The 139,539-nt window shown below is 37.4% G+C and overlaps 2 protein-coding genes and 1 pseudogene across 3 annotated transcripts; all 3 read right to left on the minus strand.

Moving 5' to 3' along the window:
• Positions 1 to 373: 373 nt before the first annotated feature.
• BTBD8 (BTB domain containing 8) lies at positions 374 to 91,376 on the minus strand (the record flags this gene model as incomplete). Its single annotated transcript, XM_082668481.1, has 18 exons — positions 374 to 986; positions 2,286 to 4,616; positions 5,941 to 6,080; positions 6,538 to 6,625; positions 6,894 to 7,602; positions 12,406 to 12,467; positions 15,359 to 15,488; positions 16,385 to 16,522; positions 17,179 to 17,361; positions 28,759 to 28,861; positions 29,299 to 29,387; positions 33,785 to 33,881; positions 35,220 to 35,300; positions 43,242 to 43,331; positions 70,165 to 70,282; positions 77,779 to 78,029; positions 87,420 to 87,614; positions 91,228 to 91,376. The coding sequence occupies 18 exons, from the start codon at positions 91,374 to 91,376 to the stop codon at positions 517 to 519; spliced, it is 5,424 nt and encodes a 1,807-aa protein (XP_082524607.1). The 3' UTR covers positions 374 to 516.
• Positions 91,377 to 101,285: 9,909 nt separating this feature from the next.
• On the minus strand, positions 101,286 to 102,822 carry LOC309828806 (lysophosphatidylcholine acyltransferase 2B-like; annotated as a pseudogene). Its single transcript has one exon. The product of its transcript is annotated as a lysophosphatidylcholine acyltransferase 2B-like (transcript).
• A 2,590-nt stretch (positions 102,823 to 105,412) lies between these two features.
• On the minus strand, positions 105,413 to 129,809 carry EPHX4 (epoxide hydrolase 4; the record flags this gene model as incomplete). Its single annotated transcript, XM_082664495.1, has 7 exons — positions 105,413 to 105,656; positions 108,592 to 108,740; positions 113,528 to 113,631; positions 117,182 to 117,310; positions 119,399 to 119,556; positions 126,609 to 126,694; positions 129,579 to 129,809. The coding sequence occupies 7 exons, from the start codon at positions 129,807 to 129,809 to the stop codon at positions 105,413 to 105,415; spliced, it is 1,101 nt and encodes a 366-aa protein (XP_082520621.1).
• Between the last annotated feature and the right edge of the window lie 9,730 nt (positions 129,810 to 139,539).

Here is a 139,539-nt window from a genome sequence, read left to right on the forward strand (position 1 = left end):
CAATTTCCTGGACGTGAATTGTTGGGAAAGCGAAGGTTTTTTCTAATATTAAGCTATCAGCCTCAACCATACCAACCTGCGTTTGAATGTTACAAATTAACTCTACATAAATTGACACAAGCACAATAAGTTTTTTTATTGTTAAATTATGGTTACCATATGCAGAGCAAAAAGTAAAGGGACTGTTCTACTGGTGCATTCACATTTTAAATTATTGAATGATAAACAAGTAAATGAATGAGCAGTTAGGAAAGGAAAACTAAAGCAAGGGTTTCCTTACAAGTCTTCTAATTTCTCTAATAATTATAGAAAACATGCTCAAGATTTTTAGAAAAACACTTTTTTCTACATGTGATATATTAATAAACAAACTATGTTTACTTCAGTAAATTGGAAAGACTTCCTCAATATTAAGGATAGTCTAATAGGCTAATGCAATTATCACTTGGATATAATATAAGCATCAAAAAAATAAAGGGGTGGCATAGATTAACATTTTCCAAAGTGTTAATACTCTTAATGCTGAGTTTCTAGTTCCAGAATTGTCCATTCCCCTTGGGGTGAACAATCCTCAGAGGAAAAACTAGCCATGGTGATGCTTGCTGAGGAATCATCGAATGGAGATGTTAGTTCACTCCATCTGTTTAAAGTGTCAACATGTGCTTTACCCTGAGGTTTTGAGCTGTCTCGTGCTAAAAGTAGTGTCTGATTGATTAGATACTGTGCTAAATTTAAGTCTTCAGGAATAGAATTTGTAATATTTAAGTTTGAATCCTCTTCAGAGAGCAGTTGCTTTAATAGCGTCCAATCTTGTTTTGCAAAGTGTTGCTCATCTTCAAAATCCATGTCTGTAACATGTGTTTCTGATTCCATTTTCTGCTCAAATGCTTCTGTTACATCCATTTCATATATTGGAGAGAGGGTTTTTGAAGGCCGATGGTCATACATGTAGTTTTGTGCCACTGTGTCACAATCATCTATGTCTCCTGAAATAATTCATAATACTAAACAATGTAAAAACTGCACATGTTGGTACCCCTCAGAGTTCTGTAGAACAATATTAACACAATATAACAGTTATTGTCCAAAAAAAAACAGAGAATGGGAAAAATAACATTTATACAAAATTGACAAGATTTCTGAGGCATTTCTTTTTCTACGTTTGAAAAAAAAAACTCAAAGGTAATGTTTAGCAGCAAAATCAACATAGGCAACTAACAATAATTCTCCAGTTTAATTTGAAAACTTGTGATACAGAAAACAGAAATTATTTAAACATAAACAGAACGCGCACATGTATCTAATTCACTATAATAGAAATTTAAAGAGAAAATAAGAGGCGGTTATTTGATGGTGACTTTTAAGGTAAGTCAGTTTCAAAGGGAGAATAAATACATTTTATCTAAAGACTTACTTTATCTAAAGACTTATATATTGCACATGCAAAGGAGGATGCAAGCAAGGACAAAAAAAAGTACAACTTTAAAGAGTTCCCTATTCTTGTGATTTTGCTGAACAGGGACTACTGATAAGTATTTTTCTTAGTTCTGGTATACATTAGCTACTCAGTCAGCCACTATTGCATATTTTAAATGTGGGTCATGGTTCAAATTACTATAATAAGGAAGACAAACACACAAAACAATTAGACAGGAAACCATCTATACATATGAAATAAGCCTGGGATTTTTTCATATATTATCATTGCTTCTAAATATAATCTCTTTTAGGAAATTTATCTTTTTACTTGAAAATTTTAGAATAGAATTATAGTGATCCTGAAAGTCTTAATCTCTGTAAAATGTATATAAATTTTAATAATTAATCTAGTTAAAATAGTTCAGTGCTTTTAGTTACATATTACTATACTTATTGCACAGCCCTCTTAGATATATATTAGCATAGTTCATAAATCATATCCAATGTATAATAAAATTTCTAATAGTCAATAATTCCTATGTTAAATTAGACATAAATAACTAAATAATAGCAAACTAAGTTTTTCCCTTTATTCTTTCATGTAAAATCTCTTAGTAGGTTAGCTGTAATAAACCACCCAAATTTTTACTAGATATGAATTTTTCACTAAGATTTTAAGTGAACAATAAAGAGTAACGAGCTATTTTCATTCTATTAAGAAATTTCAGTTTTCATTTAAAATTTGAATCTGTTGCTTAAGTAATTATTCTATCTAACTAAAATATAACATTCAGGGCTACCTACAACTTTAAAATTCTATAAACTCATTTTCTTATGGATTTAGCATTTCTATATCTGTACATTACCTGCAGATAAAGCAATATTAGCTTTCTTGGTAGCTGCAGAATGGCTCTCTTTCACTTGACCTTCTGGAGGCAGAACTTGACTCCAATAAGAGTCCAGAGATTTTGTAGAGCTGTTCTTTGGTATGTCAGAATTGGGGTCTCTTTGATGAAGTTCCAGATGACATGGTCTTTCTTGAGATTTTATATCACTATCTGAAAGTTTGCTGCGTGGCTGAAAGTCATTAACCACATTGCTTCCACTGTTTACTTTTTTATCTTCTGGAGGAAGCTGTCTGCCTCCTCTGGACAGGACATCTGTTGTGCTCTTTTTTTCTGTGGCTGAAGCACTCTGTTTATCTTTTCTTGAAGAGTCAATGCTACTAAGACCCAAGGGAGAGCTTTTGTTTTTATATACACTATTGGCTTTCTCTTGTCTACATTCTAAAATACTACCTTTACTTCCTTGTGAGTATCTGGAGTAGCAGACCCTTCCGTGATGTTCATGAGAAACACCATCAAAAACATCAGAAGGTGAAGGCGAATCTACAGAAGGCTGAAAGGGAGCATGGACTTCCCCTTCATCAGATCCCAGTTCTTCACATTCATCTACCGAAAGTAAAACTGACCTTTTAAAATTTTTAGTTGCACGAAACTCGTGACTTTCATTTTCAGTTGCATCTTCAAAAGCTAAATTAATTATTCCCTGAAACTGCTGAAGAGCTGGGTTAGATGTAGAGAAATTTTCTGCAACATTTTCAGCTTCAGACCTTTCATCTTCTGTTTCATCTGCTGAGGAAGAAACCTGATCTACTTCCTGAGCAAACTGGATACTGCCTCGTGGAATATTTTCTTTTTCCCTAGGGTGGACTCTTGTAGATCGAGACCAAATTTCTGGCCTTTTCCTAGGAATCTCATCATCACTTGTCGAATTAACTTGGAAAAGATCATTACTACTTTGCTTTTTCATTTTCACTTCAATTCTTAAGTTACTATCATATATTTTTAATTCTTCAGGAGTACTGGTGTCACTGCTACTTCTTCCAAGAAAATCATGGCACAGCATAGTGCCACATTTAGAAATACCCCTGTCATTTGACCCATCATCATCCTGAGACCCTCCAGCATCATAGTCTTCAGATCTAGGCTTTATGTCATCAGAGGATGTTGTAGCACTGCCACTGTCAGATTCAGGACTCTCTCTCTGATGCAGAACACTGGTACTCAAATTCCAGTGACTCATGAATGGAGCTTCTGGAGTTTCATGGCTCTCTGGAGTTTCTGTTGTTTCCATGTCTTTAGGAGAATTTTTCCCTGGTATTTGTTCCAAAAAACACTTGGAGGAAGTATTTGAGTCTACTGTAGCATGTTTGTCTCCATTCATGGCAGAGTCATCAGAAAACTGATGGGGAACTGTCTGTTCTTCCACATGAATTCTAGGTTTTCTGTCATCTTGACCAGAATTTAAGGTACCATTTGTCTGTTCAGGAACACAAGGTAAAACATCTTTCACACATTTAATGTTTAATTTTTTGTTTGTATCTTTTCTCCCTGCTTGCTTCTCCCTATCTGACACTGAATGGACTTGCTCTACATTTGTTGAATCTAGGTCACAAACTGGATTAGAGTTCAAAGAGTTTTCATTTGGATTTGAAATCATGGATTTTAGAGCAGTGGTGCTATAAAATTCTGGATCTACATTATCACTCTCATCAGAATGACAATGTATTTTAACTGTGTTGCACTGATCTGTTTTTTTGTGACCAGAAAAATTTGTTTCACTTTTATCTGAACAAATCTGTTTTGATTCCAGTTCATGTTTTATTAATTTATCTAGATTTGAAATATTTTGGCATTCTAACACCAACTTCTCTTTTTCTTGATTGTTTAATGGCTTTTGTGGGTCAAGTATGCATGGTGACTGACATGCTTCTGTATCACTGATTTCGGCTGTGAGATTAATTAGAGGTTCATGAGGCTTCTGTTCAGAAACATTGCCTTTGTTATTATTATCACATACATCACGAAGCACACTTTTTTGGACAACAGATGGTTCACTTTTTAAAGGTCTCAGAGAAGAAGGCTGAGTCTTCAATATAACCTGTCCAGGAAGTGTTTTCTGTTTTGAATCCTTATTATTCAAAGTTTCACCTTTCTTAGATTGATTTAGGTTTTTAGGCATTGCTACTATTTTTGCACTAATCTTAGGCAATGTTGTTTGTCCTTGCTTGACAGTTTTTCTCTTAGGTGTTTGTTTATCTGTAGTTACACTGTGGTCCAATTTTGTCACATTTTCATCAGACTGCCTTGAAGACCCTGAAGATTTTACTGAATGTGGTGACTCTCCTTGGGATCCTAAGTAAAGAAAATTCAAAAATATACCTTCCAGTTTGTGAGTGAAATTCAATATTTGTTTTTAAATCCCTTTAGAAGAAATAAAATAGATAACAATGAAATGGTAACATAATGATCAAACGGACAATTACAAATTAGGCGTTAGTGATGTGATAAAATAAAAAAAAATTATTACAAATATAGAGGAAGTATTCCAGTATCTTAAGTAAAATTATTAAAATAGGATCTCTCCTCCTCAAGTAAAGAGCATTGATCCTATGCCAGAATTGGATTTGCATAAATATATGGGGGTAGAAAAATCTGATTTTCTTATGCCAAAAGAGCAGTAAGGGTCTTTCTTCCCTTTGAAGTTCTAGGGGGAAAAACAGACTGTTCCACATAGCTGAAAAGCAGAATCAAGCTAAAACACAAAATAGAAATGTTGAAATTGTTGCAATTTTTTTCCTCAAACAGTAACAAAGCTAATTTATTTCTCATAGCCAGATCATTATTATTGTAGGTCATTAGGGTTAACAACTTAGATCTGCAGTTGAAACTAAAGCTGGTAACTGGAAAGAAAGAGGATTAATTTTGGGAATTCATTTGTTTATAATGGTTGAAATCCTAGAGATGATATTTTGAGCATTTAAATATGTCAAACAGAATTATCAAATCTTTTTAAATGTTTAATTTTTAGCTGTCACTAGAACATGAATAACTTTTCTCTGGCTTACTTTTAAATTTACTTTCAGTATTAATTCATTACCTACCTCAAAATTGGTTTTAGCATTTTACACACTGCTCTTACATAGGTGAATGCTTAATGCATAAAGCAAATTAATTTTTAAATTCAGTTATTATATTAGCAAATTATGCAATCTGATCAGTATTCTTCTCTTTATTAGAATATGGAAAAACAACAGGCATAGCACAGAGCCCAGAGGGAAAATTCTTCCTCCCTACGTATTACAGCTCTCTAGATTGTACCATTAGTTTTTAAAGAGCTCTTTAGTGTTGGTTTTGCAGATGGAATTCTTATATTTATCAATGAAACTTTGAAGAAGCACAGGTATAATACACAGAAGGACCAGAAATGCAGATAACCTAGTGACTTCCTTAATTATTTTTTTCACAAAAGAAAATAAAAACTAAACTCACACCCCAAAACACCAAAATACTTGTCTGAAAAGTGGAAGAATAAAATCTCATCTCTAAAATATGAAATGAATGTAAAATGAGTGAAACCACGTTATACTTTGCTTATTTGTTGCTAAAGTTCCAGAATCAGAGTTCTGCTTATTCAATTTAAACAAGGAAGTAATACCTGGGAGTATTTCAACTTTACCTTGAGTTTTAGCAAGATTAACTGTGGCATTCTTTGTCCTCTGCTGAGCTGTACCACGTCCATTGCCATTTCCTCTTTTCTTTAAAATTGCCTGTGGTACTGGATCACTGTATCCTTTGCTGGTGACCTTCTTTAGCACACTAAGAAAAATTATTTGCGTTCAGTATTACACTGAGATTCCAAAACATACTTTTTTAAAAGACCCATACATGAAATATATTTTTCACAATACTGTAAATCAACTATACTTCAATTAAAAAAAAACAAAAAAAGTATTTTTTCTCAAAGAAATAAAAAATATATCTCTTTTCTGAAAATAGAAAAAACCATAGGTTCTGAAGTGTTTAAGTTTATAAAACTGTCGATCAACTATGGTAAAGCAATGCATAATAAGGTACCACAGTATAAATTATTCTTCTACAATTTTGTATCAATCGTCATTTTACATAATAAATAAGAAAAGTTTTTAAATATCATTATGTAAATATACTAAATTTTCTAACAAAGGAAAGATATTTTAACAATATTTAGCTAGAAGTTAGTATATAATTAACTTCCAGAGAAAGCTAATGTCTAGGTAAAACAATGAATGCTTACCTGTTATTTATATTAGTTTCTTGTTCATGAATGCTTTTTTTATTGGAAGTTCCATTGGTAACTTTTGAAACAGGTCGAGATTTTACTGCTATAAATTAAGAAGAGTGAGCCATGAGATTGAGGAATAAATATGTAATAAGTATGTATAAATTCACTGGTCATACACTATATACAAAATTAAACGTTACGGTGAGAAAAACTGTTTTTTCTCAGTTTGCATGAATATATGTTACTAAAATCTCTTTGCATTTGAAACTAAATAAAAGTCGAAACATAGGTTCATTTTTTTCTAGGAACTTTAACTGTTCCTAAAAAGCTCCTCAATAGCTATTAAAAATTAGAGTGTTAAAACCCACCTATAGTGGAAGTTTTGATACTTTCTACACTGTTTTTCACAGTCTGTCCTGGAGAGTCACAAAGGGAAAATTTATGACCAGAAGGCTTCTCTTTTATTGACCCATTTTCTTTTGGTTCATCCAGACAGTCAGTGGAAGTCAGTAATTCCATACTTGAATTTGTAGATCTGCTGGAGGGCCCTGAAATCCTGAGGCATGGAGAATCTTTGCCTGTCACTTTCTTCAAAGGCTTTGCTTTGGCATGCACGTTTAAGTTCCCAGTGAGTACCTTGGGTCTGGCACCTGTAATTTGACCTTCCTGATTTCTCACTCCTTTTCCATTTACTGAATTTTTCTGTCCATTTGCTGCTGCTGCTGCTGATCTTTCCACAACTTGTCTAGGTGACATGTTTGCTGACTTTGCATTATCACCGTTTTCTGTTTTGGGCTTTATTATAGGTTTGGGCTTTCCAGAAACATTTTTTCCCACAGTTTTTAATTCTTTTGTACTCTTGGATGCGGTTTTTGTACCATCCTTTTCCTTTAAATCATCATGCTTCAAAGTTTTATTTATAGAATTTCTATTAGTACTTGATGAATGTCCAGACGCTCCTAATCCATCAGATTTCATCTTTTGATTCGTAGAGGGACAACTCCAATACTCTTTCTTGTTACTTTCTCTCCAAGATTTGTTTTTTATAGCACCAGGGTCAGAAACTTGTCTCCTTTGCTACAAAGAAGAAAAAAAATACTCTGTAACTTGACTGAAGTCTTGGACATAATACTTTATGTTTCAATAGCCAGTTTTTCAAAGAGGAAAAAGCAGCAAAATTCAGATTATGATTTAGGGCCACTTAAAACTTGAATGATCTGGGGTCATTTGAATGTGTCTTTGATCACATTACCTTAATCAAATCTGAAATAAAACATACAAAATTAACAGGAAATTCTACTTTAAGAGGCATACTATTTAACTTTATGAAGTTATGGTAGAGATGAATACTTAATGGTGTCAGGATGCCTTGGGTGAATGATAGCAATATCCAACATTTTTCGAGGGCCCACTCCCAGGTTCTGTGCTCAGATGCTTTTCATGTATCATCTCACTTAATCCTCACAACAATTCTATGAGACAGCTCCTGTTGTTATCTCCATTTCTTCAACAAGAAACTGGGGATTAAAGCAGGTATGTAACCCAAGGCCACATGCTGATAAGGGATTGAACTAGGACTTGAGCTCAGGATTTACTGCTTTAAGCAGGTAATCATCTGTATGTTAATGATTTTCACCAAAAATTCTCTCTTCAGTCCTATCCCAAATTCCAGAAATTTTATCACTAAATATTTAATCCTCTGGAAGCAAGGGCGGGGGTGGGGGGGGTGGGGAGGGGGAAGCCCCTGGGAAAGAACACATTACACCTGAAAAGTTTTCTTTTTTTATTTTTTTGGCTGTGCAGCATGGCACGTGAGATCTTATTCCCTGACCAGGGATCGACCCCATGCCCCCTACATTGGAAGCACGGAGTGTTAACCACTGGACCACCAGGGAAGTCCCTGAAAAGTTTGGTTTTTGAGAAAAAAAAAAACAAACCACAACATAGTAATACAGTACTGGTTGTCTGGAGAAAGGAAAAGGGGTCCTAAAAACAGGTGAAATAGATAAAAAGGGGAAAGTAGAAGGGCACTAAAGACAATGCACCTACTTTATAATTTTGCTTAGAACAACGTTGTATGGAAGGGAATAACAAAATTTTAAAAACTGGTAGGAATTACAGAATAAATTTTTAAGAATATATTGCCATTTGTTATATAAATACTCCCTTTTGGAAGCTGTATGAGACAGCGTCTGTGTTGTCTTCATCTTTGTATCCCTTAGCACCATGCCCATCACATACTGGGTACTCAAGAACATGTGATGATGGCTATCAAATCTGAGCACATATTGATATACAGTTCAAGGTCTAGTTATTTCTAAATATGAAAGCTTCTAATTACAATTAAAATTTGTCTAAGATAAAAATAACATAAATATGTGTGTGTCTATATTCACACATACATATGTATATACATAATAAATAACCTAGTTAAGTTTAGCAAAAGCAAGGTATAATAATAAAGGAATCATTAGATTCTTGTTCTAGCTTTGCTTTTAACTGAAGAATAGAAGATAGGATATTTAAGAAATCATTACTAATATCTCTGGGCCTCAGATTACTCATGTCTAGGGGTGGAGACTGGTCCCATTCAGTGCTGTGTACTAGGATTCTCTGTAATACTTATAAAGTTCAAATAGGCTAGATCAAATCTTAGCTCAAAAAAAATAACATTTCTCGGCTTCCCTGGTGGCGCAGTGGTTGAGAGTCCACCTGCCGATGCAGGGGACACGGGTTCGTGCCCTGGTCCGGGAAGATCCCACATGCCGTGGAGCGGCTGGGCCCGTGAGCCATGGCCGCTGAGCCTGCGCGTCCGGAACCTGTGCTCCGCAACGGGAGAGGCCACAACAGTGAGAGGCCCACATACCGCAAAAACAAACAGGCAAACAAAAAAACCATTTCTCTATTTTTAATACCTAAAACCAGGAAGACTCTGATGTTAGACCTCTTCCCACCCTTAAAACTAATCCTTCTTAATTCACTCTATCCTTGAATCTATCTACTTTAAAGCATCATGCTATGGGTGAGATCTATGTAGTATATGGGGTGCTCTACCCCTTTAGAAATTTCACATTAACATAGTATACCATGGTGAGGATTCAACGTATATGCATTTTTAGGCAATCTATGACTTACATCTACAAAGTTTATGTATGTTTCTTATATACAACTGACCAGTTGGGAATGGTCACCACATGCTATTGACAAAGATAAAGAAAAAAGAGTAACACTCTAAAGCCCTCCTCTTGGGACTTCCCTGGTGGCACAGTGGTTAAGAATCTGCCTGCTAATATAGGGGACATGGGTTTGATCCCTGGTCCGGTAAGATCCCACATGGGGTGGAGCAACTAAGCCTGTGTACCACAGCTACTGAGCCTGTGCTCTAGAGCCCACAAGCCACAACTACTGAAGCCCGTGAGCCCTAGAGCCCACTAGCCACAACTACTGAGCCCATGTGTTGCAACTACTGAAGCGTGCGCACCTAGAGCCCATGCTCTGCAACAAGAGAAGCCAATGCAATGAGAAGCCCGCACACCACAACAAACAGTAGCCCCGCTCACCGCAACTAGAGAAAGCCTGTGCGCAGCAACAAAGACCCAACGCAGCCAAAAATAAAAAATAAAATAAAGCATTCCTCTTGGACACACTTTCAGGTCTAGTACTATTCCTTTTTGTTGGTATTATTTTGTTTTACTTTTTATTATAGAAAAATTTAAACATAATCAAAGAAGACAGAACAGTATCATGAATCCCCACATACCTACTACCCAGCTTTAACAACTATCACCTCTTGGCCAATTCTGTTTCATATATAACTACCACCATTTTATTTTGAAGCAAATCCCAGACATCGTATAATTTTAGTCTTAAGTATTTTGGTACCAGCACTCTTCTTAAACGTTTCTATTTTATCTCATCAACTTTCTCCCACCTCTAAAAGATCTCATCTCATTTTGGAAGACACACTTATTCATACCACAGTTATTGAGGACTTACTACATACTAGACAATTGCACATAAATTATCTCACTTAATTTTCACAATAATCCCGGCTAGGTTTTATTACTCCATTCTACAGATAAGCAAACTAAGACTCACAGATGACAAAGATAATAAAGTCAAGATCTGAACTCTTACGATTTTATGTCCAGCACCCATTTCAGTACAATGCTGCCTTTCTAAGGAAAACATATTAGCCTGTTTCCTTCCCATTGTGGTTAACAGTATAAACCCTTGGACAACCTGAAAGTCAGGAACTGAGGAAGGGAAATGAGATTTTGTTTTGCTGTAAGGCAAGGAAGGAGGAAAAGCCTGGTTGATAGCAGTTAGTAGATAGAACAGGGGAAAGAAAGGCAGGTAGGCTAAATCATGGTGGCCTTAAAACACACACACACACACACACACATACACACACAAACACATAGGGTGAAAGGGAACATAGTACATAGAAAAAGTGTTCTAAGGTGCCATTTGCTAACATATGTTCTGTGGAACTGTACAACATGCTTAAAAGGGGTCAAGAGGGAGTCTAGTGGTGTTCCATGGTTATAAAATTTGAGGAAATCTTGGGGAAAACAAAATTCAAAAGTGTTCTTTACTGTAGTGTTTCTCAGAGCTTTTAGGTGCTGATGTGCATCGTTAGTGTCTAAGAGGAGCTATGGTGTGTAGCAATTCTCAACCTTAGTTGACGCTAGATGTTCTTAGGTAGAACATATGATGAAGCTAGTATATTATGGAACACACTTAGGGAAATAGTCCTAGGAGGTTTACTAGCAAAAAGCTCCAGCGTCTCACAGTTTCTCACCCAAGACATTTAGAGCTTGACCTCTGCCTCAAGCCATCAGAGCTCTTGGTTGTGGCTTGGAGTTGTGTGAGTTCCTATCTACTGGCTGATAAGGAAGATTCCCAATTCCACTCTTGCAAGGGCAATATATTCTTTGCATTCCAAACTGGAACTCTCAGTGTATGTCTCCATATCACTGTAATGTGTGCCTAGGTTAGTATAATTTTATGCTTCAAATGTATTAAGTGACCATTTTTAAGTTAGCTAGATTGGAACTCTAATTATCATTAATAACATTTTAGGGGAAGAAAAATGTATTTCATGTTATAATGAATATACCAAGTAACGTGTGTGTTGTGTGTGTGTGTGTGTGTGTGTGCGCACTAAAAAATAACATAAAATTTACCATCTTAACCATTTTTAAGTGGGCAGTACAGTCAGGTTGACTATATGCGCCTTGTTGTGCAACAGATATCTAGAACGGTCTCATCTTGCAAAACTGAAACTCTATCCCCATTGAACAATTATTCCCCTTCTCCTTATCTCCCCAGCCCCTGGCAGCCACCACTCTACTTAGTTTTTAAGAGTTTGACTATTTTTAGTTAACTCATATAAGTACACCAAGTAAATTTTAAAGTGAACACAACTGTACTCTTGGTATTAACTGTCTTTTTCACACCAAAAATCTATTATGTGGATTAAAATCTTAGTATAGAGAAAACTGGGACAACTAAAATCTTCTTTTGTAAAAAGTAGGTTAATTAGAAAAACAGACATGGAACTAGATCTAGAATTCTAGACAATTTCTGATCTGGAATAGTTCCAACATGCTAGTTGCCAAAAAGGTTTTCAAGGAAATAAAAATGGTAGACAATATTTCACTTCCCATACCAGCTGGATATAAAAAATGCATATCATTTAAAAATTTACAAAATGTTCACTTGATTAAAAACGAGACTCAAAATTATTTCCATCCAGAAACAGCTTTAGTTAATGAAAGAATAGATTTTTAAAAATTATTCTGAAATATAAAATGATAAAATTTAAATTACTTGTTATCTTGTTTCATCTGGGCCTGTAAAATTGTAAAAGTTTACCTGAGAGCTGCTGAATATAGGCTTTTTGCCAAGTCTTCGGTCATCACCTTTGTCAAATGCAGCTGTAGGAAAAAAAAAAGCAATCTAATTTTACAGGAAGCACTATTATTACCATAGAAGTAGAGGGAAAATAGTATATTAGCAGAAAAAGATTACATTTTGATGGAAATAACTTTTAAAAAGTTGAAACCAATCTAGTACACATAAATAATTCCCTATTTTAGAATTTTTCTTAAAGAACTTCATTTTGAATCTTATTTTCTTGTCCCTATGGATTTTATGTTATTAAAATTAATGAATTAGAAATGTACAGTCTCACAGAGAAGATTTATACATTTATAAAAACTTAGAATTTTCTCAAGCTTGAAATTTTAGAGATAACCTTTTTAGCTAGTTTTCCAAATTTCAAAAAATTACAGAGTTTTTGAAATGTAATATTGAGATATTTGGAGATGTAATTTTTTTTTTTTTTTTCGGTACGCGGGCCTCTCACTGTTGTGGCCTCTCCCATTGCGGAGTACAGGCTCCGGATGCACAGGCTCAGCGGCCATGGCTCACGGGCCCAGCCACTCCGCGGCATGTGGGATCTTCCCGGACCGGGGCACGAACCCGTGTCCCCTGCATCGGCAGGCGGACTCTCAACCACTGCGCCACCAGGGAAGCCCGGAGATGTAATATTTTATAAACTATTCAATGGGAGAAAATTTCTATCCTAAAAAATATTAAAATACTCTTAAAATTTTTCTGATTTTGCAGGTATGTCCTGAGGAAGGAGTAAAGAGAAAAAAGGTAAGGTTTTGTTGAAAATAAAACAAGAGACAATCCTTAAACCTATATCATTCTTTTTAGAATTACATAAAATATTCATTTTATAGATTAGGTTTATATGGGAATTATTGGGGAACTCGGTTTATGTTCTTCAAATAAGAATTTAAATGACGTCAGGGAAATATATAGGAATAATGGTATGAGAGCCATAAATATAGTTTAGCTGATGTATTTGTTCCCTTTGAAGGTTATGTAGCTTTAAAATATATTTTGAAGAAATATATACATATATTTTCCAAAATTTATTTTATTTTTATTAAAACAGCTGATGAAAAATACATCAAATTATCTGTAACCCTACCATGCACCTTCTACTATTTCTATTCTATAGGAACTATGTTATAAGACAAAGCAGGATCCTAGAAATAGCATTACAAGGATTGGTTCGTGGTTAGCAAATGACTGCAAAAAAATATACAGGTGGAAATTAATACAAGATTTCTCCCAAAGATCAGTAACTCAAACTAGAACGTAAGAAATGTTATAACAAAGACAACCTAGAATTACTCCTTTATCTGGGATTTCCCAATGCAATAATTATGCATAAGTCAGGACTCATTATAATTCAACATATTTAAGATTTTAAAAATTATTTTTACACAGATAGAATGTAATAGATTGAAAAGTTCTTTTTGACAATTAGTTGGATTACCAATAATATTTTGTTTTAGATATGTGTATATATATGTATGTATTTACATGTATTTTATTTAATTAATTTATTTATTTTTTGCGGTACGCAGGCCTCTCACTGTTGTGGCCTCTCCCGCTGCGGAGCACAGGCTCCGGACGCGCAGGCCCAGTGGCCGTGGCTCACGGGCCCAGCCGCTCCGCGGCATGTGGGATTGATCCTCCCGGACCGGGGCACGAACCCATGTCCCCTGCATCGGCAGGCGGACTCTCAACCACTGTGCCACCTGGGAAGCCCCTACATGTATTTTAAATTAGCACTTTGAAGAATTAAGATAAAGAACATTGTTCGGGACCCAACTTAACTATGATATCCTCTAAAAATGGAGAAGAGCAAACTTTACTCCCAATCAGAAGAGAGTTGAATGACACCTACTCATGGAATGCTGATCTTAGTTTTTTACACTGTATAGTACAGATGAACTGTCATCTAAAAATCAGTACAGAAATAGTCACAAGGAAAAAAATTCCAATTTCTAAAGACCTTCTCATGACTTTTGTTGTTTCATGGATTTTGTTGTTTTATTATTTTGTTGGAATTTCTTTGAAAAGTGCTCTTGAGATCACATCTGGCTACACTATCGTGTTATGCTTTTAATGCAAGACAGAGCAAATCATATTTTGATTAAATCATTAAAGAATTTAACATATCCATGTACTATCAAGAATATATTATATCACATATGGTCTCCATGTTTTATAGGGCAGAAATATTGCTTCATAAAATATAGTCTCAATTTAAAATGTTTTTAAAAGTATACTTACTGAATCTGTCAATATTTTTCCTAAGGTACCTGCTTTAACCCAAAAATAGTGATGAAGCCATTTTTAGTTCCACACCCTCAATTTTTTATTTTAACATTTTTGAAACAAACACACATTCTGAGCAGTATAAATCTTTTGTTTAATGCTAATATTTCAAATGGTACCTATTAAATGTCAAAGAGCACTGTGCGGCTCCTGAGGGACACTCCGCAATAGCACACATCGTATCACTGAACCAATCGATCATGGAATAAAGCCATCTAATCTAGGCAAAACCACAAGAAAGAGTATCTTATGCAAAAGATGGGAAAGCTTTATGGAAAAATATATTTTAAAAGGGAGAGAAAGTATGTTTGGTAATCTATTCTATATGGGTTACATTTTCCTATACTTCTAAATCTATCTAAAAGAATGCTTTTAAGCAAATTTGGCTAGAATATAAAGTTGCTAAGATAAAGTAGAATTATATATGTATATATAAGAAAATGAGTTTCATTTTCTAAGGACAGAAAAAAAGCATGATTTATTAAAACTGCCTAAACATACCAGCACCAGTTTCAATTAGCAAGCAAACAGAAGCAAACAAACGTTAATCCTATCACTTATTAGAATCCCTTTAAAATATCTCTTGTCACAATTATAAGAATAAAAAATCTCAAGGCTAATATACCTGCTTGGATTTTCTGTTGATCATCTGTGCTCATCAGCTTCCAGCTTTCTGTGTGACGAACAGCATAGAAAGACTGAACCAGGAAGATCCACAGCTTATCACGCAGAGCCTGGATCTTGCACGTAAAACCCTGTGTTCAAGCAACAAATCAGCAGCTGGTCAGAGCCACATTGTCATAGCAACCAGTCATTATTCCCTTCCGAATCTACTTACTCCTAAGCTAGATCAATGATGTCATCACTTAGATTTTTAAGATCGTCGGGTACAAGTTATTTATGAAGCCTTGCTCTTTAACAACAGAATTTTATAGTGAACATGAACCTTATCCTTTCAGCATTATCCTTTTAACCAAACACTGTTCTAAACCACCAATGGCCTTTACGTAAAAACCTTCCACAGCCTTTTCAAATCAGCTATGACATTACAAGGTCAAATACTCTATGCAGTAATAATAAATATGATGAAATTTTTTGTCATTCTTGTTGAACAAATAAAAAATGTCAATAATTTGCAATTAGCTTATTAATTACCATTGATTAATTGCATTTAAAAATAAGATATATTTTAATTTTGCTTTTTCTCAATCCAATTTTAAATGATTTTTTTCTTAAGACAAAAATTAAGAACATATTATAAAATTAAAAGACACTGATGATTAAAACTGTAAAACATTCTTTAAAATTCTTTAAGTTTTATATTTAGGAAATTTAATGTAGTGACTGGGGAGAAATACTAAACTTATGCTGTACCAATTAATATTGCTAAATACCAAACTATGTTTAGAATTAGCCAGCCAAACTTCCAAATTCTAAACTTTTATAATAAGTGTATTTGGAGGTAAATGAAATTTTTAAAATTTTGTATTATGAAAAATTCCAAATATACACAGAAGTAGAGACTGTAACCAACCTCCAGGTATCAAACACTTAGTTTCAATGAACCATGCAACATTTAAAATGTGTATATATTTAAAAATCTTAAAACAGTTTATTCTATCATTTTAATTAATTTTATTACATCAAATACCATTTCCTTTGTACTGTCAGAGTTCAGTAACGTGTCCAGAGCTGTAAGAAGAGAGCAACTATTCTCCGTGGTAATGTTTTCTTCAATTGCTTTTAAAATTTTGTCCAGCAGATCAGATGTGCTACTCATTGCTTGTGACTATAGAACACAGAAATTGATATTTAATAGGAATATATGTAAATGTGTAAGAAATGTGAAAGTCTGGCATAACAGCAGACCATTCATCATAACTGGCTATATGAAGTCAATCAGAAATCTTATTTCCTCTGTTAATAATAATAATTATTATCATTATAATAATAAATATTATACTAATCCCTTTCCTCTGTTAAAAATATCGGCACACACACACAGTTCTTAATAGCCAAAATAGTCCTAAAACAGAGCCTAGAAATAAGTTATAAAAGTTCTTTATTAAGTAACTAAATTTAGAGAAAGTGGGTCCCAGTAAGACAGAGAATTTTGCATGAACCATAATTGTATTACTGACCAAAACAATATCTTTATGACTTCAATTTCTAAAATATGGCTTATGCCGATTGAGGGCTGGAGTTGCCAGAGTTACACTGTGCCTTGCCAGGGCACTCAACCTGTCCCCTCCTCCCTTCATTATCTTATGAGACAAAAATCCTGTCCATCACTGCCCTAAATGCTATGCAAACATGCCATCTGCTATGGAATTTATTTAAGTCATACTAATTTAATCAAAGGCAACCTGAATTTGAAAACTTACATAATTATAATCAGAACACAAAGATGGGACTAAATATAGGATATAATTTTAGATGCAGTACCTGTAAGAGGAGAGCAAAATTTTCACTTTGAATGATCTTGGAGAAGTTTTCTATAATAAATGCAATACATTCTTCTTGAAGCTGAGATGCCATGGTCAGTGCTGCTTCTGTCCACTTCACTCTGGGTAAACTGATGATTAGCCTGTCACTTTCCATCAGAAGAAAAGCAGCATTCTTATCATTCTTATAATTTTGAAAATATTGGGGAAAAAAGTTAGATTACTGCTCATAAAAATAACTTTCCAAGCAAATTAAATACTTTTGTTTTCTTGTGACACTGCCTGCAAAAACCAAAATTCCAGGTAGCTAATATCTTTGTCATTAGCTTTACATATTTATTAATTCATTCAAAATTATCCCAAAGGGCAAACTTTGAGCTGGAAACAAATCACCTTTAAAAGACAGCTAAAACAAACATGAGAGCAAAGTTATAACTACAAAGAAAAGCTTGACTTCCCTGAGATTTTTCACTACTGAATTAATTTTTGTGCTTATAGATATCATTCATAACTGCATGGCTACACTGACATAGCCTTAATTCTTTTCTGACTATAAAATACATGTTATTACAAATTTAGAAAGGCTAAAATTGACTTATAATCCCCAGTGACTTTTTCTTCCTTTCTAATTAGGTAAGACTCTTCTTTTTATATTATATTATTTATTTAATAATGATTCATTTTTATACCATAGGAAAAAATGTTCACGAATACTGATCTCTATAAAAAATGAAATGACAGGGCTTCCCTGGTGGCGCAGTGGTTGAGAGTCCGCCTGCTGATGCAGGGGACACGGGTTCGTGCCCCGGTCCGGGAAGATCCCACATGCCGCGGAGCGGGTAGGCCCGTGAGCCATGGCCGCTGAGCCTGCGCATCCGGAGCCTGTGCTCCGCAACAGGAGAGGCCACAACAGTGAGAGGCCCACGTACCACAAAAAAATAAATAAATAAATAAATAAATAAAAATGAAATGACAATTCACAAATACCATGTGCTCTAAGGAAAAGGAAAAAATGGCAACTTAAAATTACTATATTTTATTCATGTTTGATTTCTAACTCTTAAAACGATCCTTAGGAAATAATGATTTATTGAATAAATAGTTATCTGATCGATTGTAGTAGATTGAAAAAAATGGCCACAAATTCTGTGTAGCTCAATTCATCAAGAGGTGGACTCTATTTCCTCATCCCTTGAATCTAAACTGGCCTGTTCACTTGCTTGCACAAGCAGTGGTATTGTGCAAGTTTCAGAGCATAGGCCTCAAGTAGCCTTGCAGCCTCTATCTTTACCCTCTTGGTTCTGGGACCATGAAGCCATGAAGAAGCCTGGTAAGAAAGTACACAGGGAGTGGGAGGCCCAGCCTCCAACTTAGCCACCAGCTGAAAGCAGCTGCAGGACTGAGCTCAGGCAAGATAAGCAGAAGAATCACCCAGTAAATCCACAGAGAATAAATTTTAGTTTAAAGCAACTTAGTTTTGGGGTGGTTTGTTACACAGCAATAAATAACTAGTAAATCTGGAAATGACAGTGCTTGATCCTCAAGCAGAGTCTTCCCTGATCTCTATACCTACTTCAGATTCCTTTTACACATGCCATCAGAGAGCCTGTCCCTTCTCTTTAGAGCACTTACTTCATTTGTAATTATTCAATCATGAAATAACTACTTGATTAATACCCATCTCTCTCACTAGGCTGTATGTTTACTGCATGTGAAACCATGTCTGTTTTGGCTCACCGTTGCAACCACAGGTCCTAGTACAGAACTGAGTCACAGTAGACACATCTGTTGATCTCTGAGCATCAACAGAGACTGAGAGTTTGTAAGTGAATTCATAAGCTAAATTAAGTTTAATCCTTGAACATCAAAACTTTAAAAATTTTACCCATTTACCAAGAATTCTTCTGAAAAGTATTCTATACTTCCCCTGCTTTATTTATTTGAGTAAAAAAATCATACTTTGCTATAATTTGAGTCTTTAAAAAGTTTTTTTACATTTTTACTATAATTTACCATTATCCTTTCCTCCTCTGGTAACTTCCTGAGTAACTGTGCAGTTACTAAGAGTTTTAGGCAATAAACCCAATTTGCTCTACTAATAGGCATTGTTCTGGTATTAGTGACAAATGTAGAGTATTCAAATATCTTGGCAGGTATCTACAAAGTGCTTACTATAAACATAATGTTATGTGCTCTGACAGCAATATCTTTTTTTTTTTTTGGTATTATTAACTTTATTTAAGCTCAGGAAGAAAATCATAAAAGCAATAACTCAGTAGAATTGCCAATCAACCTGTCTCTCCTCAAACAGCAAATGGCCAGCTTACAAGCAATATCTTTTAAAAAATACAGATGTATAGCTGTCATAATTTAGCTTGAAATCTATTGGAAAACTAAAACGTGGACATAATGATAACAGATGGTATGTGATCTTAATTCCATACTGATCTGAATATATGATAACTTTAAATGTTAAGAGTAGCTTAAGGTTCAAAGAAGGAAGAAAATGTAATATACTTCTAGATCAAACACATAAAATTTTATTTTATTTTTTTAACATCTTTATTGGAGTATAATTGCTTTACAATGGTGTGTTAGTTTCTGCTGTATAACAAAGTGAATCAGCTATACGTATACATATATTCCCATATCTTCTCCTTGTGTCTCCCTCCCACCCTCCCTATCCCACCCTTCTAGGTGGACACAAAGCAGGGAGCTGATGTCCCTGTGCTATGCGGCTGCTTCCCACTAGCTATTTTACATTTGGTAGTGTATATATGTCCATGCCACTCTCTCACTTCATCCCAGCTTACCCTTCCCCCTCCCCGTGTCCTCAAGTCCATTCTTTATGTCTGCGTCTTTATTCCTGTCCTGCCCCTAGGTTCTTCAGAACCATTAAAAATTTTTTCTTTTAGATTCCGTATATAAAAACACATAAAATTTTAAATTCAATAGTTAACACATGGTTCAAATTTCAAAACTATATAAAAGGCATTACTAAGAAAAGTCACCCACTCCTTCCTGTCCCTGGCCACCTATTTTCCCTTGTCCCAATCAATATTATTTATTTTCTGTATTTTTCCAGAGTTATTTTATGCATATACAAACAAAAAAAGTATTTTTTCCCTTATTTTACTCAAATGGAGGCATTAATATGCACAGTACTCTGTACTTTACCTTTTATACTTAGCATATACCTTGAATATTTTTCTTATCACAATATAAAGAGCCTTATTATTGTTTTAATAGCTATGGAATAGCCCATAATATGGATATATCAGAAGTCATACAACCAGTCCTCTACTTGTAGATGTTTATTTCTTTCCAGTTTTTGTTATTACAGTGTTGTAATGAATGACCTTGTAGATAACATTATTTCACACATATGTGAATATATCTATAGGATAAATTCCTAGAAATAAAATTGCTGGGTCAATACTACTTGTCTTATCCTGGGTTCTGCCTAATAACTGAGCCTGAGAAATAGGCTTGTACGCAAGTGATCCCAAGATGACCCAAGAGTGAAACAGGGAAGGAGGGAAAGCCAGTGGAAGGGTATGTTTTCCAGCTCCTTGCTACTCAAAGTGTGATCCGCAGCTACCATTACCTAGAGCTTGTTAGAAGTGTAGAATCTCAGGCTCCGCCTCTGATTTACTGAATTAGAACCTACATTCAACCAAGATCCTGAAGTGTTTTTTGTTTTTGCCATACCACACGGCATGCGGGATCTTAGTTCCCCAACCGGGGATTGAACCCTGTGCCCCCTGCAGTGGAAGCACTGAGTCCTAACCACTGGACCACCACCAGGGAATACCCAGTCCTGGAGTGTTGTGTGTATACATTTAAGTTTGAGAAACAATGATATAGCATTTGCTATTGTAAGCAACTGGGGATCAATCTTGTTGGGGGCCCTCTGAAGAGCCACAGAGAATACAATTTGAATTATTCACCCAAGGGATAGATCAGGGAAACATTTAATCACTGGTTAATCACTGACCAATCTCCCATTGGTCAAGGTTTGTCCCCTGGGATATTAATTCCCTTTCACTTCCAGGTTTGAAGAGCTGTAGGTACCCTGGGTAGAACAGCAGTGAAGCCTCAGGACAGAAAGTGAGAAATACGTGTGATGTGGCTGAGGGAAAGTGCTGTCAGATTACATCTGTGTGCAGCTGGATGCTGCAGCAATGGTTGGAGTACATACATGGGTCAAAGGATATGAGGTGGGGCACCAGGAGGATACAAAACATTGCCAACATATATTCAACGGAGCACTGTTTTCCAAACTGTAGTTTTCTCCCCTAGCAACCTAGAGAAATATATTTAGTGGCTTACAATCAGCATTAGAAGACAAAACAAGAAAGAGATAGAAAAGAGAAAAACAGAAAATATCAGAACATCATATGGAATATGGTAAGTATTCTTTTTTTGAAACTTGTTTCAGTTCTACATGTGTGAGTAAACTGGGTTATAACATAAAAAGAACTTGCTCTGGGTCAGTCAAAAAAGTTTAAAAAACACAGCAAAAGTTGTGCTAATTTATACCCTTCCCAGGAGTGAATAGGAGTACTTATTCCCTACATCCTTGTTAAAATAGTACAAATTTCCTTTTTTTCCCCCATACTAAAAGGTACAAAACAGTCTGACATGGTAATTTTAATGTCCATTTCTCTTAAATAAATGAAGTTGAAGATTTGTTCATCAAATTAAGAGGCATCTGTATTTTCTAAGTGAACTATCTAGTCTTACCCTACCATTTAGCTATTTTTAAAAAATCAACTTGTAGGAACTCTCTATATTAGAAAAATTAGAATAAGAGTATGATATGAACTGTCATTTGTTTTCTGACTTTGCTTATGGTAATTTTTACTATATAGAAATTTTGCATTTTTATGTAACCAAATTCTTTTATGGCTTCTAAATTTTGTATCCCCACTCCACTGATGAGGTTATAAACTAATTCTCCCAGGACTTAACTGTAGTGTTTTAGGTTTCATTTTCTTTACTTGTAAATCTTTGATCCATTTGGAATGTATACTGGCATACCAGGATGTGATGTATAGATCCAACTTAAATTTTTTCCAGCAAGCTTCCTGTTGTTGTCCTAACACCATATACTGAATAAACACTATGACTCATACTATTTAATTCTTTTGATATTGTGTTAATTAAATAGGCCTTCAATTATCTTTTGGCCTTAGGACTAAAAGCATAATATATACACAACTTCAGTTTTACGCTACTGACTATCCCCCATGCCTATTTTTGTTTTAATTTTCCTATATTTAAAAACTATTCATAATTTGTTTTTAAAAAAAGGCTTAAACAAACCTTTTTTTTTTAAACATCTTTATTGGAGTATAATTGCTTTACATTATTGTGTTAGTTTCTGCTGTATAACAAAGTGAATCAGCTATACGTATACCTATATCCCCATATCCCCTCCCTCTTGCATCTTCCTCCTACCCTCCTTATCCCACCCCTCTATGTGGTCACAAATCACCGAGCTGATCTCCCTGTGCTATGCGGATGCTTCCCACTAGCTATCAGTTTTACATTTGGTAGTGTATATATATCAATGCCACTCTCTAACTTCGTCCCAGCTTACCCTTCCCCCTCCCCGTGTCCTTAAGTCCATTCTCTACGTCTGTGTCTTTATTCCTGTCCTGCTCTTAGGTTCTTCAGAACCATTTCTTTTTTTCAGATTCCATATATATGTGTTAGCATACGGTATTTGTTTTTCTCTTTCTGACTTATTTCATTCTGTATGACAGATTCTAGGTCCATCCACCTCACTATAAATAACTCAATTTCATTTCTTTTTATGGCTGAGTAATATTCCATTGTATATATGTGCCACATCTTCTTTATTCATTCATCTGTTGATGGACACTTAGGTTGCTTCCATGTCCTGGCTATCGTAAATAGTGCTGCAGTGAACATTGTGGTACATGACTCTTTCTGATTTATGGTTTTCTTGGGGTATATGCCCAGTAGTGGGATTGCTGGGTCATACGGTAGTTCTATTTTTAGTTTTTAAAGGAACCTCCATACTGTTCTCCATAGTGGCTGTATCAATTTACATTCCCACCAACAGTGTAGGAGGGTTCCCTTTTCTCCACACCCTCTTCAGCATTTATTGTTTGTAGATTTTTTGATGGTGGCCATTCTGACCCGTGTGAGGCAATACCTCATTGTAGTTTTGATTTGCATTTCTCTAATGATTAGTGATGTTGAGCATCCTTTCATGTGTTTGTTGGCAATCTGTATATCTTCTTTGGAGAAATGTCTATTTAGGTCTTCTGCCCATTTCTAGATTGGGTTGTTTGTTTTTCTGATATTGAGCTGCATGAACTGCTTGTATATTTTTGGAGATTAATCCTTTGTCAGTTGCTTCATTTGCAAATATTTTCTCCCATTCTGAGGGTTGTCTTTTGGAAGTTTTAGCCACAGCAATCAGAGAAGAAAAAGAAATAAAAGGAATCCAATTGGAAAAGAAGTAAAACTGTCACTGTTTGCAGATGACATGATACTATACATAGAGAATCCTAAAGATGCTACCAGAAAACTACTAGAGCTAATCAATGAATTTGGTAAAGTAGCAGGATACAAAATTAATGCACAGAAATCTCTGGCATTCCTATACACTAATGATGAAAAATCTGAAAGAGAAATTAAGGAAACACTCCCATTTACCACTGCAACAAAAAGAATAAAATACCTAGGAATAAACCTACCCAAGGAGAAAAAATACCTGTATGCAGAAAACTATAAGACACTGATGAAAGAAATTAAAGATGACACAAACAGATGGAGAGATATACCATGTTCTTGGATTGGAAGAAGCAACATTGTGAAAATGACTATACTACCCAAAGCAATCTACAGATTCAATGCAATCCCTATCAAACTACCAATGGCATTTTTCACAGAACTAGAACAAAAAATTTCACAATTTGTATGGAAACACAAAAAACCCCAAATAGCCAAAGCAATCTTGAAAAAGAAAAATGGAGCTGGAGGAGCAGGCTCCCTGACTTCAGACTGTACTACAAAGCTACAGTAATCAAGACAGTATGGTACTGGCACAAAAACAGAAATATAGATCAATGGAACAGGATAGAAAGCCCAGAGATAAACCCATGCACATATGGTCACCTTATCTTTGATAAAGGAGGCAAGGATATACAATGGAGAAAAGACAGCCTCTTCAATAAGTGGTTCTGGGAAAACTGGACAGCTACATGTTAAAAGATGAAATTAGAACACTCCCTAATACCATACACAAAAATAAACTCAAAATTGATTAAAGACCTAAATGTAAGGCTAGACACTATAAAACTCTTAGAGGAAAACATAGGCAGAACACTCTATGACATAAATCACAGTAAGATCCTTTTTGACCCACCTCCTAGAGAAATGGAAATAAAAACAAAAATAAACAAATGAGACCTAAACTTAAATGCTTTTGCACAGCAAAGGAAACCATAAACAAAACAAAACATTTTGAAACAGAAAAATTTAATCTTGTTTTGAAATAGTTCAAGTAATTAGAAGCCCTAACTTTTCTAAAAACTTTCTCTCTTCTACTAACTCCTCTACCCTTCTCTCTCTTCCTCCCAAAAGCAACGGTTTGTACTTGGTAGGAGGGAGTAGCCACTTCTTACTGAACTGCTGCATAGTGAGCAAGAAGGAGAAAAAGCTCAAAGTCCCTTATATTAAAATTAAAAAAAAAATTCTCCATATATAGTCCAATGCAGCACTTTCTTATCTCCCTTTGTATATGACAGTGTTAGGCATATTATTGATAGAGTAAAGTGCCTGCCATGAAACATGTTGTTTAACTGAATTAGAGCCAAAGAAGACTTAAGAAGATTTCTCAATCTTTCTTTCATTTGTTTTGGATAACATATTTTAATTTTAAAATTTTTAAATATTCTATTTTTATTAATGTAGCAAAATATATTTTATTTCTATAGTAAAATATGAAGAATATATTAAATTAAGGTTTCCTAAAATTTGAATATCCACAAAGAAAGACAAAATTTCAAATTTTCATTATAATCACCACAATGCCAAAAGGCTCGTAAGTTTGGTTGTTTTGATGTTCATCTTTATATCTGTCTTGAAAGGAAAAACCAAGCATTCACAAAGCTTACAAGGAACTGATTAGAGCTATAAAATCAAAATAAAATATTGTAGGAGAGGGAGAGGCATAGTATGAAGAGCTTATTCCTCAGTTATACTCACTTACCACTTGTTAAAAAAAAAATCAAACTTCTTGAGACAGTCAGTTAAGATCCCTCCCAATCTGGCCTTAGCCTCTCCCCAGACTTATCTTCTCTCATTATTCCAGTTACAAGAGAATATTGGCACTGCCCAGACTCCAGGTCCCTGGTCACATTTAAAAGTCACTTTTTTATTTTGAAATTGTCCTCTATTTTCAGGTTCATCTCACATCACTTCTCTTATCCTTCCAATCAGAATCAATTGTTTTAACTTCTGTGATTCCACGTATAAACCTGAATTATAAAGTATACTTATTCACTCCTTTATTTACCTATCAATATATACTGAGTGCCTAATGTCTGCTAGGCACTGCCCTAAGGCTGGTGCTGCAAAGGTAAATAAGACTGACATGGAACTTAATGCTAGTATTCATCATAGTCTAACTTGTATTTTGCATAGTTGTTTAAGTGCCTATCCTTCCATCAGTTTGCGAGTTCCTTGAAGTCAAGGCCCATACTTCCTAAAAATAATCTTTGCCCATGCTGAGCATCTATTATATTACCTTTAGAATGGCAGCAATTGGTTTTAAGACGTGGTTTTATAATTTACTGACAATGTGAACTTGAATAAAGCATTTACCTCTCTGATTCTTTTTTCTTATATATAAAGTGGAAATAAGAGTACCTATGTTATATGTAATTTCAAAATATAAAAAGTATATTTTGAACCATAAAGGTCTTTTAAAAATCCACTAGGTAATAATTCACTTCTATTGAACTGAATTATAGCTGGGCCATTTGCTTGCCTCATGAACAGAGTAACCATTCAATGACCAAAGAAACTAATGCAAAATAGTAAGCAACAAAACAACAAAGTCCTTCATTAGCATAAACACAGATTTAGATTTATTTTTTGCAGTGGTATATCACCAGCTGATGGCCTAAACTTATTTTCCCAGTTAGATTTAGATATTATTTTCTATGAAACCCAGTCTAAAATACCATTCATGGTTCAATCAGAGAAACGGGACCACTAGGAGGTATTTATATACATAAAGGAGTCTGTTAAAGGGATTTCACCTTATGCAATTATGGGAGCTGGTTAAGCACTCTTTGTATATGATGATGTATTGTAGTATGAAGTCCACAGGGAAAGCAGTTGAGAGAGGATGATGGATGTAAAGTGTGAGGGGTAAGGACAAGCTGACACCCAAGAGCACAAGCTATAACCCACAAGGATGGGCTCATTTTAGGTCTCACTGCCTCCAACATGGATTAAATGAGTGTCCTTCAGGAGATGCTAGCACCCGCCATCATGGAGCTAAACACATCCCTGGCCCAGGGGTAAGAGAAACCAAAGAGGATACAGGGCAAGGTGAAGCAGTACAAAGAAGGAAATTCTGGGAAGCATAGTTCATTCTAATCAAGCTAACACACTGCAGAGACACTACAGTCCAACCCTTGTCAACTTGGCATGCATACACATTTCTTTAAATCATAGTTAATTCCTATGGAGACAAAGTAAAGTCATGCTAATGCCTAACATATACAACCATCCCCTGTAAAACAAACATGCTAACCCTCTCCCTAAAATAGGATACAAAGTCTCTCTTCAAACTGATTCAAACTACCCCTTGGCATCCTGTAACTTAAATACAGAGGTATAGTTAACATGTCTTATACTAAATGGTAGGGGAATGAGACAGTGGGGAAAAAAATAATTGGTTAATATATACATAAACATTCATATAAAAAGGGGAAATGAATATGTTTACCTCATAACTACTACAGTGCTAATTTCTATAACTGGTCACGTGGTCATACCTAGTATTTATAACTACCTTTTCCTGCAACCATTCCATGTTCCCTTTGTCCTCTGCAAGTACCTCTGCTGTTTATAGTTCTTTATCTGGTAAGGTGGCCCAAACTTTCATTCCTGAAGAATCTGGGCCAGTATCAGTGCTGCTTAAATTGAGTTTTTCCATTGATTTTAACCATAGGACATGGGAGTACTGCATTCCAGATATACTCCTCCTTCCCCACATTATATAGCACCAACCCAATTTCTCCTTATAGATAGCTAGTGGGAAGCAGCTGCATAGCACAGGGAGATCAGCTTGGTGCTTTGTGACCACTTAAAGGGGTGGGATAGGGAGGGTGGGAGGGAGATGTAAAAGGGAGGAGATATGGGGATATATATATACATATAGCCGATTCACTTTGTTGTACAGCAGAAACTAACATAGCATTGTAAAGCAATTATACTCCAATAAAGATGTTTAAAAAAAAATAGGCTCAATCTAATAATAATTCCCCTTCTCTGCCTGTTGATTTACAAAGTGGCCAGAAGGAGGTGGTCCCAACTTCCAGTTCAATGGAATCATTGTGTCCATAGGTGAAAACATTCTTCTCTTTGGAACTAAGACCTCTAGATCAGCAGATCCTAAAGTTATAGGGACAAGAAGCAAAAATTCTGCTAGTGGATCACTAGGAGTAATTATACGTGGAGCCACTCTCACTTCCACACCTTGATTTCTGTACCCATGAATCCTAGTTATGTTAAGAAATAGCACCATAAATCAAAAGCTGATTTAGAGCATATACAGCCTCCCGGAGGACACTGCCCCAATCCCACAAGTCACTGCCACGTGGCTGTACTGTAACCAAGTCTTCAAAAGGCCCTTCCTCCATTCTATCAAGCCAGCTGCTTCAGGATGATAGGGAGCACAGTAGGACAGGTGAAATCAGTAAGCATGGGCCCACTGCCATACTTCATTTGCTATAAAGTGAGTTCTTTAGTCAGAAGTGATGCTGTGTGGAATACTATGGTGGTGAAAAAGGCAGTAAGTCCACGGACAGTGGTTTTACTAGAAACACTGGAAGTAAGGAAGGCAAATCCATATCCAAAGCAAATGTTTATTACACTGCGAACAAAGCACTGCCTTTTCCATGATGAAGTGGTGCAATGTAATTAACCTGCCAGCAGGTAGATGGCTGGTCCTCTTGGAGAATGGTGCCACTGTTTTCAGTGTTGCACCTAAATCCACCGTAATGAGTGGAGGTCCCTGCTACTGAGCCAATGCATAACCGACCCTGGCCCCATGCCCCTTTTGTTCATGAGCCAACGTATACTTTCTAGTGATTGTGGTTCTCTGACTGAATTCTAATGCATTTGGTACAGAGGAACAGAGTCTTAAAGACAGATTCTCTGAATTGGTTCTGGGTTATCTGGAATCGGTCCTTTCATCTTGCTTTTATAATACAATTCTACATTTGTATTTAAAACACCGAAAGTACTTATATAAAATTTAATAAACTTTTTGATGACAAACACAAAGTATTCAGGTTATACTTACTAAAGACTGAATCAACATATTAAGACAACTTTTCTGAATCTCAGGAGGTATATTTGCAAAGCTTCTCTCAGACCAAAACCTTGCAAAATGCTTTACAATCCACCTGTTAAAAGTCAAAGAATCTCAAGTTAAAGTAATGAAAATATTTTTCATTATAATATTCAGTAACATTTTGGTTTTCAATAATATAAGTTTTATATATATTATGTTTTGACTAACCCTAACAGTTAATTTTGTGAGTGCTATAATGGACTTAACTAAGTTCCCTTTTCTGTAGACATTTATTTCAAGTCCACTCTGGGTTACGTGCATGGATTTTAACATAAGTAACCATGGTTCAGCTAAAATAACGTTGATTCCAAGCATCTTGAGTAATATCTACATCAATACTTCTCCTCAATTGTTGTAACTAGTTAAGCATTAAGCTATTTACATTATGCCCAAGAAAATAGGCCAAGTCTAAAATTTCCCAGAAAATTAGGAGAATGGAAGAACAGAATCCCTAAATTAATAATATCAGCACTACTTCAGATCACTTACTTCATGCAGTCAGCAAAAAGACTTTCCACTCCAACTGAATGAGCAATAATCAGGCATTCTAATATAGATGCCAACCTTCTGGGAACAGGCTAAAATTGATAGAAAACACTACATTTATTCTTTTTCAACTTACAGAGGCTAAAAGTAATTGGTTCATAAAAATGATCTGATTTACATACCTAAACTGCAGAATAAATATATGTAACTCAAAAGTCTGTTATTCTTTTAAAATCAAGTATCACTGATAAACTTTAGTTTTTATAGGATAGCATTTGAGTTCTTTTAGCTGCCAGAATGCACACAGTTTATATTCTAATTTCTTTTAGCATAAATATTTTCTAGAGTACAAGTGGTATAATAATTTCTAGCACATCACATTGCAACACAACCGTATGGTCTAATCTGCTTCCTAAAGTATAAATATAACTTTAAGTACATGTGCAATGGGAGGTCCTACATTGACCTCAAACAAAATGACAGAATTTAATTAGATCGTGATTATATAAACATATTTTTAAAAAGCACATATACGGAAGTAATGAACTAAAACAAATAAATAAAACGTAGATACAAGTAGTGAAGAACTCACTGCTCTTGGTGTTAAGCCTCAATATGTGTTACGTATTACCTGTGCCATGTATTTTCAGTTTTTTAGACTATGTTCCTAAGCACAACTATTGCCCGATTAGGGTGAATAGAGTTCAGCTTCTCTTTGTACACATTCATTAGTTGTGATTTGCGTTTATACACTTAATAAAGACCAGCAATCAACCAATATGTATATATAGTCTCTAAATATGTATCTGAAGATACCTTGCACTCAGAGAACAGCAAAAGCTTCTTCAGAAATGCCTCCAGCATAGTCCTTCAAATAAGGTCAGTGATTTCCAATTTTTTTTTTTTTTTTTTTGCGGTACGCGGGCCTCTCACTCCTGTTGCGGAGCACAAGCTCCGGACGCGCAGGCTCAGCGGCCATGGCTCATGGGCCCAGCCACTCCGCGGCATGTGGGATCTTCCCGGACCGGGGCACGAACCCGTGTCCCCTGCATCGGCAGGCGGACTCTCAACCACTGCGCCACCAGGGAAGCCCTCCAATTTTTTTTAATAGATTTTTTTTCCATTTCATTATTTATTTATTTATTTTCGGCTGCATTGGGTCTTCGCTGCTGTGCACGGGCTTTCTCTAGTTGTGGCAAGCGGGGGCTACTCTTCATTGCGGTGCGTGGGCTTCTCATTACGGTGGCTTCTCTTGTTGTGGAGCACGGGCTCTAGGTGTGCAGGCTCAGTAGTTGTGGCTCGCAGGCTCTAGAGCACAGGCTCAGTAGTTGTGGTGCACAGGCTTAGTTGCTCCACGGCACGTGGGATCTTCCTGGACCAGGGATCGAACCCATGTCCCCTGCACTGGCAGGCGAATTCTTAACCACTGCACCGCCATGGAAGTCCCCCAAATTTTAAAATTACAAATTGCTATTAATTTGATTTCCTAATACCCTTCTCCTAAAGGTGTTACATACTACTTAGGAAATTAACTGTAAATACCTGTTTTTGCACATCAACAATTTAGTTATTCCCTTTGAGATAACTGAAGGTACTCTAAATTGTCCTAAAATCAGAAATGGCTATCACTATATAAATTGTACAATAATTCTACTAAGTTAAATAATTTGGTTTTCTGACCCACTTCAGATAAGATAAAAGTAGTATGAGGGAAGAGACTACTGGTATAGACATAATTGACAACCTAAAAGCATCCAGAAGCATAAAAAATTATAAAAGTAAGCACAAGAGTTAAGAAGTCTAGCAATCTAATTTTATTTAGGAATAACCAGCCCTCCACAACACAAAATCCACTACTTGATGTATAACTTAAGAATAATTTCCATACAAAATAATTTGCTGCTTAAAGGCAAAGGCTAGCAAACCAGCTTGTGGGCCAAAACTAGCCCACCGTTTTTGTGAATAAAGTTTTATTGGAACACTGCCATGCTGTTCCATTTACATATTGTCCATAGCTGTTTTTGGTTTATAACAGCAAAGCTGAGTAGTTGTGATGGAGACTGTGTGGCCCACAAAGCCTAGAACATTAACTATCTAGCCTTTTATAGAAAAAGTTTACTGACCCCTGGCTTAAAGGGATAACTAGCTTTCTAAGAATTTTATTTATATGGAAATGCTGATTTCCTAAGTGTTTTTGTAATAGGATGACTTGATCTTTAGTCATCTTCAAAACCTGCTTGTAAAATCTGGGATGACATATATTTAAATTATAACCTAAGATATATTTTTAAATCAGTGGCAAAAAACATAATGTAAAACCCACTATAATCCTATAAATGAAGTTCTAAAATTTACTTTTAAAAAAGGCAAGATTGTAAAGTTAATGAAATGACTGAAGCTAGCTTGCCAAGAGTTCTGGGGCCCATTAACCATCATATTATATCCCATCATATATTACTGTGGCATGTGCTATTATAGATTTACTATATTTAAGTCACTGCTAAGAAACTGCATAATTGAGATCTAGAAGTTAAAAATTATACATTCAAAAATATATTTATCAAAATATATATTGTTAAAATATGTAAAGCAAACAATTTAAAGATCAGGTCAATAAAAACAAAAACTGCTCTCAAATATCTGTTAGCACAGTAGTACAGACTTCATTAAAATAAAGTAAAATAATTTTCAACAAAATGCCATATTGATAATTTAAAAGCATTTCATCTTCTGTTGTTTAAATGGCAACAAATATGCCTTTTGTATTTTTAAAATTAAGTGAATTATTGAAAGTAAAATATAAGAAGCTGCATGTAACCTGTGTATACTCATGAACATACTAAAAAGTAGAGGCAATGGTCCAAAGACAATACATAAAAGAGATTATTTTTTAAATGTTTCATGCAATTGGTTTATTGAGGAGTCTCAGTTTAAAGCAGATACTAACAAAACTTTCTTTCCCCAATTAGCGCTATCAACCACGCTGTGTCAAATTCCCTCTTTTCCCATACTTTAATGATCATAGGCAAATTCCAGTACCTTCTGGTTACTTTTGGTATTGAAATTCGGTATAGTACTATTTAAACACCTATCTCATACTTGATTTAAATCTTTCACTCTCCATCACTGACTACACTTTTAGTTGGGGAGATCTGGAATGGAGAGTAGAACATGGTCTCTTACTCCTCCATTTTGTGGGTCTAACTCCTGTGGAAGAGGGTTATGGATGGCTATGGCCACCTTATGTAACTAACCAGTGACGAACATGGTAATAGGAAGATGTCCTTGACTACTCTAATCCAGATGTTGGTGGCCTTTGCTAATGTGGTGGCTTGTTAAGAGACAGACTGAACTTCACCCTAACCTCTCAGTGGTAAAGGTTCTTCTAGGGTTCATGATGCTTGATGCCTCCTTACGTGGGACCCTGTCATTTGACCCTGTATCAGTCTCTTCTAATCTTCAATGAACCACTAAGGTCCCTTTCCTTCCCTGCATACCATGTATAATTGGGGTGTGGAATGGACTCTCCATTATTTTTTTCTATCTATGACAATAACTATTGCCTCTAGTCACCAGGCTAGTACTGGCTTCTCCAGCAAGCCTCCTCCTCCCTTAAGAAATCTCCATATTCAAGTATATTCTCACTGGTTCCTGAGACATATTCCAGGCTCTTCCAAGAAATCTCTCAGTACTTTCTTTTCTTCTTTGATGGAAGTTCCAGAGTGGGTTGGTTATACAGATACGATAGATGTCCATCTCAGGGCTGAGAAGACATTATCTCCTCACTGCAGATACCCCTATCTTTAATCTTTATTTGGAACAGGCTCTTAACTTTCTCTTGGCTGGGAAGATGGGGAAAGATGAAAGAGAAGGAACAGTCTTTCACCAGGATTCTTCACTTTCTGCAATGCTGAGGACACCAAGACTGTGCTCCTTCTTCTAGCTCCCTTACTTATAGAGGCTGGAATGAATGGTTGATTAAAGGTAGCTAAGGAGTTTAACTGTTTCTCAGTGAACCTTGAAGGGTTGGTAGGAGCGGTAGACCCAGTTCATGACTCTGTTTTAGCACATGGGGGGATTCCTCAGCTACAACTTATAGACAGATAGGAAAAGTCCATTCCAACACAAAAATCTAAATTTAAATGTGATTAAAATTACATAATTACAATGCATATTGTTGGCTCAAGTAGCCAATAAGAGGGGACTATTGATGTAAAAAATTCTTTTAAGGGCTTCCCTGGTGGCGCAGTGGTTGAGAGTCCTCCTGCCGATGCAGGGGACACGGGTTCGTGACCCAGTCCGGGAAGATCCCACATGCCGCGGAGTGGCTGTGCCCATGAGCCATGGCCGCTGAGCCTGCGCGTCCGGAGCCTGTGTTCCACAACGGGAGAGGCCGCAACAGTGAGAGGCCCGCGTACAGCAAAAGCTAGTAGGTAATAATGGGTGACTTTAAGCACTACGTAAAAGATTTCTAAGACTGAATAATTACCTTTTGAAAGAAATTACAGTAATCTCTTCTTAAAATATAGATTGCTACTTCTTTTAATCCTTCTAGTCCATACATATCAGCCATATTGAGTATGTGCCTAAGATAAGAATAGATGCACTGTTAATTCTTCAATTTAAAAACCAAGGCATAATACACAATAATTTTTTGATAATATATAGTTTAGAAAAAAGAATAATCTTAATTATTTTAATTCTAACTTTATACCCTACATAATAGATACTCTTTATAGATTATAAAAAGGACATAGGTCAAAAGTTGAAAGCCCTGTAACTTGATTTGATTTGTGGGGAATAACACGAAGTAAATTTGGAGATGTTTCAATCAAACTCCCCTCATATTCTCAGTCATATGCAACAAAGCCCAGGAAACTGCTTCAAAGGCTGTAAAAGTTACAACTCTTCACAACAAATACGAATAATAAAAATTTAGGGGGAGGGCAACTAATTGATGCTTATCATATTGAAAATGCCTACAAATGACCATAAGATTGGAGATGGCATCCAATGATTCAGAGGGTTTCTGTTGCTTCTTTCAACTGGCAAGTATTTCTGAGTACCCACACATACTTTAGGTACTTAGGAAACCTACAAGCCTTGATACCATGATAAAATTTCTTATAGGTTTCCAGGGGCAAAACTTCAGTACTTAATCCCTTTGACTCATGATACCTTCTCCCCCAAATCACATTTATTCAGTTTATAACTAAAGGAACTAATGAATATTTAAAAGTAAACGAGCAGCCTTCATTTGTCTGATGTTAGAATAGCAATAAAAGGAGAGAACATTCAGAAGATTAGAAGAGCAAGATAGATTTCACTCTCCAGTAGGATTTCAGCAGCTTAGACGGCATTTCACCATAGAGTACTAAAGAATCATACTACTTTTTCTTTTTTTTTTGGCCACATCACCCGGCATGCAGGATCTTAGCTCCCTGACCAGGGATCGGACCCGCTCCCCCTGCAGTGGAAGCGTGGAACCTTAACCACTGGACTGCCAGGGAATTCCTGTTAATCATTAGGATGCCTAAATTCTCAGATTAATTTTAGGGTTTTTTTCCTTTTCTTTTGACATCCTAAAATTAAAAAATAAAGTAGTAAAAAAATTATTCCAAATTTGATAAAAGTTCAATTAATTTTATAAAAACCTGTCGTCTGTTTTCCAAAACAAATCTTAAGTTTTTCTAACATAATTTAAGTGTAATAGACTTTTCTTAATCTTATTACTGTGAGTTGCTAGATCATCTTTTCTTCTAAATAAGGTGACTTACTATTTTTAGATATTCCCAAAATACACACAAGATAGGCAAAATAGACAATAAAATTGAAGCTTCTACTCCATTGACACTTTTAAACAAAGCAGAAGCCACAAAATATTAATACTTTTATATTTAAAATCATTAAAAAATCATACATACCCAACATTAGCTTTGTCTGGAAAGTCCAAAGTTCCTCCATATATAAAATGTATCAAAACATTCATTTCTACATGGCTTATCCTGAAAAATAAAAGAAAACTATACTCAAATCCAGAAATAATTAAGATTTAACTGATAGCAATGATACATTTTATTTTCCCATAAACTTTTAGCCAAGATAAAGTTCTAATCTCATTTTCATCTGAAGAATATATTCTTTGAATAACATCCATGAGGTATGCCATTAATTTAAAAATGAAGCATAACTGCAGCTATGGGTTTTTATATGCTATAAAATGTTATTAGTATATTATAAAATACCTGATTATTTTTGGGGCATCTTCCATGATAGACAAAGTTAGAAAGGGCTTTAGAGGTCATAGTTCAACCTCTGGCTCATTAAGAAATCCTTCTCAGCATCTTTGACAAATGGCCTCTGGTCTTGCTTAAAGCCTGGGATGGACAACTCTACTCACTAGAAAGAGTCTTGTTATGCTGTATAGATTTCTTAATTTGTAATACCTATCCAGTGGCTCTAGCTCTGCCAACATCCTCATTTTACAGATTTAAAAGTAAAGACATGACTTAAGAAGTAGTCTGAAGTGATAATCTTTATGTCCCACTGACTACTAGATCTCAAACTCTAAATTCATGACTTCCTCTCCCAACACCCCAAATTCGGTCTTCTTTCTGTTTTTCTTATTTCGTTCACAGCACTGTTACAGGACTTCTTGCATCTTGTCCCACCCTCTATTCCTCTGTATCAAGGGAGGTTAATTATCTGGTTGGTAGACAGCAACCACTGGCTGTTGATCAAGTGGAACTTGAGACGAGAGGTAATTTGATTCCTTTTCTCCTTTCTTCTCTGCTGAACCAGTGGTAAGAGGTGACGGGGAAGAAGTGCATCAGCTGTCCAGATTCAGACTTTCTCTCAGGTGGGCTGTCTTAGAGTAGACATAGCTAGCAAATCAACTTTGGCTCTTGCGTTAAAGCACATTTTACTGCTTTAACAGTTTTTATCAAAAATCAACGAAATGTTTTCTAACTTCATCTGCTGAGTCTTTTGTCTCATTTTGAGCAGGAAGAAAGTATACTATTTATTGGGGCCCCCTCAAAATTCCAACAGATAGCAAAGATGGAAAGCAGATGCCCCTCTTCCCCATCACCTCTTTTCACGGGTTCAGCACAGAAGAAAGGAGAAAAGAAATCAAATTACCTCTCATCTAGAGTTCGTCCTGACCAATGCCCAATGGTTGTTGGATAATTCACTCGCCTTGGTACCGAGGAATAGAAGGTGGGACAAGATGCAAGAAGTCCTGCAACAGTGCTATGAACCAAACAGGAATAACAAAAAGAAGACTGAACAATAACCTAAATGCCTAAGTCAGAGCTGGAGGTTCATCTCAATTCTCTCCCTCATTATATTTCTGTCATTTTATACCTTCAAAATTTTCTTGAATTCAGCCTCTGCTGTCTAATTTCCCCTTTCATTGCCCTGGTTTAGCCTCTCAGTTTCTCTCCTCTGTACTATGATAATGTATCCTCTCGTGTGGGCTTCTTGCCTGAAATTATCTCCTTGCATCCCATTTCCCACCTTGTTATTAGAGTGACTTTGCTAAAATGTAAATCTGATATAGCCCCTGACTTTAAAAACCCTTCAACAATTCTCCAGAGCACCTAGGAAACAAGCCGACATTCTTTAGCTTGGTGTACAATGTTCTTTATCATCTGATTTCTAGTTCTCTCTCTCTAGCAGCTGTTCCAAGATAAGTAAACTGCTATTTCTTATACCTGAACTACTTATAATTCTTTATACATCCATGCCTTAGCAGATACTGTTCACTCTGCTTAAAATTCTCTCCCTCTCTACTTATTTCATCTTTTAGACACAAGACATGGGGCTCTTTACCTCTGATTGTTTCCTTAATGCTCACAAGGGGGAAAAAAAAAGAAATCACTGAATGTTAAACATAAATAATAACTAACATCAGTTGAGCATTTATTATGATTCAGTCATGAGCTAATAAGCATTTTGAATGCCATTAGCTCATTTAATCATCATAACAACTCAATGGTAGATATTGTTATTAGTCTCATCTTACAGATGAAACAACTGAAATTAAGTAACTTGCCCATGGGGGCAGGTGCTGGAAAAAAAAAAAAGTAAATTGCCCAAGGTCAAATGACTAGTGATGTACTGGATCTTAAATCCAGGCAGATAGCACTGGAATTTTGGAATTTTCAAATTTAAATCCAGACTCCAAAGCCTGGGGTCTTAAGCAGTATAACACACACACACACACACACACACACACACACACACACCACACACTTCCCTTATCACATTTATTAAACTGACTTGTAATATCTTTGTTTATGTATTTGTTTCTCCTTCTAAACTGAGTTCTGTGAGGGCAGGATTTGTGTCTTATTTACCCTTGCATCTCTAGTAGCAGCAGAATGTCAGCATTGATTCAATATCCCCAGGTTGAGAAGAATTTCCTTTCCCCACATAATACTGGAGCTCCGCAGTGGAAGCAGGGTGGGCACAGTGCTGATAAGACCTTCACAGTTTGTTAAGCATGGTATCTAATGTCTGCTAAAGGAACAAAAGGAGGAAGGCAAGAAGAAAAGAAATGGAGTCCTCAGGGTAGGACTCAGAAAGGTGTCTGCTTTGATTTTATGGCCTTAAATAATATATGCTCAATAAATGTTTAATGAATGGCTTATTAGGGTAGTTATAAGCATCTCCCAAACCTTCAGAAGGAATACTGAGTTGAAAACATAAATATTTTTCAATTTACTTAATAAATATTTACTGCCCCCTACTGGTTTCTGCTGATTCAAAATTCCACATCTTTAATACTTAGAAAAAAGTCAAATCTCTAAATATTCTCATTTATATACGTTGATACAAAAAGATTTGCTCTCAGAATGATTATGCCATATCATCTATAGTTTGTAGCCTAAAACAGTAGCATAATTATTAGATTCCATGCCCTTTTCCTCAAAATTTCGAGAGCCATTCTTACCAGTATTAATGAGGACTGACCATTTCTGTTGAAAGAATAGTTTCTTCTAAGACTTGACATATTTAAGCAAAGGATAATAATGACTAAGTAAAAATAAAAGGAGTTTTATTAAAATAAATAGCAAAAGCTAGACATTTGAGCTTATGTATCAATATATATGATAGCTATAAAAACAGCAAGAAACTGTTTTCCTGCTGTCTTGACAGATGTTTTACTAAACTGCATTCTCATTATTGTAAGTCATCTGTATTTTTACTAAAAGTGTTTATAAAGACATGATCAACTGACCTGGAAAAAAAAAACCCCAACAAATTACTGCAATAGCCCACAGTTTAAATGGAAAGATTTAAAGCACTATTCCCATTTAAATGTAATCAGAATAAAATCCTGTAGGAGATGAAAATATAACATATACCCAGAATTAGAAAAAAGAAAAGCCTATGAGAGGACAGAGCTCTAGGATCAGATACAACATGTGCCCAGTTTAAACCTCTGTGCTTTATATGTGCTTCCTAAAGTTTCAGGCTCCTATATATGTGGGCTAAGGTAATGTAGGGTCTCATTCACTCATTCATTTGTTCATATACAGTCAATATTTATTGAATGATAGGCCCTATTTTAGACCTTGAGGATACAAGAAGCTTGCGTTCTAGAGAGAGGACATGGCCAATAAATATGTCAACAAATATACAAAGAAGATAATTTTAATAGTGAAAAGTGAAGACAATACAACAGAATAACATAGAAGAGAATAACTAGAGAGTTAGGCTGTAGCTACTTTAGGTGGGGTAGTTTGGGAAAAGCCTATGGGCCAGATCATACAGGTTCTTATAGATTATGGTAAAGATTTGGGTTTAATTCTGATTGTGATGAGAAGGCATTGAAGAATTTTAGTCAGAAAAGAAATATTATCTGACATATTTGAAAAGATCATCCTGAAGGTTCACAGCAAGCCCAGGAATCTCCCAAGGGAGACAAGAAAATCCAAATTTATGCTCTAAAGTCTCAAGCCACCAGTGAAAGACCTCTTTTTATATAAAATGGAAACATGTGGGGTTTCTTTACAGAACTATTGGCTGCGGTTCAATTTCCAGTATAGGATGTGGAAAATTTCCCCCTTCCTCCACCAGGAGAACTTCCTTCCAACTATATCCTTCCCCCTCCAACTCTGGGACATGGATAATAGGATAATAGGATAATTATTATCAAGGATAATAGGACCCTACTATTCCTACTATAATTTATTGAAGGCTGTCCATCTTAAAAATATCATGTGCATTACATCGTTGAACTACCAACTCATTAAAAACATTCGGTTCTTTTCTGTAAGGATTTCAGACAGGATTTCAATTCTAATCTACTGCAGAAAACATCCTACAGATATGCAACAGTGGCACAGTTCCAAAAGCGGTTGCTGACCAAGCACAGCAGGCATTGCTGTCCTGGTACTGTAAATGGCCCTCACTTGAAGGCTTTTCTCTCTAGAAAATGAGAACAATATAATTTAGGGAAAGAAGAAAAAGACAAATATTAATGAGCACTACATACTATGTACCAAGCACTATGCCAGGGTTTTTTCTTTCAACAACCTCAGGAAACTTAAGGAAGGTAAGCAATGTCCCTAAAGTCATGTAACACTTTAGGACTGGATGTAGGACTTCCTATAAGGAAGGACCAAAGTCCATGATCTTTCTACTATACCACACAATCCATGGAAACATCTACCCAGGATTACCATATAAGTTAATGTGAAAAGAGATTTTATTTTGTAGATTACTTTGTTATAATATAAAAATTCCTAAAAGATGTGATTTTTTTTTTAAAAAAGTAAAATCCCTAAATCCCCTTTAGCCTTCCTACAGCTTTATACACCATGATGCTAATAACATTTTAGGTGGTAATTTGAGACAGTCAATTTGATATATGATACAGGAGGGGAAAGCAAAACAGATTGTGTGATGATAATAATAATAAAGGATGTAGATAAAACCCAGAATCTGTCAGGAAATTCTCTTTTCATTTTAGCATTAGAAAACCTTGTTACATCAAGCAAAATAAAAGAGTCAAAAAGAAATGTATCCTCATTTCCAACGTGCTAGCATTAGAAGTGAATAAGCTGATTAGGAGTAAGTCTCCACTGCTGAAATAGCAGCTCTGGGTAAGATGATCCAGTAAGGAGTAGAGTCTTGCTTACAACAGAAGTGAAGGGAAAATACTGTAAGAGGAGTGAGCCTGATCATTGCTGGCACTGCTACAACGTACAGCCTACTTATTTGTAATGACAGTTTAAAACAAATTTGGCTACTTCTACTTGGCTTTCCCTTGAACCACTAAAGTTGGTCAGTAGCAGTCAAGCCATATTATAAGAGGAGATTTTTATCCATTACCTCCACTATAATGAAAGAAGGAAAATTATAGGTGGTGAGTAGAGACCAATAGTTATGCCACTACTTCTTTCTTATCTATTGACCTCTTAATAAATAGACTTCTCCTTTAAAAGCCTGTGTGTTTTGAATGTTTAATCGGATCACTCGTGAGTGCTGATTAAAGATTGCCTTTGTTCCTATAGCTAAACTCAGAGGTCATTTTGAGCAATATAAAATAAATAAAAGTAGAGCAGCTCTGGTTGAAGATGTGCCTCTTCCCAAATGGCCTTCCCCTCATATCCCAATCCCATGCCATGTATTCCCTAACATACCTACCAGGAACTTAAGGGTCCTATGGGAAAATCACTGATTTAAACAGTGGAGAAGATCAGTCTGAGATAGCTCAAGAACACACGCCAATGTGAAACTTTTAATTTCTTCAGTGACTGTTGTGGAATGGACTTTGAATTAAGAATCAACAAACGTGTAACTTATATTCAGCATAAGCACTTATTTACCAAGTAACCCCTGGAAGACATTTAATTTATCTGATCTTGTTTTTACTCATCTGTAATATGTGAATATACCCTCTCTCTCAAAGACTGATTCTAAAAATTAAAGGGCACCATAAGTGTGGAAGAATCCTAGAAAATATATGATGTTATTGTAAGGTATTATCACTGCTGAGGACAGAATCTATTTGGAGAGAGGAACAAAGGTATATGTTAATAGGTATCAGATAGTAAAAATTGTCACTAAACATATAAGCAACTAAGATTTCTTCTACGAAATCAGACAAGTGTTCTCTGTAAATTACTTTCCCCTGCTGTCAAGTAAGGTCCAATAATCATACACTTCTTTTGACCTTTATCTCACTACATAGAATCACATGATTTTTAATAAATGCCAAAAAAGTTGCATTCTGAGTCAAACTAGGTTATCTCTTCATTTAAATTTTTATTTAATTCAGTTCTAATGAGAGAAGATTGACAGTTTTAAAAAATGATATCTAAAACATCTGAAACACAGTCCCTGGACACGTTTCCAAAATTACACTAGAGTGATTATCCCTAGGATTGACACACTTAGAGAAATTCTGGCCTCTGCTAGCATTATCCCTCTTCCTATATTCAGCAGATATTTTAAATTCGCCATAAAGGAAGAGGCCTTCTTGGTAGGATATATATATTTTTCAGGTTGTTTTTCAACAGTGAATGATAAGGTTTCACCAACTGATTCAACTACACATTCCTTTTACCCATAGGCTAATAAACTCTTTGCTTGGTGTACAAAATCTTCCATAATCAGAAACTACCTGGTGATTGCCAGATTGTGATATGTGTATCGAAACTGTGATAGGTAATATAATTAAAACACAACTCTCTAAAACCCTGGTAAGAAAGAAAGGAGGTTTAGGTTCTTCTGCATATGTGTTTCATTTCTATTAAATGAATGAAATATGAAAAAATAAATAAAAACACATAACATATTCTTACAAATGTTTCAATTTTCCATATTTTATAGACTGAGAAATTAAAAATGAGAGGCATTTGGGGATCAATTTTAGTTAGTAAGGAAACCAGACAGCTGTAACCTAGAAGGCTCAAGATTATAGGCCAGTGTAAAAAATAGTGAGAATTTATCAATACTTTCCATGCATCCACTGTTATGGAATCACCACGACCACCATTCCACACCCAACCCTCTAGCCAAGGTTGACCCAGTCGAGGAAACATCAGCAGTGTGAATGATGCAGGGCTGACAGGCTCCCTCAGAACGCCCAGGCAGTTTTCCTACTGACAAAGCCCTCTCCCATATTGTACCCTCCAGATTCTCACAGTGATCATCTGTGACCAAAAAATATTCCATTTCACCATTTAAGGAAGTAGTTCATCTCTTAATAACTGTCTCAGCAGTTTAAACTGCCACCAACTGTGTAGATTCACCATTGCACTATCATAGGTCAGTGAAATCCACACCTATCCAAATTATTCTTTAAGAAACTACCTATTACAGACTGAATATCTGTGTTCTCCCACCCACTCAAATTCATATATTGAAGCCCTAACTCCTGTGTACCTATATGGAGATGGGGCTTCTAAGGAAATAATTAAGGTTAAATGAGGTAATAAGGGTGGGGCCCTGCCCTGATGTGATAGGATTAGTGTCCTTATAAGAAGAACACCAGAGAGTGAGCTCTCTCCTTCCACCTTCCTTTTACCTCCCTGCCCCCCAGCCCCATGCACTTAAAAAGAACATCACTGGAGCACACAGTGGAAAAGTGCCTATCTACAACCCAAGGACCCAAGGTAAGAGCTCTCACCAGACACCAACCTTGCTGGCATTTTGATCTTGCAGAACTGTGAGAAAACAAATCTTTGCTGTTTAAACCACCCAGTTTGTGGTATATTGTTATGGTAGTCTGAGAAGACTAACACACTATCTCTATTACTAAATGTTCCCAACTACCTCTCATTTTCAGAAAGTGTACTTTGCTGAATTGTACCACATGAGAAACATTTCATTGAACATACAGGGAAATCAGATTCATGAAAAGTGCTTTGTATTAAAAGCATTATTTATAATCATTTGCAGTCAAGCTGCCTTGTAAAAATTCTGCTTACCCTTGAAGAGTAATGTACTCTTGGGAGCTTTCAGCCCAACAGCCACTCAGCATCGCAGCAAAATAACTAGATCTTGCACTTAAAATGGCTCTAAAGGGAAGAGGGGGAAAAAACACAGGCAAACATTTATGCACAATGCAAAATGTTATTCTTTATGAAACTCTTCATCTTTACCTCTTAAAACATGATAACAATCTATCCGTCTTAACTGTATTCACTGGTAGATTTTAATAATACAAATTATAAGCCTATACTTATACCAAAGAATTTTGATTCCTTGATTAAAACATTAATTCCAATGTCCTTTTCATCTTTTTTTTTTTTTTTCTCTCTCTCTCTCTTTTTTTTTTTTGGCTGCGCCATGCACTTGAGGGATCTCAGTTCCCTGACCTGGGACTCAATCTGGGTCACAGCAGTGAAAGCCCAGAATCCTAACCACTAGGCTACCAGGGAACTCCCACTTAATTTTTTCTCTTGAAAGCTCTTAAATTTTAGTAACAATTTCCATGAGTAAGAGAGTAATAAATCATTTACAAATGGAGAAATAAAGACCAAACGATGTCATGTAACATGTTGAGGAAACATTAGTAAGAGACTAGAACTCTAAAGGTCCTGAGCTCCAGTTCAAAACTCACCATAATTATGCTCAAGAATAGCTACTTAGCTATCTCTTAAGTTTGAGAAAATGACAGTAAAGATATTTTCTTTTGAATGTCCATTCTATCTTCCCAGATAGAATGCTAATTCATCCATTCTTTCACTCAACAAATACCTAATGACTTCTATTCTGTGCTAGGCACTATTCTAGGGAATATAACAGTAAATGAGATATAGAGAAAATGTGAATATTCTAGTGGAGGTTGGGAGGGAAAAGTAGAGGGGGAGAGGAATAAGAGAAAGACACTTCTGGCAATGGCTTACTAGGTTGTCACAGACCAACCCTCCTGCTGAATAGCTTGGAAATTATATATATATATATATATATATATATATATATATATATATATATATATATATAACATATATATACGTATTATTCTTTTTTTTTAAATAAAGAAAGAAATCATGATTTGAAGTGATCCAAGTATATTTTAGGTTACTTTTTCCATTGAGGCAACTGCCAAATATGAAAGCAAAAGCAATGGTTGAGAGGCTAAGAAGCTAAACATAGCTTCTGACAATCTTCACAGGCTTGGAGGCACACAAATTGGAATTTGGGATCCAGCAATGAGGAGAAACTTTGGTGGATGCCCCAGGATTCCAGTTGGACTCTGAAAGGTCTACACCTTAGGAAGAAGAATGAACAGGAAATAGACAAGCCCTTATTAGAACTGAAGTCCAGCTTTTAATGAGCTCAATTCCTGACTGGATTAAAGTGATCTCCACCTAGCCTAAATGCTTTCCAGAAGCAAAAGGAAATCTTGTCTTCATTAAAATTACATCATCCAGACTATTAAATTATTTCTATAAATTTTCAATAAAATATCCAAAGATAATCAGGCATAATAATGAATAGCTATAAATGAAGGAAAAGAATTTCATTTACACTATTAGCAAACAAGGTCAAATACACAGGAACAAATATAACAAAAAAGTACAAGACCTCTACATTAAAAGCTATAAAACATTGCTGAGATAATTTACAAAGACCTAAGAGAGAGCTAAACTGTGCTCATGGATTTGAAGACCCAAAACTGTTAACATGTCCATTCTGCCTAAATTAATTTCTAGATTCAATGCAGTCTTGATCAAGCTTTTTTAGTGGTACTGGAACTGGAGGCTTGGAGGGGAAAAAAATGAATGTTGACAGTTAACCTCACACCATAACACAAAAATTAACTCAAAATGGATCAAAACCTAAACATAAAAGCTAATACTATAATATCACTAGAAAAAACACAGGTGAAAATCTTTGCAACTCTGAGTAGGCAAAGATTTCTTGGGAACCAAAAAGCATGAACCAATTTTTCAAAAAAAACATAAAAAATTAAATTTTAACAAAATTTAAAACTTCAGTCCTTTTAAAGCCACTTTTAAGAAAATGGAACGATGAGCAAAATGTTGGGAAAAAATATTTGCAGAACGTATATCTGCCAAACAACTGAATCCATAATATATAAAGAACTATACCACTCAGTATAAGAACATAAGCAATCCTACTAAAAAATGGGCACACTCACACAAAAAATTATCAGATAAGAGCCAAATTGATTTAAATAGTTTTACTACAAAACTAATGTTTATGGCTCGTTATAAAGAATAACATCACATCAAGTTTTGAGCATTAGATTAAAATTAGAAAAAGCTATGGTCAGAACAGTACATGATTCATTTTAAGGGGGAAAAAAGGTACATGTCTGTTTCTCAATAGTTAATGTATATTAAAATTTGTAACAAATCACTCCCTTTACGAGTGCTTTAAAAAAAATGGGTAAAAGATTTGAACAGAAACGTCATAAGATATGCAAATGGCCAATAAGCACATAATATGATGCTCAAAATTGCTAGTGATCAGGGTAATGCAAATTAAAACCACAATGTGATACCACTACACACCTACTAGAGTGGCAAATATTTAAAAGACCGACAACATTAAGTGGTGAGGAAAATATGGAAAAACTGGAACTCTTCACAGCATGTAGGTGGTAGTGTAAAATGGTATAACTTCTTTGGAGAAATGTTTCTCAATTTCATAAAAAGTTAACATACACTTAACATATGACCGAGCAATTCTACTCGTAGGAATTTACCCAACAGAAATGAAAATATATAATCACACAAATACTTGCACAAAAATGTTAATACCAGCTTTATTAATAATAGCTAAACACTGAAAACAACAAATATGTCCAACAGGAGAATGGTTAAATAAATTGTGGTGTATGCATACAATGCAGTATTACTCAGCAATAAAAACTGAATGAAACACTGATATACATAATACCCAAGGATGAAGCCCAAAAACATTATGCTGAGCAAACCAAGCTCAATAACATGTCTGAGTTCATTTATATGAAATTCTAGGACAGGTAAAATAAACTATAATTTAGAAAATACAGCAATAAGAAAACAAACAGCCCAATTAAAAAATGGGCAAAAAATATGAACAGAAAACTCACTAAAGAAATACGGATGACAAATAAGCATGTGAAACTCAGTTTTTGCCTGGGGCTAGAGAGAGGGAAGGTACTAATGGTAAATGGGCACAAGGGATTTAGGTGATGAAACTTCTCTGTATCTTGATTGTGGTGGGAGTTACCCAGGTTTATACATTAGTCAAAACTCATTAAATTGGACTTTCAAATGTGTGTATTTGATTGTATATGAATTCTAATTCAATAAATTTAACTTTAAAAAAGGATGAAAATAAAACTTAATAAAGAAAAGTGGCCTTTTATTACAGGCCAAGATGACTTCCTCAGTGAATTCAAATAAATATTTTAAAAACATATAAAATCAATCTTACTCATACACATTAAAAATGAATAAAATAGAAAGAAAATAAAAGAAATGCCTCCCAACTCATTTTATGAAGTCAACGTAAATTTAAGACCTCAACCTGACAAGGACATTATAAAAAATGGAAAGTTATAGGCCAACCTATCTCATAAATATACATAAAAAAAATCTTAAACAAAATATTAGCAAACTGAATCCAGCAATAAACAGAATATATAAAACATCACAACCAAGTTGAAATTATTCCAGGAATGCAGGATTGCTTTAACGTTTCAAAATCAAGCAACATAATTTAGCACATTAACAAAATAAAGGAACAACACAAAAAAAGGATCATACACCATGATCAAGTTGTATTCATTCCAGGGTCACAAGGATAGTTCCACATACACAAATCAATCAATGTGATACACCACATCAACAAAAGAAAAGACATAAACCACATGATTATCTCAATAGATGCAGAGAAAGCATCTGATAAAATTCAATATCCATTCATGATAAAAAAAACTCTTGCCAAAATGGGTATAGAGGGAACATACCTCAACATAATAAAAGTCATTTATGACAAACCCACAGGCAAAATAATACTAAAGGGTGAAAAGCTGAAAGCCTTCCTGCTAAATTCTGGAACAAGACAACGATGCCCAATTCTATTCAACATAGTATTGGGAGCCCTAGTCACAGCAATCAGACAAGAAAAAGAAATAAAAGGTATCCAAATCAGAAAGGGAAGAGGTAAAATTCTCATTATATGCAAATGAATGATACTCTATATAAGAAACTGTAAAGACACCATACAAAAACTATTAGAACTGATAAATGAATTCAGCAAGGTAGCAGGACACAAGATTAATATACAGAAATCTGCTGCATTTCTTTACACTAACAATGAAATATCAGAATGGGAAAGTAAAAAAAAAAAAAAAAAAAATCCTGTTTAAAATCACACTATAAAACAAAAACCCTAGGATTAAACCTAACCAAGAAGGTGAAAGTCTTACACACTGAGAACTACAGAACATTGAAAAAGGAAATTGAAGAGGATTGAAGGAAATGGAAAGATATCCATGCTCTTGGATTGGAAAAATTAATATTGTTAAAATGGCCACATTACCCAAAGCAGTCTACAGATTTAATGTGATCCCTATCAAATTACCCATGACATTTTTCACAAAACTAGAACAAATAATCCTAAAATTTATATGGAACCACAAAAGACTCAGAACTGCCAAAGCAATTCTGAGGAAAAAGAACAAAGCTGGAGGCATAACCCTTCCAGACTTCAGACAATACAACAAAACTACAGTAATCAAAACAGCATGGTATTGGCACAAAAAGAAACATAGATCAATGGAACAGAATAGAGAGCCCAGGAATAAACCCACACCTATGGTCAATTAATCTATGACAAAGGAGGCAAGAATAAACAATGGAGAAAAGACAGTCTCTTCAGCAAGTGGTGTTGGGGAAGATGGACATCTGTATGTAAATCAATGAAGTTAGAACACTCCCTCACACCATACATAAAAATAAACTCAAAATGGCATAAAGACTTAAATATAAGACATGACACCATAAAACTCCTAGAAGAGAATATAGGAAAAACATTCTCTGACATAAATCATAGCAATGTTTTCTTTGGTCAGTCTCCCCAGGCAAAAGAAATAAAAGCAAAAATAAACAAATGGGACCTAATCACACATCAGTTTTGCACAGCAAAGAAAACCATAAACAAAATGAAAAGACAACCTATGGACTGGGAAAAAATATTTGCAAATGATACAACTGACAGGGGTTTAATTTCCAAAATATATAAACAGCTGATACAACTCAGTAACAAAAAAACAAACAACCCAATCAAAAAAAAGGGCAGAATACCTAAATAGACATTTCTCCAAAGAAGACATACAGAAGGCCAACAGGCGCATGAAAAGATGCTCAACATTGCTAATTATCAGAGAAATGCAAATCAAAACTACAATGAGGTATCACCTCACACCTGTCAGAAATGGTTATCATCAAAAAGTCTACAAATAATAAATGCTAGAGAGGTTGTGGAGAAAAGAAAACCCTTCTACACTGTTGGTGGGGATATAAATTGGTGCAGCTACTACAGAAAACAGTAGGGAGGTTCTTTAAAAAAGTAAAAATATGATCCAGCAATCTCACTCCTAGGCAACTGTCTGGAAAACAAAAGTGCTAATTCAAAAAGATACATGCACCCCAATGTTCATAGTGGCACTATTTACAATAGCCAAGACATGGAAGCAACCTAAGTGTCCATCAACAGATAAACGGATAAAGAAGACATGTTATCTATACACACACACACACACACACACACACACACTGGAATATTACTCAGCCATAAAAAAGAATGAAATAATGCCATTTGCAGCAACATGGATGGACCTAGAGATTATCATACTCAGTGAAGTAAGTCAGACAAAGACAAATATTATATGAGACCACTTATATGTGGAATCTAAAAAGAGTACAAATGAACTCATTTACAAAACAGAAACAGACTCACAGACATAGAAAACAAACTTATGGTTACCAAAGGGGAAAGGAGGGGGAGGTAAGCTGGGAGTATGGGATTAAAAAAATAATAAAATAAAGGAGAAAAGCCATGTGATCATCAAAATAGATACAGAAAAGCATTTGCAATTCTTATGACTTAAAAAATTTAGGAAATTTCAATCCAAGTCCCAGAAAGCTATTTTGTAGATATTGACAAAGTGATTCTCAAACTTATATGGAAAGGCAAAGAACCTAAAATAGCCAACACAATATTGAAAAAGAAGAACAGAGTTGGATGATTCACACTACCTGATTCCCAGAATTACTATACAGTTAAAGTACTCAAAACAGTATGCACTAGTGAAAGTAGAGACTCATTGATCAATGGAATAGAGAGGTCAGAAATAGACCTACACAAATACAATCAATTCAGTTTTGACAAAAGCACAATGGCAATTCAGTAGAGAAAGGATAATCTTCTTAACAGTGGTCCTGGAGCAACTGGACATCCACATGTAAAAAAAATAAACGTAGATACAAACCTTATACCTCACATAAAAATTAACTAATTACCTCAAAATGGATCATAGATATAAATATAAAACCATAAACTTCTAGAAGAAAACAAAGGATCTTGGGTTTGATGATGAATTTAGATATAACATCAAACATATGATCCAAAAAAGAAAAAACTGATAAGCTGGATTCTATTAAAATTTAAAAATTTTGCTCTATAAAAGGCACTGTTAAGAGAATGAAAATCAAGGCACCAACTGGGAGAAAGTATTTGCAAAGCACGTATCATATAAAGGACTTCTATGCAAAATATCCAAAGAATTCTTAAAATTCAATAGTAAGACAACAAACAACCTAACTTGACAATAAAAAAAAGATCTGAACCAAAAACTCTCAATAATATACAGATGGCAAATAAGCATATGAAAAGATCTTCAACATCACTTGCCATTAGGTAAATAAAAAGTGAAACAACAATAAGATACCAGTACATACCTATCTGAAAGACTAAAGTCCAAAAAACAAAAAATAATAAGAACAGTATCAACTGCTGATGAGGATGAGGACCAGAAAGAACTCTCATTCATTGCTAGTGGAAATGCAAGTGATAGAGCCACTTTGAAAGACAGTTTCAGTAAGACCTGAAAACTTATGTCCACACAAAAACTTGTACACAAATGTTTACAGCAGCTTTATTCATAATCACCAAACTAAGGCAACCATAATGTCCTTCAATAGGTGAACAGATAAAAAATGGTATATTCATTACAACTGAATACTACTCAGTGATAAAAAAAAAAAAGAATTAGCTATAAAGTCACACAAAAACATGAATGAACAGTAAATGCATATTGCTAAATGAAAGAAATCAGTCCCAAAAGGCTACATGTTATATGACTCTATTCAAATGACATTCTAGAAAAGGCAAAACTATGGAAATAGTAAAAAAAAAAAAAAAGCCAGAGGGTTGGGGAGGGGGAAAACCGGAAGAGACTGATCAAAGGGGATTTTTAGTTGAAAATGTCTGTATGATACTGTAATGGTAGATGTAGGACAATATCCATTTATAAAAACCCACAGAGGTTTCTCGTGCTTCAGCGCGGCCCGCACTTTTCATATGTCGCCTCGGGAGTGCTAGCCTCGTGAAGACGCTCAGGGTAAAGGCGCAGCCACCAAAGCAGAAGTGAGAGTGACTTGACGCCGGGAGGAAGACCCCAAAGAGGCCGTGGCCACAGGAGGCCGGAGGCCAGAGGCTGTCACCCTTCCCTGAGGGCTTCGACTGGGCCCCTCAGTCTGCACAACAGCTGAGCACTGCCCGCTTAATGCACCCCATCCTGCCTCAAGTGGCTGACCCAGTCATCCTGCTGCCAGAATGAGGTGAAGTCTGAAAACTGCTCAGCAGGACCAGGCATAGAACAGGCCTCTTCTCCTGTTCTCACTCACCAATGACCACCACCTTGATAATTCCATGTGGCTGACAGGGTCTTGGTGCTCCAGCCTGGTGTCAGGACTAAGCCTCTAAGGTGAGAGAGCCAAGTTCAGGACACTGGACCACCAGAGACCTCCCAGCCCCATGTAATATCAATCTGCAAGAGCTCTCCCAGCAATCTCTGTCTCAACCCTAAGACCCAGCTCCACCCAATGGCCAGCAAGCTACAGTGCTGGACACCCTATGCCAAACAACTAGCAAGGCAGGAACACACCCCACCCATTAGCAGAGAGGCTGCCTAAAATCATACTAAATTCACAAACATCCCAAAACACACCACCGGACATGGGCAATGAACCAACCTCACCCACTGGGGGCAGACACTAAAAACAATGGGAACCATGAATGTGCAGCCTGCGAAAAGGAGACCCCAAACACAATAAGTTAAGCAAAATGAGAAAACAGAGAAATATGCAGCAGGTGAAGGAGCAAGGTAAAAACCCACCAGACCAAACAAATGAAGAGGGAATAGGCAGTCTACCTGAAAAAGAATTCAGACTAATGACAGTAAAATGATCCAAAACCTTGGAAATAGAATGGAGAAAATACAAGAAATGCTAAAAAAGGACCTAGAAGAACTAAAGAGCAAACAAACAATGATGAACAACACAATAAATGAAATTTAAAATTCTCTGGAAGGAACCAGTAACAGAATAACTGCAGCAGAAGAATGGATAAGTGACCTGAAAGATAAAATAGTGGAAATAACTACCGCAGAGCAGAATAAAGAAAAAAGAATGAAAAGAATTGAGGACAGTCTCAGAGACCTCTGGAACAACATTACATGCACCAACATTTGAATTATAGGTGTCCCAGATTAAGAAGAGAAAAAGAAAGGGACTGAGAAGATATTTGAAGAGATTATAGTTGAAAACTTCCCTAACATGGGAAAGGATAGAGTCAATCATGTCCAGGAAACGCAGACAGTCTTATACAGGATAAACCCAAGGAGAAACATGCCAAGACACATAATAATCAAACTATCAAAAATTAAATACAAAGAAAAAAATATTAAAAGCAGCAAGGGAAAAGCAACAAATAACATACAAGGGAATTCCTATAAGGTTAACAGCTGAGCTTTAAGCAAAAACACTACAAGCCAGAAGGGAGTGGCAGGATATATTTAAAGTGATGAAAGGGAAAAACCTCCAACCAAGATTACTCTATCCAGCAGGAATCTCATTCAGATTTGATGAAGAAATTAAAAGCTTTACAGACAAGCAAAATCTAAGAGAATTCAGCACGACCAAACCACCTTTACAACAAATGCTAAAGGAACTTCTCTAGGCAGGAAACACAACAGAAGGAAAAGACCTACAAAAACAAACCCAAAACAATTAAGAAAATGGTCATAGGAACATACATATTGATAATAACTTTGAATGTAAATGGATTGAATGCCACAACCAAAAGACACAGACTAGCTGAATAGATACAAAAACAAGAGCTGTATATATGCTGTCTACAAGAGACCCACTTCAGACCTAGGGACACATACAGACTGAAAGTGGAGGGATGGAAAAATATATTCCATGCAAATGGAAATCAAAAGAAAGCTGGAGTAACAATTCTCATATCAGACAAAATAGATATTAAAATAAAGACTATTACAAGAGACAAAGAAGGACACTACATAATGATCAAGGGATCAATCCAAGAAGATATAACAATTGTAAATATTTATGCACCCAACATAGGAGCACCTCAATACATAAGGCAAATGATAACAGCCATAAAGGGGGAAATCGACAGTAACACAATCATAGCAGGGGACTTTAACACCCCACTTTCACCAATGGACAGATCATCCAAAATGAAAATAAATAAGGAAACACAAGCTTTAAATGATACATTAAACAAGATGGACTTGATATTTATAGGACATTCCATCCAAAAACAACAGAATACACTTTCTTCTCAAGTGCTCATGGTACATTCTCCAGGATAGATCATATCTTAGGTCACAAATCAAGCCTTGGTAAATTTAAGAAAACTGAAATCGTATCAAGTATCTTTTCCGATCACAATGCTGTGATACTAGATATCAATTACAGGAAAAAATACAAACACATGGAGGCTAAACAATATGCTACTAAATAACCAAGAGATCAATGAAGAAATCAAAGAGGAAATCAAAAAATACCTAGAGACAAATGACAATGAAAACATGACGACCCAAAACCTATGGGATGCAGCAAAAGCAGTTCTAAAGAGGGAAGTTTATAGCAATACAATCCTATCTCAAGAAAGAAGAAAAATCTCAAATAAACAACCTAACTTTACACCTAAAGCATTTAGAGAAAGAAGAACAAAAAAACCCCAAAGTTAGCAGAAGGAAAGAAATCATAAAGACCAGAAGAAAAATAAATGGAAAAGAAATGAAGGAAACAATAGCAAATATCAATAAAACTAAAAGGTTCTTTACAAAGATAAACAAAATTGGTAAACCATCAGCCAGACTCATCAAGAAATACAGGGAGAAGAATCAAGTCAATAGAATTAGAAATGAAAAAGGAAAAGTAACAACTGACACTGCAGAAATACAAAGGATCATGAGAGATTACTACAAGCAACTATATGCCAATTAAATGGACAACCTGGAAGAAATGGACAAATTCTTAGAAAAGCACAACCTTCCAAGACTGACCCAGGAAGAAATAGAATATAAACAGACCAATCACAAGCACTGAAATTGAAACGGTGATTAAAAATCTTCCAACAAACAAAAGCCCAGGACCAGATGGCTTCACAGGCGAATTCTATCAAACATTTAGAGAAGAGCTAACACCTATCCTTCTCAAACTCTTACAAAATATAGCAGAGGGAGGAACACTCCCAAACTCATTCTATGAGGTCACCATCATCCTGATACCAAAACTAGACATGTCACAAAGAAAGAAAACTACAGGCCAATATCACTGATGAACATAGATGCAAAAATCCTCAACAAAATACTAGCAAACAGAAACCAACAGCACATTAAAAGGATCATACACCATGATCAGGCAGGGTTTATTCCAGGAATGCAAGGATTCTTCAGTATATGCAAATCAATCAATGTGATACACCAAATTAACAAAATGAAGGATAAAAACCATATGATAATCTCAATAGATGCACAAAAAGCTTTCGACAAAATTCAACACCCATTTATGATAAAAACCCTCCAGAAAGTAGGCATAGAGGGAACTTACCCCAACATAATTAAGGCCATATATGACAAACCCACAGCCAACATCGTTCTCAATGGTGAAAAACTGAAACCATTTCCTCTAAGATCAGGAACAAGACAAGGTTGCCCACTCTCACCACTATTATTCAACACAGCTTGGAAGTTTTAGCCACAGCAATCAGAAAAGAAAAAGGGAATAAAGGAAAAATAAATAAATAAAAAATAAAAGGAATCCAAATCGGAGAAGAAGCAGTAAAAAGCTGTTACTATTTGCGGATGACATGATACTACACATAGAGAATCCTAAAAATGCTACCAGAAACTACTAGAGCTAATCAATGAATTTGGTAAAGTAGCAGGATAGAAAATTAATGAACAGCATTTCTTGCATTTTTGTTGTTGCACTAACAACGTAAAATCTGAAAGAGAAATTAAGGAACACTCCCATTTACCACTGCAACAAAAAGAATAAAATACCTAGGAATAAATCTACCCAAGGAGACAGAAGACCTGTATGCAGAAAACTATAAGACAATGATGAAAGAAATTAAAGATGATACAAACAGATGGAGAGATATACCATGTTCTTGGATTGGAAAAATCAACATTGTGAAAATGACTATACTACCCAAAGCAATCTACATGTTCAGTGCAATCCCTGTCAAACTACCAATGGCATTTTTCACAGAACTAGAATAAAAAAGTTCACAATTTGTATGGAAACACAAAAGACCCCGAAAAGCCAAAGCAATCTTGAGGAAAAAAAACAGAGCTGGAGGAATGAGGTTCCCTGACATCAGACTATACTACAAAGCTAAAGTAATCAAGACAGTATGGTACTGGCACAAAAACAGAAATAGATCAATGGAACAGGAGAGAAAGCCCAGAGATAAACCCACATACATATGGTCACCTTATCTTTGATAATGAAGGCAAGAATATACAATGGAGAAAAGACGGCCTCTTCAACAAGTAGTGCTGGGAAACTGGACAGCTACATGTAAAAGAATGAAGTTATAACACTTCCTAACACCATACACAAAAATAAGCTCAAAATGGATTAAAGGCCTACATGTAAGGCCAGACACTATAAAACTCTTAGAGGAAAACATAGGCAGAACACTCATGACCTAAATCACAGCAAGATCCTTTCTGACCCACCTCCTAGAGGAATGGAAATAAAAACAAAAATAAACAAATGGGACCTAATGAAACTTAAAAGCTTTTGCACAGCAAAGGAAACCATAAACAAGACGAAAAGACAACCCTCAGAATGGGAGAAAATATTTGCAAATGAAGCAACTGACAAAAAATTAATCTCCAAAATATACAAGCCGCTCATGCAGCTCAATATCAAAAAAACAAACAACCCAATCCAAAAATGGGCAGAAGACCTAAATAGACATTTCTCCAAAGAAGACATACAGATGGCCAACAAACACATGAAAGGATGCTCCACGTCAGTAATCATTAGAGAAATGCAAATCAAAATGACAATGAGGTATCACCTCACACCAGTCAGAATGGCCATCATCAAAAAATCTACAAACAGGGCTTCCTGGTGGCGCAGTGGTTGAGAGTCCACCTGCCGATGCAGGGCACACGGGTTCGTGCCCCGGTCCGGGAAGATCCCACATGCCGCGGAGCGGCTGGGCCCATGAGCCATGGCCGCTGAGCCTGCGCGTCTGAAGCCTGTGCTCTGCAACGGGAGAGGCCACAACAGTGAGAGGCCCACGTACCACAAAAAAAAAAAAAAAAAAATCTATAAACAGTAAATGCTGGAGAGGGTGTGGAGAAAAGGGAACCCTCTTACACTGTTAGTGAGAATGCAAATTGATACAGCCACTAGGGAGAACAGTATGGAGGTTCCTTAAAAAAGTAAAAATAGAACTACCATGTGACCCAGAAATCCCACTACTGGACATATACCCTGAGAAAACCATAATCAAAAAGAGTCATGTACCACAATGTTCACTGCAGCTCTATTTACAATAACCAGGATATGGAAGCAGCCTCAGTGTCCACTGACAGATGAATGGAGAAAGAATATGAGGCACGCATATATAATGGAATATTACTCAGCCATAAAAGGAAACAAAATTGAGTTATTTGTAGTGAGGTGGGTGGACCTAGAGTCTGTCATACAGAGTGAATAAGTCAGAAAGGAAAAACAAATACTGTATGCTAACACATATATATGGAATCTAAAAAACAATGGTTCTGATGAACCTAGGGGCAGGACAGGAATAAAGATGCAGAGGCAGAGAATGGACCTGAGGACACAGGGAAGGGGAAGGGCAAGCTGGGACGAAGTGAGAGAGTAGCACTGACATATATACACTACCAAACGTAAAATAGATAGCTAGTAGGAAGCAGCTGCATAGTACAGGGAGATCAGCTCGGTGCTTTGTGATCGCCTAGAGGGCTGGATAGGGAGGGTGGGAGGGAAATGAAAGAGGGAGGAGATATGGGGATATATGTATACATATAGGTGATTCACTTTGTTATATAGCAGAAACTAACACAACATTGTAAAGCAATTATACTCCAATAAAGATGTTTTTAAAAATACCCCACAGAACTTTATAGTACAAGTGAAACTTAATGTATGCTAATTAAAACAAGAACACTTAGGAGGAGGTCAGGAGATCCCAGGATGCAGACTGTGACAAAATTACCTAACTGTATTACAAATGTATGAAATAACCTCATTGAAGCGAGTGGGAGATGGAGGTACTGGCCTAAATAACTTTGGAAATGAGTATAGACTGTACGAATAAAGGCAAAGGAACTGTGTAGTACAAGCAGTGTACTCTAGTTCAGGAGTCCACAACCTTTCTGGCACCAGGGACTAGTTTCGTGGAAGGCAATTTTTCCACGGACTGGGGGTGGGGAGGGGATGGTTTTGGGATGATTCAAGCGCATTACATTTATTGTGCACTTTATTTCTATTATTACATTGTAATATATAATGAAATAATTATACAACTCACCATAACGCAGAATCACTGGGAGCCCTGAGCTTGTTTTCCTGCAACTGGATGGTCCCATCTGGGGGTGATGGGAGACAGTGACACCCAAAGTGTGTTGCTTATGTCCAGTCTACTCTGTAAGATGCAGCTTAATTGTCACTTACCACTCACTGATAGGGTTTTGATATGAGTCTGCAAGCAATTGATTTATTATGGTCTCTGTGCAGTCTAACCTCTTTGCTAATGATGATCTGTATTTGCAGCTGCTCCCCAGTGCTGGCATCACTGCCTCAGCTGCACCTCAGATCATCAGGCATTAGATTCTCATAAGGTGTGTGCAACCTAGATCCCTCGCATGTGCAGTTCACAGTAGGGTTCGTGCTCCTATGAGAATCTAATGCTGCTGCTGATCTGACAGGAGGCGGAACTCAGGCAGTAATGTGAGTGATGGGGAGAGGCTGTAAATACAGATGAAGCTTCACTCGCTCACTTGCCCGCCGCTCACCTCCTGCTGTGTGGCCCAGTTCCTAATGGGCCATGGACCAATAACAGTCTGTGGCCCAGGGGTTGGGGACCCCTGCTCTAGTTGGTAAAGTTGTTTCCCATGCAGGTATGGATTAACAATTCTGAAACCACTATACATGAATACTGGAATTGAATGATTAAGTATTAGATGTTGGATGATGAAAGCCAGTTTCTCACTGCTATACTGGAAGATTACAGACAAGCAAGGAGGTAAGAGTAGGATGATCAATGTGTTCGTGTGGTCAGTGTTGGAGATCTCATGATGAATTCATTTTTAGCTTAATACAAATAAAGATGGATTCATACAGAAATATTTACAGATATGTGCATATCTGAAGATTAATATATACACATATATTTCCTTGCTCTGTCAGCTGAGAGGATCTAAAAGAACTAGTAACAAGCACACCCAGTGTCCAAACAGTAGTTTCTAATACCATTAGAATAAAAGGAATCAGGGTTCATTAGAGAAATATTTGATTCTAGGACAGATGAGTCTAGAGTATCTTTTAGTGTCAGTAAGTAAGGAAATGCTACACACACGCACATACACACACACACACACACACACACTGATGGGGGGGGTTGTATGTCAAGAACCAATTGAAGGAGCTCCCATAACTAAAACTGGAACAATTTCAGTAAAAAATAAATAGGCCAAAATGCAAGATAAACCAAATTACAAACCAAAGTACCAAAATGAGCTGAAGTACAAAATATATATCCATGAGTACATGCTGACACACAGAAATGTTTGAATAAATAAAGAGGGGAGAAAAGACAAATTTCTTGTATAGAAGAATGTCAACTAATTTAGGTAGATACTATCCCTTCAAGAAGGTGGACCATAACTCCCCATCCTTTAAGTGTAGGCTATACACAGTGACTTACTTCTAGAGAGTACAGTATAGAAATGGGAGATGGGGGGAGAGGGGAGTAACTTTACAGTGAAGAAACCAGACAAAAACTAGTGTAGCCAAGTGATCAAGGTTAACATAAACGGTGGTAAGTCATGCTGATTACAGGTACCCTTGAAATGATGTAATAAGAATGGCAGTTTATCTTTGTGAACTTCCTCCCCAAAATTCATAACTCATTTAATCATGTGAAAAACATTAAGTAAACTACAACTGAGGGACATTCTACAAAATACTTGCCCAGGACTCCTCAAACTGTCAAGGTCATCAAAGACAAGGAAAGTCTGAGAAACTATCACAGCCAAGAGAAGCCTAAGGAAACATGACCACTACATGTAATGTGGTATCCTGGATGGGATTCTAGAATAGAAAAAAGACATTAGTCAAAAACTAATGAATTCTGAATAAACTATGGACGTTAGTGAATAATATTGTCTCAATATTGGTTCTTTCATTGTAACAAACGTACTATACTAAGATGCACACATAAGATGTTGATAATAAGGGAGCTGGGTGTGGGGGCATATGGGAATTCTCTGTACTCAGTTTTTCTGTAAATTTAAGTGTTCTAAAAATAAAGTATATTAAGAAAAAATTAGGGTTTCTGCTTCCACCCATGAAAGATAACAAGTATGGGACTTGCCTCACCTCCATTAACAAGTAGGAAAGTGAATAAAATATGACATTGAAAAAAAAGGCAGTACAGAACTCTGATCCTTAAGAGAAAGAAAACAAATGAGGCAAGCCCTACAATCATATTACTTTTCTTCCCAGAAACAATTAGATCATGGCACAGGGAAGGTAAACAGAAGCAGAGCCTAGTTGTCTTGCTGAGTTGAGAAGACAAATATGGGAGCTCGGGAAAATGAGTCAGCTGGAATTTACGGGGCACAGTACAATAGAAGAGGAACTTAAGAAAAAGAGCTCCAAAAATTAGAGGAGGGATCCCGTTGAGCCTTCATCTGAACACAATCTGAGCACACATAGGGTAAAACTTCATGAAGCCCAGCAAAGAATAAAGGTCAGGGAGCTATAAGCCTGTTCATACAGGGCAGGAAGATCAAGTTCCTTCTGGCAAGGACTGAATACTGCTCCTAGGTTCCAGAAGGGTCACACTTCAGTAGAAGAGCTATCCACCCTTCAGAGTAAAGGCTACTCTAGAGCCACCGTAAGTTTAAAAACAAATCTCAAAAAGATGAAGATGATCCACAATAACTTAATTGCCTGCTAAAACAAACTTCAACACTTTTAAAAGAGAGACGACAAAATTCAAACACTCAACAGCATACTATTCATAATGTTCCGAATCTAATAAAAAATGATCAGGTATGTGAAGAAGTAGCAAAATATGAACTATAATCAGGAGAAAAATCAGTCAATAGAAATAGACCCAGAAATGAAAGAAATGATAGAGTTAGCAGAAAAAGCAGTTAAAAATGCTATTATACAGGGAGATCAGCTTGGTGCTTTGTGACCGCCTGGAGGGGTGGGATAGGGAGGGTGGGAGGGAGGGAGACGCAAGCGGGAAGAGATATGGGAACATATGTATATGTATAACTGATTCACTTTGTTATAAAGCAGAAACTAACACACCATTGTAAAGCAATTACACTCCAACAATAAATAAATAAATAAATAAATAAAACAGGAAAAAAAAATGCTATTATAGGGGGCTTCCCTGGTGGCGCAGTGGTTGGGAGTCCGCCTGCCGATGCAGGGGACATGGGTTCATGCCCCGGTCCGGGAAGATCCCACATGCCGCGGAGCGGCTGGGCCCATGAGCCATGGCCGCTGAGCCTGCGCGTCTGGAGCCTGTGCGTCTGGAGCCTGCGCTCCGTAACAGGAGAGGCCACAACAGTGAGAGGCCTGCGTACCGCAAAAAAAAAAAAAAAATGCTATTATAGGGACTTCACTGGTGGCACTGTGGTTAAGAATCTGCCTGCCAATGCAGGGGACACAGGTTTGAGCCCTGGTCCGGAAGATACCACATGCCATGGAGCAAATAAGCCTGTGTACCACAACTACTGAGCCTGCGCTCTACAGCCCGCAAGCCACAACTACTGAGCTCACGTGCCACAACTACAGAAGCCTGCGTGCCTAGAGCCGGTGCTCTGCCGCAAGAGAAGCCACTGCAATGAGAAGCCTGTGCTCCACAAAGAAGACTAGCCCCCGCTCCTGCAACTAAAGAAAGCCCACGTGCAGCAACGAAGACCCAACACAGCCCAAAATAAATAAATAAAAAGTAAATAAATAAAATAAGATCTTATTATAGATACACTCAAGGATTTTTAAATAAGTAACATAATGAAGAGATCTTTTTAAAAACCTGACAAAACTTTTAGAGATGAAATATGCAATATCTGAAATGAAAAAAAGTTCATGAATGGACTAAAAAGATTAGATACTGAAGAAGAAAAGATTGGTGTACCTGTGTATATAGCAATACAAATTATCCAAATAAGACATAGGGAGAAAAAATAAACTGGTTAAAAAAAAGGAGCTTAAGCGAGCTTGGGACTAACATAACATAATTGGAGTCCCATGTGGAAAGGAGAAAAAGAAGAGGATGGTAAGAAAACTTGAAAAAAATAACAGTTGTAGAATTTCCAAATTTCATAAAAACTACAAACTCACAGGTCCAGGAAGCTCAATAAATCATAAGCAGAATAAACAAAAGCACAAGATATAACCAAATTGCTAAAAACTAATTATAGAGAAAAAAACTGTAAAGCAGCCAAAGAAAAAGGTACATCAAATACTGACATGGAAAGCTACACATGATCACAGGCTTCTTGTTAGAGACAGCACAGCCAAGAAAACAATGAAATTACATGATTAAAGCACTGAAAGAAATACAAATCACAAATTTATAATTTTGTATTCAGCAAACCTATCTTTCAAAAATGGAGGCTAAATGAAGACTTTTCTGGACAAACAAAAGCTGAGAAAAGTCATTGCCAGCTGAACTCTATTACAAGAAATTTAAAGAAAGTTCTTTAGGCTGAAGGAAAATTATAACAGATAGAAACCTGGACCTACACAAAAGATTGAAAGTGTCAGAACTGGTAATATAACTAAAGTATAACTTTTTCCCTCATTTTTAAAATTACTTAAAAGATAATTGTTTAAAAAATTAATTACAATTTATAGTGGGGTTTTGAGTATATATAGAAGTGAAATGTATGGCAGCAATAACACAAGAGACAGAAGGGGGAAAATGTCCTAACATCATACATAAAGGTGTATAATATTAATTGAAGGTAAATGGTAGTAACAATGCATATTGCAAATCCTAAAGTAACTACTAAAAAAACAAAAACAACACACACACACAATATAGCCAATATGCCAATAGTGGAAATAAACTGCATTAAAAAAATTTTTTTCTTGGGCTTCCCTGGTGGCACAGTGGTTGAGAGTCTGCCTGCCGATGCAGGGGACACGGGTTCATGCCCCGGTCCGGGAGGATCCCACATGCCACGGAGCGGCTGGGCCTGTAAGCCATGGCCGCTGAGCCTGCGCGTCCGGAGCCTGTGCTCCGCAACGGGAGAGGCCACAACAGCGAGAGGCCCGCGTACCGCAAAAAAAAAAAAAAATTTTTTTTCTCAATTAATACAAAGAAAAGAAGAAAAGAGGAAAAAGAAAACAAAGAAAAAATGAAAACAAATAGTAGCCTTAAATTCCAACACATTAATACCTATATTACCATAAATAATCTAGATGCTCCAATTAAAAGGCGAGATTATGAGACCAGATAATAAAGGAGCAAGACATAACTATAGCTGTCTACAAAAAATTAATTTTAAACCCATTTAAAATACAAAGACACAGAGAGGCTAAAGGTAAAAGGATGAAAAAACATATACCATCTAAATGCTAATCATAAGAAAGCTGGAGTGGGATGCTAACTAGACTTATTGTGATGATCAGTTCATTATGTTAAACACCTGAAACTAATACAATGCTATATATCAATTATACCTCAATTTTTAAAAAAGAAAGCAATTTGGCGTGGCCCTATTAACATCAGACAAAAGACTTCACAACAGGAATATTACTTGGGGTAAAGACTAATATTTCATAATGAAAAAGGGGTCAATTCATCAAGAGGAAATAACAATCCTAAATGTGTGTGTACCAAATAACAAACCTTCAAAATATATGAAGCAAAACTGATAGAACTGAAGGGGGAAGTTGATAAATTTACAATTATATTAGAGACATCAACATTCTTCTCAGTAATTAACAGAACAAGTAGACAAAAAGTCAGTTAAGGATATGGAAGACTTGAACTAAACATGCTAAACAGCATGTTTAAACTAAGCAGCATGCTAGCCGTTCCCATCTAAATAAGACAAAAACCATCTGAGGCTTAAACAATTACCCTGCCCTTAAGACAGAAACTTAGGAAACATTCCTATTTAATTCAGATACAAGCCTAAGTTTAAAAAATTATGCTGTAGATAGCATGGTGTATTAAAAATCTTCACCAGATTTTTCATTTTCCAACACATCAAAATTTTTTTCTCTTTTTGACTAAATTTAATCTCAACTGACAAGGCTGCTTCTGACTCTGTAGAGATGCCCTAATTTCCCCCTTCCTCTTGCTTTAGAGTACATTGCTATTCAATACTTCCTGATTTTAGCTGAACTGGATTCACTACTCCAGGCAGAATAATGGCCTGGATTACTCAGAGAAGCTCTAAATAAAGAATTTCTCACTAGGACTATTTTTTTAAGTACTCTTTCTCCAAGAATATATTTTTTTCCTTTTAGTTCAACATAACTGAATAAAGGTTAAACCCAGAGCAGTGAATGCAAACTTTCTGGTGCTGTCACCATTACCCATTACACTTTGCAAATATTTTAGAGAACATAAACTTTAAAAATGGTAAGTTAGCTTTCTCTTGAGACATCCATTTTGACATACATTGACTACAGCTTTCATAGGATTAGCCTTTCCTAAGTTAAAAAATGATTTGTGAAGTGTAATGGATGCCCTGTTATCCAGTACAATGAGGACTGATAGTTGTTTGGTTAATCTAAAAATTAGGAGAGAATTTTTTAAGTGATTTGTCTATATCATAATCATCTTATTCTAACTTAAAAAATAAATATGTATTCATTCACAAATCTTTGACCATACAAGGCCAATCTTTATTTTTTTATTGTGGGTTTGCTGATTGGAGTCTCCTATTTCTTGCAAAAACTATATATACCCATATACCCTGTCTATGATTTTTAGTTCAAACTTCTCTGAAGTGAAGAAATTTAAAAATTTTATGAAGCAATCTGAAGTATAGAATAATTTAAGACTTTTATAATTTCCCCTCAAACTTTTATATTGTTTCATCTAAACTGAACTCAATAGCAGTTTTACTTTATTTTTTAATTTATCTTTTATTTTTTGGTCATGCCACATGGCATGCGGCATCCCGGCTGCCCGACCAGGGATCGAGCCTGTGCCCCCTGCATTGGACGTGTGGAGTCTTAACCACTGGACTGCCAGGGAAGTCCCTGAATTCAACAGCAATTTTAAAAGTGCCTCTCCCGAGATGAGTCTGGGGGTGAATGGATACATGTATATGTATGGCTGAGTTGCTTTGTTGTGCACCTGAAACTATCACAACATTGTTTATCGGCTATACTCCAATATAAAATAAAAAGTTAAATAAAATGCTCAAAAAAAGTGCCCCTCCCTTATTAATCTTTCTAAAACATTCACTTTAGTTTTCATTGTAACAACAAATTCTTTTCATACATCATGTATCATTGGTTTATATGATATGTCATTAAGTCATGTTATCAAAACAAGAAATTCAAATGGCATCAAACAGGTTTGGGAATAACCCCAAGTGACTCAGGAGACACAAACTCAATAAAAGGAATGGAAATGTTATAGGTATACTAGAGAATGACATCCTAGCCTTGAGAGTTCTGCCTAACATGTCAGCATGCTCTACAGAGAACAGCTGAAGAGTACATTTAGTCACGTTCAGTTAAGGAGTTTCTACTCTACGTGACTTGTTTCCTTTTAGGCGCTCAGTACCTTTGGCTTTGGTTCCCCATTGCAACCTCCCTCAAAGGCCCATGGTACCAAAGAATCTCACCTCTTTTCTCTCTATTGTTCCCACATCTAATTTATTATTTTAAACCTTTTAAGTGGACAGGGTTGACCATTTATCATTAATAAAGTAATTAGTATTAAGATGTTCATAACCCACTTTATTGTATGGGAATCTGGAATTTTATTACAATTACTTCATAAAGCTTCTTGGCGGGAGGGGGAAGGGTGAGCTGTGACAGGGCGAGAGAGAGTCATGGACATATACACACTAACAAACGTAGTAAGGTAGATAGCTAGTGGGAAGCAGCCGCATGGCACAGCTATATTGGCTTGGTGGTTTGTGACAGCCTGGAGGGGTGGGATAGGGAGGGTGGGAGGGAGGGAGACGCAAGAGGGAAGACATATGGGAACATATGTATATGTATAACTGATTCACTTTGTTATAAAGCAGAAACTAACACACCATTGTAAAGCAATTATACCCCAATAAAGATGTTAAAAAAAATAAATAAAATAAATCTTTCAATTGAAAAGAGGCATTATATTTCCATTAGATCCTATTTTCCATATGTCTGTTTTTCCAGTCAATAATTTCATCTAATTTTAGTTAAAAAAAAAAACAAACAAAAAAAAAACCTTCTTGGCAATCCTAGTAAGATAGCAAACAGCAAACTTTTTCTGCAAAGGGCCAGATAGTAAACATCAATATAAGTATATTAGGCTTTTCAGGTCCCTGCTGCATATTCTTGTTTTTTTGTTGTAGTTGTTGTTGTTTTATACAAAAAGAAGCCACTGACCGGCTTTGGGTTGGGTCATAGTTTGCCAACCTCCACTCTAAGATCAGGTAGAAAAAGCAACAATGTGCCTCCCTCCCAGATATCTAATATATACTTATAGAAACTAATATTTACTGAATGCTTCCGATGTGCCACAGAACCATGCTAAGTGCTTTATGTACATTATCGGATTCAATCCTCACAGCCATCCTATGCTACAATTACTATCATTATTTCTTTTACAGATAAAGAATTTGAGACTTGGAGAGATTAAGTAACTTCTCAATAATTATTAAATGGTACAATCAGAATCTAAACCCAGAAAGACTGACTTCTGAATTACTAAACAGTGTACTTCTGAAAAAGTTTTCAGCTGATGGACTCAAGAATATATAGCTAATTAGTCATGTGGCACAGACTAGGACACTGATCTCCTGACTCAGTGCTGATTTACTAAATATTCAGAGAAATCTACATTTTAAAGGGAGATTTGACAGCATTTTAACCCCATGAATGAATGTCTGATGTTATAATATCAGGCACTGAAAAAAGGTATTCTGGAAGGGATATAGGATCTTAAGTGTTACAAAGCTAAAATTAGGAATCACTGCCCTGCTTTTTCAATAAAGCAGCACAAGAGAATCTTTTTTTTTTTTTTTTTTGCGGTACGCGGGCCTCTCGCATTGCGGAGCACAGGCTCCGGACGTGCAGGCTCAGCGGCCATGGCTCACGGGCCCAGCTGCTCCGCAGCATGTGGGATCCTCCCGGACCGGGCACAAACCTGTGTCCCCTGCATCGGCAGGCGGACTCTCAACCACTGCGCCACCAGGGAAGCCCAAGAGAACCTTAATTATGGAATACTGAAGTGCAACAAATAAATTAGTTTAAAAATATAGCAGATTCAATTTCACTCAGAAAACATTAGAACAATAATTAACACAATGAAATGGGAGATTAGCAGTGGAGTGGATAAGGTAGGTACTTAGAGGTAGCCTAAAGATGACAGGAGGAAATAAAAATAGAGAGAAATGCCCAATATGCAGATGGTATTCATCTGGTGATTGACAGCAATTCAGGAAAGAACGTAATGTTACAGAGATCCACAACAGGAGTAATGTGTTGTAGTACTCCAGGAAGCAATACTCAGAAAAGTAGTAACATAATTAACAAATGGGATCCATGAACTCTAATGGGTCCTTTTATTATAATCTCTCTTCCGCCAAATAAAAAGAGCTCTCTTTGTTTCTCCTTTGAGAGGAAGTATTGGAGATAAGAAAGGACAAAGATGTGGGAAGGGTGGAGAAGTTATGCTTTGGAGAGGGAAAGGCCTGTGTAGAGGCAGAACAGTGTAGTAAATGTGACTTTCCTGGAGGCCCACTGCTATCCCTTTCCTCCTTGGATTGGGGGGAAATGCAAGTGATTCAAATCACCTTTCTCTCCTTGTCGCACGTAAGTAAAGGACATACGGACTGTTGCTACCATCTACACAAAATCTCGTATCAAAGGCCTATTACCTGGATGATGATAGCAAACACTTATATGGTACTTACAATGTGCTAGGCACTGTTCAAAGTACTTAAATGCTTTTAGTAATTTAATACTCAGAATAACCCTATGAGTATTATTATAATCTCCATCGTTGATGAGGATGCTGAAATACAGAATGGTTAAATGACTTCTCCAAATTCATACAGCTAAAGATGGTAGAGCTGGAATTCAAACCCAGGCAGACAGGCTCCATACATAGTTCACATACTCTTAACTACTCAGTTATAAATGATTTCTTTGGCTTAGCTGTAGCACCACAAGCAAGTGATTGTCATCAGATTGTCCGGCAGCACATAAAGGGCTCCAGGTATTGGGCTGCAGGTCAAGGGAAAGGCTGGACAGAGCAACTAGCAACTGGAGACATAATCTTGGAAGAACTGGGATACCAGGGATGTTTTTGAAGAAGGAGCTTGAGCATAAGAGAAAGACAGTGACTCAATAAAAGAAACTATCTCTTTACCATACCAGTTTGGACATTAAACTAGCAAACTAAACTCTTCTAAAATTTGAGACCTAAATTGAATGTAATTCTGCCCATAAATCCTGGTCTTTGTGAGTACTTGCATTGATCATTAAATATATGAGTACATATAATTAAAGCAGTCATTTTACAAACGGATTTTTAGCCATACCACTAGGATAAATGCTGACATTGATTATCTAGAACAAGAAATAATTCAGAAAGTTCTGTTGCTGGGCTTTAGATTATATTACATGATACAAGCATACATTGGAGATATTGAGGGTTCAGTTCCAGACCACCACAATAAAGCAAGTCCCACTAATCTTTTGGTTTCCTAGTGCATATAAAAGTCACATTTACACTATACTGTAGTCTAATAAGTGTGCAACAGCATTATGTATATACCTTAATTTAAAAATATTTTATTGCTAAAAAATGTTACCCATCATCTGAACCTTCGGTGAGTTGTAGTAGTAACATCAAAGATCACTGATCACAGAACACCATAACAAATATTATAATAATGAAAAAGTCTGCAATATTGTGAGAACTACTAAACTGTGACACAGAGACATGAAGCGAGCCAATGCTTTTGGGAAAAAAATGGTGCTGACAGACTTGCTCGATTCAGAATTGCCACAAACTTACAATTTTTAAAAAACACAATTATCTGTGAAGTGCCATAAAGGAAAACGAGGTACGCCTGTGTTTTCTGAACTACTGACATAATATTCTTTGAACTGAATAATAAAGTAAATATGTACAAACAAAGAGATGTTTAAGTTTGGAATAGGAAGGTAATCTTGGGATTTAGAATTTGCCATTTTAACTCACATAAGGGCACTAACAACAAAGCAAGAAAACTTAAGCCAGATCTTCCTGAAACACATTCTCAGGAAATTGCCTTTCTAGTTAACATAAATTTATTTTTTTATTGCTAGGTGAACAAAGTAAGCCAGAAATGTGGGCAAGAGCTGTCCTAAAATACAGACCTAATATTCTAGATCCAGCTCTTAAACAGTCCACTGTCAGGCAGTACACAGGGAGAAGACAAATACAGACACTGTTTGAGGACATACTGCAAATCATCACAGCGTCCTGCTTTCCCTGTATGACAACAATAGCTTTAGGGCTCCATAGGTAGAATTTTGCTAGGATGCCCATATGGTTTCAAGAAAAATCTGGCACAAAATAAAATCAAAGTAAATTAATTCTAAAAATAAAATTGTGCTGTCCCCCTACCCCAACCAAAAAGAAAGGCGTGCGTGTGCACACACACACCACTTGGGAATTTGTATATTCCCAAATATGAGAAATACATATCCATGATATGGAAAATATATGAATAAATCTGTATCACACTCTGTATTTTACTATACATAATGCAGATTTCATAAAAAATAGGAAAATGTGTATATATATTTACAAAACCTATGTTCCCAGAAAGAAAAGTTCAAATTCTGAATGGTAGTCTAATGGAAACTGGCAATCCTAGAGTTTAGCAATGTACTACAGTCAGTTAACTGGCAAAACCAGTATGATTTCTGAGAGTACAAACATCACTACTATTTGGCTTAGTGGACTTCTGTAATCTAAACTCACTGCTAATTTCATTAAGGGCTGTGTACCCTTGAACCTACAAGACTGCTTCTTGCATCTGCAAAAATAGTCTGGTTCTTCCTCTTCTGCAGCACCAGAATAACTTAACATTCTATTTTGAAACACAAAGAGATAGGGAGGAGAACTCTGGGTTCCTCAGCTTTCTGGTTCCAATTCTAGTCTGTTATGAGGCCAGCTGTACCTCTTTCCCTTAAGTTCCAAGAAAAAAACCTGTATTTTTATTAACATCTTTTCTTTCTTTAAGCAGATTTTAGTTACTTACCAAAAGAAGAGTCTAACCAAAACAGGCAGCAGGCTTTAATTTAAACTCTAAAAGCCTGGAATGTCTAAGCAACCCAACTCTACAGCAGAAAAATAATTTTTAAAAAGTACACTGAAATATTAAACCTCCTAATCCATGCTATTCAGGAGAATCGGCTATTTTGAATCAAAGGCTTTGAGCCAGAATGAATTCAGAGAAAATACATGTCATTCATGTAGAAATAATCATTTTCAATAGCATAATGCCTGTGAAATTAAAAATTGCATTTAATTACATTTTCTGTGACAGTGGCTTTCAAACCTATTTTAGGTAACAGTATATTTTCTTCTAATAAAATCTTCGGTTCATGCCCAATGCACAGCACAGATCTCCTCTAGCTGAGCATGTGCACATGTCTGGGTAGGGTCACCTGTGCATGTGTGAATGTGCAGATAGAAAATCCTGCCTAATGTCCAAACTCCTCCCCTGTCAGAGACCTCCTGAGGCATCACCATGGAACCCCTGTACCCTATGTGAATCAGCTTGAAAACCACCGTGCTAGAAAAAGATAGCTACCCTTTTACACTTTACTGTCACAACCAAGACACCAAATTAATCACATGCCTATTTACCTGTGAGCTTTAAAACTTTTTCCATCAACATAAATATCAATATCTGGGCAACACTGTTTCACATAAAGCTTCAATAAATCTTCTCCTAATTCAGATGCAGGTTCCAAGTCATAAATATCTTTAAAAGAGAAAAACAAGACTAAAAAAATAGTTTCTTTAATAGTATATATATTCCAAAATTTTGTATTCTAATACTAGCAAAATGTTTTTCCACAGTTATCTCAATTAGCTACTGAAAGAGAGTAACAGTGACTGAAACATTTAAGTGGTAAATTCAAAGTAAAATGAAACTTTAAAATCATCTATCCTTTCTGCTCTGAAATATATATTTCTATTTAAATATAGATATACCTTTAAATATAGATACACATTTAAACATAGGTAATATTGTTACAAAATTATATACCAAAACTGAAGCCACTTCATGAACAGCTGACTTAGAAAATTTTCCAATTTTGATATTCTTTTTCACCACTTAATTTTTTCCTGTTCCTGTTCATGGATTTATGGCTAGGATAATCTGTGAACCAATAGAATTTCAACTAAAATCAATGGGATTTATAGGACACTTACTATGAGTTTAGTACTGTACATAGTATGGAGAGGTATAGAAAATAAACACTTTAAGAACTATCTCTACTTCAAAAGATTCACTTTAGGCAGTGGGAAGTGAAATATAAAACATGTACATATATATAAAAAAAGAAAAATACTAAATTGTATACTATAGCTTTGTCAGTTCGGAAATTTTTGTTAGTACACCTGGTGAGGATGGATCACCAAGAACATATTCCCACTCACCAATTTACAAATGTATACATTTATAAACCAGAATGCCAATACTGACTCTACTATCAAAAGAAATCCAGAATCCAACCACTACTCAATATCTCCACTGCTACCACTGTAAACAGATAAGTTAGGGGGTCCCCGGAGAAAGAGAACCATGAATGGCTTTCTTGACACAAGAGAACCCATTTTGGCCTAAGCCATTTTGTGATCTAGGCCTAGCCGCAATGCTTGCCCTTGAACAGGTAATTAATGATCTTAAGGGAGGGGATGCAGAGACAAGGGCCGAGCAGCCAAGAAACAATGGTGCAGCCTTGGAGCAGGAACAATATCTTTTGAGCTCCTTATAGAACTAAAACTCCCAATAGATGGAAGATGAAGCAATCCTCATTCCAGAGAGAAGGTCATGGTTTGATAGCCTCGAGAACCAGAGAAGCTTATATGGAGACCACCTGAAGCCAGATTAAAGGAGTGCAGGCCCTGCACACACCCTAATTTTATGAGCAACCTCACCCTTGAACTGTTGCTATAAAACTCTCATCAAATTTTCCCAGGTTGGGACACACAGTTTTTGAGGGGCAGGAGCCCGCTGTGTCCCCCTTTGCCTGGCAAAACAATAAAGCTATTCTTTTCTACTTCACCCAAAACTCTGTCTCCAAGATTTGATTCGGCACTGGTGCACAGAGGCCAAGTTTTTGGCATCACCATTCCAGTTCAAAACAATACGGTTCTCTCCATTTTTTTTAAGAGTAAAAGCCAAAGTCTTACAATGGCTTATCAAGCCCCACATCTGGCTCCTCACTACCTCTCTAATCTCATTGTCTACTCTTTTGCTTATTTCCATACTGAACTCTCTCTCATTCCTCCAAATGGCAAGTTATGTTCCCATGTTAGGATATTTCTACTGCCATTTCTTTTGCCTTGACCACTCATCTCCCAGATATCCACTTGGCTAACTTCCTTACTGGATTCAAATCTTTGTTTAAACATCACCTTTTAATCAAGGCTGACTCTGACCACCCATTTAAAATTGCAACTCCCATCACTAGTACTTCCAATCCTCCTTCCTCTGTCCTATTTTTTCTATAGCATGTCACCTTCTAACTTCTTTACTACATTATTGTCTATCTCCACCCCCACCGTACCTTCTCTAACTGGAATCTAAGCTCCAAAAGAGCTGGAAGTCCACTTTAGTCATTGAAGTATCCCTTAGACCTAGAATAGTCCTAACACATAGATCCTCAATAAATATTTGTTGAATAAATTAATGTATCAAATACTACATAAAAAGATTTCTGAAGAAAAAACATAAAACTCCAACCAGAATAAAGCAGGGGAAGGAGGCAGATCCTACCACTTCCAGATATTCCTATAGAAGACTTAAAGCACATAAATTTGTGGGAGATGTTGAAGGAATAGTCTTCATTTCGATGATTCAAAGATCAGAGTATAATTTTTGACCCAAAGGGAAAATCTAGAAACTTTTCAAAAGAAAACCAAGCTAATTTGATAGATGATTCCCTATCTCAACTCTCAATTATGTACTCAAATAGCCCCCTGAACTTGATACATCACAGTGGGGTATAATAAAAATATATATTTGGTCTTTCTCCCCCATTCCTGGCACAGAGCTTAAAACTCTTGAAATTTCCTAAATTATAGGAATGTCTTACTTGAGTTTATGCTAATGAGGCGATTCAGGGTAGGGTTCCTAAATAGCTTCAGGATGGGGGCTGGTCACCAGAAAGGACAAATATGTGATTAAAGAGTGGGAATTATCAGTGTTCCCCCCCATATCCAGGGAGGGAAAGGGGGCTATAGATTGAATTACAAAATTTCTTGAATAAGATTCAGGGAGCTACTGGGTTGGTGAACACACTGACTTGTTGGAAATATAACAGGGAAGAACCAAATCTGACTACATATTGGATGTTTTTTGACTTTAACCCTTGCTTCCCACTGCTTTTGTTCACTAAAAGGATACTGTCTATACATAATGGCCTGCCTCAGGGAACCCTGCCCCTCTGCCTGAATGTTAAACCAAAGTGCCTTTGTTCAGGGAAACATCCGGACCCTGTCCACCCCGCGGATGGCTGCAAAAAAGAAGAAATTAACACATCCCCTCCCTGAGGCTGGCCATTCCAGGGGATATTTGCAAAACTTCTGGCCTTTTTACTTTACTTCCTCATCTCCTCCCCCTCTCTGTGCTATAAAAGAAACTGGCATCCAAACCCCGATAAGATGGTTATTTTGAGACTTTAGTATGCCATCTTCCCGGTCTGCCAGCTTTCCGAATAAAGTCATATTCCTTGCCTCAACACCTCGTCTCTGATTTATTGGCTTGTCATGCGGCGAGCCGAGCGAGCTTGGACTTGGTAACAGAAAGATGGCGCACCCTGAGGGGGCATGGAATTTGTTCTGTATACTGTCCTTGCCCACCCCACCCCATATCTCACCCTATGCATCTTTTCCATTTCGCTGTTCCTAAATTATATCTTTTACGATAAACACATAAACGTAAGAGAAATGTGTTCCTGAGTTCTGTGAGTCATTCTAGCAAATTATTGAACCTTGGAGGAGGATGGTCATGGGAACTCCTGAATTTGTAGTCACTGGGCACAAGCCCAGGTAGTAAAAAGTGCCAGAATATGTCACCCCGAAACATGCCACTTTGGCATGAGGATTATTTTGAGCTAAAGGTACTTGAGAAGGAGCAGATGCAGGAAAAGCTATTTACATCCCCCTAACTGCCTAAAAATAAAAGTACAAATTTTCCCTTTTGTAAAGGAAATTTCCATTTGTAAAGATATCTCCTTACTATTCTCATCACTTGACTCTTATTTGCATAACAAGACAATCCTTATTCACCATACATTTTCTCCCCTCATCTTCCCATAACTTGCCTCCACCACCTAGTAGCCCAAAAGTCCTTTCTTTCATTTAGCCTAAAATGATATATAAGCCTCAATCATCCGGCCACCTTCTTGAATCTCCTTTCTTTGTGAAACTCCTGGTACAAAAGAAAGTAATGAAAACCATTTTTCCCCCTTGTGTTAATCTGTCTTACTTCAGTTAAATTCGTAGGCCAGTCACAGGACCTAAGAGGGTAGAAGGAACTCTTTTCTCCCCTACAGTAGCCTAAGCACTCCACTTGTGTTGAAGTGGGGGCAATATTGTAGAACTAAGTCCTTAACCTGTGGGGTCTGTGCTAACTCTGGATAGTTAACTGTTAGAATTGAACTGTTGCATGCCCATTTGGTGCTAGGAGAATTGGTATGTGGAAAAAACCACACACATTTGGTGTCAGAAGTGGTACCCAGAAAAACAAAAACAAAAACACAATCACAGAAACCCAAAACTGTTCCACAACCTGAAGTCATCATTCCACTCTATCTTAAATTTGCTCTGTTCATACTCCTTAAGCCTGCAAAATAGTACCACCTAAACTCCTTAAAATAGGTTATGAGTAAGGTGACCACATCTTTTGGTTTGCCTGGGGCAGTCCAATTAATGCCTCTTGCCCCAGAATAATTATCAACAGCAATAATAATTTTTCATCTTTCACTCTCTCAAAAGGATCCTAGTTTGGACCATAGACTATAAAGTCATCCTTTATAGAAGGCTTTCATTATCTGGCTTTTGCTTATATATCCAGGTTCATCCCTTACTTTGACCATTCCTGTCCCCTACTCTACCCTACACCCACAACAAACCATTTCTGGTTTTCCAAATTTGCTATGTGCCTGGTTCTCTTTGCCTCCAGGCATGTTGTTTCCTTTGCCTGGAACACTTCTCCCCTAAACTCTTTATGCCTGGTTAACTTCTGCTTTTTCCTTCAGGATTCAATTCAGATATCACTCCCTCCATGTAGCTTTCTCTGAAGGCCTAAGCCTAGGTTACATGTGCCCTATCTATGTCCTTATCACACTTGGTACGTAACTTACCTGACTGTACCTCCTACTAAACTGCAGAATAGGAACACTATCTGTTTTGTTCACTATCAAACTTCAAAACTAGCACAAAGTTGATACTCAATGTAATGATTAGAATAGCATCTCAGGAATAAACAGCAAGTGCAAAAGAACAGAAGTGGCAAAATATACTTCCTTAGGAGGAAATGCCAAGTAAGTCAGTAAGAATAAAGCTCAGGGGGTACGAGGGGTTGTGAAGACAGGAGGTAGTAGCGTTCTAGTCAGGAGTCAGTTCCCAACATCCCCTTGCACCATGGGAAAGAAGCTGGGATTTATATTAAGGCTGTGTGAGACTACTGCAGGATTTTAATAAGGGAAGTGCCATGACCACACTTGCAATTGATGGACGTTGTTCTGTACAATAGAGATGGAGGGTGGCACAACAAGAGGCCTGGTGACCAGCTGGGGTTCAAATTCTCAAGGAAAATAGCAAATTCCTGAAATAAAGAAATGGCAGGAGGGTAAAGAAGAGAAGTATTTAAGAATATTTAGGAGACAAATCAACAGACATGATCATGAATCGAAGGAAGGGTAAAAGAGTAACTGAGGAGAAAGATGGTAATATAATTCACACTGATACAGTATTTAAGAAAAGAGCAGGTTGAGAAAGCGGATGATTAGGTCAGTTTGACACAAGTTAAATTTTGAGATATTTAAGGTATATTTAGACAGATATGTCTAGTCAGTGGTTAGATACGAAGCTAAAAAAAAAAAAAAAAATTGGAGAATACCAATTATTTAAGGGGCAGAAAGAGGAAGTTCCAGTGAAGGAGACTGAGGAGTGACCAAGAGGGAAGGAAAGGAAAAAGCCCCATTATGCCCAAATTGTTCCCTAATATGTCAATTGTGTTGGATCAAACTCATGTTTTGAAAACAAGTGTTATAGTAGAATTGGATGTATTTGAAAGTATCTGTTAACTAAAGAGTTTTATTACTGGTGTTTAGTGCAACAACAGTAAAAGCAAACTGATTTAAGCTTAGTTAGATTTCTTTTATATATGTTCGCTGTATCTCATTATGGTGAATGAACGAATACATGCATGTATGCCTGTTCTAGGCTTGAGGTAGATCTATTCATATTTTTTAATTATCTCATTTAGTCTCAGTCCTAAGAAGTGGTTTCAGACTGATTTTATAGATGAGGACTCTAAGACTCAGAGAGTGTAAGGGACTTTCCCAAGGCCACATAGTTAGAGCAGTTGGCAGAGCTGGTATTTGATACCCATTTTTCCTGCCTATAGTCTAGAGCTCCGCATGGTCCCACAGCAGCCTATTAAAGTGGCCAAACAAGTTTTGAGTATAAGTGAATAGAGCTCATTAACCCCTCAACCCCTTGCCTTCAACTACTTTCTCCATCACTCCATGGAAACCTCCGTGTTGACTGGTTTACCAGACACTTGCTTGTCCACATCTTACACTTGCTTGTCCACATCTTATTAACTCCTTTGCAGTATTGCATACTGTCAATGCCACCCTTCTTGAAACTTCCTTTGTCTTCTCTGACACTATGCTCTTGATTTTTCTCTCTTAGGTGCAAGCTAATCCATGAGAAACACTAGGTCAAGGCAAAGAACTGCACCAAGCCGAACTCAGCCCTGTAAGAATACACAAAACACACACAAACACCTAAAACATATACCAGATACCTCAGTTCACCCACACCTACCCATTTCTGGTGTAACAAACTTCTATCTGACTTCAGATAGCAACTTCTGGGAGACCATTTTCTACGAATATTTTTGTGCTTCTGTATGGTCTGGCCTTTCTGAGCAGAGCACTGGCAAATTTGGGTAAAGGATGGTTAAACAACAAACATGTCTTAGAAGTCAGAGATAATGTGATGCTCCAGAAAGATTCAGACTACCCTCCCCTCAAAACCATTTCCTTACACTCTAGGGTACTGAAGCTACCTTATCCTAACCAGAGAAGATTTATTTACCTTCCAAAGTAAAGGTGTCTCTCTCTCTGCAGAGGAGGATGGGCAGATCTGCCAGCAGCCTATAAAAGTCTCATAATGTTGGTGTTCCCCTCCTATGGTGCAATCCCACTGCACGTGCAGGACAGGTAACATCAGGCCCTCACCACATAGCCTCGTGGGGACTGAGGGTTGGGAGGTAGTGCTGAGATGCTCTGTAAGTAACAGTCTGTTCTCTGATCCAGGGGTCTCGAGTTTCCTGTTAGAATATCTCCTGTATATATATCTATATCCTTAACAACCTCCTTCCACCAATTTACAATAATTCACAAGCTGCAACCCTTCTGACACCCACTTATACAAACAAACTAGAGGTGTTTTTCAAGGTCAAATGCCACATTTATTGTAGTACTTACGCATTTCTGAACCATTTAACATGGGTAAAACTATGCTAACCATTTTTATTAGGTTCCTATCTTTTAAAAATGTGTCACGACAAAAGTTTCAGTGATTTTGTGTCATGACAAAATGTACTGGTGATTTTTGTGTTGCATGGTGTTTTTTAAGGAATGCATATATTGTGTTATAACAGAATTGATTCTATAGTCTGCTAAAGCTTTTATTGGTGTAGATTAGAATAAGGATGACAATATATGGAGGCTTAAAAGGAGAATTATGAATTATGTGTGTATTTTTTAATAATAACCCCATCTCTAATTACTTAGGAAAACTGGGAGTTGACCATATTATTATTTCCATTTACCCATAATTTACTTTCATTTATTTTTATTATATTGACTTTCATTTACTTTTATTTCATTTACTTATAAAAAGTGATCAGTAGAGCTGACTTGTGAAGTATATTTTCTCTAATTGTATCAGAATATAATTACTTTCATGGCTATAAAATTTTATAAAAATCCATAAAAAATACCTCACCAGTGGAAATTAAATTGTCCTCCTTGCTGTTGTCTTCTGGAATGTCCTCTTTATTGTTATCTTCTGGAATTTCATGCTTCATAAAAGAATGATCAGATGACCTTTTACCTACAGATGACCTTCCATCATTGTCAGTACACTTTCCAACACTGAAGTCACATTTCTTTTGTGGTACTCCACTCTCCACTATCTTTTTCCTGAGAATTTCCTCTTCATAGTTTTTTATGTTTCTGTTTGATGAGTATACAGTCCTAAAAGACAAAATGTAAAATAAATGTCAGTGATTCTTAAAAGCTAGTTTTCCAGCATGCTGCTTTCATAGATAACGGCTATATAGTTTTAAAACCTTTCTAATCTGGACTAACTAGAGGAAAGATCAATCTAAAATAACAGAAAGTTTGAAAAGTAGTCCATAAAAATTTTTAATGTTAAAAAGGAATATATAATGCCAACAAATTATATAACCTAAATGAAAGGGACAATTCCTAGGAAGGATACACACTAATCAAACTTGATTTAAGAAGAAACAGGGTATCTGAATAGACAAATAACAAGAGATTGAATTAGTAATCAAAAACTTCTCACAAAGAAAAACGCAGGACCAGGTGGCTTCACTGTTGAACTCTACCAAATTTAAAGAAGAATTAATGCCAATCCTTCACAAACTTTTCCAAAAGATATAAGACGGAACACTTCCCAATTCATTATGTGAAGCCAGAATTATCCTGACACAAAAGCAGACAAAGACATCACAAGAAGAGAAAACTACAGACTAACATTCCTTACTAATATAGAGAAAAAATCTTCAACAAAATCATAGCAAAGTGAATCCAGCAACATATAAAAAGAATTATACATCATGACCAACTGGGCTTTATTTCAGGAATTCAAGGGCAGTTAAACAGATGAAAATCAATATTATATACCATATGCTATAGCCTGAATGTTTGTGTCCCCTAAAATCATATGTTGAAAGCCAATTCCCAATGTGATGATATTAGTAGGTGGGGCCTTTGGGAGATGATTAGGTGGAGTCCTCATGAATGGGATTAGTGCCCTTATTAAAAGCAGCTCCAAAGAGATCCCTCACCTTCTTCCACCATGTGAGGGAACAATGAGAAGTCAGCAGTCTGCAACCTAAAATAGGGCCTTCTCCAGAACCCTACCATGCTGGCACTCTGATCTTGGATTTCCAGCATCCAGAACTATGAGAAATAGATTTCTGTGGTTTATAAGTCATCCAGTCTGCAGTGTCTTGTTATAGCAGCCCAAATGGACTAAGACACCATATCAATAGGACAAAAACTACATGATCATCTTAGTTGATGCAAAAAAAAAAAAAAAAAAAAAAAGCATTTGACAAAATCCAACACGCTGTCATAATAAAACACTCAGCAAACCAACAATACAGTAGAGGGAAACATCCTCAACCTGATAAAGGAGATCTATGAAAAACTCACAGCTAACATCAGACTTAACGGTAAAAGACTGAAAGCTTTCTTCCTAAGATCAGTAAGGATGTCTGTCTGCTCTTACCACTTCTATTCAACATTTAACTGGAGATTCTAGCCAGGGCAATTAAGCAAGAAAAAGAAATAAGCTGGATTGGAAAGGAATAAGTAAAGCTATCTTCATTTACAAATGGCAAACATGTGTATAGAAAATCCTTGGAAATTCACCCAAAAACTATTTGTTAAACAAGTTCTGCAAGGTTGCAAAGTACAAGATCCATATGCAAAAATCACTAGCAATGAACAATCCAAAATGAAATTAGAAAATAATTCAATTTACAACAGCATCAAGAAAATAAAATACTTAGGAACGTATTTCACAAAAAGTGCAAGACATATCCTGAAAGCTACAAAACAATGCTGAAAGCAATTAAATAAATGGAAACACATTCCAGATGATTTAATGTTGTAAAAATGGCAATACTCTCTGAATTAATCTGCAGATTCAGTGCAACAGCTATCAAAATTCAGCTAGTTTTCTGCAGAAATTGACAAGCCAACCCTCAAAGTCAAACAGAAATGCTAGAATAGCCAAAACAATCTTTACACAGAACCAAGTTGGAAGATTCACACTTTCTGAATTCTAAGCTTCCTACAAAGCTATAGCCATCAATACTGTGTGGTACTGGTATAAGGATAGACACATAGATCAGTGGAATAGAATTGAATGTCTAGAATATAGATTTATAGGCAACTGATTTTCAACAGGGGTGTTGTGATATTGTGATTTATAATATGAACTATATATTTGGTCTTTGTCCACTATTCCCAGCACGGAGCTTCTAAAACCCTTCTAATTTCCTATGTAAAAACCACAGAACATCTTTTATTATAGTACTTAAGTTTTGTTCCCAGGTCCTGAAATAGCTCCAGAAGGATAAAGGTGAAATGAATGTCTTTTGTTATTCATAGCAAAGCCCCTTTCAACCACACCAGAGTTTACATTAGTGAAGTTGGTGACTTTTTGAAAGCTCCTAAAAATAGGGGCTGGTTGCCTGGAGAACCAACCAAGGGCTTTGAAGGTTGGAACTTTCAGCTCTCCCCTCCACCTCTGGAGAGGGGAGAGGTTGAATTAATCACCAACAGTCAATGATTTAAACAATCATGCCTATGTAATGAAGCCTGCATGAAAACCCTAAAGGATGGGTTTCAGTGAGCCTCTGGGTTGGTGGACACATGGAGGTGCTGGGAGAGTAGTGAACCCAGAGAGGGCTTGGAAGCTCCTTCCCACATCCCTTGCCCTATGCATCACTTCTATCTGGCTGTTCCTGAATTTTTTCCTTTTATAATAAACCAGTAATATGGTAAGTAAAAAGTTTTCCTAAGTCCTGTGAGCTGCTCTAGCAGATTAACTGAACCTGAGGAAGGGGTCATAGGAATCTACATTTATAGCCAGTTGATCAGAAGCACAGGCAACAACCTGAGGCACAGGTAGCAATCTCCAGGTAAATAGTGTCAGAACTGAGTTAAATCTGTAGGACACCCAGCTGGCATCTGGAGAACCTCAGAATTGCTTGGTGTGGGGAAAAACTCCTGCGAATTTGGTGACCACAAGTGTCAGAAGTAAAGTACTCAATGAGCAGAGTATTAAGAGTAAAGGAGACACACAGGAGGGTGTTTTTCCTTTACAGGTATTCAGACAATCCAATGGGAAAAGAAAAGTCTCTTCAAAAAACAGTGCTGGGGAGGCTTCTCTGGTGGCGCAGTGGTTGAGAGTCCGCCTGGCGATGCGGGGGACACGGGTTCGTGCTTCGGTCTGGGAGGATCCCACGTGCTGCGGAGCGGCTGAGCCCGTGAGCCATGGCCGCTGGGCCTGCACGTCCGGAGCCTGTGCTCCGCAACAGGAGAGGCCACAGCAGTGAGAGGCCCGCGTACCGCAAAAAACCCCAAAAACAAAAAAAAACAAAACAGTGCTGGGGGGCTTCCCTGGTGGCACAGTGCTTGAGAGTCCACCTGCCGATGCAGGGGACACGGGTTCGTGCCCCGGTCCGGGAAGATCCCACATGCCGCGGAGCGGCTGGGCCCGTGAGCCATGGCCGCTGAGCCTGCGCGTCCGGAGCCTGTGCTCTGCAACGGGAGAGGCCACAACAGTGAGAGGCCCGCGTACCGCAAAAAACAAAACAACAAAAACAAAACAAAACAGTGCTGGGCCTCTCACCTTCTGAGACGGCCCACACTCTGTCTGTGGAGTGTGTTCCTCCCAGGGCCACTCTCGCCTTTTGAGACAGACCACATTCTGTATATGGAATGTATCTGTGTATCTCTCTAAATAAATCCACTTCTTACCTATACAAAAAAAAAAAAAAAAAAAAAAAAGTGGTACTGGGACAACTAGATATCCAAATGTGAAAGAACAATGTTGGACCCTAGCCTCACACTATATACAAAAATTAACTCAAAATAGGTCAAAGCTCTAAATGTAAGAACTAAAAAGGTAGACACAGGATAAGTAATTGTGACCTTGGATTAGGCAATGGTTTCTTAGATATGACACTAAAAGCACAAGTTATAGAAGAAAAAATAAAATGAAAGTCATAGAGATTAAAAACTTTTGTGTTTTCAAGGATACCATCAAGAAAGTTAAAAGACAACCCACAAAATGGGAGAAATGTTTGCAAATCATATATCTGATAAGAGACTCATATCTAGCATATATAAAGAATTTCCAGGGGCTTCCCTGGTGGCACAGTGGTTGAGAATCTGCCTGCCAATGCAGGGGACACGGGTTCGAGCCTTGGTTTGAGAAGATCCCACATGCTGCGGAGCAACTAGGCCCGAGAGCCACAACTACTGAGCCTGTGTGTCTGTAGCCTGTGCTCCGCAACAAGAGAGGCTGCAACAGTGAGAGGGCCACGCACCGCGATGAAGAGTGGCCCCCGCTCGCTGCAACTAGAGAAAGCCCTCGCACAGAAACGAAGACCCAACACACCCAAAAGTAAATAAATAAATTTATTAAAAAAAAAAAAAGAATTTACAAAACTCAATAGTGTAAAGACAAATGACCCTATTTCAAACTGGGCAAAGAATGAGAACAGATAGTTCTCCAAAGAAGATATACAAACAACCAATATGCACATGAAAAGATATTCGACATCACTGTCCATCAGAAGAATGCAAATCAAAACCACAATGAGTTACTGCTTCACACCCACTAGGGTACCTATAATCAAAAAGACATAATAACAAGTGTTGTCAAGAACACAGAGAAACTGGAATCCTCATACATGCTGGTAGGAATGTAAAATGGTGTAGCCAGTTTGGAAGAGTCTGGCAGTTCCTCAAAACGTTTAACATATGACCCAGCAATTCGACTCCTAGGTACATATAACACAAGAGAACTGAAAGCATATGTTCACACAAAAACTTGTACATGAATGTTTGTAGTAGAATTATTTATAACAGCCAGAAAGTCAGAACAACTGAAATGTATATCAACTGATGAATGCATAAACACACTTTATATCCATATGTACAGAAAAGAGTTAACACAGGTGGGACTGCTATCTTTTGAAAGACTTGATTGTAAGAGGTGTCCTTGGCTGGCATCTGGGAACATTATTTCAACGGTGTTCCTAGCATTCTCTAAATGACAAGGGTGGCTCAGCTGTTTTTAGCTTGTGTATTGTTTATACAAATAATATGGTTTATGCTGAACACATGCTTTCCTTCTAGGAGTCTGGAATATGGGTACACATCAGGCAGGAGACCAACTCCCGGTAAAAACTCTGGGCATTGAACCTGTAATGAGCCCCCCTGGTTGGCAACATTACAGAGTTGCTGTCATAACTCATTGTAGGAAAATTAAACATGGTCTGTGTGGCTCCACTGGGAGAGGACCCTTGGAAGCTTGTGTCTTGTTTCCCGTGGATTTCACCCCATGTACCTTTTCCCTTTGTTTCCTTTGTAATAAATCAGAGGCTAGAGTATATGCCGAGTCTTATGAGTCCTCCTAGTGAATCATCAAACCTGGGAATGGTCTTGGCAACCCTTGATCCATCACACAATGAAATATTCAGCCATAAAAAGGAACAAAGTATTGATAAACAACACAACATGGATGAACCTTGAAAACATCACACCCAGTTTAAAAACCCACACATAAAAGGCCATATACTATAAAAATCCATTTACATGAAATGCCTGGAATAGGCAAAACCATAATGATAGAAAGTAGATTATTGGTTGCCAGGAAGTGGGGGGAGGAGAGAGTGGAAAGTGACTGCTAATGGGTATGGCAGTTGCAATTACCAAGAATTAAGTTATTAGAGAAACTGACAATAGTCAATTTCTTTGAGGAATGAAGAGGACTGACCTGGAGGGGTCTATGGATGACTGACCAGTGGTACAGATTGGTAAGATGAGATTCAAAGATAGGGGGTTTAGGAAGAAGGGAGGGAGAAAGGTCTAGAGGCAGTAATGAAGTTCACAAGTGTTTTAAAATGTACCTGGGGGGAGTTCCCTGGTGGCCTACTGGTTAGGATTCTGGGCTTTCACTGCTGTGGCCTAGGTTCAATCCCTGGTACTAAGATCCTGCAAGCCACGTGGCAACAAAAAAAAAGTTACCTGGGAATTTAGGTTTATTCAGGTATGGTGAGGCCAACTGATCAGGAGATGATTACCAGTGAATAGATAGTTTACAACTTACAGTTCACAAGAGGAATGGGGAATACCACGCCAGGTAGGGCCACATGGGGAAGCAACAGGGTCTATTTAGAGACATAACAGAGAGGGCAAAGCATAGGCAAAAGTGGTTTTTGTGGGAAGGAATGGGTGAGGCAAGGTAAGCAGCTGACCAAGTTTAGGATTAAATAGTTTGAGTAATTTGGGGGAGAGGGGCTCTGGGCTATAAGGGTGGTCTTTAGTTGTCTGGTACCTGACTCTGGGATGATTAGGGAAGGAGAGTGTTGCCTTCTAGAGTATAAGAAACAGACAGAAGAAGTGGGTGTAGGAATGGCTTCAGGATTACTTGGTTTGCATATCAAAGTCATGCTCAGGGAATTAGCTAACTCTGGAAGGGGCAGTCTCTCCCCAGTTAGTGAGGCCCCAGATGCCAAGTTACATATATATATAGTTAATATTACAAGACACCTATTCCACCCACTTCAGCCCTACTAGTGCAAGGGATGTGGGAGAGAAAATAGCCACCACCTGAGAAAGCTGTAGGGGAAACGGAATCTTTTATACTGTGCTGCTGTTCTATGTGTTTACTTGATTGACATTTTATACTAGCATTTCCCAGTTATTGATGTTAAATTGAAAATTTAAAGGTCTTCCCTTTTTTCCTTCCTTTACACACACACGTACACGCACACACACACAAACATGCACACACAACTATAATGTGGTAAATCTTAGGAAATCAAAGATTTTTATTGAATTTTAATCATGAGGTCATAAAGCAGGAACTACTTTCCAGTGCCAATCATTTGAGCCATATCTGAAGACACGGTACATAAAAAATTTCTTCAAAGACTGTACTTACTATGCTAACTTAAGTGCATAGCAAAGGACCCTACAATAAGTAGCAATATGACAGTATACTTCAAAATCTTTATTGGTTATTTAAAGAGAAGGATGTGTGTTGAAGATACTTATAAGGACTGCATTTCATACAATAAAAATTTAAAAATCTGTTATCAGAATTTTTACTAAAAAATGTTATCTCAATACTCCACATTATAATCCTCTCCTTATGCTTTATATTAACACAGAGAAATTTCAATACAATCTGCCTTTTAAAAAAGGGGGAGGTATATCACAAGCACTTTCTATACGCAAGACACTGATGAGATACCACTGGGAATGCTCACATCGATGAGATGATCTAATCTCAAGGAGCTTCCATAACCACAGACATATTTCACTAACCTAACACAAAACAGAATGTGATTAAGTGCTTAAAACAGAGGATTGTGAAGTGCTAGGAAGCACAAAGCCATTTACTCCAAGGTCCTTGTTCTAAATATGAGAAAATTAAGGCTCAAAGAAATCATAAAACAAGGTAATGCACAGCCAGAAGGCATATCTCTGTCTTGTTGCCAAGTCCAGTGCTTCCTCCACTCTACCATACTGTCTCTCATTCAATCTTTTTTTCTAACCCTTTTAAAGACAACAAATAAAGGATAACATTAATGTAATTTCTCTTTCTCTAATATATAAAAATTTGACTTTTCCCAAGCATCTTTTTCTAAACATACACTCAATAGCTGGAGAAATGTGTAATATCAAAGGGCTACTACTATGAATAATACTTACAATGTATTCAGTGCTTACTATATCTCAGGTCACTGAGCTAAGTGCTTCACAAGCATCTAATTTAACCCTCACAACAACGCTATGAGGTAGGTATTATGTCCATTTTTCAGGTGAGGAAACTAATGTAAGTGATCAGTCCAAGTTCACTCAGTTAGAAATGGTAGACCTGGCTTGACCACAGAGCCTACTCTACAACAAAGCCACTATACCACCTACTAGAAAAACAAAAGTGTGTATTTTAAAATTGATGGTTGGAACTCAGTGATGAACCTATTATGATCTATACTAGAAAATGATAATGATTTTCTAAATTTCACTTAAAGTATTTGTTTAAATTATAGTATGTCATACTGTTCTTACAAACAGAGGAAGCCAAGGATACCCATTTTTCTGTTTATGCTTATTGGAGCTTCATATAAGAAACTCTGAAATAATAAAAACAGATCATTCAAGCAACTGTCAGAGCATGAAATGAAGAAAAATACACCAAATGACACACATATACTTAAGTTTAATTATCCAAAAAGAATTTTCAACATTAAAGTCAACATGATTTTGATTATAGGCAAATAGTATGTCAGCAAATAACTAAAAGACTAGCATCTAAAAAATACCTAGGATTCAGGACATAAAAACACAAAAATCCAACTCTGATTTCTCATAAAAGTTAAAATGATAATTGGCACTGGCATTAAGGACAGACATACAGACCAATGGAAAAGAATTTAGAGACCGGAAATAAACCCTAACGTTTATGTGTGTATTAGTCTGCTTGGGCTGCCACAACAAAAATCATAGACTGGTGGCTTAAACAACAGAATTTTATTTCTTACAGTTCTGGAGGCTGGACGTCAAGATCAGATGCCACCATGGTGGGGTTCTGGTGAGAACTCTCTTCGTGGCTTGCAGTCAGTCACCTTCTCACTGTACCCTCACATGGCAGAGAAAGAGAGAGAACGAGCTCTCTGGTGTCTCTTCTTATAAGGGCACTATTCCTATCATGAGGTCCCATCTAAAGCTAATTTACTTCCCAAAGGCACAATCTCCAAATACCATCACATTAGGGAGTAGAGCTTCAACATATGAATTTTCAAGGGAAACGATTCAGTCCATAGCAATGGACAACTGATTTTCAACAAGGCTGTACAGACAATCCAATGGAGAAAGAATAGTCTCTCCAAAAATAGTACTGGGACAACTAGATATTCACACACAAAAGAATAAAGTTTGTCCCCTTCCTTACATTACACACAAAAACTAACTCAAAATGGATCACAGACCTAAATGTAAGAGTTAAAAGCATAAACCCAAAATATTCATAGAAGAAAGTATAAGAATAACTCTTTGTGACCCTAGAATAGGCAATGGTTTCTTATCTACAATAGCAGGAGTACAAGTGACAAAAGAAAATTAGATAAACTAGGCTACATTAAAAAATCTAAAACTTTTGTGTTATAAATGACACCATCAAGAATGTGAAGACAACCCACTGATTGGGAGAAAGTGTTTGCAGATCATATATCTGATAAGAGCCTAATATCCAGAATCCATAAAGATCTCCTATAACTCAATGATATAAAGACAAATAATCCAATTGAAAAATGGACAAAGGATGTGAATAGACAGTTCTCTAAAGCAGATATATTTCTCCTCTCTCAGGATCAATCTCAAGCAGAAATTAGCCTCTCCTAATACTAAGCCTCAAAGACTCTAATACTAATACTTAGCCTCTACTAACACTAATTACTAAGATAATATGGAATTTAAGTTAGAAGGTTATAAAATAGATATGAAAATACATGAAATAAAAACACACACATATGTTTAAAAAATAGGCAATTACATACTAGAAAAAAAGATGAAGAAAGCACTTACTGTAAAAATATTCTAAATTCTGAAGCTTCAAAGTTCTCCACAGCAACAGGTTCATGATTTGTTAAGTTATTTGTATGTCCAACAGTATGAAAATAGAAATCAGGAACCCTTGCTAAAAGGACTGCTTTGTGTGCTTTGAACAAAGTACAACCTATTGAGAAAGTAACATCTGTATGGACTTCTTCTCTTAGAAGCCTATAAGGAATAAAAAGGAACCATAGTTTAATTAGTTAATTAATTAAACTAATTAATTATACACAGTTAATATATAATATGCCCATTTTTATAAAATAAGCTTTAAAAATAACACATAGGGCTTCCCTGGTGGCGCAGTGGTTGAGAGTCCGCCTGCCGATGCAGGGAACACGGGTTCGTGCCCCGGTCCAGGAAGATCCCACATGCCGCGGAGCGGCTGGGCCCGTGAGCCATGGCCGCTGAGCCTGCGCGTCCGGAGCCTGTGCTCCGCAACGGGAGAGGCCACAACAATGAGAGGCCCGCGTACCGAAAAAAATTTAAAAAAAAACACATAAACTAAAAATACAGAGATAACAAAATTAAGTTAGTACGGAAATGAGTTTATTCTCAGTTCATCCAAAGAACATTGTCTAATATTGGTTTAGAAGGCAATTTTCTAAAATTTATAATGAAAACAAAGGTAATTACACTAAAAGAGTAAGACTATTTTTTCAAAAAATATCTTTTCCTTTTAATTCCTTCTACCAATAAAATTTATCTTCTGCTACTTATGTTGATTTTCCTTTATAATGTATGTACTTTAGATTTATTTTGGAAAGAGAACACAAAGTAATGTGATTGTTGACTATTGAATCAATTTTTTAAAATCTTACTAAAACTGAAGCAAAAAAAGTAAACAGTCAACACCACCAGCAAACCACACGCAATAACAGACAATCCAGTCTAGAAACTGGTACGCTGTACTTTGACTACTGTTAAATACCAAGTCTGAAATGCAGGCTTGGCTATCAAGAATGTGACATTTAAGCCCTTTTCCATTGCCCACCCCACAAAATATAGAACTATGCTCTAATCTATTATTAAAACGATGGACTCAAGGAAAGCCCATTCAAATCCCTTTACTAATGTTAGGACATAGTTATGGTAAAGCTCACATGTAAGGTGATAGAAGAACAGAAATCAGCATCATAATAGAAACTGTCACAATGTTTTTTCTGTGTGGTAACTATATATTTCTGCTCTGTAAATGCTAAATAGTACTTCATATAGTATAACATTATCATCAGCAAGTTATATATTCTCAGAGGACCTCTGTATTGCAGGATATAACTAGCAATCACACTAGTACACTACAGGAGGTCCAAGTATGGATAAAGATATCCATTACAGTGAAAGCTTAGAATGTTGCCACTGACACTCACTCCCCCAAGATCCAGTTACTGGCTCCTTCCTCTGATCCCTCCGTACATACCTCTATCACAGCACTTGTCACTGTATCATTATTATTTTTATAATAATAAAATTATATTATTTTAATATAACTAAAATATATTATATTCAGACAATGAACTCTCCAAAGGCAAAAACTGTACCTTCATTAGACAGCAAGAGCTCAATATCTGCTTTTTTGGATTTGGCTGTATTTTACCCTAAACAAAACAAATGCTTCAGAGCACAAAGCTTTCAGAACCTTGGAAACAATGAGCGAATAGATGCATTTTAGTCAATATTTTAATCAATAAGTTATTTCATAAGCGATTGTTAAAGTTATACAAGAATGTATTGGTCTCCCAAACATTAATAAAAACTCAAATTGTACAAATACAAATACACCATTTATTCCTCCTTCCCACCCACCTTCTACCCATCCCCCACTTCTCCCCAAGTGAATAAACAAGCATTGCAGCTGGTAGCCATACAACTGTCACTAGGGAATCTGCCTTGTTCATAATAGATGCTCATGAGTATTCGTCAAATAAAAAAAAAGTTAATGTTTTAAAAAATGTTAATGTGAAAATACAGTGCTTTTTATTTTATAAAACTACCTGTATCAGTTATAAGCATATCTTGTTATCTGTTACAAGTAACAATATCTGACTCAGACCTGCTTAAACATTAAGGAGGGTTTTATTGGCTCATCTCATAATAAACTCTAGAGGAAGGATAGGCTGGAGCAAAGGCTCAGTGGTGTCAAGGCCCAGCTTCTTTCCATCTTATTTCTCTGTCACCTACTGTATTCACCTATCTAAAGCATTTTAGACTACTGATTAAACCCAATTCTCACTAAAAATTTACTGAGCATGTACCATGTACGAAGCACTGGGGACATAAAGGGGACTAAAGCATAGTATCTGCCCTCAAGGAGTTTGTAGAAGAGTATGGCTGGGTGAGTATATGAGATTTTTTAGTTGTTTAAAAAAAAAACACACACAAAAAAACACTTTTGCTTGTAACAGGAACTTGAGACTTCAGGATCCTATCCTTTCATTGCTGCTAGGATGAGGATAAATTGTTCACCTACTATACTTATGACCTCATTTTCTTTATATAAATTAGATGTATTATCTTCTTTAAATTCATGACACTTCAAGGCTTACAATACAGCCAGAAGAATAGAGCCACTGAAGAGGAGTACCACATCCTTAGAGATTCATCCTAGAAACAGAACAACTGCACTCTCATTTTTTTTTAATGTTGTACATCAATTCCCCCAGTGGTGGAGACAAGGCAGAATCTCTCATAGACAGGCCCAAATTAAAAGGAAATTTTTTTGCTTTATAAAGTTCAGTTTATAAATGGTGGAGCCTTAAGTGTGGGCAACAGTAAGCACTTTTTAAATGTAGAGTGCTGCACAACTGTTATTAATAGTAATTATGTTTACACTAGTTCAATAGTTCTCAAAGTGTGACCCAGGCCAGCAGCATCACCTGGGACCTTGCTAGAAATGCAAAAATCTCACGCCCCATCCCAGACCAACTATATCAGAATTAAGGTCTGGGTCTCAGTAAATCTAAGCTCTCCAGGTGATTCTGATGCACACTAAAGTTCAAGAATCAATGTTTTGGTGGAAATGGTAACTAGCTAGGGAATATTTCTAAGGTTCATTTTCTTTATTAACTGAGATGACGTTCCTGGATTCACTATAGCCTGAGTTAAGCTTCACAACAACTCTCCATTTGCTAGAGTCCTCATGGGAACTGGGAATTGCTGGGAGTTGCTGCGGGCTGTAGAGTATTCTAGGAGGAGAGGGGAAGCCAGGTTGTGATCAGGAAGTATTTCTACGAAAGCATTTGTGCTAAATCGTTTAAAGAGCGCTCAAAAGAGACCTCCAGCGCTCCAGTAATCTGATCCATTTTTACTCATTCTAAATAGATACTCAAAAAATTAAAAAAAATATATAAAATAAATATAAAAAATAAATATAAAAATATATATATCTAATTGTATCATTTTTCTTAGAATTGTTTGAGCTTATAAAAAGTTGTGTAAGTTTCAGGACCACGAAACCTGTATCCACCCCGACATTAGCGAGTCTTTCAAGACTTAAGCCTACCCGTGTTAGAGTATTTTGGCATAAAGTGGTGCTGCATAGAACTATGACGGTAATTTTGGTTTTCTTCTTGAATCTGGTACGTGGTCTCCGAGGTGCTCTGGATTGGTTATAAGGGCGAAAGAATCCTCTTTGTAGTGAGGAGACCAGTGAGCGTCCTGCAGTGGCCTGAGGTGAGGCGGACAAAGCAGGGAGGGATGGAGAAACCGAGGAGCCACAGTTTCTGGTACGGAGGTGGGCGCCTTAAGAACTGAAGCAGCCTGAGTTCCCGCCTCCTCCTACCTGAGCAGATCCTGGCTGAGCTGCTCCGACACCATCGCCTTCAGCCGGCGGCGCTCACTGGGCCCCTTCCTTTGCAAGCCCTTACTGGAAACTCCAGGGGACTCCAGAAGTACCACGGGGGCCACGCTATCCTCCCCACGGCGGGCCATGTTCCACAAAGGTACGGCGGCGCCCCGCAGGCCCAGTACAGGGTCTCACTTCCCCGCCTCTGGAAGAAACGGGCGTTTCATACCGAAAGCTCTGCTCCTACCCGAATCCGCCCCCTAAAGGAAAATGCTGACGCCTCTCGTCTCTTTGTTGACGGTCCCTTATGGCTGCCGAACCTCAGTCACGGAGAATCTCGGAGACCCGAACAGCGCCGGCACGTGACCCGGGAGGGTGTGCGCAGGCGTAGTAGCTGTGTTTTAACCCCGCCGGCAGGCGCTCCGCGCAGCACTGCCCAGGGAGCCAACTGTTCTGCGGAGCTAACCAGGTCCGCGCTGCTAACCAGGTCTGCGCTTTATCCCTATCCCTCTGCTTTCCAGTTGGTGCTAACCAGTCATTTAAATAAATGTTTTATCAAGAACTGAGTTCAAATCAACCAGTGCAGCCTTTCAGCACTTTGTCTTCCTGGGGTGTCAGCGCTTTTTTTCCCAGGAAAGACAAGTTCACTAGACCTTTACTGCGGCGCGTCACACTCCTTCACTTACTGCTTTGGGCAAGAAAAATTGGGGGTGTGAGGGGCGCGGCAAGAACTTCGTAAAATCAGCAGGAGTTACAACACTCCAGAGCCCCCTGCAAAGGGTATGGTATAATGTCTAGAAGACTCCTTCCCCTTCTAATCCAGGGAGTGGCTCATGTAACTGCTCTTGGACTTAAGCAGAGAAATGTCAGTTATATTCCCCCACTTTGCATATAAAGCTATAAAAGTTATGAGGTGGAAGAAAGGAAGTAATGTTGTAGGGGTAGAGCCTTTAATTGACCAAGGAATTGGGTGGATTGATGAGCTATAGAATTTTGAAATTTTGGTGTGGAGAAAAGAGCTGGAGCGAAATTACTTAAAAAGTCTTTTGTTTTTTTATTTGATTACTTCTTCCAAAGGAAGAAGATTCAATCCTTCTGCATCATTCAGAAGCTCTGCACAAGGTAACAAGTACATACTAATTGCTTGGAAAATATATGGATATTGTACCAGAAGATTGGCCAAGTAGTAGCCATTTCTCCAAATAATGACCTTCTCAATTGTTCAGATACCTTAATTATGAATATACTGGATAACTGATTTTTAATCATTCCTATAGAAAAGAGGAGTGTCAAAGATAATATGATAGTTAATATTTATTGAGTGCTTTTTAGGTGGGAAAATTGCTCTACCTGCTTTCTGTGTATTAACTCAATCCTCACAACCACCATTTAGGTTGGTACTGCTATGAGCCCAATTACAGATGAGGAAGTTGAGGCATGAGAGGCTAGATAACTTGGTCAAGGTCACACAGCCAGTAAGTGGTGGTCTAGGTATTAAAACCCAGACAGTTCAGTACAAGATTCTTTCCCTCCAAAGTCCTGTAATACTTCTACCATGCCCCTTTATCAGCTGATGAAGCAAAAATTAGGCTACTCTCTGGTTGGGAATGGATGACAGATGGTTTCTAGTCCATGTAAATTTTTTTTTTTTTTTTGTGGGCCCTCTGGTGTGAGGTCACTCCTGCCTGGTTCCCATCCCCTTTGTGATGTGGGCCCTCTGGTGTGAGGTCACATCTGCTGGGTTCCTCACCTTTTAATGATGTGGGCCCTTTGGTGTGAAGTGGTTAGTCCATGTAAATTTAATTCTCTTAAACTACCTTAGGCAGCTTAGGCAGCTTTGTGAAGTAATTGAAGAAAAAGTACCCTGTTAAAAAACAAAACAAAAAAATAGTTTTAGGGCTTCCCTGGTGGCGCAGTGGTTGAGAGTCCGCTTGCCGATGCAGGGGACGCAGGTTCGTGCCCCGGTCTGGGAGGATCCCACATGCCGCGGAGCGGCTGGGCCCGTGAGCCATGGCCGCTGGGCCTGCGTGTCCGGAGCCTGTGCTCCACAGCGGGAGAGGCCACAACAGTGAGAGGCCCAAGTACCGCAAAAAAAAGAGAAAAAAAAAGAGTTTTAATGATGCTTCACATTCCACCATTAGAGATTTTTTACTTAAAACATTATTTCTATTTTAATTAATTTATATCTGTAATCATTTACACCTTAATGTGAGTGAAATTATCAAAAATTTTTTCCTCAAAGGCTTTATGATCAGGAACACTAGAAAGTCCTGGGAAGCTAGCAACAGGAGCTCTGAAGGTAAACACTGCTAAATCCATAATTTTATTTAGGGTTGGCCTTAACTGTGATCCTTATGTGTGAAATATAAGTTTAGGTAAAATTGCCTTGGAAGGCAAAAAACTCATCTAAGTACTACAATTTCATGAAAAAAAGTGATTCTCTTAGATGTATTTTTTCTTTCTTTAAAAATGTTTTCAAATGAAGCATTTCAAACATACAAAGAAACAAAGAGAGAGCTACAGTGAACCCCGATATACCCATTACCAAAATTCAACAATTATCAAGATTTGGGCATTATGTTGTATCAGTTTTTCTTTCCTTCCTCATCTTTTCTTCCTTTCTTTATTCCTTCCTTCTCTCCTCCTTCCTTGCTTCTTTCCTTCCTCCCTTCCTCCCTCCCTCCCTCCTTTCTTTCTTTCTTTCTTCCTTTCCCTCCCTCCCTTCCTTCCTTCCTTCCTTCCTTCCTTTCTTTCTTTCTTTCTTTCTTCCCTTCCTTCTAAAAATTTTAAAAGTAGAGCCCCAGACACCATTTCATTTTCTCCTATATACTTCAGTTTGCATCACTAAAAACTGTACATTTTCTTACATAACATTACAAAACCATTAATGGTATTCCTTATAAATCGACAATAATTCCATTTCCTATGTAGCCCATTGTAAAATTTTACCAACTGTCCTAAAAAATATGTTTTACAGTTGGTTTGTTTGAATCGGTTTTCAAACAAGATACAAGGTTACATTTGGTTCTTACATCTCCTGAGTTTCTTCTAATCTCCTGTATTTTCCCTCATGACACTGACATTGTGGCAGAAGCCTGAGCAATTTGAGCTGTAGAGTATGCCACATTTTAAATTTGCCTCTTTGTAGCATCACGCACTGTGCTCATCTATCCCATATATTTTCTGTAAATGGAAGCTGTTTTTAGAGGCTTGATTATATTCAGTTTCAATTTTTTAGCAAAAAACCTTTCTTTTTTTTTTTTTTTTTGCGGTACGCGGGCCTCTCACTGTTGTGGCCTCTCCCGTTGCGGAGCACAGGCTCCAGACGCGCAGGCTCAGCGGCCATGTCTCACGGGCCCAGCCGCTCCGCGGCATGTGGGATCTTCCCGGACCGGGGCACGAACCTGTGTCCCCTGCATCGGGAGGCGGACTCTCAACCACTGCGCCACCAGGGAAGCCCAGTGAAAAAAAAACTTTTATAAGTGGTATATTAGTTTTCTATTGCTGCTTTAACAAATTACCACAAACTTAGTGGTTTAAAAAAGCACACTTTTTTAACTTTCAATTCTATAGGTTGGAAGTCCCACATAGATCTCACTGGGCTAAAATTCCTCTTTGGGCCGGGCTGCATCCCCTTCTGAAGGCTTGAGGGGAGAGCTTCCTTGCCTTTTCCAGCTTCTCAAGGCTGCCCATATTCCTCAGTTCTCGTCTCCGCTTCTCCAACTTCAAAGTTAACAGGTTGAATCCTCCTCACATTGCATCATTCTGAACTCTTCTTCTCCTTCCTTCTTCCCTCTTTTAAGGACTGTTGTGATTACTGGGGACCAAGTGGATAATCCAGGATAATCTCCTTTTTTTTAAGGTCAGCTAATTAACAACCTTAATTCCATCTGCAACCTTAATTCCCCTGCCATGTAACCTAACATATTCACAGATTCTGGAATTAGGAAATAGACATCTTTGGGGGCAGGGGGAGCAGGCATTATTCTGCCTCCCACAAGCAGTAATTCATTTTGAATCCTGTCAGAAGGCACATAATCTTTGGTTATCCCCATTTTAATGTTGTTAAAATGTATCATTAATTTTCATCTGATAGTTTTGTCTGTTGATGACTCTTACTTTAATCAATTAACTAGGGATTACAAAATGATTTTATAATTCTATCATTCTTTCTACATTTATTTGCTAGAAATTTGCTGGAAATCTTCTGTAAAGAAGAATTTTCCCTCATCAATGAGAAATACTGGATATCCAGAAATACACTTCACACTGCAAAGGCAGGATAAATGCTTAATTCTCTTATTTAAATTATCCTTTTTTCAAAGGCCCACTCATATTATGGAAGGTAATCTGCTTTACTCAAAGTCTACTCATTTAAATGTTAATCTCATCTAAAAAATACCTTCACATCTAGAATAATGACTGACCAAATATCTGGGTACCATGCCCTAGCCAAGTTGGCATAAGTTTAGAAAATACTCTTCTCCTCTTGTGTATCTCCTTTACTCTCACACCACTGTCACACTCACAGTATTTCTGACACCAAATGTGAGGGGGGGTTTACACACACCTAGCAATTCTGTGACACCAGATGGATGTCAGGCAATTTAACTCAATTCTGACACTATCTATGTGGAGACAGCATCCGATCCAACAGATTTAAGGCTCAGTCCCACAAGACTGCTCCTCCTTCGGTTGCCAATTGCAACGCCAGGTTGTTACTATGGTTCTAACCAATCATCTAGAAATATAAGGTTCCCGCAGTCCTATCCTTGGGTTCAATTAATTTGCTAGAGCAGCTCACAGAACTCAGGGGAACTGACTTACTTACTGTTTGCCTGTTTATTATAAAAGGATACGATAAATGATACAAGTAAACATCCAGTAGAGAGAGGAAAAGTATTGGGTGGGCCAAAAGGTTTGTTCATTTTTTCCTGTAAGATGGCTCTAGTAGCACTTAGTTGTCTTTATCATTTGAAACAATTTTGTTAGATTGTATGTGACAGCTGTCATATCAGCATGCATTTAAAAAAAGACCTATCAAAATTGGTGAATTTTTGTGTAGCCATTTTAATATTGAAGATAGAAGAAAAAAAGCAACATTTTCAGCATATTATGCTTTATTATTTCAAGAAAGGTAAAAATGCAACTGAAACACACAAAAAATTTGTGCAGTATATGGAGAAGGTGCTGTGACTGACTGAACACATCAAAAGTGGTTTGTGGGGACTTCCCTGGTGGCACAGTGGTTAAGAATCCACCGGCCAATGCAGGGGACACGGGTATGAGCCCTGGTCTGGGAGGATCCCACATGCCGCGGAGCAGCTAACCCGGTGCACCACAACTACTGAGCCTGTGCTCTAGAATCCATGAGCCACAACTGCTGAGCCCCCATGCCACAACTACTGAAGCTCACGTGCCTAGAGCCCGTGCTCCGAAACAAGAGAAGCTACTGCAATGAGAAGCCCACTCACTGCAATGAAGAGTAGCTCCCGCTCGACACAACTAGAGAAAGCCTACACACAGCAATGAAGAACCAACGCAGCCAAAAATAAATAAATAAATTAATTAATTTTAAAAAAAGTGGTTTGCGAAGTTTCGTGCTGGAGATTTCTCGCTGGATGATGCTCCATGGTCAGATAGACCAGTTGAAGTTGATAGTGATCAAATCGAGACATTAATTGAGAACAATCGTTATACCACGCAGGAGGTAGCCAACATACTCAAAATATCCAAATCAAGCACTGAGAATCATTTGCACCACCTTGGTTATGTGAATCGCTTTGTTGTTTGGTTTCCACATAAGTTAAGCGAATAAACCCTTCTTGACCATGTTTCCACATGTGATTCTGTACTGAAACATAACAAAAACGTTCCGTTTTTAAAACAAATTGTGACGGGCGATGAAAAGTGGATACTGTACAATAATGTGGAAAGAAAGAGATCGTGGGGCAAGCGAAATGAACCACCACCAACCACACTAAAGACTGGTCTTCATCCAAAGAAGGTGATGTGTATATGGTGGGGTTGAAAGGGAGTCCTCTATTATGAGCTTCTTCTGGAAAACCAAACAATTAATTCCAACGAGTACTGCTCCCAGTTAGACCAACTGAAAGCAGCACTCGACAAAAACATCCAGAATTAGTCAACAGAAAATGCATAATCCATCAGGATAACCAAGACCGCATGTTTCTCTGATGATCAGGCAAAAACTGTTACAGCTTGGCTGGGAAGTTCCGATCCATCTGCCGTATTCACCAGACATTGCACCTTCAGATTTCCATTTATTTCGGTCTTTACAAAGTTCTCTTAATGGAAAAAATTTCAATTCCCTGGAAGACTGTAAAAGGCACCTGGAACAGTTCTTTGCTCAAAAAGATAAAAAGTTTTGGGAAGATGGAATTATGAAGTGGCCAGAAAACTGGCAGAAGGTTGAATATGTTGTTCAATAAAGTTCTTGGTAAAAATGAAAAATGTGTCTTTTATTTTTACTTAAAAACCAAAGGTACTTTTTGGCCAACTCAATATGTAGGAAGGGGCATGGAGTTTCCATGCCCTCTCCAGGTGTGCCACTCTCCCAGAACCTCCATGTGTTCACCAACCCAGAAGCTCTCCAAAATCCATAGTTTGAAGATTTTTATGGAGGCTTCATCCTATAAGCCTGACTGATCATTAACTCTATTTCCAGCCCCTCTAACCCTCTAGAGAATGGAAGGGTGAAGATTCCAAGCTTCTAATCATGAGTTGATTTCTGGTGACCAGCCCCAATCCAGGAGCCCACCAAGAGTCATCTCATTAGAACAAAAGATGCTCCTATCACCCAGGAAATCCCAAGGGGTTTAGAAACTTAGGAACGAGGATCAAAGACCAAATATTAGAACTAAGGATGATCCTAATACTCTTATCACTTAGAAAATTACAAGGGTTTTAGGAACTCTGTGCCAGGAGCTGGGGCAAAGGCCAATATACATTTTCTATTATTTCACAACATATACAAGGAACCATCACAGTGTCAAAGTATGCATATTTAGATAACAAAAATGTAAAGAAATACAAGAAGTGAAACTATAAAAGTCAGGAAAGCAGTTTAAATTTGGGAGGAAGAAAGAGGTTGTAATTATGATTGGGGGCATAGAGGAACTTATAGGGTGGCTGGAAAAGTTTTAATGTCTTGAGCTGAGTTAGTTGCAACAGTGTTTATCTTAAAACAGATTATATTCATAATATACAATATGTAATAATTATTATTAGCTACAGATTTGTTTGGTATAGTTTTTAACTGTAAGCACTTTACAATAAAAAGTTTAAGTGTTACCTGTTACAGATAGAGAACTAATGGTTACCATAGGGGAGAGGGAAGGGGGTTGCAGTTAGGGGTAGGGGATTAAGAGGTACACTATTATGTATAAAATAAGCTACAAGGATATACTGTACAACACAGGGAACATAGCCAATATTTTATAATAACTATAAATGGAGTATAACCTTTAAAAATTGTGAATCACTATATTGTACACTTGTAACTTATATAATATTGTACATCAACTATACTTCAATTAAAAAGTGTTATATATTAAAGAGGGTTTAAATAAAGCAGTGTTTAACATTTTGAAGTTAAAAGGTAGAATATAATGAAGTAATGACCCTGACATTTTGTATAGCTCACTATCTAATTAGAGATAATTTTAAACTTCAGTGAATATTTGAGTAATAGTACCCTTGTTTGAGTAAAGATACATCTTGGTAACTATTTTTAAGTGAAAATCTCTTATTTAAATGAATAATTTCCATTACCTTTAAAAAATCATTGTATTTGAATTACATATGCATGCATTATTATCATGGAACTATCAAGCTGGGGGGTTGTTACAGAATGAATTATTTGTGTCCTCCCAAAATTCATATGTGGAAACCTAATCCCCAATGTAATGGTATTTGGAGGTGGGGCCTTTAGGAGATGACCAGGTCTCAAGGGTAGAGTCCTCATAAAAGGGATTAGTGCCCTTATAAATTAGACCCCAGGGAATTCCTTAGTGGTCCAGTGGTTAGGACTCTGTGCTTTCACTGCTAAGGGTGCAGGTTCGATCCCTGGTTGGGGAACTAAGATTCCACAAGCAGCACTGAGCAGCCAAAAATAAAAAGTAAAAAAAATATAAATACATAGAGACCCCAGAGAACTCCCTCTGCCTCTTCTGCAAGGTAAGCCCACAGTGAGAAGACATCTATGAATTAGGAAGCAGGGTCTCACCAGACACTGTATCTGCCAGTGCATTGACCTTGCAGCCTCCAGAACTGTGAGAAATAAGTTTTGGTTGTTTAAGCCACCCAATGTATGGTAGTTTTGTTATAGTAGCCTGAATGGACTAAAACAATGGGGATTATGAAATATCACTTATCCATCTCCTTTTTTCAGATCAGAACTGCATGGAAATTATTTCAAAATAATATGATTTTTTTTCTTTCCCTTTCCTTAAGTTTTTCCATCTGCTCACCTTTCTCCCACTCTTATCTCTTCTTCCTTTCTACTCTTTCAAAATACCAGGAAGCTAACTAATGACCCTTAAGCTTTAGGGGCCCCACTTGTACAAGCCCTTGCAAAGGTCTAGTAGGGTCCCTAGGAATGTGTCTACTTGGGTATGTTTTTGTAAGGTCTGCATAAGTAAGAGATTTTGACTACAAGTGATCAAGACTCTTCCCCCTTAGTCATATATCCCCTCATATCTGGTGGCATTGAGTGGCTGTAGGCATTTTGAGGATTCAGCCACAATGAAGCTGAGTTGGGGATACAGTAGTTTGGGTTAGCAAGGCATAGTTATTGGTTCAAAATCACTTCCACATCTAGATAAGTTGTTGCTCCCTGTCCTGTTGTAGGAATGGCTTCTAGGAATACTTCACTGATTCATCCTACAAGGTGACATGAAGGGGTAGGGCTCAAGGTCACATCACTATGTGAAGATGTCTTACAGCAAATGATGCTGGAAGTACATGGATAGTGAAGGAGGTACACAACAGTAAGCAGAAGTTTCATGGGTGCCTAGTCAGAACAAAAGAAATGTTCTCAGTAATGCAAAACATTCGACTATAAACACAAACTTTTCCTTTTTGGTGAGGGTCATACATAACAGAATTTATCAGAATTCCTGTATTTATAACCTATGTTTATTATATTAGCTTTCTTTTCTCATGATTTCCCATTCTAAATAATCACTTTTATACCTTAAAAATAAATAAATAAAGGGCAGCTATGCCATATATAAGTGTTTCAATGGTATTCCCAATACTATATCTTCCTGATGTTTATTTTTATTTTGTCTTGTACAATAAGAACATTTGGGCTACTTTGAGAAAGAGCAAGGAAGCATTTATGCAGCAGATCCTTTTTGGAGGGAAGAATAATGGTAACAAAGTATTTATTTATTGCTAGTAGAGCTCTTTTTTTGTTTTTGCGGTACGCGGGCCTCTCACTGTTGTGGCTTCTCCTGTTGCGGAGCACAGGCTCCGGACGCGCAGGCTCAGTGGCCATGGTTCACGGGCCCAGCTGCTCCGCGGTATGTGGGATCTTCCCGGACCGGGGCACGAACCCGTGTCCCCTGCATCGGCAGGCGGACTCTCAACCACTGCACCACCAGGGAAGCCCCAGTAGAGCTCTTAATGAGATATTTTCTCTGTAAAAATGAGGGAGAGGTGGTGGGCTGTAATATTTCTCTGACCTTAATTTAGCAAAAAGAAGGCCCTTTATTTCACTTATTTTTTTCTTACTTTAAGCAGAATAAAGGCATTAACTAGAACCATGCTGGGTGAACAAAGTTATAAGCAGATATTTTTCTACTTTTAGGCCACATTGAAACAAACATACTACCTGAAGAAGAAAATTAGGTACTATAAAATCAAATTGAAATATATATTCCTTAAGCACATTTTAAATATCATAATTAAGTGCCCAGGCCACTTAGAGTAAAAACTATTGTGTCTTTCCTCAAAGGATAATTTTTATTTCAACCTGGATGTTAACTTTCACCATTTTCAGGGCTGCCTTTAACATCTGAATACAACCATCAAACCTGTACTTGCTGTGGTAATGAATATATATAGGCTGCCTGGAGGTCTAAGTATGAACTAAATAACTTGGCATATCCTGGATGCTTCAGGGCAAAGTTCTTAAAGGTCCTGTATGAAATGTACTCTGAGTTCTGTCCAGCTATCTATCGAAAGAGTCTGGAAACATCAAGATCTGGCACTCCAAAAGCTGCCCGAAGTATAGCAGCTAACTCCTGTTCGGTTATGAAACCATCATTATCAAGATCAAAAAGCTTAAATGACATGTGCAGAATCTTTTCAGTGTTGGCAGGATTGCATAGAACAGTCAGACCTATCACATACTCTCTGAAGTCTATGCTGCCATCATTATTCCTGTCAAAGAGGGCAAAAAGGTGTCTCAAGGGCTCTGAAATTGGGAGTTTCAAATAGTTCGCCAACTCTGTAATTCCTATCTTCCCTCCTTTTGAGGCAGCTGCAATTGTAGCACATTCATCCAAACACTGATGAATATTATCCCAATCTAACTTTAATTTCTGGCTAATTTTTGTAAATTCAACCAAACCGCCTTCCATGGGTAGTCGAAGGTTACCTGCAGAAATCATCAGTCTGCAATCTTCATAAGTGTGATCTGTCACAGGCACCCCAAGAGCATTGGCCATGATGATCCTCACTGTATTGGCAAAAAGGACGGGGTCTTTTTCTTCTCGGTCATTTGGGATATAAACGGGTATAAACTCAACTTCTACCCTGGTGAAGAGTTGACTCAGGGTCAATATACAGGTCTGGAAGCCTGTAAACCCCTGCCAGGTCCAGGTCACGGTGTCCAGGGTGTTTGGCTACCTGAGCAGCACTGGCTGCACAGGAACACCTGGAGAGAAGGCCCCTAGTTTAAAGTGACCAGACAGCTGCGATTGGTACACACTCCTTCCAGGAAAATCAGGATCTGTGGCCACTTCCTATCAGATGTCACTGGCCTCAGGATTTCCTCCCGGGTATTCTTCCTCGAATTGGGGTCATCTCAGGTCACAAGCACCGGCTGCGTTGACAGTAAGAATTTCCCAGCCACGGGGATACGCACATTTTGACTCGCAGAGACCACCGAGGGGAACCCTGCTACGACACAGGCGACTGCGTCAAAGAAACTGGAGTGCGGTGCTGCAACGAAGATGCAGGCCTCGTCTCGGGCTGCCTTTATCCCTTTCACTTTAACCAGGAACCCTGCTGAAAAAAAGTCACCTGAAACAAGAACTTGAGAGTTGGCTGCACCAGTCTTCTTCTCCAACTCCTGGCGGGCTTGGTTGGTCGAGCACGACGACCTATGGTGGAAAGCGCAGCCACCGGCCAGAGGAAGATGAAGAGGACGGCGATGTAGGACACGCGCACCGGCACCAGCACAGCCCCCATGAGGACGATGTAGGCCCAGCGCCACGCGCTGATGTGCGTCTGCTGCGTGAAGGGGTTGTCCACGGCCGGTGGGTACAGGGACTTGCTTGTGTCTTGGCTGAGGGTGGCTTCCAACACCGCAGCCTCGGAGTCCGAGGTGGGCTGTGCCATGAAGCCCACTGTTCCTTAGTCTCAGGACGCCTGTAGCTTGGATCTGGGGGCGGCCCCCGGAGTATACCCCTGCCCCATATTTAAGTGCTCTTTCCGTTCGCACAATTAGAACTCTTTGAGGCAACTGTGGGTTAATAGACAATGATATATTACCTTTAAAGTAAGAAAAATCAAAAATGGTAAATGATGTAACAGGAGAATTAGAATTATATCAACAGCACAATCTTTTTTGCTTTTTGTAAATGGCCTCCTTTTGACATATATGCTTAATAAATTATTTTCACATAATTTCTGAAATTTACATTAAGCATATTTATATACCTACTAAGGATGAATTAAATAGATGAATATTTATTAATCACAATTTTTTAATTTAAGTGCCATTACCAGTCAAGTTTACTTACAGTGAGATGCTTTGGCAGTTGGTAAGTCAAATTCATTTACTCTTCCTACAAATGGATCTCTTTATGCTAAGAGGTCCAACTGATGGCAACCTTGAGCCTTTATATCTGTTACAAGTACTCTTCTACATCCACTGAAAATTAGAATACATCCATTATCATAGGCCAGGATTACCCGTGGCACGTTTTGATGCGTACTGTTAATATTAGTCCAGATGAACTGGTCAGCATTCCAAACAGACATAAGTAACAACAACGAGAAACCTTAAAATCACCTTTGTCAGAAACACGTTTTCATTAAAATAAGTCAGGATTACTTCATTGTGTCACCACACACGGTCAATAAAGTCTTGTTCCTTCCTTTGTTGCTGCCCTTTGAAAACGATCAAGAGGGAAGCATAATTCAAGTTGGTGTGAACGAGGCTCTCTGCTAAACCTTGTAGCATTTGCTGTATCAAATATTCCTGTTTGCTAATTTAAATTCCTCCAGAATTAAAAGTCAAATTTTAAGTTTCTGAAAGATGTTTCTAATTATTGGAACACAACAGGTTACCCATAAAACAGAAAGAGCAGTGTGGATACCAAAGCTGGTTAAACAGAATGTGATCTAAGTGGAAAGATTATGGGCTTTACAACCAGATGGATCTAGGTCAGATCCTGGTTCCAACCCTTGTACTGTGGGCACTGGCCAATCTCATTTTCACATCTGTAAAGTGGTGATACTCCCTACCTTGCGATGTTATAAGGCACAAGTACTCCCTACCTTGAGATGTTATGAGGCACAAGTACAATGTACATAGAAAACTGGGCTTTTATTGGTAAATACACGTTGCTAGGATACAATGATGAGAATTCTTAGGGACATTCCACTTTCTTCTGTCACTATCAGAACTAGGCTTAGTGAGGGAAACATTCCTTTCACCAGCTTAGTTTTATTTGGGAACACAGTTGTAGTCTTTAAGGAGCCATGATTTGGCAGTGTTACAGGTTGTCTCCCATGCCAGATGAGAGCAACCCAAGAGAATGAGTAGTAATCCCTTGAGTTGGTCTCATCCTCTATTCTGTAATTCTTCCTGCCATTTTTTTTTTTTTTTTTTTTTTGGCCACGCCGTGCGGCTTGTGGGATCTTAGTTCCCTGACCAGGGATTGAACCTGGGCCCAGCAGTGAAAGGGCTGAGTCCTAACCACTGGACTGCCGGGGAGTTCCCTTCCCACTCTTATCTGTAAGGCTCATTAATACTTTTGAACCCTTGTTTGATTTAACTGCATTCTGTATATGGTTCTTAAGGGAAAGATCAACATTACCATGCCATCTTCCTTTCATATTTCCCGCACAGTGCCTAGCAGTGTATCAAATATATTATTTATTCATTTAGCAAATATTTGAGTTCCCACAATGAGTCAGGCTCTTATTCTAGATGCTGGATATATGTCAGTTAATAAAGCAAAAATCTCTGCCCTGTGGAGCTTAGATTCTAGTGCACATAGGAAGTACAGTATTCAATCCTTGTTGCATTAAATGGGGCAAAAGCACATTTTGATCTTTTTTCTAAATCTCTCACCAATTTAGCTGAAGAATTAAGGCAAGTAATTTAATGGATCTGCTTCCCTACAATGTTTAATAAATATATATGTATATATAGAATCTTCATATCCTCTTTTGTTACTCTTCCCAGTGTAAGTAGTATTTATGGCCTATTTTAAGATGCACATTCATCTTGTCATATCTGCCTTCAGACTAATAAATATACTATAAATCCAAGAGATTTGATAATAGAATTTTTTAACGGTCAAAAAATAGTAAAAAGAACTTTGGAACAATAAAATAAAAATTTATACCATTGCAGTTTTGCCTTTTAATATGGCACAGCTAATCTTTAATATACATTTGTAAAAGGCACCATATATTAACAGGGTAAATAACACGAAAAACCAAAACTGAACCACTTTCTCCAACTTCCTTTTTGTACAAGTGTGTACATTTTAAGGCAGATGCTTTTCTGGGCAAAATACAACAAGAAAAAAACCAACATTATGTTACAAGTTCACATGTTCTCAGATTTTTCTTGATGTCATTTGTCAGGATATTTATTTATGATAAAGCATATTAAAACAATTTTTCCTAATGAAGCTTAAAGAAGTTGATGAACAATTTAAAAAAATTATTTAGAGATTTCATTACAGACTCGTCACAGAAAAAGCCAGTCTTTTCTCCTTGTTTCTTCTTTTAGAAATGTCCATATCAATTTGTTCACTATGTCAGGTTGTTCTTGCTGGAGCCCGTGACTGGCCTCTGACAAAATAGTTAGCCTGAAATAGTTCTTAACGTAAATCTTCGTGCCTTCAGCCATCTCCGCCTCCATAAATGCGTCTTTCTCTCCCCACAGTAGTAGTGTTGGAGTGATCACCATGTGATGCTTGAGAGGCAAACAGCTATAAAAACAAAACACGTGGGCTTGAGACTCACTGTAAACGTTAAAATAACATTCCCCCAAAATGTTTCTTTAGGCCACAGATTTTTAAGGAGGGCAATATCACCACCAAAGGGATGAAAATTTGTTCTTGGGAGAGTGAAAAAAAAATTATGCTTTTTATATATAAACCATGAGTATACACACAGTACATAAACAGATATTAAAATTTCATGGGGTGGGGGGCAATTAGGAAAAAAAAATGCCTAAAAAGCCTCTGAAGGGAAGTGATGACAAACAAAATGGTTGAGAAACACTGCATTAGGCAATCAATCTGTACAATAAAAAAAATTAATGGTCTATTTAAGAAAGGGCCAGATAAAAGTTTTAATTGGATCAGCCGTGCAAAACTTATAATGCAGGCTATAAATTAAATATGAAATTCATCACTATGAAGAATAATTTGCTTCAAAAAGATAACAGAATTTCTGAATAGTGTGATGAAAGGGAGCTTTAAACAGTGTTACTATTTTTTTTTTTTTTTTTTTTTTTTTGCGTTACGCGGGCCTCTCACTGCTGTGACCTCTCCCGTTGCGGAGCACAGGCTCCAGACGCGCAGGCCCAGCGGCCATGGCCCACGGGCCCAGCCGCTCCGCGGCACGTGGGATCCTCCCAGACCGGGGCACGAACCCACGTCCCCTGCATCGGCAGGCGGACTCTCAACCACTGCGCCACCAGGGAAGCCCCAGTGTTACTATTTAAACGTATTTCAATTATCTGTTGGATAATCTAATGAATTTTATGTGAAAATTGGAACTGAAAAGTCAGAACATATATACGGAATGAGCCTTAATACTACATGATACTATATTTATTTCGCAAGAAGATTCTTTTTAAAATATAAAGTTTTTATTGTGTATTTTTTAAATACAGAAAAGTATAAAGAATAAAATCATGCATAATTCCATCATTAAAAAATGGTCATTTTCTATGCATATCGTTGAAACCATAAGTACAATGCAGTAAATATACAGTTTATACACAGTATACACATGCAAATTTCATATTAATTTATAATAACTTTCTTGTTTCATATAGTTTTTCAAAAATAATTGTAAAACATACTATTTTATGGCATAATAACCCATAAATGACTGTTCCTGTATAATGGAATATTTAGATTATAGCATCACTTAAAAGAAGGGGATGTTTGTTTGTTTGTGGTACGCGGGCCTCTCACTGCTGTGGCCTCTCCCGTTGCGGAGCACAGGCTCCGGACGCGCAGGCTCAGCGGCCATGGCTCACGGGCCTAGCCGCTCCGCGGCATGTGGGATCTTCCCGGACCGGGGCACGAACCCGTGTCCCCTGCATCGGCAGGCGGACTCTCAACCACTGCGCCACCAGGGAAGCCCGGGGATGTTTTAAGTGATGCTGCAATTAGCATTTTGTGCCCAAATCTTAGTTGGCATTTCAGATAACTTCTTTGGGCTAGAGCCCTGGAAGTGGAATTCCTGAGCTGAAGAGGATACATATTTTTAAAGCTTTTGACAACTTCTGCTAAGCTGTTTTTCAGAAAGGCGGGATGGTATTAATTACAACCCTGTTAACTAAGAATGAGAAGGAACATCTAACTAGACACTCTCCAGCACTGAATTACATTTTTGCTAGTTACAAAAAAGCTTGACTTGAGGCTACTTGGGGTTGATAAGATGCTGCTGGAATATGAAGGATATCACATATGTCCACCAAGGTCTTAACTTTTGATTCTCATGCAAGTGGCCATCATTTGGTTCTAATGCTCCTAAAAATTAAGTTCTTGGTGAATGGGTAAACTGATATAAAAATATATCTATACTTAATTATTGATACATGGATTGCTATACAAACTTGCAAGTCACTTAAATTCTGGAGCTCATAAAGTGTTCCAAAACAAAACATTTTCTAATAGTTACCTGCATATTTAACAACATGTGAGCATGTAATAGTTGAATTAGTAAGGAAAGGGGACTATTAGTCCCTATTAAAAGGACTATTAATGAAAAAGTAAAGAGGAATATAAATTCTTCACCAGATCGAATTGAGGGTAAAAGGGAGGAGTTTTCAGAAAACTAAAAGAAAAGCATATTCTCTGGTCCTGAGGTTTCAAATTGTTAAATGTCACATGAAACGTAAGTTACAGATAAAACAAAGTATGTACAGATAGGTGACTGTAGTTAATACTGTATTACATATTTGAAAGTTGCTAAGAGAGTAGATCTTAAAAGTTCTCATCCCAAGAAAAAAATTATATGTATGGTGACAGATGATTAACTAGACTTACTGTGGTGATTATTTTGCAATACATACAAATATCAAATCATTATGTTGTACACCTGAAACCAATATAATGCTATATGTCAATTATACTACAGTATAAATAAATAAGTAAAACAAAGAAAAACATTAAATATTTTAAGAGAGTAGGTTTTAGTATACTAAGCTAAAGAACTTAATGGAAAATACTTGATAAAATAATTCTTATTAAAAATAATCAGTAAATATAGTTCTGAAGAACCTAAAGGCAGGACAGGAATAAAGACGCAGATATAGAGAATGGACTTGAGAACACGGGGAGGGGAAGGGTAAGCTGGGACGAAGTGAGAGAGTGGCATGGACATATATACACTACCAAATGTAAAATAGATAGCTAGTGGGAAGCAGCCGCATAGCACAGGGAGATCAGGTCCGTGCTTTGTGAGCACCTAGAGAGGTGGGATAGGGAGGGTGGGAGGGAGACACAAGAGGGAGGAGATATGGGGATATATGTATATGTATAGCTGATTCACTTTGTTATATAGCAAAAACTAACACACCATTGTAATGCCATTATACTCCAATAAAGATGTTAACAAAAATCAAATACTGGCTCTGTATGGAATTAATATTTTGTTTAGTTAAAAAGAGCAAATTATACTGACCTGAAGATGTTTCGGTAATGGTTGATTGGACCATTTAATGCTCCAGGTTGAGAAAAAACATAAATATAAGCTTCAAGATCTTCTGCTGTTAATCGACATCCTTTTCTTCCAATGCCAGTGCTGTGACTAGTAAACAGATGTTTCAAAGCCTGATAAGTGAGAAGAGAATAATTAAAACTCTTCAGTTACCTAATAGTAACTAAATACTTGGCTTTTGAAAGAGAATGATGGTCAGTGTGCAGTGATAGCGCCCAGTTTCTGCTCTAGCCAGGTTGGAGACCTCATTGTTTACAAGCACATTTTATATATTTCTGCTTTCCTGGCTTTATTTTTGATATTATTCCCTTTTAATCCCCCATGGACACTTCACCCTTATGAAAAGTATCCTGTCTTCTTGGTGTCTCTTCACATTCTACAAGGCTGAGCTCAAGTACTATCCCTGCTCTAAAGCCTGATATTCCAGTTAACAGTAAATCTATTTACTGACAACCAATCCACACACCTCCCCCTAAATTGTTTGAACTTCTTTTGATCACAACCTAGAGTAACAAACACATTTTACATCATGATCCAGTTCGTATCTCTACACATATATGTCTGAAACAAAAGTTTAAAGAAATAGTCCTTACACTTATTACAGCATGTAATGATATTTTCAATTCTGTTCTACTTTATTTTTAAAAACTCAAATTGCAAGCCACTTTACTGAATTGCAAAACTTATTTCATGACTCACTAATGGGTCTCCACCTACAATTTGAAAAATACTGCTCTATACCAGCATTTCTCAAAGTGTGTCTCTAAACAATCTGAATCAGAATTATTGGGATTCTTGTTTAAAATTAGATCCCTCAACCCCAAAACACCCTTGCAAAAATATGAAATGACATGTGCAGGAGGTGATTCATTGAAACATTATTTGTAATAGAAAAAGAATGGAGGACTTCCCTGGCAGTCCAGTGGTTGAGACTCTGTGCTTCCACTGCAGGGGGCACAGGTTCGATACCTGGTTGGGGAACTAGGATCCCTCATGCCCCGTGGTGCAGCACAGCCAAAAAAAATTTTTTAATTAAGAAAATAAAAAGAATGGAAACAAATGTCTGTGGGGGGTTGGATGAATAAACTATGGTATAGATACACATTGGTGAATTATGTGTTCTTAGTACTCCAAGAGAAGATGGAGATAATCTCTATTCTGATGATGGAGTCATCTGCAGGGTATATTGTTAACTGGAAAAAAAGCAAGGGTAGAAATAGTGTTTATAGTATGTTATCTTTTGTGTGAGAAGGAAAAGATAAATATATACATATTTGCTTATATTTTTAAAAAGAAACAATAAAAAGAGGAAACAAAACTAACCAAAATGGTTTTCGATGGGAGACAGAATAGGATGGAGACAGAGAAACAGAGGAAACAGAGACAAGTGAGACTTCTCTGAATGTACCTTGTTCTAGAGTTTTGACTTAGAACCATATAATATTTTATATAAAGTCATAGAAGTTAAGTGAAAATGCTGTCATCTTAAATTTGCTTTGGAAATGTGAATAAGAACTCATATTTTTTTTTCTAAAAAATATGTATGTCTACATTCTGTCCAATGGAAAGATCTAGAAGCAATGAAAACTCAGTAACAATGATCACCTTGATACCCAAACTGTGGTCTCTAAATACCATTTCCTGCTAATAGGAGCCAGAGTTCCTTCAATAAATGACTGATTCCAGATCTGGAACAGGAAAAAAATGATGACCTTAGGACATTAAGGAAGCAAGCTATCCCTGACTAAAGGGCTCCTGTGTCAAGAGGACATAGGAGCCAACCTGAAGGAGTTCACACTTGCAACAATTTGGGCATCAAAGAGAATAATGACTGTAATCAATTGATAAATATCAAATATATTTTTAAAAATCATGAGCTCATAATGATATGAAAAAAAAACCCTCATTGGTTATCAGTGGAAGTTTCTAGGGCACCAATTCATTACTCTGGAAGTTGTTTACAAAGGGAAATAATGAAGCATTTGTCCTGCCATTCTTGTGGGAACTGTATTTCAGCATAACCAAATATAGATGTGGAAATTCCTCTTTATACATGAATTCCAGTTAATAAAAGCAGAAAGAATAATATTGGGTTGGCCAAAAAGTTCATTCAGTTTTTTCCATAAGATGGCTCTAGTAGCACTTAGTTGTCTTTAACTTTATTCGAAATAATTTTGTTGTATTGTGACTGCTGTCATACTAGCATGCATTAAAAAAAAAAACTTATCAAAACTGGTGAATTTTTGTGTAGCTATTTTAATATTGAAGATGAAGAAAAAAAGCAACGTTTTCGGCATATTATGTTTTATTATTCCAAGAAAGGTAAAAACTCAACTGAAACTCAAAAAAAGATTTGTGTGGTGTATGGAGAAGGTGCTGTGACTGAGTGAATGTGGCAAAAGTGGTTTGAGAAGTTTCTTGCTGGAGATTTCTCACTGGACGATGCTCCATGGTCGGGTAGACCAGTTGAAGTTGATGGTGATCAAATCGAGAAATTAATTGAGAGCAATAAACGTTATACCACGCAGGAGATAGCCGACATACTCTAAATATCTAAATCAAGCGTTGAAAATCATTTGCACCACCCTGGTTATGTGAATCGCTTTGATGTTAAGCTAGGTGAAAAAAAACCTTCTTGATCGTATTGCTGCATGCGATTCTCTACAGAAACGTAACAAAAATGTTCCGTTTTTAAAACAAATTGTGATGGGCGATGAAAAGTGGATACTGTACAATAATGTGGAACGGAAGAGACCAAAGGCTGGTCTTCGTCCAAAGAAGGTGATGTTGTGTATATGGTGGGATTGAACGGGAATCCTCTATTATGAGCTCCTTCTGGAAAACCAAACGATTAATTCCAACAAGTACTGCTCCCAATTAGACCAACTGAAAGTGGCACTCAACAAAAAGCATCCGGAATTACTCAACAGAAAACACATAATCTTCCATCAGGATAACCAAGGCCGTACGTTTCTTTGATGACCAGGCAAAAACTGTTACAGCTTGGCTGGGAAGTTCTGATTCATCCGCCATATTCACCAGACACTGCACCTTCAGATTTCCATTTATTTCGGTCTTTACAAAGTTCTCTTAATGGAAAAAATGTCAATACCCCGGAAGACTGTAAAAGGCACCCGGAACAGTTCTTTGCTCAAAAGGATAAAAAATTTTGGGAAGATGGAATTTAGAAGTTGCCTGAAAAATGGCAGAAGGTAGGGGAACCAAAGGGTTCAGTAAAGCTCTTGGTGAAAATGAAAAATGTGTCTTTTATTTTTACTTAAAAACTGAGGGAACTTTTTAGGCATCCCCATAGAACTAAAAAAATCACTGTTTTCTAAAGAAATAATGAACCTAGGCCGTGACGATCAAGGTATGCTAAAGTTATTTGGTGAAAGGTTGGTTGTTAGGCAATTTGGATAGGCTGACAATTTGTGAGTCCACTGGTTAGTGTTAGCATTACTAAAACTGGGACAACTAAGCATTATGTGCTTCCCTGATGTGACGCATTAGGAAATACACAGAACCACCTATAAAATATTCTTGTCAAATTAAACAGTCTAATCAAGCCTCTAGATCAGTAGCACCTATGAAGTAGGAAAGACAAGGCTTAGCAGAACTAGTTAAATAACACCATGATGAAGCAGTCAGTCAAATCCAAAATGTGGACCATTCCTCAGGGCAAATGAACAAATTTCTTCTTAAAAAAGTGATGGTTAAAAAACAAAAGGAAAGAACCGTTAAAGATTTTAAAATGCATAACAAACAAATACAATATGTAGACCTTGTTTGGTTCCTGATTCAAACAAATAAAGTGCATAAAGACAGTTGAGACAATTAAGAGAATTTGAATGGGCATTAAATGATTTTAACAAGTTGTTCATTTTGTTAGCTTTGATAATGGCACTGGAGTTATGTTCTTTTTTTAAAAATAGTCCTTATTGTCAGAGGTACATGCAGAAGTATTTCCAGGTAAAATAATATTATGTCTTTTTTTAACCTCCCTAAATATTTAACATCATGCTGGACAAACAAGAAGCAACTAATTAACTTCGAAGAAATAGATACTATATATGACTCCTGGTGTCAGTGTATATGGTACACCAATACCTGCAGGCTTAATTTTGTTTGGGGGTTTTTTTTAATCCCAAGGGCTTCCACTTCTGCTACTGTCAAATTCTCTTACCTGGCATTCATATTCTTTCATCTCCCCATGGAATGTTCTCTAGAAAGAAGTATGCCTGTAGGGGAACAGGCTCTCAGAAAAAAATTGAGTTAACACCCAGGCACTCAAACATATGAATAGAGAATGTAAAAATAAGTAAGCCTATCGATGAAGCCTTAGAAACATTTATTAAGTTTTAGCATTTGTCTGTTTTCTTTTCCCTTTTTTTTTTGGCAGCACTGAAAGGCTTTTGGGATCTTAGTTCCCCAAGTAGGGATTGAACCCGTACCCCCTGCAGTGGAAGGGTGGAGTCCTAACCACCTGGACCACCAGGGAATTCCCTGTTTTTCTTTCTTAAAGATGGATTTTAATTTAAAATGTTTCTCATTAACATTATTTGTTTGACTTATTTTTTTGCATAGGAGGAAATGCCTATCAGTGCATAACACATATCAGATGTACAATAAATGATTATTTAAAATAAATCAGAACAACATAAGCAGAACTGGTTTTCTTGGGTTTTTTGTTTGCTTTTAGTGTTTCAGTCTATGTTTTATTTTTGACCTCCTAATTTTGTCATCCTCTTGGGCACCAGTCTTTCTTTTTTTAATTGAGGTATAATTGATATATAACATTATATTGGTTTCAAGTGTACAACATACTGATTCAATATTTGTATACACTGCAAAATGATCACAGACAATAAGTCTGTAACATCCATCACCATGTTTGACTTACCTTGAAATCATTTATGGAAAACATAAATTCTGGGAACCATGGTATTTGGAAGAAATAATAATAGCTGGATTTGAACAGCTGGGCAGGGTGTCGTAAAATATATTCTGAAATTAAAATATCGTGTTAGACCTTATCCAAGGGGTATGAATTACTTACTATTGAAATAACTTCTTTTTAAGGCAATTTCACCTTTGATATGATCCCATAAAAGAATCTACAAATAAGGCTTCTGTATATTTCTCTTTGGAACAATTTCTATGTTCTTATATTTTATTTTGGATATTTTTGGTATTTTAAATAATTAAAGCACTTTAAATAAAAAGAAAGTTCCACTTTATGAAATGTTGACTCAGAAAGGAACAGGAAACCCAAAACAACACTCCCTTTTCTCCAAGGTCATTATCAGTGACCAAACACTTTTCCTAAGGATACATGGGGAAGTAATTTTCCCTTGTTGAAAAGATTTTCCTTACAGGCTGATTTGAATATCTTATTCATTTGGCCTCAACAGAAACTAAAGCCTTTCCTTTAAATTCATTCATGTATTGAGAAAATTCATCCATTCAATGAATCTTTGAATATCTACTGTGTGTGAGGGGATTTAGCATTGAACAAGAGAAAAGAGGTTCCCATTCATAAGGAACATACATAATAAATAAGTAATGAATACTTAAAAGATCATTTTAGTTAGCAAAAATACCATAAAGAAAATAGAACAAGGTAATCTGATTGAAAGTAATGGTTGGGTGGTGTGAAGGGACTATCCTTTAGTAAAGGTGGTGGAACAGGTTTCTCTGGGGATGTGGGATAAGCCTTGAACGCAAAGATCTAGGAAGAGCATCAAGAACAGAAAGTAGGTACTGGGCTTGGCACATTCAAGAAGCAGAAAGAAGGCCAGTGTGGCTGATGTGTAGTGAATGAGGAGGGGGAGATGGTATGAGTTTTAGAAAAAAACGCAGAAACCCAGTCAGGTAAGGCCAGAATGATACAGATTTTAAGTGTTTTGGGAAGACACAAGTTTTAAACTAGGGAGTAATGTGATCATACATATTAAATGTACATATTTTTTGTGTATTGTATACTATACTTTTATTTTCCTTGCTATAGAGGTGATTTTTTTTTTCTTATTTCTAACTGTGTAACTGTACTCAACATGGTTGGAGTTTTTAGAATTATGATTCTCAGGTAAGTGGAGCACTCTTGTGCTATACTTTTTTGTAATGTCATCATCGAATAAGATTTATTCAGCTCTGCATTTAGAGATATCAATACAGTTAAGGGAAAATACAGTCATATTACTTGAAGACTACATATTGACCTGACCAGGGTTGAACCTATTATTGATAAGATAGTTCCAGAAATATCCAAGTATTTTCTTACTGAAATGACCAATTACAGTTTGTCCATATAGCAGCACCAACAAAATAACATTTACTCTAGGGTCCTGATCAATTGAACAAGCATGTAGCACAACTTCTATTGACTAATGCAACTGAGAGAAATATGATGAACCTCAGTTAGATATTTGATTCCTAAGCAGCCATGCTATTACCTCAGCTGAGATAGGACAATTGAATATGTATCTGAAATTTAACTTTTATACTTATACAGTATTTATGTAGTCATGTTCCCTTTCTCCCTCACCTACTTTAATTTTGAGGAAGAAATAAAAATATGTGTTTCTGAATTTTTTGTTCCCTGGAGGGCTACTGTGGGTCATGACAGTACTGAACCTCAGAAAATTTGACAAGGGTAGTTAAAGAGGACAAAATTATAATTTTTGTCAAAACCAAATAAAAGTGTGCCTAGCCATTGTTCAGTTTTTTTATTTGTTTTTAATCACTCTTAAGATTAAGGGTTCTCTTTATAGCAGAGGTTCTCAAAACATAGTCCATGTGGACCCCTGGGGATCCTTAAGACCCTTTCAAAGGATACAGATGGTCAAATTATTTCAAAACAATACAATTAACTTTTCTCATTTTGCCATTTGCACAGATGGTACAAAGGCAATAGTAGATAAAGCCATTGCTGCCTGAGCACAAATCAAGGCAGTGACACTAAACAATACCCACAGTCATTGTATTCTTCACCACCACACACTTGCTGTAAACAAACAAGTACATAAATACATAAAATTAAGTGGCGGTTTCACTTAAGAATGTCTTTGATGAAATAGCAAAAATTATTAATTTTATTAAATTTCTACCTTTTTGTATACGTCTTTTTAACATTGTTAAAAAGAAATAGAAAATAAGGCAGTTCTGTTGAACACCCAAATACAATGATTGTCTCGAGGAAAAGCACTTCTGCAATTGTCTGATAAGTTGAATTAGCTGCATTTTTAATGGAACACCATTTTTACTTGAGAGAACGACTAACTATCATCAGTCAGATTGGGTATTTAACAGATAGTCTCTTGAAAATGAACAAAGTGAGCCTGTCACTTGAGGGAAGACAATCAACAGTGTTTGTTGTCAATGATGAAGTTCAAGATTTCAAATGAAAATTAGAATTTTGGAAACTTGTGTCTGCTACTGTGAGCTTGACAGCTTTGCAAAGGCTTTTTTGATGAAACTGGGGTGATATTAATGAACATGATTTGATAGCATATAATGAAATGTGTCCACTTATGGAAGACCTGCATAACTCAATGAACCAATATCTTCCAATGCGTGATGATTGCAAAATCATGCATAGGTAGAAAAAATCCATTCAAAGTGCTAGAGAGACCAATGGATTTTAATGTGACAGAGTACAAAAAGTTCATTAATATGACATCAGATTCCACATTGTTACTAACCTTTAAGAAATACCTAATTTTTGAGTTTGGTGTAGTATTAAAGGAGAACATATGCAGTTATTTGAAAAGACTATTAAAATTCTCCTCCTTTTTCTAATTACAAATCTGTGTGAGGCCAGATTTCTTCATGTACTTCAATTCAAACATTTGCAACAGATTGAATATAGAAGCAGATATGAGAATCCAGCTGTCTTCTATTAAGCCAAAAGTTAAAGAGTTTTGCAAAAATGTAAAACAATGACACTCCTCTCACTAAAATTTTGTTTTGGAAGATGTAGCTAGTTTTCAGTAAAATGTTTATGCTAATATGTACTGGATTAATTATTTTTTAAAAATGAATTAATACATAAACATTTTAAAAATTCTCTTTTTTAATTTCCAATACAGTGAATGTTTATGGATATAACCCATATAAACAAATTCTCAATGGGGTCTTTAATAATTTTTAGGAGTATAAAGGAGGCCAAAAATTTGAGAACTGCTGCTTTAAAGAATGCTGCCATTCCTGACAGCCAAAGGAGTCAGGCAAGAGGAAAATTTATTTCTAGGCTGTCAAGATTCATTACTGTCAAAGTAATGTTACTGCATTTTCCCTTTAACTCTTTAACTCTCCCTAAGTTAGCGGTAAAATGTTTTCTAAAAATAAATAAAATTATGCAAGCAAATATAAAGCAACAATTCCTGTGACTCTTCAGGAATATTTAAAGCTGATATAGCTGACATTATCATGTGATAATATCATATTTAATTTAAAAAATATTATGTTAATCAACTTTTGCTGTTTTTAATCTGTGTCAGTGACAATAGTGAGTTGTCACGCTATCAAAGATGTCTTAAAGGAAATTTAAACTCACCTGTAAATACATTTGGATGAGGGAAGTTAATAACAATAAGCTTCATCACCATTTCAGGATAACAGATGGCAATTAGCCAAGCAATCATGCCTCCCCAGTCATGGCCAATAAGAACACATTTGCTATACCCTGTAATTGAGAAATGAATGTTGGCATCATTGAAAAGAAACAGGTGGGTACATCATTACCGCACATAAAATAGGTATGTTTCTAAAACTAATCTTTCTACTCTCCTACCCTAATTATGCACTTTGTGCAGACATTGAGTTTGGTGCTTCCAAAACCCTGTATGTCTGAATCACCTAGGGTAGCTTTTTAGTATATGTGCTGCCGAAGCGAGCACTAGGGTAGCTTTTTAAAAAATTTAGATGCCCAGGATCCGTTATAGACCTCAGAATCTCTCTTGGGAATTTATACTTTTAAAAAAAATTAGAAATAGTTCAGCTCTGGTCACATAAACCTGAGTTTGGAAAACCATGGTAAAGACTACACATAATTAGGTCATAAGCAAGATTACATTATTGATTTAACTGGAAAATTTCATGATTACAAATTTAGGCCAAGTTTGACTGAATTACCACAAAATGTGAAAGAAATATGGCTGTCGGAAATCAGTGTCTCTGAGTCTATTTTACTGTAATCACAGTAAATTACAACACTGCATTGACACCCCCAGACCTCATCCATTTTTTCCCCTCTAAGAATATTGACCTGATCTACGTTCTCATTAGATTGTTGTAGAAAAGGGTCTTTAATTTGATTTCATGGGTTTCTCACTATACTGGTTCTGTTAACATATCGATGGCAGCAGCTGGGTTTTAGTCAAAAGGGATATAGTGTATTAGATTATTGTTAAAAAATATTTACTCCTCCCCTCTCCCCACTGCCATAGAGGTAGTATACTTCACTGCTCCCCGCCTCTTTTATTAATAAATTTATTTATTTATTATTTATTTTTGGCTGTGTTGGGTCTTCGTTGCTGTGCGCGGGCTTTCTCTAATTGCGGTGAGCAGAGACTACTCTTTGTTGCGGTGTGTGGGCTTCTCATTGTGGTGGCTTCTCTTGTTGTGGAGCACGGGCTCAAGGCGCTCAGGTTTCAATAGTTGTGGCACGTGGGCTCAGTAGTTGTGGCACTCAGGCTCAGTAGTTGTGGCTCATGGGCTCCAGAGCACAGGCTCAGTAGTTGTGGTGCATGGGCTTAGTTGCTCTGCAGCATGTGGGATCTTCCCGGGTCAGGGCTTGAACCCATGTCCCCTGCATTGGCAGGTGGATTCTTAACCACTGTGCCACCAGGGAAGTCCCCCCCACCCCACCTTTTTTCTGGCCATGCCAAAAGACAAGCGGGATCTTAGTTCCCCAATCAAACTGTGCCCCCTGCAGTGGAAGTGCAGAGTCTTAACCACTAGACCACCAGGGAAGTTCCTTCACCACCTGTTTGATGTTTTGATGTTAGACTTGGCAGTGTGATTTGCTTTGGTTTTGTGGTGGGTGTATGACTTGATTTGGGGCTCAGCCATATGACTTGCTTTGACCAATGAGCTGCGACCAGAAACTTGAAATATGCTTTTGCAACTGGGCTCATCCTCTTGCCACTTCAACCATAGCCAGGAGAAGAGCTTCCCGCAGATAGCTACTCCGCTTTAGCTGGGGCTCCAGCCCCATTCACAGTGAGAAGCCAATCCCAGCTGGACCTGTAGCCTGAGGCAAAGACCCAGAGGGGTCCAGCCTACAGTTGACCTGAAGATCCAGGAGCACAGGAATGAATGCCTATGGCTGTATGCCACTGAGTTTGGGGTGGTCTGTTACACAATATTATTGTGGCACTAGCTGGCACTAGCTGATCAATACAAGAAAGATAATGCAACTGTTTCTGCATCTTACAAAATGTTTAAATAAATATTTAGGTGTTGGTTCTGAAGAAATAAATTTTCTGTGAACAAGAATCAAATTTCTAATAATTAGTTCTGAAAATAATAGATAGTATACCTTAAGTCAATTTTTAAAAACAAATTTTGAGAGTCACTTTTGGCTGTTAGACAGAATAGTTATTCTGGTTGTGTTATTTTAAGTTGCCTCTATAAATATTTTGAGCTGTATGAACCAAGGTGACAGGATCTAGACAACAGCTCAGGTAGATGGAAGAAATGTGGTAATCAGTTTACAATTTGTTGAATGTTAGTCCCTTAAAAAGAATTAACACTGTTTTTTAAAACCTACCTAAAGAGTCTAAAATATCCTTTATATCTGTAATTAGACAGTCCAATTTATAATTCTCTCGATGAATGGGAGCATCTGTTTCTCCATAGCCTCTCAAGTCCAACGCTACAACTCTATATTCACTTTTAAATTCCCTTAGTTGGTGACGCCAAGAATACCTGCAGGAAATAAGAAACGTTAAAAATATCACAGTAACTAATACAAAGAATAACATTACAGATTTTCTAAGTGGAAAGCTGTAAGAACCCCCTCATTTTTGAGAAAGGTTATATAGCTGTGTGTGGGCAGGAAAGAAAAGAACTGTTTGAGAAATAAGCACTGACGTTCTTTATTAAAATTATATTGTTTTTTTTAACCAGGTCCAGTGAAGTGTAACAAAGGGCCAGGGTTTATAGAAACTACAAAATATCAGATACTAAAACCTTAAGAAATGTATTTAAGAAGTCAATTTTCTAAGCTTTTCTTAAATAATGCTCACTACTATCACTGAGTCTGTACCTATAAATGCTTCCGCATACTGCACCATTTGATTCTCTCAAAAAATTTGTGAGATGAAAATATATTTTCCTAGAAGGGAGATTTTACTCACCTTAGTCCACTGTCAAATAGGACTCAATGTTTTTAGTAATAACAATGGGTTACTCATGGATGAAAATGTCTGACGATTTAAAAAAATATTTTCATGGAAAGAATCCAATAAAACAACTACTTAAGATAAACCTCTGGGCTTCCCTGGTGGCACAGTGGTTAAGAATCCACCTGCCAATGCAGGGGGCACAGGTTTGATCCCTGGCCTGGGAAGATCCCACATGCCATGGAGCAACTAAGCCCAGGCGCCACAACTACTGAGCCTGCGCTCTAGAGCCCATGCTCCACAACAAGAGAAGCCACAACAATGAGAAGCCCGGGCACCGCAATGAAGAGTGCCCCCCGCTCGCCACAACTAGAGAAAGCCTGCACACAGCAACGAAGACCCAACACAGCCAAAAATAAAAACAAACAAAAAAGATAAACCTCCACTTGCTAAAACAAAATCTTGGGGGGAAGATCCTGAACCATCAGCATAAGCTAGTGTGATATTTAAAACATTTAACAACCAAAATGGCACAGGAACTGACTAATTAGAATGACCATAGTGACAGCCAAGTCCTAGAAGTTTCTGCTGGGCCAGGTGTTCCCCCTGTGCTTGATAATAAAACTGCAGAATTAATTGAAATACAGAGATCCATGAGATTATCTTCTAATAAGCAAAATCATTATGGATGACAAACAGAAAAAGAGACATGGATTTTTCAAAGCGACTCACTATGTTATGGAGCTCAAAATATGCATTTATCAAAAAGCACCTGCATGCACATCTGTCCATGAAAACACAGTGCAAAATTATCTGACACAAACCAAATGGGAGAGTGTTGTCTGGAAAGATTTTTGGAGCACAATAGGAAAGTGAACAGAGTGATCTGAGATTATAAACCAATAGTGCAAGGGGACTGCAGTGTGAAGTGACACAAAGCCATGAGAACAACGAAGCAAATCAAACACCTTACATCAGCAGGTAGATGATCAAGAAGGGTGTCAGATACATATTTGGAATTATGAATGGATAGAGTCTTCGATCTATTACTAGGATACCTATAATTTGTAAATATCTGCAAAAGCATTGCCAATTAATATGGATTTGAAAATGTTAACAAAAAGTGTCTTTCTTAGCAAGGCCATAGCAATATTGACAATCTTGTCTCTGGTTTGTAATAAACAAATGAAGCAGTTTCATTCCTTAAAGATACTCATCTGTCAACACATATGATTTTATTATTTTCTCATAGCCTTACTTAACATTGTGAATTGATTTTTTTATGTCTTCATAACTGAAGCCCAACTCTTCACTCTTTATAATCCCTCATACTCAATCAATAAAGTTCAGTAGATTCAACCTCTTAAATATTTATTTAATCACTTTTCCTGTCCATCCATGGTACCATTACCTTCATTCAGGCCTCCATTAACACAGCAGCCTATCGATTGGTCTGTGTCCATTTCATTCCCCTTGGCTCTGTCTTCTACAAACCAGAGTGGTTTAGCAAAAACACAAACTCTCTCAGGTCATTACCCAGCTTAACAGCTTTTCTTGACTCTCTGTTACTCATAATGTGAAGCCCAAGCATGTTATTCTGGCAGACAAAACCTCCAAGATTTGACTTGCCCGATCTTCCAGCCTGACTACTTTATACTCTGTCATTTGCTATATAATAAAAAGAACTAACATCTATATCAGTTTTACTACATGCCAGGCACAATTCTAAGTGCTTCACACATAGGGATGTCGATCTTCAAGGCAGTACTATGAAGTAGGTACTCTTATTATCCCCATTTTACAGATGAAGAAACAGAGGCACAGACTGGTTCCTGGATGTGCTGAAGGTCACAGATTTAGCAAACAGCAGAGCCAGGATTCAAACCCAGGTGGTCTGGCCTGAAAGCCCATGCTATGCTGCCTCTGCGGCACTTATCTACTTGCAGTGAATAAACATGGGTTTTGTCTTTATGACTTTGTTTATATAATCTCCTTGTCTGAAACATCATCCCTCCACATCATCATTCCCTTACTCCCCACAATCCCTGTCCTTCACCCCTCATTGAACTCCTCATGCTGGGCACCTCCTCTTCCAGGAGACTTCCCAGTCTCCCTCCTTCACAGGTGGGTTGGTTGGCCCCTTCCATACTCTCCCACTTGTCTGTACACTCTTCAGTGCACCGGGAAGAGTGTACAGACAAGTGTACTAGACACTAGTCTGTTGGTGCCTGGCACTTCCATGAGCTCCCTGGATTATCTGGTAGACATGTAGGTGCTCAATAGAGATTTGTTGACTGAGTAAAACAATGAACAAATGAAAGCACTGAATTATGATAGTGCTAGAAATACCAGTTGTTCCATAAAACTCTGTCTCAGTTCAAACCTTGAGATGACCTTGAACTAAAGTTCCCAGATTCCTGTTGGGGAATTTATACTCAATTTCTATTAAAATGTGCATTGTTTTTAATATCTTAAATACTTGTGTCTTCACTTAGAATTCACTTAATTAGAGATTTCCAGGTAGAAATTTGACTCGAAAAAATGTGTACAATCCTGTAACATTTTACATTTAATGTATTAGAGATTATGCAAACATAATACCTGCACATCATTACCTTATTAATAATTTAAATTGCCTTCCAAATAAATTCAGCTATTGCTATTGTCAATGAGTGGAGCCAAACAATATCTTAAACATTTCTAAGAACGTTTAAGGATTGCAACTGCTATCTTAATAAAGTACAAAATAAATTTTAAATGCAATCTTCCTAGAGTTCATAAATAAATCATATTTGATTTACACATTAACTGTAAACTGAAGAAGAAATCACCCCAGCGATAGACTGATGGGTATGTCATTCACATGAATAAAACAAAACAACCCCCTTGATAGAGGAATGAAACATACTGCAAAATCAGTAACTCCTGACAATATTATAAATAAACAAATCTGGCTATTTTCATCCACATTGTTTTTTCCCCCTCTGGTAGCTTTAGGTAATAGCAGAGGACACTTCAAAAAAAACAACCTCTTTCTTAGTTATTATTCTTAACGTAAGGAGGACCCCTGGTTTACCAGGCTAGCCTCTTTGAAATGTAGAATACCCTCTTCCCCTTCACAAGAGAGAAAAAGTTGCAGTCATCAGATTCTGCTCAGCTGTATGGATGACGAGCCCTCACTTGAGTAATGACGAATGCGTCCCATACAGCTGGTGTATTGCCAGAAATTGCCTGCATCAGCTCAAGATATTTTTAAAAGCAATGCAAATTGAGGTGGAGATAGAGGGGGAGAAAAACCATCTTTGACAAACAGCCTTATTTTGGGCTAGTTTAGCTAAAGTTCTCATAGATGTGTATATTGTTTGATGTTTCCTTTATATTTTAAGAAAGAAGACAGAGAATTTTATTATTTCTGTGTAACATCTAATAGTATACATTAAATGTTACCAATTCTCAACAATTATTCTTAGTTAATGATGATAAATGCAAATAATACATTACATTTGTATAGTACTTTTCTGTTTAAAAAGCACTTTTACACACATTGCCAATTTATGATTATTTTGTTTTCACTGTACCAAATAATCTGGCCTACCTGATCTACAAAGATGCTTATAAATTCATGTGTATTTAGGCAAAACTTGATGATAGAGGAATAATATTTATATTTATAATGTAAATTGAAATCGGTTTGAAGTGCCAGATAAAGTTTTTTGGCTCTTAAAAAGGGGAGAAGTGCAAGAGAAGGGGTTTTTGGAAAAAGAAAAGGGGAAGTTCAAGAGAGAGAGACTTGAAGTGGCTTAATCAAAACAGCTTTATCCTAAATTCTGATTCAAATTGACTTTTTCCTGAATGGAGCACATGAATGGAATTGACTAGATTGTATGATGGGGAACAGTGGTAATTTGGAAGGAAAGACAGAGTAAGTGTCAACATAGAGGTCTTGGTTTAGGGTAGGACACACTCAAATAGAAGTTTTTGATTAACAGCAATCTCCATGTGGTTGCTCTAGGAATCTCCCTGAACAACCAGGTAGCTTTCAGATTAATGGCTAGCAAAGTTCAGTGAATTCAATATGGTCTATTTGAGTAACTCAGTTTTCAGGGTTTGCTGTTTGTTGTTTTAAATTATAGCAAGCCTCTTGCTGGAGTAACAAATAGTACATTTGGTGAACAGAAGGGGACTCATTCCCATGATCTGCATATATTTCCTAATATATGCTCTTTAAAGTAAAAATATCTCTAGGAGTTTTTTCAAAACTAAACCATTCCTCTCAATAACCCTTTTGGACAAAGCCAAGACTTGATTTTGCTGGAGAAAATGGGTCTGATGTCCAGTGACTGGTGTTGGGCCCCCTCCTAGGCTGTCCTATCCACTGAAGATTCTAGGACATGGACAAGAATCACGAGACGTTTCTGTTTTGCAAAAGGGGTCTCATGAAGAGTAAATAAAGGGACAATGCTGTGAAAAATGTGCAAAAGTATCATTTCTTAAAATATGACACAGAGCATCTACTGTCCTATATTAAATGAGTATCACTGCTATTTTCTGGGGCTCCTCAGAACAATTACCAAGTGGCTGAAGTGGTTGCAGGTTCATCTGTATCTTCCACATATAAAGAAGTGACGTTCCAGGAGGAAAAAGAGCACGGACAAGTATCGGGGTTGGTATGAGGTACAGAAAAGAAGAGCCTTTAAATCTTTTCTTTCTAAAAAGTTAAGTCTCCCCACTCAGATCATGAATTTTATATAGAATGATGATTTAAAATGTTAAAGTAAGGTATACTTACATTGTTGGTTAACTTTTGAATTTTTCTATAAGGTGTGAAATTTGAAAGGTAAAAATCCATGTATGTTATCAGATCATTATCATTCCTATATACCAAGGATATATTAGAGCAGAGGTCAGCTCTGAAGTTTAAGAAGGTACACCTTACTTTCTGGCACTGCCAATTGCAGAAGGGTAGCTGTGACACTCAGAAGAGTGCCAGGCACATAGTAAATGCTCAGGAAGTATTAACTATCATCAGCAGAATCAGGAAATTATTTTTTAAAGGTCTGGGACAATGCTCTGTCCCCAAATTTCTCCCTTACTTTCACTTTTAACCTGCAGTTCCACCATTACATATTTCTCACCTACTTCAGAGTTTTAAAGATTCTGTGTCATCCAAAGCCCTGATTTAAAAAGGCTGTAGTTCTGAAAGAGGTTTTACCTTAATACACTTTAGTAATACTTTATGAGTGAAAGGGACTTTATTAATAAATGCATTGAGGATGCTAGTGGTGGCACATGGATCTCCACACTGAGTGAATGGGAATGAAGGAAGAAAATGAACATTTATTGAGTATTCACTGGGGCCATGGGACCGGCCTTTCACATATTTTGACTCCCTTTATCCCCACAACTCTGCAAGATTCTTGTAGATTGTGCAGGGTCCTGCAGCAATTAAATGGCTGAGCCAGAATTCACTGCCCATGTTACTTTATGCAGATTTGACTAACGCTGCAGACTAACATTTTACTTGTGAGCCAGTCAGGTCATAGACTTTTTGCTCTGGGAAAATGATTAGCTAGATGGGTTTTTACCATTCTCCATTCTTTTCTTCGATGCCTAATACTTCCTAGTGTGCTAGCAATCTCAATGCATTTATTAATAAAGCCCCTTTCATTTGAAAAGTATTAACTAAAGTGTATTAAGGTAATATCTCTTTCACAGCTAGATGTATTTTAAATTAGGACTTTGGATGACCCAAAATCTTTAAAACTCTAAAGGAAGTGAGGAATATGTAATGGTGGAATTCTAGGTGTTAAGAGCGAAAGTAAGGGAGACATTTAGGGACAGGGCATTGTCCCAGAACTTTAAAAACATACCATATATTCTACATTTGAGTCAGTTCAGAGAATATGATTTTTTTTTTGGTCCATTTACCCATCTCAAGATCATAGCCTTGAGCTATCAAAAATATGATTTTCTTTTTACCACCTTGATATGTACCATCTTTTAAAAAGATATTCATTTTTTTAAAGTTTAATCATGTGATGTTTCATCTGTACTTACTTGGCTCTGTGGGGTTCAAAGGAGAACAGAACAGTTTCTTCTAGGTAACTAGCAACTGCATATTTTTGGCTATAGGTTTTCTTCTCAATGTGAAATATTCCAATCCTTAATTTGTCCTGCATTCATCTGAGCCTGTTACTATGTGCATAGGAAAGAGTTCCTTTTCAGATTCCATGAGCCCTCTTCTCCCTCTGCCTTTCCCACACCCCAAGTCTCACCAAAAGCTGCCAGGTAACAGGCACTCTAATTCTTTGGTTTCTTGCAAATCTCCTTTTCTATCCAATGTTGTATTTTGTCCGCAGTAGGTACTATAAAAACTGTTTTGTAATTGACTATTCAGAAATTTGAAACACTAAATGATACTTCTTTTAATTATCAAAAAAAAATTTAGGATGATAATATGCACGTTTCTTTAAAACAGGAGGAACACCATTCCTGTGATTGAGGAACATTTAGGAATAATAACTCTAGACCAGTACTTGATCATAGCATGGGGTCTATTAAAAGTCATTATAAGAAAATGACTCTATGATAAGCCGAGTCTTTAGTGCAAAAGAAAAAGTTAGTTGGTAAGTTTACCAGAATTCTGGAAATCCATGAAGCAGCAGCATAAGTGGTTTGCCTCTTTCTCCAGCGGCAACATAATGAAATCTTAACCCCGAATCCTGCAGCACGAAATAGAGGGCATGAAATTTCAGCGATGTTTTGTGTTGACTGTAAAAAGTAGTACATTTAGTATTTCCATGCCGTTAAAAAAAAATTCACTTGCATTATTTTTAATATAAAGAAATAAAATAAGTATATTAATTTTCAAAAAGAAAAAATAACCATGATTTACTAACAGGGTGAATTGAATGATTCACTTTTGTCAACATTCCCTTCTCCTTCTATTTACAAGTTCAATTTATATATTATGAGCTTCTGAAACAGTCACAATTTTCTTACTGATGTGTCACATTTCATCACACTCAAATTCTGCAGAACATGTAAATAATTCTGATCTGCATTTATATTCCTGCCATATTTACCTCCTACTCATGTACTTTTCTCAGCTTGCCCATCAAGAGCTGTGCCATCAGTTACATAATTCACACCACCTTTCCTTATTTTTAGTTCTCTCCTTCCCACGTTAGTATTTTCTGTTGAGGTTGCACGTACAGTTCCCCTGGCTGCCTGCTCCTCATGTCACATCAGTGTATTTCTTTTTTTTTTTTTTAATTTATTTATTTATTTTTGGCTGTGTTGGGTCTTCGTTGCTGTGCGCTGGCTTCTCATTGTGGTGGCTTCTCTTGTTTCGGAGCATGGGCTCTAGGCGCACAGGCTTCAGTAGTTGCGGCATGCAGGCTCAGTAGTTGTGGTGCACGGGCTTAGCTGCTCCGTGGTTGTGGGATCTTCCTGGACCAGGGATGGAACCCGTGTGCCCTGCAATGGCAGGCGGATTCTCAACCACTGCGCCACCAGGGAAGCCCCCATATCAGTGTATTTCTAACAGCCGAATGATCTGAGTGCTCAAGCCTTCACTCTGCATATGGGAGACAAAACTGCCCAAGGAAAACAAAAATCATGGGAATGAGACAGGAATACAGCAAATACAAAGCAAACAGAAAAGAGGAAAGTGGAGGAAAAAGCAAGCAAGAAAGAAAAACAAAAACTCAGAAGGAAGTGAGGAAAGAAACCAAGACCCAAAACCCAGAGACTGGGTTTTTTATCAGATAACCCAAGCAATTGGGTTTCCAGATGTGAAAAAAATCTTAAAGGTCATATAGTTCAACCCTATCATTTTTGCAGAGTTAGAAACTGAGGTCCAAAGATGTTAGCACAGGTCGTAAAGGTGGTTGGGGGCAGGGCTATGACTAGAACCTCCATCTTGTCCTGCCACCCAGGACAATGCTCTTTCCACTCCTTGGTTCTATGTCTCTGGGGAAACTCTTTAGGTGGCCAGAGTCAGAAAAAGTGCATTATGAGGAATTCCAGATGATTCTTAAACTGCTTTTCCCCTTCAGGTAGGATGAAGATAACAACTCTGACTTTGCCTGCAACTGCTTTTCCTTTTTTAAAACATTTATTTATTTTTGGCTGTGTTGGGTCTTTATTGCTGCACACGGGCTTTCTCTGGTTTCGGTGAGCAGGGGCTACTCTTCTGTGCAGTGTGTGGGCTTTCTCTGGTTGCGGTGTGCGGGCTTCCCATTGTGGTGGCTTCTCTTGTTGCGGAGCACGGGCTCTAGGTGCAGGGGCTTCAGTAGTTGTGGCTCAGGGGTTCTAGAGCGCAGGCTCAGTAGTTGTGGCACACGGGCTTAGTTGCTCTGTGGCATGTGGGACCTTTATGGACCAGGGATTGAACCCGTGTCCCCTGCATTGGCAGGCAGATTCTTAACCACTGCGCTACCAGGGAAGCCCTGCCCTCCACTGCTGAATGCCTTCCCAGAAGTTCAATAACTTCTTTTATTGGTGGTGAGTCTTGGAAACTGAAAGGCTGTGGGCACTTGATTGGATTTAGTGAATAAATACTTCATTTCACTCACTATGTGCAAAGCACTGTTCTAAGTTTTTTGGTTTCGTTCATTTGTTTTTACACATATTAACTCATTTAAATTCTCATATCAACTCCAGGCTGAATAAGTGTAAGAAAGACATGCCCCTTGGTTTTCTGAACTTCAGCTGCTGGGCAATCTAGTTCCTAATAGGAATCCCAGACCTGGTGACAAAAATATCCTTTCACGTAGGCTATTTTTGAAAGGCCTGCGAGTCAGACTGCAGGGTGCATTTCAAGAAGCCATCTCCCTTCACCACCTGGAGCCTCAGGAAATAGAATATCCGAGGGCTGTAAGAAAGCTTGGGACAAGCACGGACAATTAGAGTCTGCATGCATAGTTGACATTTACTTTTTGTGCCATTCCTTTGGTCTCTGGCACTGTAAATCGGCTTCCTTCCCCACAAACATACACAATTTATTTATTGTTTCATGTTGCTTAGGTCATCTGTGAATGCTCCATTCTGCTGATCTGAATAAACTCCTGATTTCCAATGACTTATTCTATTTACTCTTTCAATCTCTAAAATTTGGACGAGGACTGCCTCCTGAGACAGTAGGGCGCCACCAGTAACAATTCCCTACAGCTTATCTGAGCTCTAAAGGGCAAAGAGGTGACAGACCACAGCTTCCCCTTACAGGAGGAGAGGGAGCAGAATTATTCTGGGTTGTTGTGGTGGAGGAGGAGGGGACAGTAATATAATAGGACCCAGATTATTAGAGAAATTCCACATAACCTTCTGTCTTACACACACACACACACACACACACACGCACGCACGCACGCACGCACGCAACAAACAGGGACCGTAAAGACACACAATCCCGACCTTCTCCCGCGACACCTTGCCCCTCTTGCATCCCCTTGGCACCTTCCCCGTCCCCGCCGCACGCCCTGCAAGCCCCGAGAACACTAGGGGACACTGGGCCTGGAGTCATGCAAGGATCAGCCCGGCGCCCTCTGCTCTCACAGTCGTCACGTTCCCTCGCGACAGCGCCGGGCCCGCGCCGGCCTTCACCTTGATCCGCACGTAGCAGTGGGTACCCAAAGAGGGGTCGTTCAAGCACGCTGGAGGGTGTTCCCGGGCGACCCTCCGGAAGGTCTGCGTGGGTCCCTTGCCGATGCTCCACAAAAGTTTGAGCAGGTAGACGGAAGCGCAGAGACCGCAGTAGCAGTAGACCAGGGACCAGAAGAGCAGGGACCGGATCGTGACCATCAGGCGGGGGAGGCAATCCCGCAGCCTCGCCATCGGGCGGCGGCAACGGCGGGGTCCGCTGCGCTTCCGAGGCGCGGAGAGCAGCGGCGCGCACTCCGGCTACGGAGCGAGACTGCAAGCGCGGCGGCGCGTCAGCCCCTCCAGCCGGTCCGCGGTAGCCGGCTCCGCGCGCGCCTCCCCGCGGGCCCCCGGGCGTCCGTGCCTGGCGCGGGTCCGGTGTCACAGCCCCGGGCTCCCGCACTCACGGTGAGCTCTTGCGGCCACTGCGCCCAGCCCCGGAGCGCCGCGTCGCAGACCCACTACGCTGCGACGTCCGCCCCGGACTAGGTAGGCAAGGGTGGAGACACGACCTTCCTCCGCAGAGTAAAATCCCATTTCAGAATTGGTAAAATGTGGGGAAAATGAAGGTGAGACTTTCCCAAATCATCCTAGATACTGTGGCCGGAAGAGCCACTCATTTTGACCAGTGTTCAAATCCTCCCATTGTCCTCAATTAGGCCTTTTTCTGGATCATGGAATTATGGGGCGCGTGGAGGAGGAGCAGTAAACGATTTTCATACTACCTGACAGACATTATTTCTTTATTCATTCCAAACAATCATCTGAAGATGTTGATATTCTCCAACTAGATTCAGAGTCGTTATCTGCCCAGCCAGGTGTTTGGTTCTGAAGTCAAGCCTCTGGAAATCCCTGGTCTTTTTTCTGTTCCTCTGAGTTTTTCCTTTACAAGAATACTGTATAAATAGAATCACGTAGTATGCAACCTCTTGTTTCTGGCTTCTGTCGCTTAGCATAATGCATCTGAGGTTCAACTACACTGTTACATATATTGTTTCTTTTTTATTGCTCATAAGTGTTTTGTTGGATGGATGTACCATAATTGTATATGGAACAGTCCCCAGTTGAGGGACATTTCAGTTTTTCCCCAGTTTTTGGTGGTTATGAATAAAGTGACTCATGTAAAATTTTTGGTTCGAACTTAAGTTTTCATTTCACTTGGGTCAACACTTAGAAGTGGGCTTGCTGGGTCAGGTCATTAAGTGTGCATTTACCTTTATAGGAAACTGTCAAACTGGTTTCCAAAGTGGCTGCAATTTTAATTCACACTAGCAATGTGTGAGAGTTATGATTAGGTCATATTCTTGAAAGCACTTAGCATTGTCAAAAAAAAAAAAATCCCGATTTTAGCCGTTCTAAGAGTTGTGTAGTGTGGTATCTCATTGAAATTTGAATTTGCATTTCTCTAATGATAATAGTGTTGGGCATCTTTATGTACTTGTGTGACACTTGAATATATTCTTCTTTGACAAAGCAGCTGTCCAAATCTTTTATAGATTTTTTAAAAAATTGGGTTGCTTATTTTCTTACTATTGAGTTTGAAAGTTCTTTATATATTTTGGGTATGAATCCTTTATCACACATCATGTGGTTTGCAAATATTTTCCCAGTCTGTCTTTTCTTTTCAGTTTTAGGGACTTCTGAAGAGCAGAATTCCTTAATTTTGATGTTATCCAATTTATCACTTTTCTTTTATACGTGGTACTTTTGGTCTTGCATGTAAGAAATCTTTACCTAAACTTCAGGTCAACAAGGGTTTTTTTCCCCGTATGTTTTCTTCTAGAAGTTTTATCATTTCATGTTTTATATTTAGGTCTTCAAGTTAATTTTTGCATAAGATGCAAAGTATGGGTTGACATTTATGTTTTCCATGTGGATATCCAATTATTTCGGTATCATTTGTTGAAAAGAATATTCTTCCTTTATTGAACTGCCTTTGCACCTTCATTGAAAGTCACTTGACATGTGGGACTAGTTTTGGACCCTCTAGTCTGTTTCATTGATCTATACGTCTATATTTTCTCCAATACACACTTTTTTTTTCTTTTTCGGCTGTACTGTGCAGCATGCGGATCTTAGTTCCCCAACATGTGCCCCCTGCATTGGGAGTGTGGAGTCTTTTTTTTTTTTAAAGGTTTTTGTTTTTTTTTTTGGCTGCGTTGGGTCTTCCTTGCTGTGCAGGGGCTTTCTCTAGTTGCTGAGAGCAGGGGCTACTCTTTGTAGCGGTGCACGTGCTTCTCATTGCGGTGGCTTCTCTTGTTGGGGAGCACAGGCTCCAGGTGCACCAGCTTCAGTAGTTGCGGTGCACAGGCTTAGCTGCTCAGCGGCATGTGGGATCTTCCTGAACCAGCGATCGAACTCGTGTCCCCTGCATTGGCAGGCGGATTCTTAACCACTGAGCCGCGCCACAGGGAAGTCTGAGTGAGGAGTCTTAACCACTGTACCAGCAGGGAAGTTCTAATACACACTTGTCATGACTGTTGAAAGTATAGTCAGTCTAGAACTCAGGTGGTATGAGTCCTTCAGATTTGTTCTTTATCAAAATTGTTTTGGCTATTCTAGTTAATTTTCCATACAGATTTTAGTATTAGCTTGTCAATTTTGGCAAAAATTGTTGATTGGAATGAATTGAATCTATTAATCAATTTTGAGAGAACTGATATTTTAACAATATTGAGTTGTTCAATCCATGAACATATCTATCCATTTATTTAGATCTTCTTTGATTTATGTTTTTCATAGTTTTAAACATATGGATGTTGCATGCATTTTGTAAGATTTATACCTAAGTATTTCTTTAAAAAATATTATTGTAAATGCTATTTTTCAGTTTCCAGTTGCTTGCTGATTCTAGTGCTTACATGATTTTTTTTGTTTTATGTCTCAAATCCTGAGACCTTGCTAAACTCACTTTTTAGTGCTGGTAGCTTTTTGAAAAATTCTTTGGGATATTCTGTGTAGACCATCGTGTTATCTGTGAATAGAGGCAGTTTTATTTCTTCCTTTCCAATATGTTTGCCCTTTATTTCTTTTTCTTCCCTTATTGCACTGACTAGGACCTCCAGTACAACACTGAGTAGGAGTTAGAATGGGCATCTTTACCTTGTTCCCAATCATAGGGGGAAATCATTTAGTCTTTTACTATTAAGCATAATATTCGCTGAAGATTCTTTTCTTCTGAGCCACGCAGCTTGCAGGATCTTAGTTCCCTGACCAGGGATTGAGCCTGCGTCCTTGGCAGTGAAAGTAGGGAGTCCTAACCACTGGACCACCAGGGAATTCCCTTAAGATTTTTTTAGATGTCATTTATCATATTGAGGAAGTTCCTTTTTTTTTTTTTTTTGCGGTACGCGAGCCTCTCACTGCTGTGGCCTCTCCCGTCGCGGAGCACAGGCTCCGGACGCGCAGGCTCAGCGGCCATAGCTCACGGGACCAGCCGCTCCGCGGCATGTGGGATCCTCCCAGACCAGGGCACGAACCCGTGTCCCCTGCATCAGGAGGCGGACTCTCAACCACTGCGCCACCAGGGAAGCCGGAGGAAGTTTCTTTTTATTTCTAGCTTCTGAGAGTTTTTTTTTTTTTTTCACAAATGGGGGTTGAATTTTCTAAAAGGGCTTTCTGCTTCTCTTGAGATAATCACAGTTTTTCCTTTTTAACCTACTGATATGGTTAATTACATATAAAATTTTTGAATGTTGAACCAGCCTTTCATTCCCAGAATAAACCCCAATTGATCATGAAGTAGTGTATTTTTAATATATTGCTGAAATCTATTTGCTAATATTTGGTTAATGATTTTTGCATTTATATTTTTTCTTCTTATATATTATGGAAGAATTTATATAGAATTGGTATAATTTGTTTCTTAAATGTTAGGTAGAATTCTCCAAAAAAGCCATGTATGCCTGGGGTTTTTTGTTTTTTGTTTTTAATGGTTCTAAAATACAATTCAATTTACTTAATATTTGTAGGATTATTCAGGTGATCTGTTTCCTCTTTGGCAGTTTGTATTTTTTAAGAATTTTATCCATTTCATATAAGTTGTTGAATCTATGGCCATAGAATTTTTCATAACATGCCCTTATTATCTCTTGAATGTCTGTGGATCTGTAATATTCTCCCTTTCACACTTGACATTTGTAATTTGTGTCTTCTCTTTTTTCTTGGTAGGTCTGTCTAGAGGGCTTATCAATTTTATTATCTTTTTAAAAAAAGAAACAGCTTTTGGTTTTATTGATTTTTTTCTCTATTTTTAATTTTGTTTTAATGAAACTTAATTTCATTTAAGTTTAAATGATATCTGTTCTTTATTATGTCCTGTCTTCTGCTTGATTTAGATTTAATTTGCTTTTTCTAGTTTCTTAAGGTAGAAGCTTAAATGACTGATTTGAGATCTTCCTTCTGTTTTAATATAAACACTGAGTGCTAAAAATTTTCCTCTAAATATTACCACTTCATGGCATCCCACAAATTTTAATGTGTTGCATTTTCATTTTCATACAATTCAAAATATTTTCTAATTTTTATTGTAATTTCCTCTTTTATCATGGGTTATTTAGAAATGCTTAATTTCCAAATATTTTGCAGATATATTTTTATTATTAATTTCTACTTTAAATCTGGTATGGAATCTTATAAACTACCTATTCTTTTAAATTTGTCAAGGTTTGCTTTATGTCCCTAAATATGGTCTATTTGGTGAACGTTCCAGCTGCATTTGAAAAGTGTATTCTGCTGTTGTTAGCTAGAGTGTGGCATTAATGTCAATTAGGTAAAGATGGTTAGCAATGTTGTTCAGGACTATTCGATCTTTACTTTCTGCCGACTCATTCTATCAAGTGCTGAAAGAAGAATGGTGAAATCTGTCTGTAATGGTGGATTTGCCTATTTATCTTTTTAGATCTATCAATGCTACTGTTTTTGCTTTAGCCAGTTATCTTTTTTTAATTTTTTTTTCCTTTGGCTGCACCGCGTGCTTGTGGGATCTTAGCTACCCGACCAGGTATTGAACCCAGGCCCTTGGCATTGAGAGTGCATAGTCCTAATCACTGGACAGCCAGGGAATTCCCCTTTAGCCAGTTGTCTTTTGGAGCATTTATAAATAATAAAAAATGAGTTTTATAATTACCTCCATTTATGCCATATCTAGTGTTCTTTATTCATTGTATAGATACAAGTTTCTCACTGGAATCACATCCCTTCTACCAGAAGAACTTCCTTTAACATTTCTTGTAATACAGGTCTGCTGGCAATAAATACTTTGTTTTGTGTTTGTTTGAAGAAGTATTTATTTCTCTTTCAATTTTGAAAATGTTTCCAGTGGATATAGAATTCTAGGTTGACAAGATTTTCATTTTAGAACTTTAAAGATGCCATTCCACTGTCTTATGACTTTTACAGTTTCTGATGAGAAGTTTGCCATATTCTTTTCTTTGTTCCTCTGTATTTATTGTGTCATGTTTGACTTTGGTTTCAGCAGTGTAAATGTGATATATCTAAGTGTGTGGGATTTTTTTTTTTTTTGTATTTATCTTGCTTACCATTTTCTGAGCTTCTTGAATTTGTGGTTTTGGATCTGTCACTATGTTAGATAATAGAAAATATATATTGGTCTCTGCCCCGCTTCCTGACAGATAGATCCTGAAACCCTTGTAATTTTCTAAGTGATAAGAGAACTAGGAGCATCTGTTATTCTAATATTTGGTCTCTGACCCATATCTGATACAGGGCTCTTAAAACCCTTGTAAATTCCTGGTGATAAGAGCCCCAGGAGGATCTTTTGTTCTAATGAGTTCACTCTGGGTGAGCTCCTGAATGGCTCCAGATGGGGGCTGGTCACCAGAAAGACCAAGACATGTTTAGAAGCTTGGAATCTTCAGCTCCACCTCCCTCCTCCAGAGGGGAGAGGGGCTGGAAATGGAGCTAATAATTGATCATGCCTCTGTGATGAAACCTTTAAAACATCCCAACAGTATGGGGTTAGGGGAGCTTCCAGGTTGGTGAACATATCCACATACAGGAGGGTGACACACTCCCAACTCCACACGGACAGAAGCTCCTGTGCTTGGGACCTTGCCAGACCTCATGCCCTATGTTATCTCTTCATCTGGCTCTTCATCTGTATTCTTTACTACATCCTTTAATACACCGATAAACATAAGTGAGTCCTTCAGTTCTGTAAGCTGCTCTAGCAAATAATTGAATCTAAGGGGGAAAATGTCATGGGAACCTCTGATTTGTCTAAGTCAGACAGAAGTTGTGGATAATCTGGGGATCTACTACTTGTGATTGGTGTCTGAAAGGTGCATCAGTCTTGTGGGACTGAGCCCTTAACCTGTGGGATCTGATACTATCTCCAGGTAGATACTTTCAGAATTGAGTTAAATTGTAGGACACCTAGATGATGTCACAGAGAATTGTTTGGTTGGGGGAAATCCCCCACACATTTGGTGACCAGAAGTGAAGCTTTCTGTGTGAATAATAAAGGAAACACACAGGAGGAAGAACTGAGGGTTTTTCCCTACTCAGGAGAAGGAAAAACTGGAGGTTTTTTTTTCTCCAATACAAATTAATTTTGGAGAATTCTTAGCTGGTGTCCCTTCAAATATTTCTCCAGTCCCATTCTCTTTCTCTTCTCTTTCTGAGATTCCAATTAGACATATGTTAGATTATAATGCTGCCTTACAGCTTTTGGATATTCTGTTCTGTTGGTCCCACCACACCCCACTTTTTGTGTTCTTTGCTTTTTTGTGTGCATAATTTCTTTTGATCTATACTTAGTTTCACTGATTCTTTCCTTGGCTGTGTTGATTCTATTGACGAGGCCATCAAAGTCATTCTTGATTTGTTACCATGTTTTTCATTTTCTACCACTTCCATTTTATTTTTTCCTACAGTTACTATCTCTCTGTTGAAATTATCCATCTGATCACACATTGTCCATTTTTCCTTTCCAGCTTTTAATACATTAATCATAGTAATTAAAAATTCTCTGATAGTTGCAACTGTGTGTCATCTTTAAGTCCATTTTTGTTGATTGCTTTGTCTCTTGACAGTGTGATTTTTTTTTTCCTTGCTCCTTTGTATGCCTCATAGTTTTTTCTTGAAAGACATTTTGTGTAAGACAATAGAGACAAAAGTATATACTCTTTTTTTTTTTTTTTTTCAGAATACTGAGCAGAGTTCCCTGTGCTATACTGTAGGTCTTTGTTGGTTATCTATTTTATTTATTTATTTATTTTGAAGATGTTGGGGATAGGAGTTTAGTAATTTATTTATTTATTTTTGCTGTGTTGGGTCTTCATTTCTGTGCGAGGGCTTTCTCTAGTTGTGGCAAGCAGGGGCCGCTCTTCATCGCGGTGCACGGGCCTCTGACTATCATGGGCTCTCTTGTTGTGGAGCACAGGCTCCAGACGCGCAGGCTCAGTAGTTGTGGCTCACGGGCCTAGTTGCTCCGCGGCATGTGGGATCCTCCCAGACCAGGGCTCGAACCCATGTCCCCTGCATTGGCAGGCAGATTCTCAACCACTGCACCACCAGGGAAGCCCAAAAGTATATACTTTTTATGCCTGGAAATTGACACATTTTTTCTTTTGCTAGGCCTTTAGTCTGGAGGTTGAGTCAATCTAGTCAGAAGTTGAGCTGGATTTGGATTTTATTGTTGCTACGGTTATCCTCTGTACACCACAGATTCTCAAATTTCTCTGGTGTGGATCTGGTGTGAACCATGAGGGTGGATCCTGGTTTGCCAGTGAATTTTTCTCAATAGTTGCTACATGCTCATCTTTAAGTCCTTCTTTATGCTTAGTGTTAGTTACAGTCTCTTTCCATGCTCTTGCACCTCTGATTGCAGTAGACTGCTTTTACTTGTCATTGACTGCATTTTACCCTGGTGGTAAGAAGGGCAGGGCATTCTCTGCTGTCCTAATTCAGCCTCGTCAGCAGGCAGTATGTCCTTGGATATCAGAGTGGGACCTTCTCAATGATCCTTCCCTGCCCCCAGTGACACGGTATCTCTAATGGTCTGGACCCACAATGTATTTCCTGCCCCTCTCCCAGGATTAGAAGTTTTATTTCTATTTCCTTCCCCCAGTTGCAGTGGGTCTTCATTTATGCTCTAAAGTTGATAGAGTTTGCTGTTCTTCCTCCGGAAGCTTAAGCCTTATATTTTTTAGGGAAGATGGGGGAGAAGGATCTGGGGGGCCTTTGTGCTTTTCCTGTATCTGCTGCTCTTCTCTTCTAGGCCTGCATCAAGAGGATGGCTTTCTCAGAACGCTCATCCTGCCCCACCCTCACCCCCAAATCTTTCTTTTAAGTACTGATGAGGTCTGTGGAGAAGAGCCTGAAAGTGATGGCAGATTTCTCTTGTGCTCCCAATGGTTCTATTCTCAAGCTAGCCCACACCAGCCTTTAGCAATTTGTTAGAACTTTTAGATAATTTTTTATTGTTGTTGTTGCCAGATTATATAGCATTTGGTGCTACCCACCTCAGGTAAGCCAGTGCTTATGTCATGTCTCTCCTTTGATGCATTTGTGTTTCTTTAGATTTTGGGTTACCCTGCAATGTCAGCCCTCAGATTAATTTGTGAATTTAAAGATTTTCTGGCTTTTTAATTCATTGTAATGATGGGAGAAATGCTTTTTCCAGTTTTCTAGATCCTAAGTGGAAGTCCGATTCCCTAATTTTTAAAAATTGAGATATAATTGACTTATAACATTGTATTAGTTTTAAGTGTACAACATAATGATTTGATATCTGTATATATTGTGAAATGATTACCACTATAAGTTTAGTACTTAGTTTTTAGTTTTGAGTACTACCTTTTTTTTTTTTTTTCGGTATGCGGGCCTCTCACTGTTGTGGCCTCTCCCGTTGTGGAGCACAGGCTCCAGATGTGCAGGCTCAGCAACCATGGCTCACGGGCCTAGCCGCTCCGTGGCATGTGGGATCCTCCCGGACCGGGGCACGAACCCGTGTCCCCTGCATCGGCAGGCGGACTCTCAACCACTGCGCCACCAGGGAAGCCCTGAGTATTACCTTTTTTAAATTGACATTTCAAGTGACACAATCACAAAGTTATAAGAGAAATAATAGAACCTGTGTATACTTTATCCAGTGTACTTTACGCTTTCTAATTGTATCATATATGTGGCTTTGTGTACCCGCCACCAAAATCAAGAATACGGAACAGTTCCATTTCCACAAGTATCCCTCATGTTGCCCTGTAATAACCATACTTACACCTCATTCCTAACCTTTGGTGACTGCTAATCTGTCCTCTGTTTCCAAAATTTTGTCATTTCAAAAATGTTATATAAGTGAAATCATATAGTATATGATCTTTGGGGATTTTTTCCTACTCAGCATAATAATTTCCTATAAATTCAAGTTATTGTATATATCAATAGTTCATTCCTCTTTACTGCTGAGTAGTATTCCACAGTATGTATATATTACAAATTGTTTAACCATTTACCTATTATATGACATCTGGATGTTTTCCAGTTTTTTTTTTTTTTTTTTTTTTTGTGGTACGCGGGCCTCTCACTGTTGTGGCCTCTCCCGTTGCAGAGCACAGGCTCCGGACGCGCAGGCTCAGAGGCCATGGCTCACGGGCGCAGCCGCTCCGCGGCATGTGGGATCTTCCCGGACCGGGGCACGAACCCGTGTCCCCTGCATCAGCAGGCGGACTCTCAACCACTGCACCACCAGGGAAGCCCCAATCCAGTTTTTGACTATTATGAAAAAAGCTGCTAGGAACATTTGTGTACACATTTTTGTGTGATCATAAGTTATCATTTATCTTAGATAAATGCCCAAGAGTACAATTGCTGTGTCACATGGCTTTGCATGTTTTGTTTGTAAGAAACTGCAAACTGGTTTCTAAAGTGGCTCTACCGTTATATTCCCACCAGCAATATATGA

Source organism: Grampus griseus, assembly GCF_964374135.1.
Source record: "Grampus griseus genome assembly, chromosome: 1".
Lineage (NCBI taxonomy): Eukaryota > Metazoa > Chordata > Mammalia > Artiodactyla > Delphinidae > Grampus > Grampus griseus.